We start from the raw sequence: 143,260 nt of genomic DNA, 5'->3' as shown, positions 1-143,260 counted from the left end.
ACCCGAGCCGCCCACAAACTTCCTCTCCTGCACCACGCCGACGTAGAGAGAGAGAGAGAGAGAGGTTACATCGTGGCATTCATCCACTGGGAGTCTTCTCCGAATAACAATAATAGTCACACAAAACGATATAATAGAGTGTAGAACAGTTGTAATATTCCCGAAATAAAGTCACACTGGAATGGGGATGTAGTCGTCACGTTATATTTGCAACTAATCGTACCTTTTTAGTGTTTTATTGCCGTCAGGCAAGCCGCAATCACGATTGGTACTTTCTGATATGCGGCAGCACTTTATTTTATTTTATCGGCACTCGCCCTTTCCAAGGGCGTTGTGCAACGTTGACCTTTTTGTTGTCATGTAAAAATCTACACAGTAAGATAAGAACCTTTATGAGCACCGCAATGTGGAAACTTCCATTTTGTTCCCAGCAGCAATCGTGAATACGTAAAATCAAAAATAATCGCAAAAGGACACAGAAAATGTTGCGACTGTATGTGCTCAAGCACGTTAACATTACACACGTTCGCCTGTACGCAGTGCGCAGGGAGGACGGTGTCTTTGCGCCGCTGTCTTCTTTGTCGAAAGAAAATCAAAGACAACCCTTCCGCTCGCATCAACTAGCCAATATTCCGATCTTGTGGCAGGAAGGAACGGCGGAATCTTTCCTTCACACAGCGCGGTTATGACCGACTATATTGCGAATGAATAGCCTAGAATTGTATAATATGATATGGTTAGAGAAAAGAGACGAGAGACGGTAAGATTTTACCTTCTGTTCCGCATTTTGAACAGTTTCAATTATAATGACAATTAAGTCCGGAGACAGAGGACATTACAGCAAAAACATAATACAAGATAAACAAACGGCCGTGTCTATTGTGGTGTGGGAATTTTGAAATTCATGAAAAATGACTTTTTTCATTCTTGAAACATGACAGAAAGCAACACAAATTGATTCTGAAAACGGTTTTTGCAAGCCGAACGACTGAGAACAGAAGCAGCGCTCGGATTGGCCGCTTGTCGCCAGGCAGAGTCAAAACGACGTAACGGAGCCGAACGGCTGGGACTGTCCGCTTGTCGCTAGGCAGAATTGAGCGTGAGCGTGCGCAGCGGCCCGGTCGGCGTCATACCTGTCCTCCGTTGGTGGTGGAGAAGATCCTCATGGTTCCTCCCGACTGCTTGACGTACCACAAGAACCAGAGGGCCGACACCTCGTGGGGTTCGGAGGTCACGTTCACGTTGACGAACAACGTGGCGAAGCGGCGGGCGGCGCTTCAAACGCGCGGCGGCGCCATTTCATGTGAAAACAGGAAACTCGTTTGGCTTTTTCTTGAGCTTTCGGCGTTTTTTTTTGCGACACACACTCATTCCGAAAGAAAACGGCGGCGTGAAGCGAGCGCACCCGCGTTCCACTTTTTTACGTTGAAGATGTTGAAGTCAGACGTGGGATTGTTTTTGTCTCCATATTTACTGGTTTGGTGTTTAAGACGTGCGGGTCCATTTTCTCCACCTCAAGACAGTTAAGAACGTTACCGGGCGATCGTTTGTCGATCTTAATATTTGCAGCGATTCGTTTCTCGATCCATTTGGAAGACACGTTCAAGTCAGCGAAATGACTTGTATTCCACTTTGATACGAACACTTCTCGTATGGCACATTAGAAGCTTAAAGTCATTCGCGTGATTCCGGCTGTTCCAATGTTACTTTTAGCATTGGCCGTGCGGTTAACGCAGCGTAAACGAAGCGCGTCTGCTGTGTTGCGAGACGGCCGCGTTACCTGGTCCAGCAAACGTTCTCGATGAGCTGCCGCATGCTCATCTTGTCCCACTCCTCGGCCCGGGGCGCTCTCCAGGGGGCGTCTCTGGGGATCTGGAGGCAAAAAGCAGAACGCCGCGCGTCCGACCAGAGCGCCGCACGACGCGGGACGAGCGAGGACGAGCGAGGACGAGCCGTTCACCTCCGAGCCCATCTGGTCCAAGGTCCTGAAGAGATTGGTGAAGTCCAACTTGACCACGGGGTTCCACATGGGCGGGAACGACGCTTTGAAGGAGGAAGACTTGCCCTAATGGACGCAGTGCGTACCTGAGTTTGGGATTTCTTCTCATATCGTTTCATGTTACTCGTCGGTCACATTTACTATTATTATTATGACGGTGATTATTATTTGTACTTTCTTCCGGACAACGAGCAAAGTGTCCTTCGGCATGCCAGAAACATTTCACGAGCTGCCGCGCGATTTGGAACGCCTTCGCAATCTCATCTGCTCAAGTCTTCACAGACATTCGGCAACTCGGGGCGCTCCTGCCATCTAGTGGCTGGAGGCCTTCGATTCTAGTTGGAAAATAATAGTATCGATGCACAATTGTTATTGGGATTGCTTGTATTTCATATCATTGACAAATCATTCATATACATGTATTATAATATTAAATGATGATAAGCTTCGTACCTTGGTAAGGTGGATGATGCATGACGATCTATGTATTTTAGATATATTTTAATCAATAAAAAGCTTATTGCTTATAAAATAAACACGACAGTATTTACGACGTTTAAAACCAAATCTAAAGTTATATATATATATTTATTTATAAAACACCTATAGGCTAAATGCAGACAGCATCGTTGTTGACAAATAATGCCACTTCAAAATAATATCCTGTAACATGTTATATATAGTATATGTGATATCAAATCACAGGATATCTTTTACAATATATTTTTAAACAAACAATATGTATCAACAGTATTATCATAAATATGTAGTAATATACTATGTATGTATTTGTAATGCCAGAAACCTCATAGTACGGTACAGGTTTTTCGTCTTTGTTTTCCTCAATGAATAATAATGCTTGATTAAAATAATAAAAGCATAAAAGCTTAAACAAAATAAGAGGACTGCCACACAGAAAATGCAGAGAAATGACCGCAACAAAAACATGGACGGACACACAATGCGCTGTTGTCGTCGTTTTTTTTTTAAAAATATGATAACGTTGTTTTTAAAAAAATGTTTTTAAATGTGTTTTGTGTTCTGTCAAAGCACTTTAGCAAACATGTTTTTAAAGGTGCTACATAAAGAAAATAGTGATTGCTGTATTACAACGCTGCGGAGCAACCACGTCAGATTCAATGCAACGCTCGTCTTCAATATTCGCACCGGGTTTTGAACTCAACTGAGAGACTGTTAATGGGGCTCGCTAGGTGCTGCTTTTTTGGTTCGCAACAGAGCAAGCGCGTGGGCTCAGCGGGTCACTCTTTCATGTGCGTGCGTCAACCGAGGCGATGACGCGTCGGCTTACGTGCCCGAGGTTAACCCGAGCAGCTTCGACGTCAACCGACGTCGCAAATTGGACGTCGTGACTGAACTTTTGTCTGCTCTTGAACCCGACACGCCGGTTTGCTCATTGATTGTCTGGATGGCACGCACGCACGCACGCACGCAAAGGCGCTGCTAGCTTGAATGGCAGCCTGCGTGATGGCGCCCCCCCCGCGGGTCGACGGTGGACGGGAGGTCAGCGGGGGTCCCAATAGTACGTCAACGAGGGGGCGAACTTGGCACGTGCCAATTGGCGCCGCCGCATGCGGTACATTGTGCGAGCAATGACGTTGGCAGCTTTCAACTCATGACCGTCATCGACATTGGACTTGATCTTTTACGGCAGGGGCGGGGAATCTTTTTCTTACCGAGGGCTCAAATAATGCGAGGACGCGTCGCGGAAGGAAAAGGTAATACTAAAATTCAATAAATTAGTATTTGAATTGAAAAGAAAAAGGATCTGTTCAACAATATTTTTGAAAGACGTTTTTCAGGAGCCCGAGTATCTGTAACAAAGTTGTGCCAAACAGCAAAATATATGATATGGCAAATACGGTATCTCATACCATCAATGTACCATTGATGGTTCGCCGGGACAAATCAAGTGACAGTATTCGATGGTTTATGCATGACCTGTTTTTCCTACAAACATATAATAATTGCTTCATTTTTCAGGAATAGCTGGCTTCTCAATTGTCCTACAATTCTGTGATGTATAATATAAAACAAATGATGACAAAATACAAATTGAGATGAGCTCCAAAACATCTTCAACTTGACTTTCTTACTACTTTTATGACAATTGTGCAATTGTCGACCTTGGACCTCTTTCTCATCACGCACGCCTTTTGATTCAAAGTTTACACAGGGACAAAGTTTATCACAACCGCACTCGTTCGTGCTTATCTTTTTATCGGCTCTTTTTTCCTCCATGAAGATGAAAGTCCTGCATTTCCAAATGTTTTCCCGTGGAAAGCGTTCCTCCAATTCATTTGCTTTCTCTGAAACGCAGCATTTCCCCCCCGAATGGGACTTTTTTCTTTTGATGGAAAAAAAATGTGAAAGTTTTACGCTTTTTCTTCTGATAAGAAAGAAGTAGAAAAACAGGTACAGTCGCCTATCTCACGACGAACTCCAGTGGAATTTGCAGGCTTGACGGTAGAACGAAATGCACGGGAGTCCACCCTCTTCCCAAATTCAGCGATTTGCGTTTTGGGGGGAATTTATCTTCCGTTATTTGCTGACAAACTCACCTATTTGCCATTTTTGTGCTGAGGCCAAAGCAAATCCTTTTTTACTTTGGTGCCTATTTGTGGCATCATAAGAAAGCATGTGGAAGTGAATTGAGGAGCTTCGTGTCGACAAAAGTAGATGCCATTTTGTGGCGTCTATAGGCAAGTCTAAACCTTCCGGGGGCGCCGTGAATTACGTTGCCACACGGCGCGGCGCCCATCCTCCGCTACGGTCGACGTTTCAATTTCGGGTCGCGTTTCAAGTGCCGCCGTGGCGGCGCGTGTCGCGAGCGAGACGTCGAGCGTGACGCATGCTGTTATGAAGAACAGCAAAGGTAAAGTAGAGGTGCGGGGTGCGGTGTTTATGGTGGCAAGGAGGCGCCACGCCCTGGGATGAAGCGCTCCCTCCCGCTCAGCACAATGCTCGCTTGTTGGGAGCTTTTCATCCATCTTCAAATATGTCAAGAGCGTTTTTGTTTTTTGACGTCACCGCTCCCCCGTTGGCCTGCCACCGCTCCTGACGGCTCGCTTTCGGGTGCGAGGGAGCCGAAAACGCTGACTTAGGGCCGGCGTGTCGCCAGCCAATCACAGCGCAAGGATTCATTTTTTGCATGAATTCAGTTTTAAAAACAATTTTTGAGATTTGTGCATGCTGTTCTTTGAAAGAGTTGGACATCCTTTTTTTTTTTTTTTTTTTTAACGGCGGCACGTTGGGCGACCGGTTAGAGCGTCTGCCTCACAGTTCTGAGGACCGGGGTTCAATCCCCGGCCCCGCCTGTGTGGAGTTTGCTTGTTCTCCCCGTGCCTGTCCGCTTTCCTCCCACATCCCCAAAACATGCGTGCTAGGTTCATTGACAACTCTAAATTGCCCGTAGGTGGGAATGTGAGTGCGAATGGTTGTTTGTTTGTCTGTGCCCTGCGATTGGCCGGCAACCGGTTCAGGTTGTACCCCGCCTCCTGCCCGATGACAGCCGGGATAGGCTCCGGCACGCCCGCGACCCGAGTGAGGAGAAACGGCTCAGAAAATGGATGGATGGATTTTTTTTTTATGGTCTTGGTCTCGACTCCCAAAAGGGGAGTTGTGGTCCGAGATTGCGCAATCTTGACTCGCAGTATTCGAGAGGTTCTTACGTGACGCGGGAATGTCCGGCGTTGCGCTCGACTCCGACGCGCGACGGCTCCACAATGTGGCGTGCGTCTGCGTGAGTTTTATTGGGTGTTGTTAACGATTTCCCTGGGCAGTATTAAAGACGATCTTACGTTTTGTCTTTAACGACGATCCGCGTTCCAGCGCAGTCAGACATACGATCGCGACACAGAGTCGACTCGAGTGATTCCATCTTTAAGTTGTTGGGAGTCAAGTAAGTCGATAGTCCTTTTTTATGTCGTTTTAAATGACAGTAATATTACCAAAATGCTTTTAAATAAAGGACATCCGAGTTGTCCACTCTTTGCGGGACTACTATATAAAGAAGAAACGAACGATTAAAAAAAAAAAGAGCAGATTACAGTGGGTACGGAAATTATTCAGACCCCCTTAAATTTTTCACTCTGTTATATTGCAGCCATTTGCTAAAATCATTGAAGTATTTTTTTCCCCACATGTACACACAGTACCCCATATTGACAGAAAAAAAAGAAATTGACATTTTTGCATATTTATTAAAAAATGAAAAAATTAAATATCACACAGCCATTGCTGTGACATTCCTATTTAACTCGGGTGCTGTCCATCTCTTCTGATCATCCTCGAGATGGTTCCACACCTTCATTGACGTCCAGCTGTGTTTGATTGTACTGATTGAACTTGATTAGGAAAGCCACACCCCTGTCTATATAAGACCTTACAGCTCACAGTCCGTGTCAGAGCAAATGAGAATCGGGAGGTCAAAGGGACGGCCTGACGAGCTCAGAGACAGAACTGTGGCGAGGCGCAGATCTGGCCAAGGTTACAAAAAAAAAAAAATTCTGCTGCACTTGAGGTTCCTAAGAGCACAGTGGCCTCCTTTATTGCTCAGTGACTTTAAAATAAATAAATAAAAAATGTCTTTATGTCTCAAAAGTGGTCTCTGTCAATTGACCGACTGTTGTCGTACTAGAGCGGCTCCAACTGCCGGAGACAAATTCCTTGTGTGGTTTTTTTGGATATACTTGGCAAATAAAGATGATTCTGATAATCCTTAAATGGAAGACGTTCGGGACGACCAGAACCCTTCCTAGAGCTGGCCGTCCGGTCGAACTGAGCAATTGGGGGAGAAGACCATTGGTGAGAGAGGTGAAGAAGAACCCAAAGATCACTGTGGCTGAGCTCCAGAGATGCAGTCGGGAGAACGTTCTAGAAAGTCAACCATCACTCCACCAGTCGGGGCTTTACGGCAGAGCGGCCCGAAGGAAGCCTCTCCTCGGTGCGAGACACAAAGCCCGTATGGAGTTTGCTAAAAAACACCTGAAGAACTCCGAGACGGTGAGAAATAAGATTCTTTGGTCTGATGAGACCAAGATGGAACTTGTTGGCCTTAATTCTAAGCGGTATGTGTGGAGAAAACCAGGCATGCTCATCACCTGTCCAATACAGTCCCAACAATGAAGCACGGCGGTGGCAGCATCCTGCTGTGGGTGTGTTCTTCAGCTGCGGGGACAGGACGACCGGTTGCAGTCGAAGGAAAGATGAATGCGGCCCAATACGGGGATATCCTGGACGACGAAAACCTTCTCCGGAGGGCTCAGGACCCGAGACTGGGCCGAAAGTTCACCTTCCAAAAAGACAATGACCCTCATCGCACAGCTAAAATAATGGAGTGGCTTCAGAACAACTCCGTGACTGTTCTTGAACGGCCCGGCCAGAGCCCTGACTCAAACCCAATTGAGCATCTCCGGAGAGACCCGAAAATGGCTGTCCACCGACGTTCGCCGTCCAACCTGACAGAACTGGAGAGGATCTGCAAGGAGGAATGGCAAAGGATCCCCAAAACCAGGTGTCAAAAACTTGTTGCATCATTCTCAAGAGAGTGCTTCTACTAAATACTGAGCAAAGGGTCTGAATACCTATGGCTGTGTGATATTTCAGTTTTTCTTTTTTAATAAATCTGCAAAAATTTCAAGAATTCATTTTTTTTTCTGTCAATATGGGGTGCTGTGTGTACACTAATGAAGAAAAAATGAATTTCAACGATTTTAGAAAATGGCTGCAAGATTAAAAAAAGTGACAAATTTAAGGGGTTCCGAATACTTTCCGTACCCACTGTAGCACGCGGCGATCTGATGTTTGTGACGATGGCGCAACGGAGCGCTCCGACGCCGTTGGAGCGACCGACTGTAAAACTATAATGAGGTGATACAGTGTCGAATAAAAAGTCTCGTGGCCAACGAGTGGCGTGAACGAGCGCGGCGCTGACGGCCGCAGGCCACAGAAGCTCGCTGATAAGAAACGCCAGCGCCGCCCTCTCGGACTGCAGTCTGCCGAGGAAAAGCCGATTAGCGGCGCGGCCGCAATGACGACGCGAGGCCCGTGCGCGTGTGCCGAGTCGCTACTAGTCCGCCGAGTTTCCGCGGCAGCGATTGCCTTCCGGGTCGCTGGCAGTCCCGCAAGCCTTAAAGAGACAGGCGCGCGGCTTTCTCAGTGGAGGCGCAGCGAGCTAAAGTTGAACTGTAAAAACAACAAGATAGGACAAATAATATGAGCAAATGAGTGGAGTGGTGATTGGGACTCTCGCGCGAGTCCGCTTGAAAAATGAATACCGAATCATAATTTTGGCGTTCGAATCAAAACGAACCAAAAGTACACATTTTATTCCAATGCTACAAAGCCGCATAACTTACGTTCTTTACCTGCGCCGCCATTTCGACTGACGGCGTGTTTTAGCCGATCGCGTGGATGACGGAGGCGAGACGGGATCTCCGCGGAACGAGGCGCTCGATTTCCGCGACCGCGGTTCAACACATGGTGGTGAATGATTGACGAGAGCTAGCCGGCTACCGCGAACTAGCGGCAAAGCTAACGAGCCGGCTCAGTTGCAGAAGCAGCTGTCGCCGGCCGGCGCGGATTTTCGTGTTTTACGGGACCGAGACGGCGCCTAACAGACCACGGCCACGATGCGGCCGGGAATCCATTTGAAAATAACAACGCGACAGATGCATAATGCATAATGTGTCTTTTCTGGTATTGTGACCAAATCTGCCAACCAGGATTTAACCCGGGGGCAAAGATTGGTTTTAAATAATCCGATTAGATTTTCATTTGCCGGACGATGACGTGTTATTATTTCAGAAGAAATAGCACAAGGAGTAAGCATCGGATTGTGACTCGCTAGTCTTTCGTCGTGTAATATTGCCGTTGTCGGGCAGAATCCTCGCATCTCCGAAACCTTTGCTGCATCATTAACATCGTATCATCAAAGAGACCAAAGTCATTTTCAACACTTTTCATTGACCCGATAATTTGTCAAATTATCAGACCCACATGGAGACTGACCCGTAAAAAAATACGAAATTGACCAAATTTGGACTTAGATGTTTGCCGCTCGACAGTGACGATATTCGGTATTTAGCTTATTTGACTTTATTGAAAGATAGAGCAGAACTCATTTGGCGTTTGTGGACATTTAAATGAGTAAAAAACATTCACGTACCGACGTGCAAAGCCTTTCCTGTCGCTGCGGTTATGCAACCAAATTCACCAAACACGAGCAATCGTTACATGCAAAACGAGCAAAAATGGTGAATCGCGAAATCAAAACCTGCATGAAGTTGTCACTACCGTGACTCTGTTACTACTTTGTACTTGCTACACGGCTCCGTCTCTGTGCTCGCACACATGCAACGCGACGGTGCGCTGAGCTTTCGACGGGGGCCGCTGCCATGGAAACCGGCCAGGAAGCGACGAGCGGATGCCGCTGCGATAGTCGTCAGGGGAGACGGCGCGTCGATGCAAAAGCAGCCGCGTTTAGTGCAGTTGGCCGCATCCTCAAAGTCTGAGGGTTCGGTGACCCGAACGACATCGCCGACATCCGGATACGACGCCCGCGCCGGAGTCGGTCGTGCGAGTCAAGGGCCGCAAAATCGAATCACGTGGAGGGAGAAAACGTCGGTGTGCCCAGTCCTAACGAGATATGGAAGACAAGCAAAAAAGATGGGATCTCTCTTCTTTGAGTGCTTTCAGAGCCAATCAAAGTAACTGCATCGTAGCCCCCAGGCAGAGATTGGCATCAGCACATACTGCAGGAGAGTACACATGGATGGACGGAGGCTTTGTTTGCCGCCTGCGCAAAATCCTTTCAAACGTCTTCTTAGAAGAGCGGAGGCTGTTACCGTTGCTTCCTGAAGGCGCCGTGCCCACATATCCCGAAAATGTTGTTCGTAGAGTTCAGATCGTGTGCAGAAGTTCGCAAAAGAGCGTTGCAGCATCAAGCACAAAATTACAATCAATTATATTTTGGAGTGGAGCGCCGCAGGGAAATGTTTTAGGTCCATCCGTTTTTTAAAAAGGTCTCGGAGAAAGGGCAGCGCTGACAGCGTCCAAACCACGGTGCACTGCGTATAAGCGCCTCTGCCTCAAAGTTCTGAGGTTCAGGTTTTTGCTTTTTTTTTAATGGGCTGGTTGTCCCGTGTACGTTTCCCACTTTGTGCCACTTTCACACGGCGAAGCGGCGCACGAGAGGCCCCGACGGCAGCCCCGACAACTTCTGCGCCTGTGCCTGCCGAACAGAACTTGCCAAAGCGGGACTTGTCTGAAGAGCACGGTCCAAGCGGGTTTCTCCGTTGCTCTATTTTGACGCGACGTCAACTAATGCAACACAAAGAGGCGTGCGCAGCGGGTCTCGGGCTCTTCATTTTTTCCCCACACGTGACTTGGCGAAGCGTCCGACGCCCTCGACGTTCCCGTTCATCGTGCGTCCTCTGATAGAAAAAAAATCTTCTATTCTGGAGTTTTGCCGCGCTCACGTCAAAAAGCTCCTCCAGTGGGAGCGGGGCCGGCGGAAGGGATTCGGAGTTCTACTTTGGCAAACGGCAAGGGGAACTGGAGGAAGGCACAAGAACAGCGGTGTCCCACGATCCTGAACTCCCCGCTCAGCCTGAAATACGCCCCGAAGCGAAGCGCTCTCCCTGGAACTACAAAGCTCCCAAACGCGTTTCAACTCCGAGTTGCTGCCGTGAAATTTTGTCGGGTGCTCCGTCACCTCCTCCTGCTCAAAATAAGCAAAGTCAGGGCTTTGTTTTCCTACAACGACAAACACGTGTCGCCGAGTTGCGGTCCGCTCGGCGGGGAAAGCCTCCCGACTTCCACATATGGGACGGGCCGCACCCCGTTCCGCCGTCGCGAGGGCCCTTCGCGCGGAGCAAGTTGCAGTGCGAAAGGGCCTTTCCGCCTGGGATACTTTGCGGGGCAAAAGGCGGGAAAATTGCCAGTCAAGGTTGCCAGCGCGAAGGAGGCCGTAGGCGAGAGTGCCAAATTTGACACCAGAGACTCACTTTTACGGCGAAAGCGGTTTTGGCCGTCTCGCCGACGCGGTCACGTGACGGGACGAGCCGCAGCGAGCGTGTGAACAGAATTCGACACAGCTGCGACGAATCCTGTTCGAGAGCGCCGGATGGAATCATCTCTACCGTTACGGCGAAGGAGCTTCCATTTTTGGAGGCATTTGCCCTCAGATTCTTGACAGTGCACAGCCGCTAACACCACACAGCAGAAGTACCGCTCCTGCCTACTCTGCGTGTCTCTTGCTGACGCTGACGGTGTCGCGCTGCCTTCGCGGTCCACTTACCGTATTGACATCATTTTGCTGTTGCGGACTAACAGCGCTCTGTCGTCTGTCTCCGTTCTAGGCCGGCGTACGTCAGGATGGAGAGGACCGAGTCTGTTTCTGATCAGTAACCGGTTCCAGTTCCTGGTACGCACGTGACCCTGATGTCTGCGAACGCTCGGCCCGCTCCGGAGGCCTTCAAATGTATTTCCTCTTTAAATTATTGCTACAATAATGCGCGTGCGGCGCTCACGCGAAGACGATTTGACGGCCGTCGGTCATGGGCCAGACTGGGAATTTGCCCGGAATGGTCCACAGTGAGCCAAGAATTAAGACTGGAGCAAACGCCGCGTGACATTTACGCATCCGTTCATCCATCAGCCCACGTGAGCCGCCACCGGTGGCGCCCGATGACAAAATAGCACCCGAGAAACACGTCGCAGACTCACGTCGACATAATGCACCAGCCGCTCCTCCTCGTTGACTTTGTACGTCTCGACGCCGTACTGCTTGGCCAATCGGAGGATGCGATTCTGTGTCGGCCCGACATAAGCCCCGCCCAGGTCCACCCATTTGGTCTCCTTATTCTAAAATAAAACATAACATACACACTTTTGAGACAGAGAATACATGAATGTCTTTAACATCAACTGGCCTATATGGAGGCCTCTTTTTCTGGTGCCTTGCCAGAATCGAAAAAGATTTGCATATCCTTGTTTGCGGCTTAATGCTGCTAAGCTAACCTTTTCACAGACAGTACAGTCGCTTATTCAGGAATTGTGGGAGTTCAAAGAAAGAACAAGTTTTTTGTTTTTTTTCCCCCCATGCAGTTATAATGAGCTCTCGGTTCTCCGCAGATTTTCACAATTTGCGGTCCGGCCCAGATAGCGGGGTCCGCCGTATCGCGAAAGGTGAGACAAATACAACACGGCTTCACGAAGTTGAACTGACAACTTTGTACTCCTCGATGGAAGGCGCTCATGTTCCACGTTAGCGACAAAGTCCTCAAGTTAATATCGTCGCAGGACTTCCAGTGGCGACACGGCGGACGACCGGTCAGAGCGTCCGCCTCACAGTTCCGAGGACCGGGGTTCGATCCCCCCCCCGTGTGGAGTTTGCATGTTCTCCGCGTGCCCGCGTGGCTTTTCTCCGGGCGCTCCGCTTTCCTCCCGCATCCCGAAAACATGCGTGCTAGCTGGATTGACGACTCTAAATTGCCCGTAGGCGTGAATGTGAGTGCGAATGCTTGTTTGTTTGTTTGAATGTGCCCTACGATTGGCTGGCGACCGGTTCAGGGTGTACCCCGCCTCTCGCCCGAAGACAGCCGGGATAGGCTCCGGCGCGCCCGCGACCCCAGTGAGGAGAAGCGGCTCAGAAAATGGATGGATGGATGAGGACTTCGCGTTCTTACCCGCGTGGTGAACGTTCGACCGCCAACTCTGTCGCGGGCCTCCAAGACAACGGGGCTCAGTCCGCTCTCGAGCAATAGCTTGGCTGCACTCAACCCTGAAAAAAAGTAAGAGATGACCTCATCGACCACGTCACAGTTCGCTTGTTGCTTGGTTTTCTGGTTCATCGTTAACCAGAAAACGTGCAAAGCGTGACAGAAGAGGTTATCTGGAGTTTCGCAAAGATCCGGACTGCGGAAAGTTTAGTCGTGCCGCCACATGTAAAAGGTTGATAATGTTTGTTCGTAATAAAGTAGAAAATCTTTAGCAAATTTTCTTGAAAAGCCTCTACTGGAAAATGGAATCATTGATTTTCTCCTTTTGCCATTGGCAGACGGTAGAGTCCGTCCGTCGATTCCCAATGTCAATTACGTCACTCTCTAGAAATAGCCCACGAGCTAGCGGACACGTCGTAGCGGACATTGTGGCTTTACATGCTGTATTTTCCGGGGGTTGTTCGGATCACGGTAGAACGGCACCCCGTCCCCAAATGTCTGACGTCGTCATGCGTGAAATAGGGAGTGGTCTGCTGACGAGCCAACAAACAGAAGGACGGCAAAAACAAATCGTGTGTTTTGTTCCACTTTCCTTGTCGTGAATGAATTTTCTGTTTTTGCCCATTTGCGTCACAAAGGGATTGATTGTCCCTCCTACCCGAGAATCAATAAAGGTCCCGATGTCGTACGTCATTCTTTGCAAACCGTGAAGCGGTCTGCTAGCACTATGCTGTTCTTCCCCGCCACTTTTGTTCGTTGTTTTTTTTCCGTGAACGAGGGCGTGGCCTGCCAGCACGTCGTACATTCCTATTGTCTAACGTCGCCCGCCCTTGCTAACCCAAATACGGCGCCCTCTGATTGTCTTCACTATTGCCAAGCGTTTCGCTGTTTGAGTGACAACCCGGAGCAGGATTTCAAAGGGTGCAGCCCAATTGTCTTGCTTCGCCCCCCCGTCAAGCAGGAAGTGACGTCACGATACGTGTGGATTTCATGTTTCGATGGATCGATTTCAACCTCGTCCTTTCCTTAGGCGTTTTCGTCACATAGGACGCTTCTCTCGTCTTGTTAGCGCCGCCCTCCTGCCCTCGCGTCCGACCAATCGGCTCCTTTGTCCTCTCGGCCCTTTCTCGTTTTGAACATTCGTCTCAATCTCTTGCGCTGCTCTCATAACAACGGGATTAAAAGGAGGAGGATTAGCAGCCTCGTATTCCCCCTGGAAATGCGTTGACCTGCGCTGAGCGCATGAGAAACGAGTCAGACGGCGGGTGATCACGTGATAGGAGAAAAGGGGGGCCGGGTTTCTCGCTCCGAGGCAGCCTTCCGCACTCTGACCTCAGTCACGAGGAACCCGGGGCGTGGGAAAACACACACAGGCGCACTCACGCACACACACGTCTGGTCAGTGTCAGACGAGGAGCTCGTTTGTTTCGATTTGTTGGTTACGGCGGTCGGTGTTGCTGCCGGTTCATGCGAAGAAGAAGTTGTGCTCCTGAAAACACAAAGCTCCCAAAGACAAATATACTCGAATGAGAAGTGGCACACGCGTTGGGTTGCAAAGTTCAAGTCCATCAAGTAGCAGGAATTTACAAAACTAAAGTTAGTTTCTAGAAAACTCAAATATAGTTGAGGAAAATGTATTTGACGGCACACAACCAGATTAGAGTTGAATCCTTTTCCATTCCACGTGGTGATTCCTCCCTCAGATTTCCGTCCGCCATCCACCTCGGCGTTCCTTCTGCCCGTCGGTCCAGAAGGAACCGACGGGCAGAAGGCCGCTCCGCCCCCGCGCCGCCCGTCTTTGGAACTCACGAGCGACTGACCTTCCCAACGCACACTCGTGAACCCGCTTCAAATCCAAACTGGAGACATCCTTCCCACGTTAACATTTGCCATCTGAATTGATGTTTTAGGTTCTGTTAATTTTATTGTATCGCTTGATGGCTTTTAACTAGCTTGGTACAATGACATCGAGTGCCCTGTAAATGAAATGAACAACCATTATTTATTACTGTGTACTATGAAGAGCCCGTTGCCCGAAAGGATGGAGAGAAAAATGCAGAGGCTCGAGAAGCTCGACGGAGGAAGTTGCTTCTTTATTTGCATGTTGAGGAGCCTCAACAAGAAAAAAGAAAACGGACAGAGCGGACGTGAGCACGGACTCGCATCCGAAATGGCGTGACGTCGGTGTCGCCGCACGGGTCTCATCCAATTGGAGGAATACGCTCTTCTTATGAGCTTCTGTTAATATGTTCGACGAGAGCAGAAGTTACGTGATGTCAGAGGACTAACGCGCCAGCGTCGCCGTATGTGCGTCATCGAGCGAAGGGTTAGGTCTTTCCCTAAAAACCGATATGGACCGCTTTCAACCGCTTTGGCGAAGCGCGGGAGAAGCCTTCCGTGTGAAAGTAGGAAATGGAGGAGGAGCTTTGAGTCGTGACTTATCCGGCGTCCGCCCGGAACGACGCGACCGCGCAGGGCGACGGCCACGGCGGAACTTCAAAACCGAAGAAGACGTTTGGATGAAGGGTCAAACGCCTCCATTCGACCTTTGCGGAGAACCGCTTCCATATTTCCACCAGGTCCTGGAGGAAAAGACTTTTTTTTTTTTTTTTTTTTACAGTTTGGTCCTGGAAAACATTAAAACATGAATAGTTACCTTGGAGAGCAAGAAGACAAAAAGTGAAGGCACACAAATGAATTGTTCCTCGACTGTATTCCAGTCACGCACTCACTCGCTCACAATTTCCAAAAAGGAAATCCTTGGTCTGGATTTCAACGCGTGTCCGAAAGAGTCGCAATCCGTCTGAAAGCGTCGGATGTTTTCCTCGCCTTGTGCCCGAATTCACCTTCAGCCTTCCCGCCGCTTCCAAATCCCGCAAAGCAAGCCCCGCAGAGCCGGGAAAGGTTTTCGCTCCTTCAAACGTAGTTCGGGCTGCGTGAAAGCAACTTTAGGCGCTCCGTCAAACACGCTCAGCCCGTCCAGGTTTTGTTGAGCGCATTAGCCGCGGACACGGCGGCCCCTCGCTATTCGATTGCTGCAATTACCTGCGCGAGCTGGAAAAGGTCACGGTCTGTCTTTGGAAACAAAGAGCATCTGTCTGCATCGCTTGTTTACGCCCGCAGCCGTCAGGCAGACAAAGAACGCGGAATTTGCTTCGATTACAAAGCTCCTATTCTTCCTCTTTATTCAGTTCTTACGTCGAAAAACACTTTGTGCAACGAGGACGCTGAGCTAGCTTTTCTTCAAAGGTTGCGGAATGAGCCAGCAAAGACCAAAAGTCGGAAATGGCAGAAAAGCTCTTGGGGATTCGCTGCGTAGTCGGGGCGAATCGACGCACGGGATCGCGAGCAAGCCGGCGACGTGCGCCGGTGAACGGCCGTGCCTCTTCGGTTTCTCCCGACGGCCGTTTTGCAAGTTTGCAGGCGCTTCGGCTCTGGCGCCCTTGACAGTTGTCGTCGGCTCGTCCCGGCAGGGCTCACGGACGAGATTTGTTTGCCACAGCTTTTCGCCGGATGCCCTCCCTGACACCGGCCACCGTGTTTTTGTGAGCGGCCGTGACTTGGTATCCGGGCACCGGCCGGGAACCGAATTCACGGCGTCTACGTCGCTCACGTGTAGCAAAGGAGAGCCACGGTCCGCGACACACTTCGAGCGCCGCGAGAACTGAAAAACACAACAACGCAACTGACGCCGGAGCTGCCGTTGGCCTCGGCTTACGTCCGGACTCTCGCACGCAGACACTTCGTCACACGCGGGCCCCGCCTCTTAAAGGCACGTGCAAGTGCTCGGACACTAGAATGGCTACATTCCATACGTGACACACCGTTTTAATCACGACGTGCTTAAAGTATCACGGAGGGGTGCAACTACTTCAATTTATTTGTATTTTGTTTATCTGATCTTCTGATATCGCACTTTTTGAGTTGTTGCGAGCGGGTCCGGAACGCACCTCCCGCGATAAACACGAGTTGACTTTAGTCGGAACTCGAAGTGCGTTTTCTGCTGTCGACGGTTGCGTCGGGTCGGAACGCAGCAAACAAAACAACACGACCGGTTCCGAAACCAACAAACCGGGGCCCGGTTGGATCGAGTGCAACTCCAACCGAACCGAGCCGAGCCGAGCCATCGGCTTTGACAGCAATTGAAAGAAAAGCGCGCGTAGGGCGTAAACGGGCGAGCGTGCTGGCTAGAAAATGTTTAGGATTTGTTGATGAATAATTCATTATGACGATGGCAGTTTATGGGTGTACTTTAGCCTGCTTGATTGTCCATCTAATTATCCTCCCAACAGAGCTCGAACCTATCCAAGTTGGTGTTTATCAATTTGAACAAACCTTCTTCCTGTTCACATTCTTCAGACTAATACAAGACAACAACAACAACAACGTGTTTGTTTGTTTTTTCGCCATCTCTGGTATGTTCTCATCTACGAGATCATTTGAGGTACGCTCCCGCTTTACATTTGCTCTCTGGTCGTAGAAAAGTCCGCGAGCAATTATAGTCTCCGATCTGTTCCGAGTTTCAGGTCGTCGTACAGAGTCGTGTTATTTTGTTTCCCTCGTTTGTAATGATTTTATGCTCCTTTAATGTTATCGCTTGACGTTTCATGCTGCTATCCTGACCAGGTCTCTCTTGCAAAAGAGACCCCCTGGTTAAATAAAGATCATTGAATAATATCATAAATAAGAAATAATTAAATACAGATCAAATGCGGTACATAAAGACGGCCTCTTTGTGGTCCATTAGCGGTGCACTGACCATTAAAATAGTGACTAAATGCCATCTATGATAGCTGCATGGATGTAATGTAATACGGGGAGGGTAAGTTCGAGGTGCGCTGCCCGTGACAAACGGATGACACGCGCTACGCTAGAAAAGCAGCACAATGGAGGCCCACGCTGGAAAGGCGGCACCTTCGAGGCACGCTGACCATTAAATCCGGACTAAATGGCTTATATTACAGGTGCGCACACCATGAAACATGACGTGAATAGGGCACATTAGAGAAGCGCGGACCGTTAAATATGGTGTAAAGACGCTACGTCGGCTGTGCAGTCCACGTTGTTCCTTACTTTGTGACACCACCGTGAGCTGCAACTTCACAATACAAACATTTTGCCTTCACAAGATCAAAACGCTCACTTTTGAGCTAATCACTCATGTCATTACGTGTCAAAATCGCTTCCAAATATTTTGCAAGGCAGACGTAGACGAATCGTGACGACACCGCTGCGAGCGTCAATCAAATAGTTCACGCTGTGCCTAATATCGCGACCTTCCTTTTTGCCATCTCCCCCACGACCGCCTGGGGCACCGCTTGACCTAATTTCCGTTCGTCCATCCATTTTCTGAGCCGCTTCTCCCCACGCGGGTCGCGGGCGTGCCGGAGCCGATCCCACCCGGCCGTCCTCGGGCAGGAGGCGGGGCACGCCCTCAACTGGTGGCCTGCAATTTCCTTTCATCGGAGCGGAAATATTCTTTGTTTATGTGTGTGTATGTAGATATATACGATATGAATATTTGTGCAATTCCAGACTGCTCAGTATTTAGCTAAGGTGCCGTATGTAAGGTGTGAAATACAAGTTCAAACTGAAGCTCACAACACACACACACCTTTTCATGCTCAGCTCGCGGGTAAAAAGAGCAACATGCGGTTGCCTCGGCAACAGCGGCAATCCTAACGGTTAAGATGGAGTCACTGGGCGGCATCCGACGCCTCTCGCTGTTTGTGCTCTCCGTTCCACGACATGACAACAACCGGCCTGCCCTTTTAAAGGGGCACGCACACGCGCACACATCAAGAGGAGGACGCTGCGACACAACGCACTTCCGGCTCTTGTGTATGTTTTACCGCTTATGTTCAATTCTGCTTGTATCAGCGCACAAAAGCGTTTCGCATTGAGCATTCCGAATCTCACGTGACCATCAGATGATTAACATGCCTGAAATCTATCTGCGCGGAGGCGGTTCAGACCCGCCGTCGGCCGTTTCTCGGACCACGGGGACGTCTGCTCTGCTGTGGGCGCGGTCACGATCCCGTCCAATCGCAGCGGCTCCTCCCGTTCCCTTTAAATGTGGCACACTGTCAGTCTTGTCACGGCGGGAGAAGAAACCCGTTTGCTGGAGGTCAAAGCACGCGAACTAAGTTTCAACAAAACGGCGAGCATCTCTGCAAGCGGATGATGGAAAGGAGAGAAAACATTTTTTAAAAATTAAATTCAATGAAAAAAAAACAAACAAATGAAAAAGAAAGGAGATGACAAATATTTGGGGCGTGAAGAGGACGCTCGGACACCGCGCCCGACAGCCGATCGTTCGTGCGCGCCCCCGTGCCAGCCAGCGGGATGATTTCAAAACTATCATAATGATGATAATCGTCATCATGCAGTCAATGAATTGATGGGGACAATGACTCAGTGGGTTTGATGCCTGCTGTTCACATATTTATGAAGGAATAATGTCTGCAGAGCTCAGAATCTGACAGGCAGACAGAATGTTCTTTATGCACAGGCATAATGTTCTTTTGCAAATAATATTCAAATTGATCGGAGCACAGGCAGATCAACAATAAGGAACATGAATTGTTCAAAAATAGCACTTGAAAACAGATGTAACGTGTTTTTAAACATAACAACACGCTGACACGGAGAACATTACAACTTCATGTAAAGTAAAACTAGCGAGACAAATTCCACAAAATACGGACACAGATTTCACTCATCTCGGCAATGATCTTTTCTGTTTCAGAAAGTCCAAAAAATGTTATTTTGCAAATAATATTCAAGTCTGCGATACACTTTCAATATGTCACTGGACAGGAAGTCCTCAGTTGTTGGGTCAGACGCGGAATTTGTACGCAAGTTGGGCGTGCGTTGTAGTCGATCGGTAATCACGAACACAGTAGTAAAGTCACAATAACGTTAGCCGTTTGTATGGAAAACGCTTGCCTAATAGAAAAGAATTCAAAGAAACATTCATTAGGGCGCCTTCCTGTGCCACGTGCGCACGTATTCTTACAGCACTTCGCAAACTTCTTGAAAGCCGTACGCCGTTCGTGATCCGGAAACGCTCGGTACCGTCGAGGACCGCGGAAAACGGTCGCCGCCTGTCCGCGACCCGCTTTTGGACCCCGAGCCACCGGTTGAGAAGCACTGTCCCAGCGCGCGTACGCTTGCGCCGAGCCCGGAGTGCCCGGAGGAAAGCCACGCGGGCACGGGGAAAACATGCAAACTCCACACAGGCGAGGCCGGATTTGAACCCGCGACCCCGGAACTGTGAGGCGCATGTGCTAACCGGCCGTCCGCTGAATCAACTCCAATCAACGAAATGGATGATTTTGCGAGTTTCCTTGAAATCAATGATGTTCGTCTTCCAGGAAAGCAAACAACCAATCCGCTAAGTGACGAGCGGGCCTCTTGGCTCACACGCCTCAAAGGCGCCGTATCGATCCACGCGGGCCAATTCCGATCGGCCGCAGGTCTCACGTTCGTCTGCTCGCGAAGCAATCTCGATCGTAGCGAATGTAACCTTGCGCCGGTTAATACAACGCAGCATATCGTAGCAATCCGCATAAAGCGCTCGTGCCAAAGTAGCATCCGCTCCATTTGCACACTGACTGAGGAGCATCTGCAACATTTGCACAATCGACGTCGTCCCGGATGATCGCACGACTCGCTCGAAGTCTCGGCGCCCTTTGCGCAACGGTCATTGCGACGGACTACTGCGAGATCAGTCATTGCATCTTTTGCACAATTGTCCAAAAAAATAATCATCAATGCACCGGCATTACCAGACAACTAGCAACCCTTTACTGCTCAGTGACTGTTTGTTTTTTTTTTTTTTGTCAATGTCTTTCTGTCTCCAAGGCGTTCTCTGTCCATCGACCGTCTGTCGTCGTCCTCGAGCGGCTCCGACGACCGGAGACAAATTCCTTGGGTGTTTTTTGGACATACTTGGCAAATGAAGATGATTCTGAAGTAATAACCTGCAGAAACACAACACCGAATTTGACGACAAGATCAATAAAACAACAACTGCAAGTTTTCCATCAACAACTTGAAGTCTCCCCGCCTGCGCCAAAATGAAGCGGTCAGTCCAAACTTCCAAACTACGTCGCTGACAGTTACTTGGCGATGCGAATTCTTCTGGGACGAGGGAGTGCCGTCATCCCACTGTGAATCAACCGCAACAAAAGCGTGTGAATGTTGCATGGACGCCGCGTCCAGCAGAGTGCAGCCAAAGTTCTCCAAAAGGAGGTCGCCCCCCCCCCCCCCCCCCCCCAAAAAAGTGTTGAATCCTTTCCACACGTGGACTCTCTACGGCGCTGCATGTTCGAATACCTCCGAGCGGACGCGCCGCAACAGGGCAGGCAATTGGCGAGAACGCCAAAATGGCGGGGGCCCCAGAGAGGGATGGCATTGGCCCGCATCTGTGCGGCCCACGTGTCGGGTACCCCCCCCCCCCCCCCCACATAGGGCCCCTTATTCGCTGTTGTTGCACGAAGGGGGGAGGGACCCCCAGACGCGGCTGATCTCGATCCGTATCGCAAACACAACCGGAGCCCCGTCCGCGCCGCAACGACTCGTCGGGAATTGGGAATCCCCCTCCCGGGGCCCCGACAAGCAAACAACAAAATCGAAAAAGGAGAAGAACAAGGAAAGGATGACAAGAAAAACATGCTGGCGGTAAGCACGAATGAGTAACAGAGTCTCTGCGAGCATCACAAAAATGTACCGCAAATTACGAGCTCCCATCGGTTAAACCGCAGAACAGGTCAGAATCTAGTCGCGGCATCACAAGATCTGCTTTACATTCTTTTCGTTCATTTCCCTGCCCGAGCGCATGTCGTCGTCGCGTCCCCGGGCAAGACACTCAATGTGGTTGGATGCCGTAGGCGCAGAATGGCAGCCACGCTTCGGTCAGACGGCGCCTTGCAGGGCAGCGGTGGCTACACAAGTAGCTTACCACCACCGGGGGGGTGACTGAGGAGTGAACGGATAACGTGGGAAATTGTAAACTGCCGAGAAAAGCGTGGCATAAGTGTCGTGCATTATTATTATTATTATTCGTTTTACAGTATATGTCAATGATTTAACTCATTCACCGGCAGCCCATCCCAGTTAACATGGACTTCTAAAGCCGTCAATGGCAGTGAATGTATTAATGAAACGTTTTTTGTTTTTTTTTGCTTATCGAGTGTCCTGGGGGCGGGGGCCTCCGTGAACCTTCTTGGCTGCGAGTCCCGAGGGGTTCCAGAGACCTCCGCCCTCTTGGCACTTCCACATCCCACCGACATTCCTTTTGCACTTCCTGCCAACATTCTCCGCTCACCTGATTTGATTTCCCTCTGCTGACACAAAGCAGGAAGCACAAGTTCCTCCTCCACCGCTTAAATTTCTTGATTTGCACAATTGTCCTTGTCTGAGCATGACCACCTTGTCCTTGCTCAGTGACTCTCTCGCAGTGTGTTTTAATGTCCGAAAAGTATATTTTGTCACAGTGGCCGTCTGTTGTCGTACTCGAGCGGCTCCATCTATCGGGGACAAATTCCTTGTGTGTTTTCGACATACTTGGCGAACGACGACGATTCTGATTGTGATTCTCCCCTCCCCCCTTTGTTGTGACAAGCGGCCGTCGCAAGGCTTGAACGTCGCTTGGTAAAAGTCAGCCGGTCCCCGAGGCCGCAAAAGGACAATTGCGTTTCAAGCGCGGCGGGAAAAGCTCATCAATTGGACCCTGATGCGTTTGTCGGTGTAAACGAACGCTGTCGTTACGAGGCCCGAACGTGACGCACGAGGGCCAAGCGGCCTCATCGAACGAGCTCGCGTCTCCCGCGCTCGACCGGAATCGGAATCGGAAGCGACGCCGGCTTAAATCTCAGACGAAACCAACGCTCGCTCATCGACGTGGTCGATGAATCGTCGCACGCCTCGAACTAAGGCATAATAATCCAAAGGAGCGGAGGGCCATCCGTCTATTTTCAACAGCGCTTCTCCCGTCCAGGGTCGCGGGGCGCGGCCGACTTCGGGCGAAAAGCGGATGACGCCCCGAACCGGTCGCGGGGCACATTTAGACGTTACGCCGATTTTATCGGCCAAAATGCTAATGTCATAATTCGCGGCTCCGATCAATGACGTCATTGAAAGGCATTTACTCCGCGTCGCCATCGTGCACAGTTTATTTGAATCCGAAAGCTAGTTTACGTTGAGCCTCGTCGCGCGTCTTTTGACGTAGCATCGGAAATATCTGACGGCCAATGAAGTTGTTATAAAAAAAATACTAATAATAAATAAATGTCGGCGGTGTGGAACAGACAAAACGTAATGCTGGGATCAGACGACAAGACAAATGTGCCCCATGTCAAACTACTGCAATCAAATCTTGCATTCCGAGACCACCGCATCCCGTTTTTTTACCATCATTGGGCTTTATCTTGTCCACTCAAATGCGACAGTATACACTCGTTACCGTGGCGACGACAACAAGAGCGGATCGCGCCCACTGTATTATGAGGACAAATGGGGGGGGGGGAAACGTGTGTCGGCGGCCACCGGTGCTCGGGAGAGGAGAGGACGTCGGTTTAAGGCTCGCTTGAGGTACGGTCCCGTACTTTGACTGCAACGAAAACGCTATGTAACCTCGCAAGCGAGCGGTAGCGCTAACGGTTGCACGTAAACATGCCGGCGTTCTGTCGAATCATGCTCTAACGTTTCGGTGTGGGTGAAGTCATTGAATTAAAAACAAAGTCATTTAATTACAGTAAGTGAGCAGCCGTTATTTGCGTCATGTTGTCGTGTTGCTTTGACCCGACCGATTCGAATACACGACGTGACGAGAGCGGTGATTTCCAACCGAACCTTAAAGATCACTGAAAAATAAATAGGTTCAAATATTTATTGAGGTCAATACCCGTGTGTACAATACATTGGAATTGAATCATAAGTACTTTTTTTTTTTTGTACCGCACAGGCTCCATCTCGCCTGTGACCCTCGTGAGCATAAGTGGGACCCCAAAAAAGTGGAGTGTTCATGTTCAAACTTCCAAATGTCACAGTGGCTTACAATAATATTCCATCCACTTCTTTTGGAGTAAAACATCGCTCTCGTGCTTGACGAACACGTCGGCCCACCGCGCCGCCGTATCGCTCCTTCCGGCGGCGCTCTCGGAGAGCGAAGTACTTTGGAAGTTCTACTTCCTGTCCAAAGTCTGAGCGGCGCCGATGCACGCGAGAACGCCGCGGAACGACTTTTGACAACGCGGCGCCGGGCCGGTTCTTCCGCGCGTTGCCGAAGCCCCGACGGTCCAATGAATCAAAACCTTCGATTGCCAACGACCGCATGTCTCGTTTCTACAAACTTCCATCCCCCGGGGAAGATTTTTCACGGCACAAACGTGGCACCGTTTAAGCGGGCTTTCAAACCAATCCAAAGGTCCTTACCTTTTGTGCTATAGTCATAGAAGGCAATATAGTCAACGTGAAATCAAGTCATGAAAGAATATCAAAGCAGAATATAATCATAAATAAAACAATATGATCGATTTCCCGCTCACCGGCTCTTCCGGCTCCTTCCCTCCGGGCGGCGCCAACGAGAACTAGCAGACGTTCCGACGGCTTCGTCCCTCTCGCCGTCGACTTCTTAAACCGCTAACCTACAATTCCGTCGCAACGTGCCGCCAATTGTTTGGTCTCGAGTTTGTTGTCGCATTTCCGTGGGGCCGATTAATTCTGCGCGACTCGTGCGCTCACGGCGGTAGACTATTTGCCGATCTGTTGTCGACCAATACTGGCCACTCACGCCAGAGTAGCATCTGCTGCTCCATTTGCACAATCGACGCGGTCCCAGATGATCGCACGACTCGCTCGAAGTCTGGGCGCCCTTTTGCGCAACGCTCATTGTAATAGCAGTCATTCGAAGTGCGAGAGGACAATTGTCACAAAAAAACAATACAAATTGTCCCGGCATTACCGGATAACCGTTAACCCTTTACTGCTCGGTGACTGTTTTTTGTCGATGTCTTTCTGTCTCCAAGCGTTCTCTGTCCATCGACCGTCTGTTGTCGTACGCGAGCGGCTCCAACTCGCGGAGACAAATTCCTGGTGTGTGTTTTTTTTGGACACACTTGGCAAATAAAGAGGATTCTGATTCGGAAATACAAATGTCAGCATATGTGGAAATGGAAATAACAGTGATGTCAAAGGATACAGTGAATCCAAATTGTTCTGAAGGGTTTCTTTCACAGCCACAAATGGCAGGATGCCCGCCGCCTGCTGCCCGGCGAGCACAAGTCGCTGGAATTAGCTAAAGGCGAGCTAAAGGAGAGCAGCGAGCCCGGCGCCATCCAGCCATCCAGCCCTTTGCCCCTTTGCCCCTTTGCCCCTCTGCCCCTCTTACGTAATGCTAAAGTATGCTGTGTGCTGTGTGAATGATTAGCTCCCACTCAACAGGCGGCTCCTGCTCTGCTGCTGCAAAGCAGAAGGAGAACAACAAGCCCATTCTGTCCCTTGGAACGTCATCGAGGTGTTTTTGGAGAACGCACGCGGTCGTGCAACAGTTGCGCGCGGAGCAACTCGATGACTTTGGCAAGCGCAAAAGTGTCAAAACGGCGCCTCGCTCACCCGATATCCCTCCGCCGACCACGATCACGTCGTAGGTGTCGCCGGGCGCCGACATTTCTGCTCGCTGCTTTTCGTCGTCTGCTTGCTCGCCGATGGCAGGCGGGCAGGGGCGCATCTGGATTATCAACGGACGGGGGGCGGGCCCCCGAGGACTCCGCCCCCAGCGTGGCTTGGCTGGAAACAACACGCGCTTTCCACCCCCGCTGCCAAAAAAGAACGAGATCAACGCAGTAAACATTTAGCATCCTGTGCAGCTTTCTGCTTTTGGCATTTTAAAGATCAAATCGTGAAATCAACTCCACGGTGACTCCATTCTTTGTTGGGGGGGGGGGGGGGGCAAAACAACCACACGCACGACAATCAACGTTGGATCGACTTAATAACGACCGTTTGGATCACATGATCGATTCAGTTACCTTGTAGGAAATATGCGACAGAAATACGTTTGCCTTAAATAGCGATATTACGCATTTGAAGGAAAATTCAATGGAAAATCGAATATTTCCTATTTGTCAGCGAGTTCTGTTGAGGTCGGCTCTCCGCGGCGAACGTTTGAAGGCGTTTCTAGCGCCCTCTTGTGGTGAATTGCCTCAAACGGGAGCCCTTCTCGCAATGCTTTTCAACTAAGAGGTCAAAAGCAGCAAACTCCTTATTATAATACGCGGTCATGCGAGAACGAGCTCGGGATGCGTTCGTGCACACATTGAAGTGACGAAACCCCGACCTTCACTGCACTTTAAAGATGATTCGAATCTATTATTGATGTCAGCGTTTCAAGGCGAAAAGGATCGAGTCGCATGTTAGTAGTAGTTTACGGATGAATCGTGCTGCCGTCACGTGCTTTCGTGCGTTAGCGTGCCGCACAAAGAGCCAAAACCGCTTGGCGGCGTGCGCGTTTCGGCGACCGGAAACGGTTTTGCCGCGATTCCAAATTCGCTTCGCCGGCGAACGCCGTCGCGACGATACGGAACGGCCGATCCAAATGCGCCCGAGCTCTCTCGAACGAAAACGCAAGGCCGAGCTGCACCGATACGATATACGGTACGTTGTGTTACGATCGCACTGACTCGACTGCACGTAATCACGTGACGTATTTGTGACGAGCAAGCAAAGCGCGGAGAGTCCCCTTGGCTCAATGACTACGGGGATGGATTGGTCTCTTCATATATTATATATATATAAAATATATCTTTTGCGATGCCCCGTTTCCTCCCTTTGCGGTCAGCCGCTCCACTTCACCTCGACAATCTCGCCGTGTTTTTGCGGTTCAGTAAAGAATTCTACAACGCCCGATCGAGGTTTTCCGGTGGCCGCGGACCGGGCGTCGACGTGCCGACACCGAGCGGCGTCGAACCGGCGGCCGGCCTGAATTCCACCTCGGGCCAGGCTCCGAACGGTCGACGCACAATTCCACGGCGACGCGTAAACTCCGAACGTCGCAGCTCCTCTCTGCCCATCTGAAATGGCTTCGGGTTGACTGAAGCGGTGTCCTCATGAAAATCTTCTCCGCTCGCAGCGGGCGCACATTGATGAGGCTCTGAAAATGTTCTTCCTTCGTTGGGCGCTTTTTTTTCTTCGCCGGGATGCGTCACGCGCTGGCCGTCATTTTTGCCACGTGCCCCCTCTGTTAACTTGTTTTATTGTTATCCGATAAAACGAAGTTTTTCTTTTTGAAGAAACCCTCGGAGGTTTTCCGCGACCTTGCGGCCGGCATTTCGTCGTTCTTCAGCGGAGGCTGAAACAGGCGACGGTCGCGGAAGAAATATTCACGTTTATAGTTCGGCGTGTTCATCGTGTCCACTCCGTCGTAGTGAAATGCCACGTGAAATAAAACTTCTCAGAAAGTCAATATGTGTTTGTCAAAAAGTCAGCTTGCTAAGAGACGTTAGCATCTCGTTGTGCTCATGAGACGCAGAAATGTCCGCCCTGTCAGCAAGCGCACATTTATATACACGACATTGACTGCTTGCGCTTTGTGTGAGCATGTTTTCAGAAAATACCGCATTCAAATACGGTACTGCGGAAAGGCGGTTGGCATACGCTAACAAAAAAAAACAAAACAAATATTTGTCTCATACAAAGGCGGGATGCTTTTGTGATCCTTTGAGAGAAATTTGTGACACAGTTTGGCAGCTCAGACTGAAGCTTCTTTTTTGAGTCGAAAAAAAGCCGACAATACTTTTTACCCAATTTATTTGGATTTCTCTTCCAGTATGCAAGCCAAGGCCAAGAAAGGAATGCTTCTGTGACCGTTTTGCATTTGGGCCTTTATATTTATTGCCTCAAAGTGTTTTTCATACAAAAATTAGGATTTTTCTGTGCTAGCGATAGAGGCTGCGCATGCGACGGCCATAAATATCGCCACACGGACTCGCTCTTCATCTCGGAAACGCCGCCGCAATGGGTTTGAATTGAAGAAAACACGATGTACTCGAACTGCAGAATTTGCTCTTTCGTCGGAGCCTCTGGACATCCGAATCGGGTAGGAAAGGCCTCGTCGCGAGTCGATCCGGACGGGACCCGAGAGGTTGCGATGAAAAGTTTGATCGGACCGAGGGGAACGGAGACGGTCCTTGGCCTTCGCTGGCGCGGAACACGGAGGGAACGCCGAGGGCGAGGAGAGACACGGAGGTCGCCGAGGTCAGAGAGGACACGAGGAATCGAGCCGGCTTTCGTGGAGACCGCGGAGCCGCGGTGGCGCAGGAGAGCGTTCGTACTCCGGCATCCGGCGGGCTTCGACGCGGGTGACGACGGGGGCCGACGGAGGACGGGAGCGCGACCGAGACGGGGCTGATGACGAGAGAGCGAGAGAGAGCGCCGCCGGGCTCCAACAAAAAGGACCGCAGGGCACCGCTCATGCCAAGGTCACGGGCGCACTTCACAGCTCACGCGAAGACTCGCTAGCTTTGCTGAAGCGTCACCGACGACACGTGCGGACGCCGGATTTCCTCAAGCCTCTGCCAGGCCTCGACCGCAGCCCTCTTCGCTCCTCTTCACTTGATGTTTTGGGGGCATTCGGGTCGGTCTGCGCTCCGAATCCGAAGCGGCGTGAAGCGTCTGGCCGAATAGGAGCTCGTGATATTGCTCGGAAGTTCATCGTGCCGCTTTTGTCAGCGGTCACGTCGTCGATCGACAGGAGGCGGCCCCGTACGATTCGGTCCTCGTCCGATCCAGACTCGGCGGAACCGGGGGGGGGAGGCCCCGCGGGGCACGCGCCCCCACTTGTTACCCGATTTTCTGTCAGCCTCAAATGAAAGCTGAGAGTCTGCAGTTCAAGCCCTTTTTGTGGCTTCATTTCAAATGCATCGCGGTGCCGTTTGGAGACAAAAAGATGTCAGAAAGGTCCCGACATTTACACATCGTGGCCAGCAGAGGGCAGCAACAGCCCTGAAACGACTTCACTGAAACAAACGACTCCGTTTGTCCAACGGAGCTCGTTTGTGACACAAAGGAAATCCTCCTATAGGCCATGAAACAGCTAATTACTATTTAAAGTAAGCAATTGGGTGACGTGTGAAACAATGAACTTGTCTATTGATTTCATCATTAAATTGAACCTATTTGATCATCATTTATTTCAGGACCATTTGTTTGCAGTTACACCGAACAAAAATACTTAATACTTTTTGCTCCCGCTTTCCGTGAGCCGGACTCCAAGATGGAAAACTTTTTCTCCGTACGCAAAAGGTCATTTCCCTCAAATATTGTTCCCAAATCTGTCTAAATCTGTGCGCATTTCTCCTTTGTCGAGATGTCGATTAGACGCCACCGTGCAGTGAAATGTGCAGTTTCGCTTTATTGTGGGGGTCAGAAGAGCAGGCCGTATCTGGTGTGCCCGCCGTTTGCCTCACGCAGCGCGACACGATTGTTGGTCGCGGCCTGCGGGACGTCGCCGCGCTCCTCTTCAAGGGCCGTGCGGAGTTGCCGGACGTCGGCAGGAACCGGAAGACGCCGTCGTATCCGCCGATCCGGAGCGTCCCGGACACGGCCGACGATGTTTTCAGCTTCCGGGAATGGCGTACAGATCCTGGCGACACGGGGCCGCGCGTTATCACGCCGCAACGCGAGGCGACGGTCGCGGACGAACGGCACGACGACGGGCCTCGGGATCTCGTCACGTTAATCGACGAAACGCACCCGTGTTCGCCCGCCCGGACCGCAACCCCGCCGCCGCCGCGGGCCACTCCATCCGCGACGTTGACATCGGCAAACCGCTCGTCGTAATGTCGGTTTGACCTGACTGACCGGAATACATGACCCGAATAGAGAATACTTTAAGATAGTCCGTACGCAGTACACAAGTATATTCAGTCAATGAACAAGTCCTTCAAATAGACACGTTGCTCCATCTTGCGATCGGCTCGGTGATCGGTGATGGCTTTTTTAAACTTGGGGATCGGCGGCAAAAATCCATATCGTGTAAAGCCTATTGAAAGCCCACGAAGAAAAAACAATGAAGTGAAAAACAGTCAATCACATATCTGTAGCGTCATCAGGTTCATTTTCTGTGACTCGTCCGCGATCCAAGCTCGATGAATCCGCGGCCCGCCGGTTGAGAATCGCCGTCCTCGGTCGTCAACCTCGACCTCTTCAACTCAGCCGATATCGTCGTGCCATTCGGTTTCCGTATCCAGTACGTTGCGTGCCTCGTGAGACCAACAAAAGTGGGAAAGTCGGACCGAATGCGAGCGAGTGAATGAGCCTCGCCTCGCCTCGCCTCGCCTCGCCTCGCCTCGCCTCGTCTCGTCTCGCCTCGCCTCGCCTGTCAGTCGGTGCAAGAAGACCAGCGAACACAGAGAAAGAAAAGAAGCCAACTGAGCGTGCAGGCAGCTGTTTGCCGCGGCTTTTCAGAACCGTTTTGCTGTTGTTTTGCGTGTGTCTGAACACTAATTGCATGACAGAGTTGTTCGGGGAGTTCAGATCATCACTCGAGCTTCCATTCGGTGCGTACTCAGGCGTTGTGACGTGTTACTGCTGGATGTGTAGATGCTAGTAGCTACTCTGCTCCTTTTGTCCTCGTTTATATTTTCAGGTTATCGCCGACTCCGTGATTTAGGGTCCAAAACAACATCACATGCAGTTTGTTTTCAGTAAGTTACACGAAAGCCGCGTCGGCGGCCGGCGACGGCTCCCGGGCCACGTTTCCCTCCCGGTCCGCCCCCGGAACGGATGGATGGAATTGAAACATTTCTTGTCTGTTCTAGAAAGACAAGTGACTGATCAAATTGAATCCAGCGTGCACATAATTATGGAGACAATTTTGCGGTTTGACAAAATGTTATTTTAATATTTGTTGTGGGGAGAAAACAACAAATGGGACAAGAGGGACACATTCTATATTCTTCGAAACGGATTAGCAGGAACTCTTCCGAGCGACAGAACACGAGACGCTCGTATAAATCCGGCGTGATATTACGGGAACGTCAGATTCAAATGGACGACATTTAACAAGAGTCCGAACGCGCCGCCCTCACCTTCCGTCTTTCATCCGTCTTCTTCTTTTTATAGTTCACCTGACGTCTTGGCCTCTCTCGGTTTACGGTAGCAGACGAAAGGCCGCCGGCCGTTTGGGTTCGCGCCGCGAAAGCTTGAGCTAGTTTTTTTTTTTTATTATTTTTTTTTTTTTTCATAACGAGGAAACTTGTCTTGTTGTCATGGGGACTAATGGAGAACTTTGGATTCAGTTCAAGTTCCGGTCGGCCCAAAGACAAAGCCGGCCGTCGTGTGAGAGACTTTTCGGGGTCCGGGCGGGAGAGCGAGAAAGCGAGAAAGCGAAGGAACCCCCCCGACGTGCGCCGCCGAGCTTAGCTGCACTCCTGGCAGTTGCAGGCCAGGATGTAGCGGTACGTGGCGGTGACGCGGGCGCCGCCGGCGCAGCGCAGGCGCACGGCCTTGAGTTTGGACGCGTGCGGGCGGCAGCAGGCGCAAGTGCTCTTGAAGGGCCGCTTGAGCACCGAGCTGAAGGAGACGAGCGGGTCGGAGCGGGTCGTCGAGCCGCAGCGGCCCTCGCAGCGCGCCAGCAGCGCCATCTGGGGGCACACAAAAGCAGTTCAGTCGGACGACATTTTCTTCAATGGGAAAATCAACGCCGGTGTCGGATAGCGCCGATACGGTGTGATGGCATTTCACATGCTTCGTATTACTTGGACTGTAAAAGTACGCGCGCTTTCATTTTTCAGGGTCAGGGTGATGGAACTGACTGCCCGGTCCGTTCTCTCAACACGCTGGAGCATTGCGACACAAGTGTGAGGCCGGGAATGCGGATGAGCGCATGCTGGCGTCGCTAAGCGCTCGCAAACGCGGCGACGCCGTCGAGCCTTTGCGGACTCTCGTTTCCCAAACGTTTGTGCGGGCCGCCGCTCGTTGCCGAAGCAGAGAGAGCGGATTTCAGCCGGTGGCAGCTTACGGTCTTTTTCTGGGCGGAGGAACCAGAAATTCCAGGCAATGAGAACGGACGGCGATTCGCCGCGGATTTTCACGGCCCGGTCCTTATTGGCGGGGCGCCACTGCAGTCGAGCGCGTGGGATCAATTTCCACCCGTAGCATCGGCGGCGGGAACGTCTGGCACAGTGTGTGCGGGTTAGTCATCTGGACTGCTGAAAGTCCAAACTAATTCTAGCTTGTCATCCTTGTCAGCCACGTTTTTCGATTGCGTTCAAGCGGATTTCAACATTTCCGAGCCGACTTGAACGCAGCCCGAGAGCCTGAGAAAAAGAAGCGGCTTCTCGGAACAACAAACGGCGATCTCCCAGCTGCGGCCTCGCACCGGATAGCGGCGATTTGTCGCGGGAGATCGGGGTCGTGACACCCGGACGCGCTCATTTACAGTCGCGGCGTCTTCCCGTCACGGTCGAGTGCGCCTGATTACCGCCGTGTCCGTCAGAGACGCATTTCGCTTTGTGGCTCTCGGCATTCCTGTCGCCTCCCTAAACAGACTCCTGTGTCATGTTCGTCTGTCAGCTGCTGGGTGTCGCCACCCGTGTACCCACTTTGACACAGCCCCGTCTGGGACCCACACACACACACGCGCGCGCGCGCACACACACACGCAGACACCGGGCAGGCCTGTTGTCGCCACTTTAAGACCGTTTGTCTTTGGCGGCGGCTGACGCCAGGCCGTCAAACGGCGCCAATTCTTTTCTGGTGCGACACTGCCGCGTGCGCCGCACGCACTGCTCACGCTGGCGTTCCCCGGCCACGTGGAATTGCCGCTACAACAGCGCAAATCCAAAAGTCTATTCAGTCAAATGTCATCAACAGTCTTTGTGTGTCGTACTTATTACAAATGAATTCAAACTTCAGTTGGCTAACTTGCAGACAGTAGGAATGAACAGAAATGCTCATATTCGTTTTTGGGGGTCACATCACATCATTTGTGCAGATCAATGTTGCTAGGCACAATTCATGGGGCACGGTCATTTGTGCCCCAAATCCCCATCAAACTGCCAACGCCGGGCCACGGCACTTTTGCGCTTGCGCTTGCGCTTGCGCTTGCGCTTGCGGTGCGGTGCGCTCCCGCATATTCCAGGCCGAAGCGCGAAGCTCTGCTTTAAGTACGACGGCCTTCTCCAACGGCGTGTGCAATCCGTTAGAGCGAGTGAACACGCAAGTCGGCTCCTGCCATTAGAAATCTTAGTCAAAATCGCTATGTTAGAAAATCACGCGCAACGTGCTCATCCTCAATTTAGCACCCGCTAAAATAAATCAGGGCCTGCCTTCCTATTTCAAATGCTCCACCCTCGCTATCCCGTCTGCCCGTAGCCTCACTCTTCCCCCTCCGCCCCTCTCATTCGTGCACAAATATCACAATACCATCATTCGGCGAATCTTCATTCCTCTGCTTTCCGGCGCATGCCTCCGCCTTTCTTAATCTTCCTCCGCCCGCTCCCTGCTCTCACCGCAGATGTCAGTATCGTCTGCGAGCATCACGGTCCATGGGGATTCCGACACCAATGCGAATAGGAAGGGGCCCGGAGCCGATCCCTGATGCGTCTGCGCTGCTCTTTCGAGGCATGAAACCGTACCGTTGCTCGCAAATACTCCCTTCTGTCCCGAGTCTAGCCTCCACCACTCTTCCCCGTAACTTCGTCGTGCGGCTCGTCCACTTTATTTCTCGATACTCCCCACAGCTCCGCACATCCCCCTTGTTGTTAGGAACGGGCGCCAGCGCACTTTTCCTCCATTCCTCAGGCATCTTCTCACCCGGGGGAATTCTGTTGCACGAGCTCGCCGAACACTCCACGGCCATGCCGCCGCAGGAATGTCGTCAGGACCGACTGCCTTTGACACATGTGCGTAGCCAAATATACACGTGTACAACGGAAGAAAAAGAGCAGCGAGTGTGGCGTTTTTATCGTGTAAAAGTCTCCTCTGAGCCAATTCCCGCCATAGCATTATAGAAAACGGGCGACCCCCGCTTCGGGCCACCTGCTCGACACGCTCACAGACAACAACGTTAAACAAAGACAAAAGACCCGACGCCTGATGGCTCACGCGCGACCGGCACCTGCGCCGGCGTTTCAACAGAAGAGCGGAAAATTGCCACTGACTTTTGCACCACAATTTTCTTACCGGGCCGCCGGTCGGTCGTTCAACCGCTAAACTGCGGGAGACGCCGGCCAAAACCAGGAGACAAAAGACAAGCGTCCACAACGGTCAAAGTCCAGCGACATGGAAACACAAACTCGACCTGAACATCTCAGGCGCCCAATGTGGATTTCACGCCTGCATCCGCGTCTTTTCCGTTTGTCTAGTTCCAAGTATACGTCAAGTGACACGTCGCCGATATGGCTGTGTGTACATTTCTTGAACACGTGAAACTGAACATGAACGAACGACAATGCCAATGCCCGGTGACGGCGAAGCAAACAATCCTACACAGTTATTGCAAACTTGAAATGGTGTTTTTTTTGGTTTTTTTGGTTTTCCTTTTAGCCAGGCCTCGCTCTTCCCTCGCACGTTCAAAGGAGGGTGAGCTCCAGAGCTCCACCTTACTGCACTGGCCACCGTCGGCAGTTATTTCGCTTCATTACGGATCGCTGCGCCGCTAACGTACTGTATCGAAATGGCGTTGCTTACATTTACAGCAAGCGTCATTGACGTTTATTTGTGCATATGGCACCGATTGCGCATTTCGACGGGGCATATCCGATTTGTGCGTTGACGCTGCAGCCGCATTGGGACGGAGAAAAAAAAAGGTGGAGGCGAGGGAGTGCAGGATGTAAAAGATTCCTTTTCAAAAAACAAGACAGGAAGACGCAAACATGTCACGGATAAAGTCCCAAAGACAAGGTTCAGAGTTCCACACGGGGAAACAAAACCCTCACCGCGACTAAACTACCGATAAGGAAGCACTCAGGAAACGTGACAGGTGACGCCCGGGAACGAGACAACAAGGCACACCTGAACAAGACACGCGTGGCTGGAGGGAGCTGATCGGCGGACGCGGCCGACGAGAACAGGCGGAAGCCGAAACCTCATGAGCAGCACGAGACGTGAACATCGACGAGGGGAAAACGTGACACGACGTGAAAAACGCAAAAGCCAATCAAAACGCTCAACGAAAAGACGGATCGCGACGCAGTCCCCGTTTGAAAGAGGCCTGATTCCGATCGCAAGAAATAAGGTTATGTGCGTGTTTTCCCCGTTCACGCGAGCTACCGTGACTCATTGTACCGATTGGAAGCCACAAGAAAAAAAGAATAGGAATTGCATGCGTCACTTGAATCACGTCGCGTCAATCCAGCCAACCGGTCCCATCGAGTCAACGTTACTCGTCTTTTCGATCGGGGAGGAAGATGTCGGTGAACATTTTCAATGAATGGGAACGGATGGAACCAAACAGCGCCGGCTAAGCCTCCACCGACTTGCAGCCTCTCGAGCGTTCCGAGCGTTTGCGCGAATGTCTCCGACTGAAAGACATCCAGGAAAGACAATCGGGCCCCTTTTGCCGCAATTTTGCCCCTCCCTGACCAAGGACGCCAAACGAATCTTACGTCTTCTCAGATTCTCCTTAGCGCCGAGGTGTGTTAAGTAAGAGCGGCAATAGGGTCAGAAATGGCCGACGATCTTCAATGTGGAATGTTCATGTGTGCGGGGGAAGCCGACGGCGTGAAGCGTAAGGTAGCCAATCGGAAGCGACCTTACTGACAAACAGGAAAGTGGCCGTAAATAAAAAGAGACGTCATTTCTTTGACAAATTAGATCACATTGGGTTCTCCAGACAGCAAGACGTACTTTCCGAAGCAAGTTTCTTTTTGATAACGTCGCCGTTCTGCAAGCCTTCCCGAAAGCGTCTGCTCATCTTCGTCTTTCTGAGGGAGGCGGCAGATCGTTGCCGAAATCGGCAGTGGGGCAGAATCTTTGCGCGCGTGTCTTCAGATGATCGGAGTGTACCACACCCAATGCCGCCGAGACTGTTAAATGCCTGGCTTGTTGTTTTGTTTAACTTCATGTATAGGGTAAGTCACAGATTACAAAAAAATAATCATCCTAATAATGATTCAAAAAATCGAAAATTTGAAAACTCCCGTCCCGCTTACAAAGGGCGAGAATTGAGCTGATCCCGTGTCGGTCCCGAGGCAGACCGCGATTCACACTCTCATTCGCGATTTGTGCCATGTTTAAAGCCGGCGATTTCGTTTAGTTGGCTTTTACAAAGTTAAATGCGGAAGTTTTAAAGTTACGCATCCAAAGTTAGCGAACGCAATCCCCTCTGAAAACCCCTGAAGAAACGAGACCACGGGCAATAATGTGTGGCTTATTCCCCCGGTCTCATCCAAATGTTCAATCCTCTATTGTGTGTATTTCGTCGGGAACTTAGTCACGAGAGTAATGTGCGTCTCCCGTTCACGGTCGACGTACACTTCGTTATCGGGCTTATTCAGCCGTGTTTTGCGACTCACGAATGAACGTGACGAGCTCGCGCACGTCCCCCGCTTTCGAAAAGACGGAACGTTCGGCGAGATTTCAAGGGGTTTTTGGACAGGTAACGTGACACAATGTTTGTCTGTTTGTAATTCAATAGCGGTGAACGGGAATGAATGCTGGACTTTGGGAAGAAGGCAGAGCACCCCAGAAAAGAACAGACGCAAGGACGGAATCCAATTTGAGACTTTTGTGCCGGGAGTCGAGCAAGCGACCGCTCCATTTACCGTTGGTCGCGAGCTACAAACGACTTTCCAGACTGTCCGGAAGATTTTGCCGTGACTGACGAAAGGTTCTGTTTCAGCTTAGGGAGGTGCATTTGGGAAGGCCAAAGACAAAATCTCAGCCAACAAAAGTTTTGATCAGATCTGCCCTCTGTTCGACCCCTTTCGCTCTTGAACGCCTCGGAAAAATGCGCCTTCGCACGTTTGCTGTCTGCGAACAGACAAATGGAGTAACAAACCAAAACCGTACAAAACACAACCCCCGTATGTTTGATAAAAATGTGGGAGAAATTCAGTGACCCTCGGTTGGGTTGGCGGGAGCTGCCGTCGGCTCTTTGTGCCTACGAAACGCTCGGAACAAAATGTTTTCCAAAGTGGACTGATTCTGTTGTCGGAAGCAACTTTCGCCCCAAAAAAGGAGCAGGTGAGCGCAACGCAGAGTCTCAACTTACAAGGGTGGAGTTTTGACTCATTTTCCTCAGTCTTACCTTGGCGTTGCACTTATAAATGGGGTGGCCGATTGTCTCGACAAAGTGATGCCTCGTGCAGCGCCGAGGGTCCGAGTCGCTCACGCGCGAGGGGTGTCCGTCGTCGCCGGCGGACTGCGCCGGGCCCAGCGGGGGGCAGCACATCAGGACCAGCAGGAGGCCGAAGGGCGGGACCGCAGCGATTGAAGGTTTCATGGTCGGACCGCCCTCGGGCCCGCCCGGGACGCTTACGGAGAGTTTTCTGCACGGCGACTTCAGGGCGTCATCAATGACTGATCTCACTCGTTGCTCACTTCTTGTACGGCGGAGCTTCAAATCCAGTGCGCTGTCGAGCCAAACTGGGAACGAGGTTGGATTCGTAGGGCCTCTCCATCTCCTGGCATCCTTATTCACAACAGTCTGGTTGGAGGCAAAGACATCAAATCATTCAAATACAATCAACCGTCAGAAGCTGAATTTGACCTGGAAATTCTAGAAAAGTCCAACAAAACTCTACAGCCGGAACGAAAAGAGCAGATAGGACAAGACGACTGACACCGAGGTGTTCGTTGCCCCTTCTGCCCGCTCCACGAAGTCGGGATCTGTCCGTTTGTTTTCTTTTTCCGGATCGCTCGTCTGTAGAAACGGCACAGATGCGAACCGAGTCGGGCGAACCGAGTCGAGGTGGAAAAGCTGACGCGCGCTTCGACCGCCCTCTCGATTTCTTAGACGTCACAGCGGACGCCGCCGGTGTCGTCCTTGAATGATCTGATCGGGGGAAGCCGCGCCGCTGCGCGAAAACACACGCAGTTGTCGCCGGGTAAATGTCGATTCCGCGGGATCTGTGCACGAAAGCGGCTACTAAGTGCTCGTTAAATGACGGTCGATCGCGAATGTATTCGCCGGACACTTTTGCACAGGACCCGGTGCGGCGGGACACAGCGGCCCACTCTCACGTCATCAGATGTCAAACTGTCAGACAGCGACACTCTGGCGCCACCTCCCCGGCATTCCCTTTCTCACGACCGCTTCGGCACCTCCGGCGCTTGTCGACGTGACGGACGGCACTTTGTCTTGGGCCCGACTGCCAGCAACATTAACATTCACTTTGTACACGACGACCCTCACTACCGAGCAGCACAGTTTGTTCGGTGCGCGACTACTGGACTACGCGTGAACTCGGCGACGCACGGCGAAACGGTGCTTATTTATTATGGCGGAGAAACTTTAGCCATGCGCAAACAGCCCGCGGCCGGGCCCTTTCCTCTCTGCAGGAAGGACTTTTTCGTTAAAACACCAACACCTCCCTCTCACGACTGCAATAAACCTCCACCGGGTCCGGCAGCATGTTTCCACACGTATTTATGGAGGGTCTTTTTTCCAAGCTCACAGTTTTACTGTCCTCCAGACAATAGCGTTCAGAGCTGCAGTTAGTTCAGCTGAGGCCTCTGCGCTAATAGGAAATGTGTTGCGAATTAGGGAGTGGGCTGCATCTACGCTATGTCTTTGCATCAAGGGGGCTAAAAGGAGGCCACTTCAAACTCTCGAGGCTTTATGTTGATGCTTCCGATTCATCTGAATTTATAATCTACTCTCATTTATAATCGACTGGTTAACACATCTGCCTCGCAGTTCTGGGGACCGGGGTTCGAATCCCGGCCCCGCCTGTGTGGAGTTTGCGTCTTCTCCCCGTGCCCGCGTGGGTTTTGTCCGGGCTTTCCGGTTTCCTCCCGCATCCCAAAAACACGCGTGCTAGGTTGATTGAAGACTCTAAATTGTCCGTAGGCGTGAACCCGAGTGTGAATAGTTGTTTGTTTCTATGTGCCCTGCGATTGGCTGGCGACCTGGATGGATGGATGGATGGATGGATGGATGGATGTTTCCCATAGGAAATGATGGACATTGAATCTGTTTGTTCCGAGGTAAAACTGTGCCCCCACCCCCACTTCCGACAAGATAATGACCCTAAGCACACAGCTAAAATAACGAAGGAGTGGCTTCAGAACAACTCCGTGACTGTTGTTGAACGGCCCGGCCAGAGCCCTGACTCAAACCCAATTGAGCATCTCCGGAGAGACCCGGAAATGGCTGTCCACCGACGTTCGCCGTCCAACTTGACAGAACTGGAGAGGATCTGCGAGGAGGAATGGAAGAGGACCTCCAAATCCAGGTGGGAAAAACGTGTTCCATCGTTCCCAAAAAGACTCGTGGCTGTTCGAGCTCAAAAGGTGCTTCCACCAAATACTCAGCAAAGGGTCGGTATTTCAGTTTCTTTTTTAATAAATCTGAAAAAATGTCAACAATTCAGTTTTTGTCTGTCAGTACGGGGTGCTGTGTGTACATTCACGAGAAAGAAAATGAACTGACATGATTTTAGCAAAGGGCTGCAATATAAAAAAGAGCGAACATTTTAAGGGGGTCTGAATACTTACCATAGCCACTGTACATGCCAACTCCGGTTAATAGCGAAGCAGAAAAACAATGAATTACCGACAGTGCTTTGGAGAAGTGTCCCTTTCCAAAAACGTCTCCAGTGTCCATTTTGTTATTCAGTTGGACTCAGACTCGCCCTCGAATTGCCCATTGGCTATTCGTATTGACAGTAACGAATGACCTCTGAATCAGTATCGAATTGTTACTTCTTGTACCATTCCGAAACAACAGCCCAACAAAAGAAAACTCCAATTTGACGCAAAAACGTTGTTCTTTTGAGTTTCAAACGGCTTACTTTAAGGGTTGACCAGGATCCCTTGCCGGGTTTCGCACCCGTCGGAGCGGCCGCTTGGCTACCGAGCCCACCTTGGCGATGGCTACTTGTCACCTCGGGTCGGTCGGCCGCCCCTCCTTTCATGGAGATCTCTCCGGCGGCGCTTTAACGCGTACAGCCGCAGAAACTAAGCGCAGGAAGTCCCAATGGCGTCGGCCAGACGCAAAGGCTCGACCTTGTGAAATATTTTCTATTTTCAAATGCAGCTCTTGTCGCAATGAAGTAGTTTGTTGTGATTCGAATGCGAAAAGTCAGATTTTGCATTTGTTTTTTTCCGGCGGACTCAAGTGCCAATTCAGGTCACCGCCTACTCGTGCATCGGCCGACTTATTACGTTTGAATTATTGTCAGCACAAAGGCGTATCACAGCGACAACGAAGGGCGGGGGAAAACACTATGAGATAAAAGTCACAATTTTATCCTCATCAAATTCTTTTTCCAGAGAAAAAAATCCCAATCACATGAGAAGAATGATTTCAATAAATGATCTTGCCCGATGATGGCACAGAAAGGAGCCTTTTCCCCCATTAATGATGCAACCTTTCCCCAAATATAAGAGCAAAAATTCTCCGAGTAGAATGATTTCCCCCCTTTTTCAGCGTGGTCCGAACACACCCTTCACACGGGTGTGTGTAATAATGCGCTTCCCTCGTGGCAATCATTTCCATTTCAGGGTCTGCCGTTGGCAATCGTTCTCCGCCGCCCGACCCACCGAGGTTGTTGCTCTTAAGGGACCTTAAAAATACCATCGCGCCGCATAATCAAGTTTATGCGTCCTTTGTTTGGCTGTGCGAATGTACTCCTACTCAACGTATCGTGTTCTACGGACTTGGACAATTTGAGAGTTCGGCACCTGAATGGCGAAGCATATCGCTCCACTTTTTGATGTACGCTCCCCGCGGTGAAGTCATTGATTCCAGCGAGTTCACATGAAACCGTAATAACGCCTCGTTGCCCAAATCTTCCAAGCCGAACTCTGTTTTCAACTTGAGCCATCCGCTCGAGGGAGAACGGAATCGTCGTGCGGTCTGTTCAACGGAACGCTTTGAGGGATGTTTGAACCCGAGCCGCAAGGTAGATTACGGCCGACGCCGACCGGCGCTAACCCTCTACGCGAAACCCGAAACCAAAACTCTGCTCTCCCTGATAGCCTCGCGAGCGTTTTTAGGGCATCGAACTCAAGGGTCATTCAGGTAGCTACTGTGTCTGTGATGATCTTTGTACTTGTCAAGTTTTCAATGTAATTACAGCCAGGTCGAAACGAGCAAAATAACAATGACGCGTGGCGCGTTAAGATAGCCGTTCGCCACTTCTGTGGTTCAGATGGACTCAAACGCACGACACCAGTCACGGAAGATCCGAATCGTAGTCACGTGTTCGTGGAAAAACCAAAATACAGTATCTGGCTGAGAGTCGACAGGAATCGGGAAAAAAAACAGGACGTAGAAATCGACCAAAACGAAAGCGACGACGGAAGCGTCACTTCTGCTCCGTCATCCGCGATGCTGCCGATGATCTCCAATTATCAGCAATCCCGAAACACCGGCTAACGTTAAGCAGACGTATGCGCGGCTGTCAAGTGTCCCGTTTCGGCCGGGACGGTACCGTATTTTACCCGGCTGTCCCGGATTAGCATCGTCCCGGAAATCTCCCGTATTATAATTCGAGCAAAAAAAGTTCCTCTGCCGCTCCAAACTGGAGGAGCCCGGTGGCAGTTCTCGCGAGGTTAGTGCCGACAGCGGGGACAAACTCGGAAAACAAACGGGAGATGGATGGACGCGATGAAGAAAGCCTTCCTGCCCCAAAAAACGAAGAGGCCCTGGAAATATTTAGAAAACAATAAGAATGATTTGAAGATGGGGCACAGTCCCGCATTTTGTACCATTTGTAAGCAGGATTTCAGTGTCTCGCACGGGGGGGGGCGGAACGACGTCAGCCGGCGCGAAAAAGGCACCGAGCACCGAGAACCGAGCACCTGCGCTGGCCGGCGGCGCAGGAACATTCCCGGGCGATGTCAGCGTTTGTGCAAACCGGCTCAGAAAGGCGCAGGTTACAATGGCAAAAACAACATTTGTGTGACGTTCACATTGTTCTTTTTGCAGCGTAGATGAGCCTTCAGCCTCGGGAGGGAATGCGTGGAAATGTCCTGCTGCGCTTCAATTGACCCCCCGCCCGCCGTGCGCGCCCTACGACCTTTCGGTTCTCATTAAGACGACAGACGACAGCTTCATTACGAGCGGACACAAGTGGCAACCGAGCGCCCCTCGACACCCGCTGACCTCGGCTTGTCTGTTGACCGCCGGGTGGGACTGAGCTCAGCTTGATGGAGCAGATTTTGAAATGCGCAGTTTGCATGCCAATCGAAAGTGAATCAAAAGTGGTAAACTGCTCAAATTCTTCACGTTCAAACTGCCTCAATAATTTATACTCATACATCGACGACATTAATGACTCGATTTTCGTCTGTAAAGTTTTCCGGTTAATTCCTACGACAACGACATATGCCGCCGTAGTCCCGCTCGCTCACCTACGCGAAAGCGGTAGTAAAGTCGTAATTACCGTAAATATTGGCATGAAAAACACTCGGAGGCCATCAATCTAAAACAGTCAAATAAAATACAAAGTGGTAAAACAGGACAACACGATAATAGAGACAATACAACACGGTGGGAACTGCGGGAACGACGCGTGGCGCCTCGGCCGGCTTCCGACCCGGTACGGTACGTAGTTAGCGTGACGTTCAATTCTGGACATGCGCCCCTCGCGCCCGTTTGCGTGGAAAGCACGCGTCGCCGTCCTCCTCCGCGCGGACATCGCCGCGCACCTAATGCGCAAATTCACAACCGTCACATTTCGGCGAGAGTTCCGGCTGACGGGCAGTTTGTCAGATCGCCGCGTGAAAGGGTTACGAGTCCGAGCTACGGGAATCAATCGACACTTTTATCAAATTCTTCTGACGTTCTGACTTCTTATTTCCTCAAATATGACGCAAAGTTGTCACTGTTTATGCTAACGATATGTTCCAATTGTCTTGATGACAATGGCTCACAGTTTCTGGCTCGCGCCAATGTGTTCTTATTTTGAAAGCGTGAAACATCCCTCAGTACATATGCTCCAGAAAGTACAGTAGCTCGAAATCCCTCTCGACCGGTTTATACGATGAGCGTAGATCGGCGGTTTCCGGTTTTTCGTTTCTATCTTTGAGGGCCGAAGCTGAGGAGCAGCTTTCCCCTCGCCGTCTTTTCGCACTCCCGCCCCGGACTCGGATTTACGGGGGCCGGCTGTTCCCGAACGGCGGCCGGACCCTCCCCGTACTCGGTACTTGCTTTTGTGGGAACACGGTCACCTTTGCTTCTTTCTGTCGTCGTTCATTCAAAAAAGTGCCAGGTTGGCAGCAGAACAATAAGTCTTTGTTTGTGTGAAATTCTCAGCTCCATTCAGGTAAACAAATGTACTCGAGGCGACGCAGTAACATTCAAGGTAAAAGAAAACTAGCAGAGGAAGGAAAACGCTCACAACACCGCCAAGTGCAAAGAGCGTCGGGAGACAAAGGAGCTTTGGGTTGTGCGGCGCCACGTTTGTCGCGTGTCCCGCAGCGCTCTGCTGTTCGAGCCTCGTTGTCAAAAGGATTTTGTTCCAGAATCCCGTTGGAGAACGGACGGGGGAAACATCTCAATTACCGAATCAATCGCGTCGCGTCGCTTCGGCTGATCTGGATGGAATGTTGCCGCCTAATTCAGATGGCCTCGACTTTGCATCCTGTGACTAAAACACAAAGAACGACACGGAGAAGTCTGCTGCCTTTCTCAGCGATCTGAACGAACAAAACTCCGCATGCAAATTGGTGTGTTGAAACGTCGCTATGTCATCCATGTCATTCGCCTGGTATCCGATTTGCCATTTTGCCCCAGGTGAAAAAAAAGCTGTACTTGTCTTTTCGGAATGTCGAGATTGGCAGCAAGGCCCCCGAAAGCCCTTTGTGGAAATCACACCGCAAACAATCGGTCGTCCCAAATGCATCGCATCCTCAGAGAAATGATTGCGCTTCTTCCTTTCTGCCAATTCACTCTAACGTAGCCAAGACGCAATAGACTTCCATATTTATAGTTCACATTTATTGTTTATATCATTTCACGCAAACTGTTCTCTGTGGAGATCGGCATGCAGAACTAGCGCGACATTGTCCGTCTGTCATAAAAATACCAAAAGCGAGGCTCGAGACTAGCAGATTAGGGGATTCGCAGTCTCTCGTGGACAAATCCAAAACTTGTCAGCCATCTTGTTTGTTTACATTCAAATGAAACATTTTGAGGTTGGACCCTCAAATTCCCAAGCGGGCTGTCAGGAAATCACTTATCCATCCATTTTCCGTCGCGCTTCTCCTCACGCGGGTCGCGGGCGCGCCGACTCTGGTCGCCAGCCGATCGCAGGGCACACGTAAACAAACAACCATTCGCTCTCACGTTTACGCCTACGCTCTTCTTCTCCAATCGACCTGGCACGCATGTTTTTGGGATGCAGGAGGAAACCGGAGTTTCTCCATTCGCTCTTTAACGGACTCCTCTGGTACCGCCGAACTAATTTGGAACCGAAGGCCGGAGGGCCGCAGGTTAAACGACACGAAACGTAAGTCAAACCGAAAATGAGCATTTGCCAATTCCGCTCGATTTCCTTTCGAGAACAACTTGGCCAAACGGCGGCCTCTATTATTAAGACGCCGCGGGAGAGCTAAACCGCAAAGCCGCGAGACGATCCGTCCCAAGTTCTGAGAAGTCGTTTCAAACCAAGGCGAGCAGATACGATGACGTCTCCGCGGGGAGGCCGCGGCGGGAAAGACGCCACGCAGCCGGCCGCTAATCGCCGCTACTGGAATGCAGCGCGCTGCATTTGCTTGTTTGGATTTCTCTTTTTGCCAGCCTTACATCAACCTATTTTCAACGGAACTTTGAATCCTAACCTTACCGTCAGCGAGTTTCGCGAACACGATCATGCTACAAACACAAAAATCCACGAACAGTCGAAGGAGCAACCTGGTCGTGTATATACAGTGGCGAACAAATTGATTTGAGCACGGAGACGAAGATTTCTCAGAGAGCGTCCGGTATCATGACGTGCTTTCGTCGACCGTCTTCGACCTGTCGGAAATCGATCGAGCGTTTGTTGTTCAGGGAGGCTAATTTCAGCGGCGGGTGTTGGCTGGGGTAGTAGAAGTCGCCTTTTTATTTCTTTTTAATACATCACAATTACACGTTTAAGCATCAACACTGCTTGCTTGCTTTCTGTCTAATAACGTCACACAACCTTTTCGCAAATAAAAATAGGAGTAGCCGTCATGATCATTAGCATTCCAAAATATCTTTGAAAACAGTTCGTCGGTTTGCTAGCGCGACATCTTCTGCGGTAGTTTTTATTCTTTCGTTCGCATTATGTCAAGAAGGTTACGACAGACCCATGTGCCGAATGACAACATTTCCGTATTGACTCGCTACAAATACGGTGGCCCTTAAGGGTAACGCTACACGTGCACGGATAAGGAAAGCGTCGATGTCACCGCCACTGTGCTCGTTTCCAAAGGCGTAACATCCGCCATTTTGCCGTCTGTGTAGTTCGAGGGCCGGAGCAGCAGGCGGCGCCACCGGACAAGCCCCGCACGCAAGTTGCGGCGATCGACGCAAAAGCGGGTGGGCGTGTCCATCATAACAGGACCGAAATTGAGCAGATTCCAGGGCTCGCGCTGTTAACAACTCCAACCGGGGAATTTGCCTGATCGAGCCCCGATCGGAACCCGACAGGTGGAGGATTTGAACCGACGTCGCGGTGGTCATGCGATGCGGTAGAGTCCTTGATGCCCGCCCGTCTCGGTTCCGGAAAGTCAGAGCCTCAACGGAAAGGCCGGGCGCATCCTTGTACTCGGCTGCCGGCCCGCCGGTCCCCGTGACGGTCCGAGCGCCCGCGCCATCCCGTCGGCATCCCGGCAATGCGGAGGCCCGCGCGGCAAACACAACTTACTTTTGGACGTGCAGCTTTGCCAATGTGACAACATAAAAGCCGTACGTTAAGTGGGCCGCCGATATTTATACGCGCGTCCCGCTGTGTGGAACCGATCCACGCGCTCGCCGCCAACTTCTCTTGTACACGACACGCGGCTGCAACAGCGTGCGTGTACGGAGGGGGACGTCACGGTGACACATTTAGACGCATAATGTCAGTGTTTCACTCGCGTCTCTTTATGAAGCCTTTTTTTTAGCCTTTGGACAGAGCGCAGACGCCTAATTCCTCTTGTGTTCTATCAATCATCTGCGCTATTAATAGCCTCGTCTGTGGCGACGTCGCACAGTCCAAATACACGAGCGCACATCCGGCGCTTTGAGGCCGATTCCTCCGATTTCATTTGAATCTCTTGAGGCGGCTTACTGGGCTGCTCGCCGTCAAGCGCACTAAAACCAATTTTGGTCGTGGTTTGTGTTTTTGTTTGACTCGGCTTTGGATTCCACTTGGTTTTCGTTGTTGTTGTTTTTGCCGCGTCCCGTGTTCGTGTCTCGTCTGCTCATTTGGTTTTCGTCTCCACGTGTCCTCGTCAGCCCTCGACCTCGCGTCAACCAACGGGCTAACTCCAGCCGCTCGCGTCTTGTCCGGGTGTGCCTCGTTGTCTTGTCTTGGTTTGTGCAGACTGTTGGATCTTTGTTGCTGTCGTAGTTATCTTGTTGTGTTGTTTTTTTGTTCCTTTGACCCTTGCTTTTTGGACTTTGTTCATATCGAATTTGTGATAACTCCATGTGCCCTTTTTGCCTTCTTGTTTTTGAAAATAAATATTTGATTTTGATATTCGTGCACTCCCCCCATTTGGGTCCGCCCTTCGCCGCCACGATGACATCAACGTTGCCAATTTTCAGTAAATACCGTAACACCGCTTATCAGCAAAAGAAGAACGGGGTCCCCTTGTGGGCCTCGAGACGAGAAAGCGGCGGAAACGACGAACCCTTTCCGACTGCGCTCGGTCGCTGTTGGCGGCGAACTTGCAGGCTGCCGCTACCGAGCCTAACCCGGACGGCCGAAACGTACTCGGGGATAATCGAAGGCACTTTCGATGTTGCCAGGTGCGCGCTGACGGCCATTTGTGATTGGCTAATCCTTAACGAGTTGCAGGAGGGTGTGCACACTTGCGCAGCCACACTTTCTCACTTGTTTCAATTGACTTGTACACAGGAAAGGAAAGGAAAGGAAAACGTATTTCCTTTCTTTACGCGAGTCGACGTTTCATATCGACACAAATAATGAAATTATAATCGAGATTGAGACATCAAACGCATTTTGGCAATTACCAATGCCATTTCACAAACGGTTCGAGTTCTCCTCCTCGAGGATGAATTTTCCCAGGAGATTTGGAAGTTCAAAATATCATCTCAGAATAGTCAACCGTAAAACCATAACAGATTGCGCTAAACATTTGGAGATGGGAAGCGACGTTTCACAGGGATGTTTTGTCGACGCCACGAGGGACCGTACTCCGGCCTGTCGTCGGTTCCTACGTGCGATGACGACGGAGATCTGCGGAGAACCCCGAGCTTTCTGTTGCTAGCAGACATGATGCCAGCGCGCAGTCTCCTTGTTTCGTGTTGTCCATTTCCGCCGTTTTTGGACTTAAACTGTCCAACCTCTCAATAAAAGCGGGGGGGGGGGGGGGTCATGAAGGTAAGACATTCACATCAATGTCCAAGCGGGAAGCGCTCTTGACTTATTGATTGTATTTGCTGTTTTTCCCGTCGTCGGTGTTTTACGGGCTGAGGCTCAGACGACTCGCCATTTGTCGGACAGCAGCTATTGCTGACGGGCGAAGCGGGCGTTACTTCACACCCCGACACGTCCGCGACGGCTCCGACGCTGCCTTTAAAGGCGGGAAATCGACGGCTCGACATTCCCACGTCTGCCTTCTTTCCCAAGGACGCGGTCGCCGCGCCGCACGATTTGTTCCCTCCGCTGACGTCATGATGTTCATTTGGCTCCCCTCCTCCTCCCTCCATTGTTTGACCAGCTTTTAATAAACTAAAGGGCAGATTCCGGACTGGAATGAGGCAGAGGGGGGGGATGGGGATAGACCTGTCCTACACGCGCACGGTTTGGCATGTGGAGTGCCAAGCTCTTCGACTGTCCACTGACGCCAGAACACGCACACACACACAAATGTAGCGGCCCTCCCCGCACGCTAGCCTCCTAAAAGCTAAGCTCCTCACTAAATATAACGTCCGCCGAAGACAAACAACAGGCATCCCTGCGAGCGAAGCAAGCGTCTGTTAGCTTTGCACTTTTCTCCCAACCGCTGCCGAGTCCAAACATGACGCAGATGCTGTTTTTTGGACGGCGCCCTTAACCTGTACAGTGTCTTCGACGACCTTTTAAAAGTGCTCGCCAAATAACGTAGCGTTATTCCAATGTATCGTCCGTCCTCGTGCCGATGAAGTGTTTTTGTCGTCGGTGTTCGCGGGCCAAGTAAGTCGCCATTTTGAGCGCCGCGCGTCATTTCGGGAAAATGAAGCCGCCAAAGCCAAATTCACGCAAGACGATGACATTTGGTGAGCAGGTCTACAAACGACGAAAGAAAGGATTCTAGCACGCCGCTTTCTTCAGTTTCTTGTTCATTTTTAATGGCCGGTACAAATTTTAAAAATCAAGTTTCATGAAAGATGTTCTCTGAATCTCGGCTTGTAACGGTACCTCCTCGCTTTTTCTCTCCCACGTGACGCAGTAGCATTTACAACGACGAGCTTCAGCCGGAGCCCGAAGCCGGACGGAGGCTCCCTTCGGCCCGCGGCCAGCAAAAAGGCTTCGCGCGCCGCGCATCGGTGCTCTGTAAAGCTTGTTTTTGTGTCGTCGTCGTTGTTTTTTTCAAGATTGCAGTTCTTGCGGGGCATCGCTTAGTGAGACCTTGTGAACAATGCCGTGGAATACAAAATATTCATTTTCGGCCCCACAAACATGAGCGTATATAGGAACAGATTTTGTTTCTATGCGTGTTGGCATTCCTGCCACATGCAAACGGAGTTTTGCATTTTGCTTTTTTCTCATTTGTATGTATTTCTTCATGAGAATTTTGAGTATCCATCCATCCATCCATTTTCTGAGCCGCTTCTCCTCACGGGGGTCGCGGGCGTGCCGGAGCCTATCCCGGCTGTCGTCGGGCAGGAGGCGGGGCACGCCCCGAACCGGTTGCCGGCCAATCGCAGGGCACATACGAACAAACAACCGTTCGCACTCACAGTCACGCCTACGGCCAATTTAGAGTCTCCAATTCATGCGTGTTTTTGGGATGCGGGAGGAAACCGGAGTGCCCGGAGAAAAGCCACGCGGGCACGGGGAGAACACGCAAACTCCACACGGGCGGGGCCGGGGATCGAACCCGGGTCCTCACGACTGTGAGGCTGACGCTCTAACCGGTCGGCCACCGACCGTGCCGCAATTTTGAGTATTTGATGTGCTATTGTCGTTGTTGTTGTTTCTTTCCCAGCAATTCCTTATTTCTTGATTGCAATGAGCTCGGAAAACCCTTTTGGGCGCGCCCCATTGGTCATTTTGGGACATCGATTGATGTCGTTTACCCGTCCCTATCCGAGAGCATTTCGGTCTCTCGATTTCATCGAGATTGCTTTGTTTCCCCCCCTCATCTCCTCGGTGGTCCCCGGCACAAGTCGATCCTTAACGGGACGTTCCCCGCGAGCTACGCCCCCGGCGCTTACGCTCGCCGCCGGGCCCGATTCGAGGGTCCGACGCGCCCCCCGGGTCCCGGCGAACGCCTTCGTGAGCACCGCGCGTCACGTCCACATAATCGCAACCTCTCGCGCCGCACGCGGGTCCGGAGCTGACCGACGGAAGCCGTGCGTCTCCCCCATAAATTCAGAGGTGGAACGGCGAACCTGTGCGACGCCGCTCGATGGCGCCCCCCCCCCCGGTATAATGTGAAGGAGAATGCCGCCCCTGACCGTAACGCCCTCGCGTGTGGGAAAGGAGAACGTTCCAGCCGTGCGGGACGTTCCGCTCTCCACCGCCTCAATGAAAGGACTTCATTGTGACGCATTTTTGGCCTAACATTTGCGATAAGATGAAAAATGTGGAGATGCGTGCCGATGAAACGCATTTTTCATCTTCTCGCAAATGTGAAAGAAACTTCTTGGGCAACAAAAACAACTTCCGTCCCTTCTCAGTCGCGCGTCTCCCGTTTGGGGTCGCGGGGTCGCGGGGCGCCGGAGCCTAACCCGGCCGACTTCGGGCGCGAGGCGGACTGCGTCCTGAACAGAAGTGATTGTCTTCTTGTTCTGAACATGAAGAAAAACTCGCATGCTCACCGACGACGCATACGCTCGTATGTCGTACGTGCGATGACACGTACGTCCGTTCGGATTTTGTTCAAGAACAAGTCTTCATATCAGAGGCGGCAAAAGTACTCACGCTCGCTACGTCAGTACACCTACAAACATACGGAGGTCAAAAGCACTCTGGGGAAAGCAGAAGTACCGAGTCAACTCCTTAACTAAAAAAAAAGGACATAGTTGGAGTCGTGCCTGAGTGCAAAAGTCAAAATGTTTTTCGTACCCCGAATTATATACGATAACTGTTTGGATAACTTCTCAGCCCACAAAATAGTTTCTCTGCTTTGTTAACTTGCTGCGTGGTGCTCGCACAAATAAAGTGTTTTTTCAAACGAGACGGACAATTTTGGAAATGCAGAATCTGCTTTTAAGGCCGACACGTTCGCCACCTACACTGTCACTCGCGTCACCCGTCACGTCAGACTATCGTCTTAAGTACGGCCGCGGAGGGGGAATATCTTTCTTCTCCCGATGCCGTTGCCTCATTTCTCCTCGCCGCTGCTCTTCCTGTTTTGTTTTTGAACCTTCAAAGTGGTCCAGATCTCAAGCAAGCCCGGCTGATTTCCCTCGTCTACCTCTTTGGCGTTGCGGCGGTGCAAAGAAAATCCTTTTTAACAAAGGAAGGACACGTATCTCTTTTCAAATGTAGGCAGTCATCCCCAAATACTCCCCGAGAGTCCCCAAACATTTGGACTGCGTTAGCTCCCGCCGCTGGCGCGAAATGCGGACCCGCACACACGGCCGCTCTTACCTTCACATGAGGCCCGCTGGCCGCGCCGGCGGTCCGAGTCTTCTCGTTGCCGCTCGCGGCTCCTCTCGACGTGTGCGCCTCCCCGCTCGGCTCTCTCACCTCCTCGCTCTGTCCGCCGCCCACGGGTCATTCCCAAAAGAAGGCAAAGCGTCAGTGGAGGAGGATGCTGCTCCTGCCTGCCACATGTGGACGTGACATGGCAAATCACACGCCTCCCTCCCTCTCTCTCTCTCTTTGACACAGCAGCTGATGCTCTCTCGGTCACAAGCTTCCCGCGGTGGCAAATGGTGATTCCAAGCCATCAGGAGCGAGAGAGAGAGAGAGAGAGAGAGAGAGAGCACCAAAAGCCAAGCGTTTTGTTTTTTTTTTAAACGAGGTCAGGGTTCTAAAAGTGTTTGGTTGGTTTCGAAACAACTGCTCCTCGGTGGTCTTACTGCAGCAGCCGGCCGGGAGCGGGTGAAGGGCGGCGTGAGGAGCGGGAATTTCAAGACCTCACGGATGAGAATCTCCAGGCTCGGAACCCTCCACCCGGAAACTACAGCCCGAGGGGTCAACTTTGTGGAGATTTCATTTTAGGAGCACGTGTAAACGATCATGCTCGGCGGACACGACATCAGGTACGCCTGCAAAGTCTAAATGAGAACCAAAACAAGATCTGGATCCAAAAGTTTTCGGTCGAAGCGGCTCCTCTCCTTCCCTTTAAATGCGGCGCGACGACCTTCTCCGCGGGGACGTCTCCGTGCGCAACGGGACGACGCGGAATGGCGGCGAGCCGTGTGTGAGCGGACCTCTGTCGCCGTGGCAACAGACAACGTGACACGGTCCCCTTGTTAAATGCAGAACGAGCCGCTGATAAGCAACGAGGTTTGTCAGCAAACCTCGTGCATCGGTCTGCTTGTACTCCGATCCAATTCACCAAAAATGAGTGAGCCCGGCGGTCTACCTCGCGGCGGAATTTCGACGTGGTCTGAGGCCGACTTTCTGACGCCAAATTGTCACTCTGTTGGGCGCATGTCCGCGAAAAACCAAAACTGATTTGCTTTCTTCTAAATCATTTACAAACAGTCTCTTGATTGAAAATGAAACTATCAATTTCCAAAGAATTCCTGAAATTCCCGTTTCCAACTCTTCAGAACACATTTCAATCCTAACGATACACGATAGGCTTCGGAGTCCACGATGTTGTGGCGGGGATTCCCGAATTTTAGAAATACGCTCGAGCGGCCACGGTCGCAAAGTCGGCGGAGATGACCGCGTACCTAACGAAGCCTACGCGGAGCGCATACGACGACGTGCGAATGCGATGACCTCATCTGTGATCCTCACGTGGCGTCCGTGTGACGCGAGACGCCCTGAAATAAAAATGAGACAAAAGGTGAGAAATGCTCATCACGAAGGACGCTCGACTGCAGGGGAGTCAATCATCACCAATCGTCGCCTCGCATCTTCCGTGGGCATTTCTTTTGCGTCGACAAGGTTGGGCACCCGGAGGTGCGTCGGAGGGAATCCAGAAGATGAGAAGAGGAGGAAGGAGCGCAGCCGGACTCATGAGTCACGTCAATGAGTCATCGCCGGCGTCAACTGAACCTTCGTTTGCTGATACAGTAAATGAAATAAGAAATGGTGAAGTCACTCGTGCGATGAGAACATGCAGCCCTGGCTGCTTTGCGTACACGGCCCCAATGCGAGTGGACGGTAACGGCAGAATTGGAAAACTTCTTTCTGGACGCAAAACCGCGTTCGGCGGCGGTCGTTCAACCAGTCGGCAGAATTGTTTGTCGAGAAGGAAGCGCGCGAGCGTCGTCCTGGTGTGCGAGCTCCAAATTCTCGGGGGAAATAAAAGCGGTCGAAAGTTTAAGACGCGCAATTACCTGAATGACCTCCGCTGACCCTCAAATTTCTCCCCTTCGGGGTTGGGGGGGTTTACGGCCCACGCCGCCTCCTGTAGAGTTGTACAAAAGCACGCTTTGCTTTCTAATGACACTCGCAGGCGTCATCGCAGACATTATCGCATCGTAACTCACACCTCGATGCGTGCTAATGTCCCCTTAATGGGAGGCCAAATGCGAATCCCGCACGCGACGGCGGGCTCGCGGGAACAAATCCTCATCCGGCACACACGAGCGCCTTCAAGGCGCCATTTTCACTTCGTCAACTTCCTAAACGGAGATTAAAAGGAGCATGCCGATACGGTGGAATCGGTAGAAGAGCTCAAGTTCGCGCTATGAGTTTCAAGTCTCCTTGATTCAAAATCATGCCGTATTGAACGAGGCGAGGTTGGACGTAGGGTTTTATGTGCGCGCGTTGAGCCGGCGAGGAGGGTGCCAGCTCCGTCGGGGTCTCAAAGAGAAAGGGCCGCTCTCCATCAGGGATTCCCAAACGGCGCGGGGTTCAGCGTACTGCGGAATGTCGCTCCGGTGTAATAATCACACGTTTACCTTGTTATTTTCTCCCCGAAAGGAAATCATTATTAGAATCGAATAAAACGCTTTCGGGATACCGAAGACGAAAATGTTTGGGAAGGCGCTCCTAAAACGGATTCCCCGACTGCAGGGCTGCGGGAATGCCCGCCGGCACAGTCTGTTATTTTTAAATCGAATTGAAACGCTACAATTACGTGACGAAACGGTTCATAGAATAGAATAGACTTGGAAGGGGCTGCCAAAAGGATTGGGATTTGGAGGCGGACCTGCGCAATCTGATGACATCCGATACAAAAGCTGGATCGAAAATAACACGGACTTTTGATCGATACTGTCAGGAAGGTGTCCGGCATAATATCCATCCGTTTTCCGTAGCGCTTCTCCTCACGCGGGTCGCGGGCGTGCCGGCGACTATCTTGGGGCGGGAGGCGGACTACGCCCTGAACCGGTCGCCAGCCAATCGCAGGGCACATCGAAACAAACAACCGTTCGTGCTCACATTCGAACCGACGGGCAATTTAGAGTCCTCAAACGACCTACCGCGCATCTTTTTGGGATGTGGGAGGAAAGCGGAGCGCCCGGAGAAAAGCCACGCAGGCGCGGGGGGAACGTGCAAACTCCACACAGGCGGCGCCGAATTTGAACCCGCCCGATGACGCTCTTCGGGCCCGCGGACGCGGCAGGCCGCATCGGGAAGGGGCGGGACCAGTAACGTCCGAGCAAACTCACTTCTCCCGCCTCGCTGTGTTCAAAGCGACGACGGACGAAATGCTGACGTCATCCCGCGTTCTGATCGCAAGATGTCGTGTCGCTGTGCGAAGCCACGCCTACTCGCGAGTCACCATTCGCAAACTCGCTGGGATAGGCTGCATTTCCACACCACATAACACATCATCATTATTATTATTATATATTACACACTACATGGCGAGCAGTATAGGGAAGGAAAATATATATATATATATATACACTGTATACATACATACATACATATATATATATATATTCAGATAGATTCAGATTCAGGGTCCATCATTTCAAGTATTGATTTGTTTATTTTTACATCATTTGGGCTTCCGGCTCGTAAAAGCCACAAAATCAGGAACGGCGGAAGCTCCGTTCCAATTCCGAGCTCGTGGTCATCGCGCGAGCCACCTTGACCTGGAATGCGGTTCGGTTTGAAAGTCGACCCGCTTTTTGGGATGTTCATCCTCACGCGCGCTCGTTCGTCTTCTCGTGTTAACTGATCTACGTCGACGGGTCGGCCGCGCCGGAGACGGCGGGGAACGCTTCCCGCAGCAGGGAGGAGTAATTGATCTTTTTCCCGCCGCTGGCATCGCGTCGGAGCTTCACATCAAACTGGAGAGCAGAAGGAAAAAACACGAGACGTAAGAAAGAAGTCCGGAAAAATATCCTTGTGTGTATTTCGGGCATTGGCGGCAGGTTTGCATTTTATGCGCGAGGCTAAAATAAAAGCAGCGCAGGTCGCTTCTGATTTGAAATGAGCATTTTAGGGCGACTCATCCAATTTTGATGCCGTGCTCTGCGATGCAACGACCGTTGTTTTTAGCGCCACCTCTTGGTCAGCTAGACAGTAATCCGCTGCACATGCGGTTCGCTGTTTTTGGGAACCTATCCTCTGTTATTTGGAATGTCGTACGGCAAAATTGAACGAGCGTTTTTTATTGGCCGGCGACTCCCCGAAAGTCACCTGAGATGATTGTGTCATGCGTTTTACTTCCTTACACGAGCGAACTTCTTTTGTGTGACGAACTTGTATGACAGTGACGATGATTAACTGCATGTTTTTCCTCGTCCTTGAACGCAACACACCCACCAGGTGTCACTGAAGGGAGTGTAGTTTCATTTCATTCGTCAGTAGTTTGATATTATTTCATTTGACAGCCACTTAAAAACAAATGAATTGAGTCAAATGACGGTGAGTTTGACCCCGGAAGTGACGATGGATCATTTTCATGATTTCCTGCTTGCGGAATCGATTGTGTCGGGCCTTGAAGATGACCCCGAACGTCTCGTCAATCGCATCCGACGGGATTCCGGTAATGGGCCGCTGCGGCGTATCGTTCCAGTTGTTACTCCGTTTTTCCAAGCCGATATTTGTTGTTCTCCATTGCTCTTGCTCTCTCTCAATATATGAATATACAGTATAGATACATTTAAATGCGTTCGTTGTTTTTCAAGACCTTAAAAGAAGTGACGTAAATGCTACGGAAACATATCGCGGATTCCACCTGTTGTGACTGCGCATACGTAAACTCCTCGCGACTCTCGTTCGTTGGGGAGCGAAAATGCGGTTCACCCTCGTGTTAAGGTTGGAATTCGACCTTCTCTAAACCTCCGACGGCACGTGTCCGGCCGCTTCAGCGGCTTTTCTACGAGAACTTCACAACAGGTGATCGAGCCATGAAACGACCAATACAGTTCCAGGCCTTTCTGTGACTCTTCCGGTCTTGCCGCAACCTGCTGATGACAGGCCGTAAAACGGCTGAGCTCAGTGAGCATTTCCCCCTGAGAAGTTCCCGTCGGAAGGCTGAGCGGCAGCTTATAACCGGGACTGTTTGAAATAGCAATTCTAACTGTGCCAGGAAATTTCACACTGTAACCTCGAGCGACGAACGCATCCGATAGCAAAGGGCGGCGTCTCACCTTCGCGATGTCGTCGGGCATCGCCGGGGGAGCGGGACGCTCCAGCCGGTCCGCGCCGGCCACGTCGGGCGGCCGCTCGAAGTTTTTCCTCTCGAGGACGCGCCGGGCCTCGGCCGGCGTCGGGCCGACGTCCGCTCCGGGCCGCCGGCGCTCGGCGAAAGAGCGGCCCAGGACCAAAAGCTCGTGCTCGCTCAGCCCGCACTCCGTCGCCGTCTGCAGGCCCCTGTCGTATCGTCACGCACAGAAAAAGAGCTTTACCCTTCGTCAGTGTCCGCGACGCTATTCCGGGATTCACCGTGTGGCAGAAAAGTCATTTAGCGAGGAGTTGAGGGAGCGCTCTTCTGGTCGAAACCGCGAGAACGCGCTGCTAGCAAAGAGCGGCCCGCCTGCAGCGCTGCCCAAAAGTTCCAATGAGACAGACGAGTGTCACAAAAGATAGCATTCGAATCAAACTCGAATGCAACATTATTCTCATCAATCACTACCATTTTTACTTCTAAATCAACAACTTGATTCTATTATTGTTATAAAAAGTCATTTGATCGCTTTTGTATTTTATCTACATATATTTAAAGTCTACTTAAATGCCTTCTGCTCATTAAAAGGCCATTCAACGTTCTCTGGAGTGACCCGGCACAGGGCGGCACGGCGGACGACTGGTTAGCACCTCTGCCTCACAGTTCTGCGGTTGCGGGTTCAAATCCCGGCCCCGCCCGTGCGGAGTTTGCGTGTTCTCCCCTGTCGCTCCGTGGCTTTTCCCCGCTTGTTTTTGGGGATGCGGAAGCAGCTCTATTGGCATCAAGTGGTACTCCCCGCTTCCATCGCAAAACCATGCGTGCTAGGTTGAGTGAAGACTCTAAATTGCCCGTAGGTGTGAACGCGAGCGCCGATAGTTGTTTGTCTCTACGTGCCCTGCGATTGGCTGGTGACCGGTTGAGGGCGTACCCCGCCTCTCGCCCGAAGTCCGCCAGTCAGTCAGGCACGCCCGCGACCCGCGTGAGGAGAAGCGGTACAGAAAATGGATGGATGGATGACCCGGAACAGATTTGGTGCCAGGCCCAACGTGAGTGAGCCCGGTCCCGGCATTGCGTAATTCCATTCCGCAGAGGCGCTTTGGAAAGTTGTCGAGTCGTCCTCAGCCCCCCGAAGCCCCGATGCGTGTCAGCGACGTTTGCGCGGATCGGGCAGATAGAAAAAAAAGCATCACAATTTGTGAGTCGTACCTGAAGGAGTCAAAGGTGACGAATCCGGTGTCGGTAGGATCGCTAAGGGTCAGGAAGTTCCTGATCTCTCGCTGCTTTTCCTCCGGAATGGAGCGAAGTTTCGCCAGGATGGCGCCTATATTGGCTTTGGGGAACTTCAGACAATTTGGCACAGTTTGGCATTAACTAGACTAAATCTGAACTTAACTAAATCTTCCTCCCAAACCTGCTCAGCGTGTCGCTCCATGTAGTCGAGGGTGTACTCGTCAGCATCCAGCAGCCGGAATCGCCGCTCGTTCAGGCCGAGGGTGGCCCCGACGTGCAGATCTGGGGCGCCGAAGTAGCGGCAGGGCTCCTTCTTAAACCACTCCCGGCCCGGCTTCTTGACGCGACGGCGCGACAGAAACACGCCTGACGGTCCGGAAAGGAGAGAAAAGTCTCAAGCCGCGGCTTCCCGAAAGCTCAAGCTGACTCTAGTTCAGGTTCACGGTCCCAACCCGAGTTCTTCTGGGAGCGCTCAAACACGCCGATGGTGTCGTCGCTCAGGTAGAAGGAGACGATGAACTCCCTGTCGCTGTCCGCTTGACTGCTGCTCACCATCTTGGCGTAGAACTTGAGCACATGACTCTCGAGGCCGCATCTGGGAGCAAAACAAAAACACTTTTCGCGTAATACGGGCGCCGAAGCAAAGGCGAGACACAACCCGAGCGGTCCAGGCTGGGCCATCGACATTGCAAATATTTCCAGCGGCAGATGCGAGGCCGCCATATCGGCGACGCTATCAGCTCACGAGCTTACGAGCTGCCGCGTTTTCCTTGAGCTCAAGTTGGTACTTTACCACCGCGACGGCGCCGAGGACGACGACCGCTTCGCACGTCCGCTGTGAGGTTCGGGGTTTGATTCTGCAGTCGAGCGCGAGGCACAGCAAAATAGAAACCTTGACGCGAACATTGATACTGGCACTGCACACAATAGACAAACGTTTTCAATTTGGGGACCCGGACGGGCCAAACTCCTCACAAGTGAATATCTCAAAAACAATAATCAACAATAACAATTCCAATCCCGCCCGTCGTGTTCAGGCATCTTTGGGCAAAAGTTCCGCGCCGTCTGCAGACATTACTCGCTATCAATAGTCAAATGATCATATGAACCATATGAACTATTCTGCGAAGGGTCGTCGTCACACTCGGTAATAGTTACACGTCCAAAGCGTGTTTTGTGTGCCGCGGCGCCGGCACACGATGTGTCCAGGCCGGTCCGCAATTTCCCACGCGGCCCGAGCGGGCGAAACCGCAAATCGTGCGCTCCGACCTGTCGTATTGCAGGAATTTGAGGAGATCCTTCTGCGGGGGTTTGGGCGAGTCCTCCTCGGAGCCGAAGCCGTTATAAGGAGGGACCGGTCCGGGAGGCTCGGGGGCCGCCGGACTTTTGTACCGCACCGGCTCGAAGTGCTCTGAGGGGGAAGAAGGACAAAACAGTTCAGAGAAGACCGAGCCCGGGAGCGGCGGCTCGTCCGCGTCCCGGGCGGACGACCTTTGACCGCCGGGAGTCGGTCGCTCCGCCCGCTTTCCCCGCCCGGGGCGGCGCGCCTGTCGCGTCTCGTTATCGGAACGCGGGACGCCGTGTCGCCGCGAGCGAGCGCGCACGGCTGCTACAATTTCCCGCCTCTCCTGCTGGATCTTCTGTGCGGCTCAACGTGACGAATTGGAGGCAGTGAGAGATGGTGGAGCGTGAAGGGTTTTCTCCGGTTCTCATGTGATCTGCAGCCCGTCCGAGCTTTGGTCCACGACACTCAAGAAAAGACAGGCTACTCGTTGAAATAGTTCGTGGGAAAATGATAAGACTCGTTATAATAGTAGCATTCTACGATCCAATTTTGAAAAACGCGCACTTAAGAGCGACGCCACGGCGCAAAAAAGGTCCGAATTGTCTCCGGTTCCTCTCAGGTTTCCAAAGTTGAATAATAAAGGCCTCCTCTCAGCTCTCAGGCGCTGCGGGCGTGTCGGACGGCTGCGCCAAAAGGATTCAAATAGACTGAGGGGGTGGTCGCTGAGACCAGGTCAAAACAACTCGCTTATTTTGGACTACGATCATGAAAAGAAGCACACAAGTCCACTTACCCTCGTTGTCGGCAGCGCAATGTCACAGACGAACGCGGCACGGTAGGAGGAAGCCCGGGCAGTTAGACGATCGGCGCTGCCCCGTTCGCTCGTATCGAGTTACCCGCCGAGCCAGGTTGTCTCCGGTGAAGGTTTCAAAAACTATCCGACGTATCGTGTTCAGCTCGCCGTCTGCGTGTCTTTAAAAAGTCAATCCATCGCTTCCTCATTTTTTGGGGGGAGCTTCAAAAACGTATTTTCGGGGTGGAGCCATCGTTAGCTCGCTAGCCGCACGACGCGGTGATAAACGGGCCTTGTTATGGAGGCTAAGCGCAGCTAAAACACAACTGAGCAGCCAAACGAAATGACGTCACTTTGTCCTTGTGCAGTGGGGGAGGGAACTCGCGCCAGAAAGTCTACACCCCAGCCCCCGTGACGTCACAGGGCTGGGTTTTAGCCCCGCCCCCAAAATCGGGAAACTTCAAATGGGGAAAGAGACGCTTAAGCTATGTTTTCGTTATCCAGCACTATATTGTTCTAAGTCTTTGTACTGTATATGTATATATATTTCATGTATTTCGAAAAACAAAACGCGGATATCTGCTTAGGGCCTCTCGAAGGTGGTTTAGGATGGGTTAAGTTTAGGATTGGGGTGGGTGAGGGTTAGCGGGATTCATATTAACGACGCCACACTGAGGTCACATCCTTCTTTTCCCACCCGAAAGCAGTAGGGCGTGTTCTACCGGGATATAACAGCCAATCAGAGTGCGGCGGGGGGTGTCCCGCCTACAAACTATGCGGGAATCCTCAAATCGAGCGCCGGTTCCGATTACCGACCTATGCCGTACTTGGAGCGGTAGAAGTCTTTCGTGAAGTCATCGCAGTCGGCGATGACGACTTTCCTGCCCCACACGTTCAGCTCGCCGCCCAGCGTCAAATCGCAGTCCTTGTAGAACTCCTCGCGGATGGCGCCCGTCTGCGGGGGAAGGTCGACGCGCACATGTCGTGAGCGCACATGACACCGCACCACGTGACCTTTGCCGTGTCGACGTACTTTGCGGCCATCCGGTACGAAGCGGTCTCCTCGCGTGCCGGACGCCAGCGCGTTGAGCACGGCGCGGTCGCTCAGCTGCCCGGGGAGATTGGAGTGCTTCCGAGGTCGCTGCGGAGACAGCGAACCCGTCAAACCTCCGCGTCACGCTCCGCCCACATTAGCTGCACTTGACACCCAAAAATACAAACCACATTTCGGGGGGAATTTAGCCTTGCTCGTCTGTCTACTAAGCGCTGACTCTCAAAGTGTGATACGAATACCACGGGTGCCCCCTCGAGTGCTATGCGACAGAATCACTGAAAATGTGAAAACATGAAATACAAACAAACATGAAGCGCGTAGCTACGCACCGGCTTATTTAAACTTTCTTTTTTCTTTTTTTCCTGAGAGGGAAAACCTCGGCCTCTCTATTGATTTGATTGTATTTTAATGTTGGCCATTATGAGCGCAATATTTTGGGGCGGTGGAACTTTAAGAACCACTGTAGGCTACTGCAGTGATGATCCCAAAGCAGCGTGACTGCGGAGGCATGCCATATCATCACCGTCGTTTTGGGGGGCAATTTCCAACTCATGGTCCAAAATCGATTTATTTACGACACATAACTAAACGTTACATATATCGAGCTATGCCAGCGACATATGCTGACAGGCAGAACAACTCAATTCTTTTTCTGTTCCGGAGATTTTTTTCTCACGTCAAATATGTGCGTTGGCTCGATAAAGGTTGGGAAAAGACGGCCTCCGTCTCTGCTTCGGCGTAGGGCGAAGAAAGCGCGAACCCCGTTATTCGCCCCGAAACGGCCGCTTCAAAGCAAAATGTCCGACACCCTGTCGCGTATCGGCACGGCCGCCTGGTTTCGTGTCACCTGCCGCCACAGGTAAGCGCGTGGTCTAGTTTGACGAACTTTCTTGGGGCGCTGCGAGGGCCGTCGGGGGCGTCACGTTCGGCTCGTGGGCCCTAAACCGCCAAGTCTTTCGGCGCCGTAATCAGTGAGTGTTTCGGGCATGTCCGGGCTGCCAAAAAAGGGGATTCATTCGTCAGAAGAATAACAAACGCTCGCTCCACATTTGTTCGAAATTTGATCGAATGTGGAGGACACGTTGAATTTTTGAAGGACGCCTGCGGGAAATGACCTCATAATGGCCGCTGCCAACCGGGAGGCAAACGCGCCGATCGCCGCGCTCAGGCTGAAAATGTCCGTGCGGCACGACATCCCGGCGCCTGTGTGGCGTTCGCGTGTTCTGCCCACGCTTGTGTGGGTTCCCTCCGGGTAATCCGGCATCATCCCACGGTTGAAAAACAACGGCTTTATCGAAGACCCCAAAAGGTCGTTCGGTGTGCACGTGAAGGTGAAAGGTTGCTTGTTCGGTGTGCTCTGCCGTTGGCCGGCCACCGGTCCGGGGCGTCCCCCGAATTCCGACGTGCCCGATGAGGACGAGCGCTGCAGAAAAATGCTTCTGCCTTCTTGTATGGAGAAGCATTCAAAAGGGAAATCACAATAATCATAATAATAATACTAATGCATGACACTTTTTTAGCGCTTTTCAGGGCACTCGAAGCCACGTTACAATTTCACACATTATTCATTCACTCCTCCGTTACCTATTACCTATTGGTGCTGAGCTACTTGTAGAGCCGCAGCTGCCCTGCGGGGGGCAGTCCGGCCGAAGCGCGGCTGCCGTTCTGCGCCCGCGGCCCCTCCGACCGCACTCATCTGTAGGCGAAGCGGGTTCGGCGTCTCGCCCGGGGGCACGACGACGACACGGCGTCCGAACCGGCGAGCCTCCGGTCGCAGGACGTACGCTTACGCTCTGCGCTACCGAATGAAATCAAAGGGAAATGTGGAATGATATGAAACGACAGACTGGGCTGAACTTTCATCGCACGACGGTTCCGAAGCCCCGATAAAATCGGCAAAACTTCGAAGTGACGGAGCGCGGCGGCAATGAAGCTGGACGGCGGCCGCCTCGCTGCCTTTTCATTGGCTGGCGGATCGCGGCCAACCTCCGGAGGGCTGCTGACATTTCATGAAGCGAGTTAGTGGAGCGAAAGCGAAAGCGAGCGCGCCCGGCGGAGGCCCGGCGGGGTTTCCGGTCGGAGGGAATGAGGTCCAGGCCGACGGGAAGAAGTCAGCCGAGAACATTGGGAACGTTTGGCTTTGCTCTCACCGCGCACACGCTAGAAACGCACACTTGGAGCAGGCCCGTAGTCCACTCACAATCTGATTTGCTGAAGGAAGTCAAACTGGCAGCCATTTCCCACAATAGCAATCCATTTTGGAGCAATTGCTCAATAACGACTTGCACTTGGAACGCCCCCCTTCCTTTTCTTTGCCAAAACGGACACGCCCCCATGTGTTGGTGTGACGTCAGCGGCGGAAGCGGAGACCAAATAAATGCAGCGCATGGCTGCTGTGGACCAAGGAATGTACGATATTTCGATATATTGTGGCTGTCGGGTGGGATCCCCCGGGTCTCCTCTAAAGTGGCAACTTTCCAGGACATACAACAACAACAAAACCAGCACTTTGTTGCAGTTGCTGTTTCTGATATGTTTTGTTGCTGCCATGTAGCGTCGCCAACACAAATGACACTTTTGGAAAAATGCTCATGAAAGCGGTGAGAATTGGTGCTGTGAAAGTAAGTCTCTGATTCTCGATGCGAGACGTATTTCGAAGCCGATCTTATTGAGAAACCTGAAGAAGAACTGTTCGCAGTGCTGTTCGCACATTATGCATATTTGTCTTTGTAAGTTCGTTGTTTGTTTGTGTTTCCGCTTGCTTGTTCGACCCCGGAACGAACTGCAATATTTGGGTTGTGGGATTTTTGCGTTTGAAACGGCGACTTGGCTCCTCCCTTTTTGCCAAGCGACTCACCTTGGGCAGTTTGCCGCGCCGGAGGAACGGGGCGGCGGCGGCGGCGCCTCTGCCGCCTTCGCGGATCTCCACGCTGTCGTCGGCCACGAAGTAGCGCAGCAGCAGCTCGCGCGGGTCGCCGCCCGCCGCCCGCTCGTCGTCCCACAAGCACAAGAAGCGCAGCACTTTGCCGTCGTGCTCCAAGAACTGCTTGAGGGTGTCTCGCCTCTCGTACGGCCGCAATGGACTCACGCTCTTCTCCATCTGGACAAACGGTGCGCGAGGTACTCAGTCGGAGCAATAGAACAATGAGGAGGATGAGGAGGAGGTCACCTTCTCCCGGAGGCGACGGTAGGGGTCTTGGGGCACAGCGACCGGTTCGTTGAGGAGGACGCCGCATTTGGTGAGAAAGTTCCTGGTGAACCGGTCGCAGTCGGTCACCGTGAAGGTGCGCGAGAACAGCGCCATCTGGCGGTTGAGGTTAAAGTGGAAGACGTCGTAGAAGCGCTCGTGTTTGGGGGGCGGCAGTGGGATGCGCTGGCGACGAATCAGAGTCCCTGCCGACACATCATGACGTACGTGCCCGAAAACAAAATCTAAAAATCATCCATCCATAAATCTGCTGCACACGAGCATTTGAGTGAAGTGACACGTCAGCATGAACTTAACAAATGTTCTATGGTCATTTTTGATTTTCAAAATAGTTATTGAAATACTTTGGATTTCAGTCTACAGTTTTGAGAAGATGTTAGCTACTTTATGTAGTTTAACGAGTGGGGGGAAACGTTATCTTTACGATTACTTGTTATTGTCTTACAATTGTTAAATATATTTTCAGTCTTACAATCTTTAAAATAAATAAAAGTGTTCAAATATATATATTTAGATATCTACACATACACACATGCACAGAGTGGAAAGTGTACACATAATAAAACACACGATCTAAAGAAATCCTTCCAAAACGTTCTACCATTAATGTGACTTTACCATATTTTTCCAATCTTTTCAAGAGAGGAAGTAAAAATAAACAACTGAAACAATGTGGTTACAAAAGTGTGCACACCCTCCGGGGATGTCGTTGTGTTCAGATTTATTCATTCCCATTTCAACTCAGTTGAATGAAAGTCAGCACACAACTGCACAAATTTGAAGTGCCTCGGATTAACCCCAAATGAAGTTGAGCTGTTCTCGTAGGCTTTTCCTGACTTGTTTATTTCTAGTCGAAGTTTTGTGCTATTTTTGAACTGATCCTAATTCCATCCACCTTGTCTGGGGCCGCGGTTGCAGCTGAAGAAACGCGGCCGCCGACCGACGCGCTCGCTGGAGGTAAGCGCTTCCTATACGCCGATCGGCATGTTTTTGTCCTTCGAAATGAGGACCAAAACGTTCAACCTTGGTTTTCAAATTTTGGAAACCCACCTGGAATCTCCCAGCCGCATGCGGGGAACTAGTTTGCGTGCGAGAGCCTTTTCGGTGGCGCTTGACTGACTATCAAGTGAGAGCGTTCACACGATTTTCTCCCCGATGTTAATGGCAAGCAAAACCCGCTGACCTTGACGAAGTCCACTGTTTTTGTACTCGGGCTCGACCACTCGTATGGTATCATCTTCCGGGTAAAAGTAGATTTGACACGTCCGGATTCTGTCGGTCTCGTCGGGAGCCTCCGGCACCGCTTCCTGGAAGTACGCCTCAAAGCGCAGCGCCTGCACAGGCCCAACAGTTGGACATTTTGCCAAGCGGAATTTGGGATGTAAAATCAGGTGCCAAACCTGTTTGTCAAAGGCGAGCCACGGCGGCAAACCGCCCGTCGCTACTTTGGGATAGACGGAAGATTTGCCTTTGAGCCGCCGTCCCGGCAACAGCTCGCCTCCGATGCCCGGCTTCTCCGAAGGAACGCCGCTCGAGTAGTCGAAATGTTGGGATTTGTGGAATTTCTCCTTCAGCAGCTGGAACACAAAGGGCAAAAAGTGGGTGAGTTCCACCATTCGGATAAAGCGCCACGCAACAATGTACGTGGACACTCTGGCATCATTGGACTGATGAATACATTTCCAAGGCCATCCGCCACTTCAGTGCCTTTCTGTGACTCTTCACCTGCTGAAGACCTTGAGGGGCGCTCCAAGGCCGGGGGTCTCAAACTTAAGCGCATCAAGTATTCCACCAAAAAGGCTTTCACGTATTCATAAAAGGTACACCTAGCTGTCATCCGCTCTTCTCAAGCTTCATTACGGGCAGTTCACAAGAAGATTGGTGACCCGGCCGTCTCTCAGATATCTGCCTGCTATTTCGCATACTCGTCAGCGTGTCTCGTTGAGTCGTGACGTCTGTTGTTGTATTTCTCGTGCACCTCCACTTTCTCTGTGCATATAAAAAAAAAAAACACGTCGGGGTGCTCCTGTGCTCAACACAAAACATTCCGTATTCCGCTTACCCTGAAATTGGCCGCGATCGTCGCCAAACTTGGTCGTCACCACAGGTTTTGAGACTGGCTGACACGATATATTTTCCTTCCACTTGATGTCACTTCAGAATTACGTATCAATCGCGTGACTCACGTTACTAATTCGCTTTGGCTAACTCGTCCGCCGAAAGCTGTTGCGAGCCTGACCTACGGTAGCTTATAAGTGACAAAAAAATGTTCCTTTTTTGTGGAATTCCTTCCCCGGCAGGGAAGGAGCCCGAGCTGGTGTGCGAGGTCCAGAAGTTCCGACTAGATACAGTCGGGCCCGTCTCCACACACGGCTTGGGCTCTGGTACCAGTCCTCTCCAGACGGGTTGGACTCTCTTCCACTCTTGAGTATGCGTACAGCATGTGGAAAACAATACCTTTTTGACCTAATGACATAAGTGTTCGTTTTTGTCACGATCAGTCTGATCTTTTCAAAATCTCAGACAAACTCATAGATTGCACCACGAGGTCGCACTTTTCTTTTCAAACTATATCGTGATTGAGACGACAGCAGAATGGCACATGACCACAGTGAGCCAATCACGAGCGTCGGCTTTAGAATGAGGAATTGTTTCCAAGAAAGAAATCGGAGCTTTTGAGGCAACTTTTCAAATGTAACTCAAGTTGTGATCCTAGATAGTTCCAAAAGAAACTAATTCCACGTTTTCCCCTCGTAATGGACTGAAATTAGGCCTACGTCAATGTTCGATTTATATTATGTAATCTAAGGCGGCCCAGTCGGCGACTGGTTCGCACATCTGCCTCACGGTTCTGAGGACTGGGGTTCAAATCCCAGCCCCGCCTGTGTGGAGTTTGCATGTTCTCCCCGTGCCTGTGTGGCTTTTCTCTGGGTACTCCCGCATCCCAAAAACATGCACGCTAGGTTGCTTGAAGACTCTAAATTGCCCGTAAGTGTGAATGTGTGCGGGAATGGTTGTTTGTTTCGGCGTGCCCCGCGATTGGCTGGCGACCGGTTCGGCCTGAAGATAGCTGGGATAGGCTCCAGCACCCCAGCGACCCACGTGAAGAGAAGCGGAACGGAAGATGAATGATGTCATCTAGTTCCATGTAATTAGTTATTCCCAACACTGCTTACAATAATGCTGTATTACACCATTTGTAGCAATCAAGCCTTGGGTCTCATTTTTGATTATCACTTAAGTCCACTACGCTACTGTATTTCAATGTCGGTCATGGTGGTTTTTGGGAAGATTTGAGTTGCGACTGTACTCGCCCCAAAAACGTTTACGAACCAAGCAAGCCAAAAGCATCATTTTACATTCAAAGTCTCGTTTTTGTTTTGCCATTGAGAATGGATCGAAGTTCTCGACGCTTAGAAATTACGGAATGACTTATCAGCGGCTGAAAACGTTTTAAACAACTCATGTACAGAGGGTATCTACCCAAATGCAACGTTTAAAAAGGGAGCCAACATTAACCTGAAACAAAAGCGGTTACCTAAAGACGCGTATGTTTTATGTAAAACAACCTCTACAGTACTTACGTGTGTATTTGGAGAATTTCCGGGTAGAAAAGGTAAGGCCATGGCGGAAAAATGGGTTATATTAGCGCCTCACAAAACGTGTTTCTAGCTGTCCCCCCTGGATGAATCTATTGTTGACGGTAACCATGGTTACATTGCAAGGTTTCAAATAGCAGGAACCTACAAGCAGGAATTGTTTGTTTCAACGGTTTTCTCAAAACGCAAACAAGCCACACAACATAAACAGAACCAAAACATTCATTCAAGTTCAAATGTATTTTTATTTGTTCTTCAAACATACATTAGAACGAGCGACGTGTGTTATATATTAAGCATGAACTTATTGCTCATTTACAAAGCATAAAAATGGAAATGGCTGGCAAAATAATTCCAAACCAATCGGGATGAAAATTCACTTCAAGTATGATCCATTGACTTTTGATTGATGCAGCACAAGACCACAATGTGGAACTTTGACTCGTGGCAAAAATAAAAACCAATGTTGCAACCTTTTTAATGTGTGGATTTATTACAGGGTGTCCAAAGTCCAGCTAAAGGGTCATTTGGGGCTACATGTTTTTTTTTTTTTTTTTTTTTTTTTTTTAAATATTGGCTCATTGATGAAGTTTGAACACCCCTACTGTAACGCAAAGGCAATTATTTGGCCCGGTACAAGAAGTCAGCGTAGTAGCCCGTAATGATAGTGCTTCTTAAAAATGGAAGTACAGCCTCTTTACATGGAGATGAAAAGGGGTGGAGCCTATGCCGACAAGGCAGCTACAGGATTACTGGACACGTGCCGTCAGCCCGTCCATCGCCGGCGAGCAACATCGTATCCGTGGGTCGCGGATGCGGGCCTACGACGCCAGGCCGAGTAGAAAGCCTCCGACGAAGCCGCTCGTGACCACGATGTTTTTCTTCACAAACTCTGTGGACTGACAGTGACCGACATCACATTTTCAAACACATTGAGCACCTAACTAAGGAATCGTCATCAATTACAGATGCTCAATCTTATTTCTTGCGCTTAAACAACATCTACGGTAACCAAATAACTCCATCGGCTGTCTTGTGTACTGCAGCGAGTACCGGGGATAGGACGACGCATTTTACATGGTTCAAAAGGTCCCGTATTTTACCAAACCAACTTTTTTTAGTATTTGGGATGTAATATTGTCTGTACGGTGTCTGAGTAAACGTGAAATAGGAAGTGAACTGGTCCACGCATTCCTGAGTTGCAGACGTTTTTCTGCCGAGAGGCCCGAAGAGGCCAGCTCGTCGGAATTTCTCCAGCTTATCGCCGTCGCTAGTGAAGATCTCCGCCTACCTCTCCGCTCACGAGCCAGGCAACCAATCAGAGGAAAGGGGGCGGTCTTAACCAAATACGGACAAAGCGGATACAAGACTGGGTCAAACAGAAGTAGCTGTTCGACGGGCCTTTTCTGGACAGATGACAAAACCAAGAAATGTTTTTACAAATGAAATTTGTGAAGAGATGATATGTGGCACCGCGCCGGGAGGGACGGACGGACGGACATCATTTGGAGAAGTCGTCCTGTTGTAACGCGTCTACGTAATCCAAAGATCGAGCTGAGTGTCAAGTGTGGTTTAAGATTGCTCCATCAATTGAGCAACATTAACCAGGAAGACGCATCACGTTTTTCCGTGTCGCAAACTCACCCTCTCAACTAACGTGTTCAGCTCCGGACCTGCTTTATCCGTGTTCTTCTTGATCTGCTTCTTGGCTTTGTTCACGTCCTTTTCTACTCGCTTCCAGTCCACTTGGATGTAGCCGCTATTGTTTGCTATCTAGAGGGCACACAAGTCCAAAAAGAAGCATTTCATACTATTCTCAGGAAACGTTCAGTATTGCAGAGCGGATGAACGAATACCTGCAACAATAGAAGTCCTCCGCCCACAGAGGTGGCAGCAACTTTCCCAACCTTCTGGAAGAGATAGCCTGCACACCTGACATCAATCACAAGTTCTATTAGTCAGGCCGGGTACACCCATACCCGTAATCGGGGCTAATTTGAGCTCGATTACGAATGTGTGGCATTTTTGTTTTTTTCCTCACCAATCTGCTCGGACAGTGGACAGAATGACAATCATAAATGTTAAACTTAGGGATGTCCCGATCCGATCACGTGATTTTTAGCTGCTCGAGATCGCGCGTAAAAGATCGGTTTTATTCATTTGCTGACACTTGAAAGGCCACAAAGTGACAAAATATCCAAAGGTACAAAGATCTTGCTCAATAGAACAGTAACAGCTTCATCGTATATGACACCATGTTTGGTTTTTTTTAATACGTGTATAAGCGCCTGTCAAAGAGACGCGCGCGACACACACACACACACACACACACACAGTGCGCCTAGATTCTATTGGTCGACCGCCACCTTCAGCGCAAGATGAAAGACACCATTTCCCGAAATAAGTCTGGAAAGCCACGTCACTGAAGAAAGTCCGGCAGGTTAGCAATTGTGACACATTCAAACGACTTCACTTCAAATACGAGTTTCAAACAAGTGGGAATTATTTCGTGAGACGCAAGCTGGTGGTCAGAAACCAATCGTGTCGTTTGTAGATGTCCCACCAACTCTGCAGTTGCAGATACGGTCATTAAAGCCTTAGGACGCACGGCAAACTAATAAATAACGCTGTCAATGTATTGTTGAGCATGCACTCAGAGCAATCCCCGATAATAGGTTAAAGTATGCAATTACACCGACATGGTTCCATTTGCATCTCAGTAAATGCACCATGAAAATATTATTAAGCATCCTGCACACTGATCTGTAATTAGCTTAGTGTTAACATTCTATTAGCATAAATGTCATGTGGCTACACTTCATGTATTTGCTAATATTATGTTATAAACCGCAGCACTCCTGTGTGGAGTTTGCATGTTCTCCCCGTGCCTGAGTGGGTTTTCTCCGGGCACTCCGGTTTCCTCCCACATCCCAAAAACATGCGTGGTAGGTTGAAATTGCCCGTAGGTGTGAATGTGAGTGCGAATGGTTGTTTTTCTTTTTCTTTTTTACATGTGCCTTGCGATTGGCTGGCGACCAGTTCAGGGTGTACCCCGCCTCTCGCCCGAAGATAGCTGCGATAGGCTCCGGCACGCCCGCGACCCGCGTTAGGAGAATCTTTTTTATTATAATGAAGTTGTCTGAGTTGTGCCAATACACGTTTTGAGCAGTGCAATAAGTGTACTGTGTCATCCACCCTGAAGTTGTACGCGTTTGCAAATGGCCGATATAATACATATGTTCTCGGGATATACACATCAACGTATGACTATATACATACTCATGTACGTACATTAACTTGAGAAAATGTGTACGCACGCTCTCTTTTTAATGCATTGTGGAGGTAGAGGATCAGGACTCTATCGGCAGATCTTTCAAATCAAAGACTCGGTGCAAAAAAATGTGATTCGGATATTCCTGATTAAACCTATTCAAAATTCTTGATCACATACACTTGATTGTGTTTGTTTGCCGTGAAATTGAGCAATAACCAATTAGGAAAGCCCAACTAAGGCTCACTTTTCAATTTGGAAAATTCCTGGTTTGCTCCCATTTCTTTTCAATTTTGAAAATTCCTGGAATTTTGCAACCCTTTGTACTACCATTCAAATTGGACTTGGGGAATAATTCATCTATTGGAATGACAAAATTCAAACATATGCAGAATGTGAAAGTGCGTCATCCATGTACCTCCAGTCAATTTCACAAAGCAAATCCAAATTAAAGAATCATTTGCCATGAAAATAATCCTAACCATCCGCTGAATCCGCCTATGGCGATCTGTGTGGCCACCGAGTACTTCTCCGCTACCGGGCCGGACGTCTTGCCGAACAGGCGGCTCCACCATCGCTGACGTTTGGCGTACTCGGTCAGATCGACGACCTTGTCGTAGAGCTCCTCTTCCAAATCTACAAAGAGGAAAAAAAGCGCCGCGATCGATTAAAATGAATGCATAAATGGCTTTGGTGGTTCAAACGCTCTGTGAAAAGAAGAAAGCTCGCACGACCCGATATTTGGAGCGTTGGGCTTTGAGGCGTGCCCCGACAACAAACGGTGACGTTACCGCCGTTCAAAAGAGTCTCAAGTCGTAGCGTGTACTTCGCGACATTCTCGATATCCTTGCTTTGCATCCCCTCGAGACGCACGGCACCAAAGTTAGCCAACACTGGGTGAGCTGTACTCCAAGGACTGTGGGTTTTAATTTTTCTCAGATGATACGGACAACCAAATAATTATAAAAGGTTCACCCAAAAGTGGTTCAGGTTCATGTTTATGTGCTGAAAGACGAGAAATTAGCTTGACTTCTTGCTTACCCTTGTTGTGGTTCGCCATTTTGGATCGTCAGTTGCCTTCACGTCTGTCGTCACTCGGACAACTTTTGACTTTCAAAGAAAGAAGGGCTGCTTATTTCCAAAATATATGATCTGGGAACACTATCGTTAAGCCTTTAAGAATAACAATATAAACTGACACCCAAGCGGACTTTTGTTACTACGTCATAGCTATAAGAGAGTACTTACTAATATCATCTCATAGAAGAAAAGAGATGAGGTACCCAAAACCAACAAGTCCCAATTTGAAGGAAACGGTCCCATGTGACGTCACAGCACGCCTAGGTGAATTGTGGTTAATGGAGTCCTTTGGCTTATTTTGTGACCCGTTTGTTTGATTTACTCCACGCAACCACTACTGTAATTGAAATGCAGCATTTGGGTACGTCATATTTGTAGTATCAAGACAAGTAAAACATACCACTGCATTTTCACATAAAATGCAGATTGGCGTTTCGGATCATAGTCTTATTAATGACGTCATCGTCTATCGTCCACCAATCGCAAAAACTACAAAATGGTACACTAGCACACCATCTAGATTCTTCCATACAAACATCTTCTTACGAATAGAGCAAGGGACATTTCTTTAAAAATTATACATGGGTACTATCCTGTCAAACATTATCTTCTTAAATTCAAGAAAGACATTTGTGTTGATTGTTCATTTTGTGAAATGCCCCCTGAAACACTGGCACACCTATTTCAGAAAAGTCCTTAAACTAACAGATTCTGGAAAAATGTATCCCCGTTTGTTATTGATAATAGTGACTCTGACTTCACTCTTCATTGGAAAAATTTATTGTTTGGTTTGTACGATAATGCTAGCAACAAAACAATATTATTATAAATTTATGGATTATTCTTGCGAAATTCCATAGCCACAAATCCAAATTTAGTCTTTCAAAACCTTTTTTTTTTAAAGATGGAAACCAGACAGTACATGAGTATTTTATTTAACTACAAAAAAAAGTTACAACTGTTAATTTATGTTCTTCATTTAAATATTTTATTTAAAACCCGCCTGGCTCCTATTTTGTACTATTTTATGTACTAATGATGTTGTCTGTATTTGTTTGTTCGTAATTTGAATATGATCGATAAAGAAAAAAGGAAAAACAAAACAAAATGGTCGCTACCACAGATATGAATAGGTATTTACGACAAGCCCCTTTTGAGCTGCGTGCTTTCGCCCGAGCGAAGCTAGGAGGATAAAAGTCGTCAGCGCATTGCATGTGTGTGAACGGCAAGAAAACCAAAAGACCAAAATGATTCCGGTACATTGTGCTGCATACGGTTACGTACAATGGCCTACAATTACGATAAGGGAACTGGGTGTAACCTTTCACATGTAAAAATATATATTTTTCAAATGTTATGTATTGATAGGACACGTTTTTGCGTTTACAGAAAAATAAACCTAATTAAAATCGGTTGAGAAATAAGCAAGTTACGACTTAATTCCAATATCCATGCATTGCCTTTGATGGGAACGTCGACCTCTCCAACACAGCCGCCACGTACGCACGTCGGTTAGCCAGGCGACGACAGTGCACTGGAGTATCTAGTGTTCATATATATGGTTGCTACGTCGGAACCCGACTTCCCCTTTCTCGCCCCCTTTTGAAGGACAGCTATTCTGACCAATTAGAGGTCTGAATAGAGGATTACGTAATCACAATGCAGAGGGCGGAACCAATCACGAGAGTTTGGGAGCGGGACTTTTTTTTCTTACCAACAGTCGCGTACTCATCCGCGTGCTCGTCAAACGTCAAGCGGGGACAGTCACGTGACGGCGCACGCCCGCAGCTGATTGGGCGAGGTGCGCGGAGGGCGTGCCGACAGCGGCGGCGTGCGTGCGTGCGTTTGCCACTGTGACACAATTACAACTTTGAGCCGATGCTTGGGGAACTTTGCGATATTATCAAATTACAGTCAGTCGTGTAAAAAAAAAAAAAAAAAAAAAAAAAAAAAAAAAAAAAAAAAAAAAAGTCAACGTTGCATCCACTCCATGCACACACCAGTGCCGGGAATCACGCTGTTAATATGAGGCGGCTGGAAGCTAACTGGAAGGGCTCGTTTCCTTGAGGATTTGGAAAGAAAAATACGCTACGCCCCGCGCGACTTGCTGCGAACAAGGTGTGCAGCTCTTCCGTTGCTCGTCTGCTCTCGCCTCCCGTTGCTGTTTCAACTTGTCCACCATGAAATCGTGCGGAGTGTCGCTCGTCACCACCGCCGCCGCCGCCGCCTCCTCCTCTTCGGCTGCTGCGCGGAGTCTGAGCGCCGCCGCTAATGACGAGGAGAAAATGGCGTCGGCAAAAGCGAGTGAAACCGAAGAGGACTTTCCGACGCTTACGACGCAAGAGAGAGCGAGTCTGCTCGGAATTGACAGGTTAGAACAACTGTGGTGTTAACAGGTTTTCTTTTTTTTTTTTTGAGTGGAAAAAAAAAAAATCCGCTTCGTTCCTCTGCGTGTGCTTCACAACACAAGACGAATGCTGCCCTCAAGTCATACGGAACCGCCTGTGTTGTGTGTCCTCTACTTGCAGCTCACTGTTTGGATTTCATAGGCTTCAAGAAGATGGCGCCAGAACGAAGGCCTTACTGTTCAAGGTATGCCACCACAGTGTAACATCACAGTCGCCTCTTTCCATTATTTCCTCTCGTTAGTAGCGCACGTCCCCTCCCGAGATAAAGTGGCAGCGACCTCTCAACGCCGCTCGTTGCTAATGCGGCTAATGTTGTTAGCAGCGACGAGCACATCCGTGAATTTGTCCAACTTGGACTCTTAAAGCGACAATTTAGATCACATTACGCACCTTCTCTTGATCGTGTACAGTCCCGCACAACACTAACACACCGCAATTACCATAAAAGGTCGCATACATTGATTGAGGCCACGTTTAATACTGTCAAACACATCCCAAGCTAGCAAACGATCTACAGTAGGAGTCTCCACATTTGACGTTGTAACATGGCATCCAATGCGATATCAGTTGTTTATTTTCACAAAATATACACGAATCAAGACCAACGTAAAATCCACAGCGAACATATCGCTTGTTGTTACGTTAAAAGTCAACTCGGCTGCAAAGTACCGAAAGATTGAGGAAAAGCATTGGCACGTTAATGCGCGTAGAATTTATAAAATACAATAATAATAAATGCTGCGCGGCATGTTGACAGTTGTCAGCGTATACAAAAACGTTCGTTTGTTTAGTTTTGTGCGCCAGCTCACTTATGCCAGCCTTGCCGGTGCGGAGCACTTTTCTGCCTGCTTAACTCAAACGTTATGAGCCTAAACATACGAACAACGCAATTTTGAACCTATTAGCAAAAATATTGTCGTATGGTTACAACCAAGATGGCGGAGACGGGAAGAAAATACTTGGAAGGGGGAAACGTTTGTGCAACTATCTAGCTGCGCTAGCTTGGCTAATCACGTTAGCCCCCAAAATGAGATCGTTCTAAAAGTCACTGTTATGTTTGAAAAACAATCATTGTGGATGGACGCAAGAGTCAGCGGCGGACAGTTTGAACGGCCTCAATGGCCTCAATGGCCTCAATGGCCTCAATGGCCATGCAGGCTGGGCTGCCTTGGCTTGATGTTTCCCGTCAACATGTGGTTTGGGGGCTTCTCGCAGGAGGGTGAGCGTGTGATAGTGTGTGTGTGTGTGTGTGTTGGTACCCTACTGCAGTGATTCTCAACCTTTATTGAGCCCAGGCACATATTTTACATTTGAAAAATCTCCCAGCACATCAACGAACAAAAATGTCAATTGTACATCTAATAGAAGAACATTCATTTGTTCTGTCTGCCTTGATATGCTGGTGGCATAGATGGATGAACAAAGACACAGTATTTGTTGTAAATGAATAACATTTTGACCAATTAAGTGAAATTTGATCATTTCCCGCGGCACATCTGGTTGGGAATCACTGCCCTACTGTATGCAGTATCGTCACGTCTGTGCTTGAATCATATATACAATCGCATACATATGTAACCATATGTACAAATACAGTCCCCTCCAGAAGTATTGGAACGGCAAGGTCTATTCCCTTGTTGTATACTGAAGACATTAGGGTTTCCGATTAAAAGATGAATATGAGACAAAAGTTCAGAATTGCAGCTTTTATTTCATGGTATTTACACCTAGATGTGTTAAACAACCCTGGACAGAGCACCTTTTGTTTGAAGCCACCCACTTTTCAAGTGAGCAAAAGCATTGGAACAGACATGATTCAATTCATTTAAAGTGAATAACATTTAATATTTGGTGGCGTAACCCTTATTTTCAATAACTGCATCAAGCCTGCGACCCACTGACTTCGCCGTACTGTTGCATTCTTCGTTTGAAATGCTTTTCCAGGCCTTTACTGCAGCCTCTTTCATTTCTTGTTTGTTTCTGGGGGTTTCTCCCTTCAGTCTCCTCTTCAGGAGGTAAAATGCATGCTCTATTGGGTTAAGGTCCGGTGATTGACTTGGGCAGTCTAAGACCTTCCACCTTTACCCCCCGATGAAGTCCTTTGTTGTGTTGGCAGTGTGTTTTTAGGTCATCGTCTTGTTGCGTGATGAAGCTTCTCCCTATTAGTTTGGATTAATTTTTCTGTGAATTGCCAGATAAAATGGTTTTGTAGACTTCAGAATTCATTCTGCGGCTACCATCATGACTTACATCATCAATAAAGACTAGTGAGCCCGTTCCAGAAGGAGCCATGCAAGCCCAAGCCATGACATGACCTCTGCACCATGCTTCACAGATGAGCTTGTGTGTTTTGGATCATAAGCAGATCCTTCCTTTCGCCGTACTTTGGCCTTTCCATTACTTTGCTAGAGGTTAATCTTGGTCTCATCACTCCAGAAGACTTTGTTCCAGAACGTTTGTGGCTCATCTCTGTACTGCGTTGCAAAATCCAATCAAATCCAATCTGGCCTTCCGATTCTGTTTGCTGAAGAGTGGTTTGCCTCTTGTGGTATGGCCTGTATATTTCTTAGTCTTCTTCGAACAGTGGATTGTAGATTCACCCTACCCTGTGTTGGTTGGCAGTCATGTCACTGGCTGTTGTCTTTAGGGGTTTAGGGGCAATTTGTCATCAATTGCTGTTGATACCCTTGGCCGACCTGTTCGATGTCCGTTGCTCAGTACGCAAGTAGTTTTTTTTTTTTTTTTTCTTCTTAATTGTTGTATTGGCTATGCCCAATGTTTGTGCTCTGAGCTTCAAAATGGTTTGCTTTTCTACCATAGACGCCTCTCTGGTCTTCATGTTTGCTTAACAGCAAATGCAGTTTTCACAGTTGAAAGACAAAGCCAATACAAAGCACTATCTGTTTATGCAATCAATCTCAAAGGCAACACCTGAGCAACTAGAAACTCATCAGTCACACGTTCCAATACTTTTGCTCACTTGAAAAGTGGTTGGGTTCAAACAAAAGGTGCTTTGTCCTGCGTTGTTTAACACATCTAGGTGTACCATGAAATAAAAGCTGGAATTCCCAGAAGAATTCCCATTCCAATACTTTTGGAGGGGACTGTATACAGTTGAAATCATATATTTACATGCACCATATCAAAAGACATGTTCCCCCCCCACTTATCTGACATGAAATCAGAATAAACTTCCTGCTTTAGGTCAGTTAGATTACACCTTATTTGTATTTGCTAAATGCCAGAATAATGAGAGGATTTTTTTTCATTGCTGGGAATGATTGCAAGATGAAGAAAAAAAAAAAAGGACAGTCTGTGAACTCACCACACTGCTGTCATTGGTTAAGTCGGCGTCACATGTTTTATGAGCACCATGTTGTTACCCAGCGTCTCCATTTCCCCCACAGACTGGCGATTAACTGCAGTGGCTTTGCTCAGTTATTGCCATTTTGGAAGTGAATTTTTGTCCAAATGCTTTGTTTTGTGGCTGGAGGCTGCTCCACATGTCCTGGATGAAGCGTAGGGGTGCATCATTTCCAGAGAAACCCAGAAAGAAAGACTACATATTCTTTTTACAAAAATAAAGTGACTATTTCTTTTCTAAACGTGAAGCAAATCATTTATTTATGGTAAGTAGTAGGTAGTTGCTGTCAAATATGGCTCACAATCTAAAGGGTTGACTTCCAGTATATAAATTAGACTTTAAACCGATTTTATCGGGCTGATCCGTATGGGCCGTTATTTAGCATTTTATGCTGATCGCCTTTAATGCCGGTACATTTTTTTTTTTTTTTTTTTGACAATTGTGCAAAAGATGCAGAGTCCTCTAGCACTTAGAGCAGTTTGAATGACTAATATAGCAATAGTCCGGTGCAATGACCATTTTGCAAAGGGCGCCGAGACTTCAAGGAGTGTATGCGGTTTAAAGTGACGAGTAGCGCGATCATCTGAGACAATGTCGATTGTGCAAATGTTGCAGATACTCCTCAATCATTGTGCAAATGGAGCAGATACTACTCTGGCATGAGTGGCCAGTATTGGTCAACAACAGATATGCAAATAGTGCAGCGTGCCGTGGTAATTTAATTACAGGAAGTTAGTACCCATTATTTCTGTCATGTAATGTTGGTTTGACCTGACTGATTAGAATACACGATGTGACTAGAGCAGTGATTTCTAACCTTTATGAAGCCAAGGAACATATTTTACAATTGAAAAATCTCACGGCACACCAACAAACAAAAATGTCATAAAAAGTGGATACATTAATTACTGTATGTACTTCCTGCCATCTACTAGAAGACCATTCATTTGTTCTGTCTGTCACTATGCCTCAATGACATAAATAGAGGAACAAAGATACATTATTTATTGTAAATATAATTTTTAGAGCAATTAAGTACACAAGTATATACAGTAAATGACCAGGTCATTTAAATAGACATATTCCTCCATCTTGTGATCGGTTATCAGTTTTTTCAACTCGCTGATCGGTGATCGGCCCCAAAAATCCTGATTGTGTAAAGCCTAATTTAAATACTGTAATTGAATTCAGCTTGGTCATAGAAGGGTGGTTTTAAATTTTGCTTCAAAAATAGTTTGTAGTTTTATTTGGCAATATATCAGACCTAGCAGACTGGTGGGAAACTAGCAGCGTGTTGTCGTCCTGCGCCCGGTCTTGTAAGTGTTCCTCAAAAGATCAGTTCTGCTCCTGGTTGGTAGTGACAGGTTTATTGTTCAGAAACTGGATTTATTTAAATTCAAAAAATGTAAAAATCTCAGGAGACATCATGGTGTTGTGATAGTGTAACACGATCGGACTCTGGACAAAGTTATTAAAAGTAATCTTGGCTTAACTTTATCTTCATCCTGTGATGTTGCTGTGAAGGAATTGAAAGAAGCCTATATAGTCAAGACAGTGCATGATATGTTGCTTGCTGCTTTGCATCGCGGAACTCATTGAACCTAAAATGTGTACAAATATGTGGAAAAATAGTTGTGATATTCTGGCATCTCATGAAAAGAAGAATAAGCCATTTAAAGGTCAGATGACAAAGATGGTAAAACATTTCTTGGTAACTCGAGAACCCCTTTACAAACCACATCTGCCACTTCGAAGTGATTATATAGCAGCTATACAGCAGTTAAATTGCTAAATATGATTCAGAATGTGCCTTCTGCTTTTTGCATCCAGCACCTTCCAGTCTTCGTCTCTTTCCGGCGCTGGTGAGCATTTCCTTGTATATACCTACGACTCTATTATGGTTACTATGCACTAGGCAGACCCACGCAGTACTTTTCACTATTGTCGTCTGTACTTTTGCCCATATGACAAGTCAACAGACACGGCAAAGACTTTGTGTGCTGCGTGTTAGAACGCTAGTCGAGTGAGGGGCACACAATATATAGGAATACTGCATACTTTGTAAAAGCTTGTGCTGTGTCACTGAAACATATATGAATATATAATGCGTATAGTCATTCTAAAAGTATTGGCGCCCCATTATTTCAAGCCATGACTGTACAACAAGACAGTGGCCAGTCTCTTTTTTCTGTTGTACAGCTGCTACTTGGCTGCTCGTCGCCGTCGTCACTGTCGGGTTCCGTCCTCCTGATCAGTTTAAACGTACGGTTTGGCGATGCCAAGTTCAGTCGGGTGCTCCTGTATGTCAAAATCCTCCTCATATTCCAACACTTTGCGTATAGTGTGTTACCGCGCTGTCTTTGGCAATTGCAACGTCACTTCCGGTATCCCTTGCGGTGGATAGCGTAACCACACACTGGCATCTTGAGCTTCGGGTATGTTCGGGCAGGGCTCAAATATGAATTTGAATTGACCACGTAACATCTTTGTCATCTGACCTTTAAATGTCGGGCAAGAGAGTGGTGCTGTGTTTAGCGTGCATGTAGTCCCCGTGCTTGCATGCGTGCTCTGGGTACTGCGGCTTCCTCTCAAATTGCAAAAACATGTATTTTAGGTCAAATAAAGTTGCTGTGAATGTATGAATTTGTGTACGTGTCCTGTGACGATGGAGGCAGCCGCCCCGCGAGTTGTTTCCAAGTTGTAGCGGCAGGCCGTCCGTCCGGCAAGCACCGAGCTTTGCTCAGTGCCGCTCGACTGTCATGAAGCCGCTGCCGTGGTGGAGGAGGCAGGGCCAGGCGGGCGACTGGAGAATTTAAGAAGTAGTTAGTGCCGCTAAAGGCCTCTTTATTCTCCTGCGCGCGCGTGGCCGACAATGCCCGAATTGCATCACGTGATCGACGCAATGGCCCGCACGTCCCCTCTGCGTCACTTGACGCGCGCACGGAAAAAATTGTTGCTGCGCGTAGAATGCCGCGGAGATCATCTCTCGTGATTGGTCTGTTTTAGTCACATGCTGTGATGACACACTCAACCTTCCCCTTGATTCCACATACCACCGCCACCTAGATCGATTTTGTAGCAAAATTAAACATTTGTTTTGCATTTTGCATTTGTTCTAGCAGACACTGTTCCACGGTCACCATTGTCGTTGCTTTGTTCCTTGTTACGGAAAGGAAAGGAAAAACGGCTACCGGAAATGGCCAAAAAATGCACAGGAAACGCCACCCTGTGGCGTCCGAGCCAATACCAGCTGTAGCGACACCCCTGACTCAGAGGAGAACTGCAGCACATTTTCAAAACTGCGTGCGTGGGTTGTGCTCGAGTATAAAGGCAAACTGCGCGCGGGATAGCCACAGTGACGTCAGCGCGGTCACCACCTGCGCGAGTATAAAGAAGCCTTAACACTACTATTGTTTTTTTTCCCTCCTATCCAGGCTGTGAGCTGCTATAACGCCCTCGTCCTGAAAGCAGAAGGGAAAGTAGATCCTGATATTTTCTGTCAGCTCGGCCATTTCCACCTCCTGTTGGAGGATTATCCAAAAGGTTTTTGTTTTTTGTGTACAATTTTCCAAGGTTCATTGTTTTTTTGTCAACCTGCTTTTATTTCCATTTACCATTCTGAATTTGCCTCTGTCTCCCTGTTCTCAGCATTATCTGCGTACCAGAGGTACTTCAGTTTACAGCCGGACTACTGGAAGGTGAGTTTACAAAACGACTTAATAGTTTTGCATAGACTTTACACCGATCTAATCGGCTTGATTGGCGTCGGCCGATACTTAGCATTTTATGCTGATTGACTGATAGGTTTTCATATCATAATTCGGCGATCCGATCCATGACGTCATCGATCGGCTCCACACAAGACATTTTGCTCCGCGTCGCCGTCGCGTATGAATCCAAAAGCTAGATTATTTTTAGCCTTTTTCCGCGTCTTTTGGCAGAGTACTGTAACTATCTGACGGCCAATAAACATTTTTTCAATCTTGTCGGTGAAAAAATCACTTCGTCGGTGTGGGACTATTTTGCGGTGTCTCAGACAAACAACACGTTAGTTATTTGCAGTCTCTGCACAACTGAAGTATGTCATGGGGATCGTCATCTAAATGCTTCAACACAAATTGTTTTTATTGAGCACCTGAAGAATGTACACGAGGAGGAGCATGCCGCATTCAAGCAACGCAGGGTGAAAAAAGAAAAAAAAGCCAAATGGACGCAAATTCTGAACACCACCTGTCCCATATAGCTGAGAAAGTATAGTGAGAAAGATTGATCAGTATTTGTTAGTCATTTAATTGCTATAAAGTAATTTAATTACAGTAAGTTGGCACCCACTGTTTCTGTTATGTTGTTGTAATGTTGATTTGACCTAAACATATGGCCAGTGGCCAATCCTTGAATGCACCGTAGAGGTGATTGATGTTTTAACTAAAATTCAAAATGTCTAAAATGCTAAGAGAATACGTTTGAAGATACTAAGTATACAGTACACAAGCATATACAATAAATGAACAAGTCATGTAAATAGACACATTGCTTCAGCTTGTGATCGGATCGGTGATCAGTTATTGTTTTTTTTAAAACTTGCTGATTGGCCCCAAATATCCTCATCTGTAAAGCCTAGTTTTGCAGAGCAATTAAAAGGCAGTGAGATTTTTGAAGGCATTCCATACACTTATCCTGAACGCCATTGTAGTTCAACGACAGAGCTGCGTCTAAATACTGTAAAGTTTCTACCAAGACGAGTGAAGGTTACCTACAACAATTTCAAACTATATTTATAAATTAGATTGCAACTGTAAACGAAATGGCGAAGCTTGCAGTCATTGTCAGCAAAATGTGCGCGAGCAATGAAATCGATGCGGATGGTACTTAAATGAATGGGAGCGCAGGACCAGCCTCTCAAAGTATCCTCCTCTTAATTTTCACCCACGTCCCCTTTCAGCTTACATTTCTTATTAATGCGCCAACAATCCAACGCTTGGTGAATTCTGCTTCACAATGACAGTAAGAGACCCCACATCGAAGGATCCAAACGCGACGTCGCGATGAATGCTACCACAAGAAGCGGCGATAATGCCAAGGACCAGTCAGAGCAAAGTTGTTTTTCCATATTTAAATGAATAGTAACCGGGATCCAATCAAAACAAAGCTTATTTACATAGCAAATCTTAAAATCTAATTTGGGCTTCTCAAGTACCAGATTTAGAAGACCAACAAGAATAGCTTGAAAAAGTGCATCCTGGGCATTTAACCCAAATTATCTTGCAAACCATCCATCCGTTCTCAACACCGCTTATCCTGTTCAGGGTCACAGGGCGCTGGAGCCTATCCTAGCTGACTTCGGACGAAAGGCGGGCTACACCCTGAACTGGTCGCCAGTCAGTCGCAGGGCACATATAGACACGGACAACAAGTCTCACTCACATTCCCACCGTCACTGAGTGGGAACTGAACCAACGCTAAACAGACATCAAAGATTATGAAAAAGAAAAATGATGGCATAGGACTTTTAATCAATATTGAAAGGCATGAAGCGATGCTTGCATCAGATTTAGCAGAAATATAATTTCTATCTGGGTTCCAGCTATTGTTAAATTTCCTTCGTCGCTCCTCAGGGAATCCTGTAGTGTTTTTTTTTATATAAAATTACCTTTATCGGGATATACATTTTTGTCCATATCGACGCGCTCTACCTGAGGGGTTTAAAAATAATCTGTGTTGCCGATGTCAAATTACATTTTTTTTTGCATTTCCCTCAGAATGCTGCCTTTTTATATGGGCTCGGCTTGGTCTACTTCCACTACAATACCTTTCAGTGGTGAGTACTAACTGCTTTTTCTTGTCGTCTACGAACCTGTGAACTAACCTTGGGAGCAATGGAATTTTTGTCAGCACGGGAGTGTAATCCGACAAATCATTCTTGCTATATTGTCTGATTGGGCCAATCAGCGTCTTTTGAATCAGAATTGAATCAGAATTCTCTTTATTTGCCATGTCAAAAAAACACAAGGAATTTGTCTCCGGTAGTTGGAGCCGCTATAGTACAACCATTTTGACAAAAAATACTTTTGAGAGATAGAAACACACTACTTAATAAGAGTCACTGATCCTCTAGCAATTTAATGGCAAGAGGGAAGAAGTTGTTGGAATGTCTGCTAGTTTTAGTTTGCATTGATCTATAGTGCCTACCTGAGGTAAGGAGCTTGAAGAGGTGGTGACCAGGATGTGGAGGGTCCAAAAGGATTTTGCATGCTCTTGTCTTAGTTCTGGCAGCCTACAAGACCTCAAGGTTGGGTAGTCGGGTACTGAGATTTTCAGGACAGGCCGGATTGTCCGTTGCAGTCGGAGTTTGTCCTTTTTTATGGCAGCAACAAACCAGACTGTGATGGAAGAACAGGATCGATTCGCTGACCGCTGTGTAGAACGTCCTCATCAGCTCCTGTGGCAGGCCGTGCTTCCTCAGAAGCCGCAGGAAGTACATCCTCTGGTGGGCCTTTTTGAGGATGGAGTTGATGATGTTGGTGAGGCCATGGAGAATGATTTCCGAATGGCTTTGAAGAAATTCAGCTCCATCATCCGGCATCTTAGGAGAAGGTAGCAGTGTATTGCCAACACTGTGTATAGTGGGGACGCTGTGAGTCGGTGGGCCGAATACTTCGAAGACCTTTAATCCCACCGACACACCTTCCTGTGAGGAAACAGAGTCTCGGGACTCTGAGGTGGGCTCTCCTATCTCTGGGGTTGAAATCCCTGAGGCCCCAGGCTTGGATGAGATCCGCTTGGGGTTCCTAAAGGATTTGGATGTTGTGGGGCTGTCCTGGTTGACACGCCTGTGCAGCATCGCGTGGACCTCGGAGACAATACCTCTGGATTGGCAGAACGGGGTGGTGGTACCCCTTTTTAAGGAGGAGGACTGGAGGATCTGTTCCAACTATAGGGGGATCACACTCCTCAGCCTCCCTGGTAAGGTCTATTCAAGGGTTCTGGAGAGGACGGTCTGTCGGGAAGTCGAATCTCAGATTCAGGAGGAGCAGTGTGGTTTTCGTCCTGACCAATACTCTCAGCAGGGTCCTCAAGGATTCATGGGAGTTCAACCAACCAGTCTACATGTGCTTTGTGGACTTGAAAAAGGCGGGTTGCTCCGGGAGTATGGGGTACCGCACCCCCTGATACAGGCTGTTCGGTCTCTATACAACCAGTGTTAAGAGTTCGGTCCACATTGCCGGTAGTAAGCCAAATAACATTTCCAGTGATGGACTCTGCCCATTGTCACCGATTTTGTTTATAACCTTTATGGACAGAATTTCTAGGCACAGCCGAGGTGTTGAGGAGGTCCAGTTTTGTGACCACAGCATTGCATCGCTGCTTTTTGCAGATGATGTGGTTCTCTAGGCTTCACCAAGCCGTGAGCTTAAAACTCTTGTTGGAGCGGCTCTCAGCATAGTGTGAAGCGGCTGGGATGAAAATCCGAGGTCATGGTCAGTGAATAGCTCCTGCCCCGAGTGGAGGATTTCAACGATCCCGGGGTCTTGTTCACAAAGTCAGAATCAGAATTAGCTTGGCCAAGTATGCTACAAGAAACACAAGGAATTTGTCTCAAGTAGTTGGAGCCACTCTAGTTATCACTATGGCGAAATATACATTTAGGATATACAACCCCAATTCCAATGAAGTTGGGACGTTGTGTTAAACCTAAATAAAAAAAGAATGCAATGATTTGCAAATCATGTTCAACCTATATTTAATGGAATACACTACAAAGACAAGATATTTCATGTTCAAACTGATAAACCTTATTGTTCTTCGCAAATAATCATAAACCTGGAATTTTATGGCTGCAACACGTTCCAAAAAAGTTGGGACAGGGTCATGTTTACCACTTTGTTACATCACCTTTTCTTTTAACAACATACAATAAACTTTTGGGAACTGAGGAATCTAATTGTTAAGCTTTGTAGGTCGAATTCTTTCCCATTCTTGTTCGATGTACAGCTTCAGTTGTTCAACAGTCCGGGGTCTCCGTTGTCGTATTTTACGCTTCATAATGTGCCACACATTTTCAATGGGAGACAGGTCTGGACTGCAGGCAGGCCAGTCTAGTACCCGCACTCTTTTACTACGAAGCCACGCTGTTGTAACGTGCAGAATGTGGTTTGGTATTGTCTTGCTGAAATAAGCAGGGGTGTCCGTGAAAAAGATGTCGCTTGGATGGCAGCATATGTTTCTCCAAAACCTGTATATACCTTTCAGCATTAATGGTGCCTTCACGTGTATGTTACCCATGCCATTGGCACGAACACAGCCCTATACCATCACAGATGCTGGCTTTTGAACTTTACGTCCATAACAGTCCGGGTGGTTCTTTTCCTCTTTGGCCCGGAGGACACGACGTCCACAATTTCCAAAAACAATTTGAAATGTGGACTCGTCAGACCACAGAACACTTTTCCACTTTGCATTGGTCCATCTTAGATGAGCTCGGGCCCAGAGAAGCCGGCGGCATTTCTGGGTGTTGTTGATAAATGGCTTTTGCTTTGCATAGTAGAGTTTCGAGTATTTACAGACATTGTTTTTCTGACGTGTTCCTGAGCCCTCACGGTGATATCCTTTACACATCGATGTCTGTTTTTGATGGCGTGCCGCCTGAGGGATCGAAAGTCACGGCCATTCAGTGTTGGTTTTTGGCCTTGCCGCTGACGTGCAGTGATTTTCTGAACCTTTTGATGATATTATGGACCGTAGATAATGAAATCCCTAAATTCCTTGCAATTGTACGTTGAGGAACATTGTCCTTAAACTGTTGGACTATTTTCTCCCGCACTTGTTCACAAAGCGGTGAACCTCGCCCCCTCTTCTTTGCTTGTGAATGAGCTTTTTTGGAACGTGTTGCAGCCATAAAATTCCAAGTTAATGATTATTTGCTAAAACCAAAGTTTATAAATTTTTTTTTATCATTAAATATCTTGTCTTTGTAGTCTATTCAATTAAATATAGGTTGAACATGATTTGCAAATCATTGTATTCTGTTTCTGTTTAACACATCGTCCCATCCTCATTGGAATTGGGGTTGTAAAAACAAAACGTGGGGAAAGTCATTGAGCAATGAAAGTGTACCACTAGTGTGGTGATAATTATATAATGGCAATTGAGAGTCTACAAGCAATTTTTAGCAGCCTAAAGTGATTAATCTCATACAGCGATAATTGTGCAAATGGTGCAGAGGGTGAGGGAAGAATGGATGTGCAAATGGTGCAGAGGGTGAGGGAAGAATGGAGCAGGAGATTAACAGGTGGATTGGCTGTTGTTGTCGTCGCCATGGTAACGAGTGGATCCGGTCGTGTTGACCAGTGATGTTTTCTGGTTCCGCCTCATTTGACAAGATAAAGCCCATTGATCGTAAAAAGACGGGATGCGGTGGTGTAGTCATGTCCTGTAGTGTCCTGTAGTGTTGCCACTGTCTGACCGAGATACGGCAAGATTTGATGGCAGTAGTCTGACATAGTTCAATCGGGAAAGACCAAATTTGTCTTGTAGTCTGATCCAGGCATTGGAGATAAGTTGAGAAGCTCGGTCATCCAGGAGGGGCTCAGCGGCGAGAGGACCCAGAAGAGGTGCTTCAAGAGTCCCAACAATAAGCCACCTTTTCTTTTTGCACCGAACCCAGCAACATGGCATCTCGCACCGTAGTGCATCCTTGAACAGGCTGTGTAAAAGGGGCGATAGTTGCATCCCACTGTTGTGTATAGACAGAGTTGAGGCAACAGTATGTTAACGCAATAATTGCTAGGATGGTAACGGTAGCAATGGCGACAGGGTTGCTATTTGTTTGTTGGGTTTGTGTGACTGTAAGTTGGGAATATCACAGTTGAAGAGATACAAAGCGGTCTCATTTTGTAAGTTGTAAATTGTGAAAGTCAGGCCATGCAATGACTGCGCAATTTGAAAAAGCTGTAACGGAATGATACAGCTTGCAATGTGACCATAACCCTCGTTCCTCTTTTAGCTGTTCTTGTCTCACACTTGGCGACACCATCGAGCTTTCTCTTTGGCCTCAGCCAGCGTGGGAGGAGAGGTTGATAGCAGAGCGTAGCGATGGAGGAGTGGGGGTGGTCAGTGAAAAGGAAGGTGGAGGGAATGGGAGCAACGGGTTCAGTGTGTGCGTGCGTGCGTGTGTGCACACGTAAATGTGAGAGAGTGGCAGTTCGATGTTGGGCTCTTGGGAAAAGTACTGCATTTGATGTTGTTTTAAAAACGTGATGGCGGCCAACGATACTAATTTTGTTTGGTAGCTTTTCCTGATTCTGTCCCCCACCAACACACGTGAGCACGCTTGCACACACGCTTACACTCCTTCCATTGTAATTTTAATGCGAAGAGCGAGAACACTTTTTTTTGTTCCCGGTGACAAGTTTACAGAGCTCTTTAACTAGCAAAGTTGTGGGTGATTGACGGGGGGAGAAGCACTTACTTCCATGAACATTAGCAGTGCAGCGTGTTAAACTAGCTCACGAGCAGTCCGGACTCCAGTTGACGTTGAAAGCTCTCACTTTTTGTTGGAAATATTCTTTAAGCTAAGTAAAGTGAGTGACCGTGAGTCAGCCCTTACCTCCATGACGATTTTTGACCCCGCACTTTGATATGAATAATTAACCCACAATTGCGCGCTTAACATGCCAGTAAAACTCTATTCTTAATGTGTAAATACACTTTGAGTTCGGTGTAAATAGTACAGGAAGTTAAATGCCGGATCTCAGTGTGCAAGAGTCTTCAGTTTTTAAAAGGCTGACAGTTTGTTGCTGAATCTCCCGCTCTTCATATACATCAGCACATCATAGCATTGTTATAAGCCTCTCTCTCTTTTCAATCCTTAAATCCAACTGCTCATTCAGACAGACAATGCTGACTGACATCATGACGTCTTAATACCTACACTGTGTTCAAAATGCATATGTCGTATTTGTTCATTTTCCTATAAGGACACTTGTGTGGTGTTAGCATTTTGGCTGCATATCTCTAAAGACCAAGGTTATGTGAGAATGCGATCACACAACGTTTGCCATTTCATGATCAATCAACACACATCTTCTTTTGCAGGGCAACCAAGGCATTTCAGGAGGTGCTCTACATTGACCCCAGTTTCTCCCGAGCTAAGGAGATTCACCTGCGACTGGGACTCATGTTTAAAGTCAACACAGACCACGAGTCCAGCTTAAAGGTACAGCTTTTCTCTTAAATTTATAGATGTTTTTTTTCTGTCCTTGCTTCAACCAAATCACTTGCAACAATTGAAAATTGATGCACAAAAAAGAGAGTCTTTGTTTATACAATCTACATGACTGCTCTTGATAAAATTATGGAGGCCTGGTGTGCGGTCCCAGAGGCCTTATCCAGCTGTGTCACACCTCCCAGATGAACAAAGACTATTTGTTCACCTGTCTGGTCTATCTGCGGGAAGCCCCCTCTGTGACCTTCGTCTGCCACCTGAGTAGCGAGGTGTCCAGACAATCACAGAGTGCTGTTTAGATGGATCCTGTAGGGAACGACCCGCTATCTGATCTCAGGCCTCATATTCTCCTGCAGACTTCGCACAAAGCCAGTCAAAGTCCCAGTCATCCAAGACCATGGACAGCCGCAGTATGTGCAAAGGACTTGAAAGTCACAAGTTGGACCACCTTTTGCATTCGCCTTGGGATTGAGTTTGGGTGAATTATTTCACAATTTCAGCGCGACGAATCCTTTCGTTGTCATCTTGGATTTAGATTTAAAGGTCAGAGGACAACGATTTTAAAATGTTTCTTCGTAACTCTAGAACCCCCTTACAAACCACCACTGCCATTTTGAAGTGATTATATAGCAAATATACAGCAGTTAAATCGATAAATATGATGCAGAATGCGCCTTCTGCTTTTTGCATCATTTGCATCAATTTTATTTAATTTATTTGCATCAATTTTATTTAATTTATTCTTTAAAGATTAGTAATTTATCATTTTTAACAGAATGGTTGTCTACTTGTGTGTATAAGTTAATAGTCTTAAAATGTTACCTAATGATCCTGTGCCATAAAATTTTCTTTATGAATTTTATAGGGTTTGCAATATATTTTGGTTTGGAAATGCCCAAAATGTCCTTTTTCAAACTATTGTAGTTGGTCTTCTATGCTTGGCAGTTGAAACAGTCGGATTTCACATGAGTATGCGACATGTAAATAAGTTTTGCTCTGATTGTATTGCTCATCTTCCCCAATTTAAATATAGAAAACAGCTCTGCTTGGTGCATATCACAGCTTTTACTAGCGTGTAGAAGCTTGGGGCGGTCAAGCATTCATAGGGAGGTTGCGTCTTTTGAAGTTTTACTGTCATTGTGAAGCACAATTCACCAAGCTTTGGATTGTTAGCCCACTAATCGGATATTTTGAGGTTATGCTAGTGAGACACTCCCATTAATATGAATTGAACCTGCCGCGATGATCTTCGCTGGCGACCATGAACGCATGGTATTGCATTTTGCGTTCAATCAACAAACAGCATAGATGTCATACTTAAACCAGGTCATTTTGACCTATCTTGGTATGCATAAAACAGTATAAGAAATTGACTTTGATGGCATGGGACCTTTATTGCCTGTACAGTTACTAAAGGTCTTATGATGGTAACAGTTTGAACTGTTACAAGTTATTCAAATTATAATTGATTTCAGTGTAAAACCAAGGTACCGCTGGAACTGGTGTAGCTCCTTTTGAGGTATTTGTGTGTGTCATCTCTGTCTCTCTCTGCACCCACCACTGCAGCCCTCTGCTGAATAGTAATCACTGACACCAGAGTAGATGAGAGGAGGAGGGGGCACTGGGAAGTAAGACTGCAGTGAGAGAAAGACAGACAGAGAGAGAGAGAGAGAGAGAGAGGGAAAGATATGAGGAGAGAGGTGGAATGTCAAGCTAACAGTCAGTGCTGCATTATCAGCCAAAGTGTGAAGGAGGAGGAAGGTGGGGACGGGAGAGAGCCGCAGCAGGATGCACAAGGGCTTCCAAGATGAGGCTGACGAGCCGCCCGTAACGTAGGTAACGCTTTTGTGCACCACTGATCGTGACAAATGATATTCCACGTCTCTCTTGAGGCCGTTTATTTTAAGCCGATGTTTGCGCACGTGCCGGGCGCCGCCGAGACTCTCATGCGTTCCGGCTGACATTGATTGTCTGTGGTCGTCAGTACCTCCTGAAGCAATGTCGGGCCTTATTGGAGACACGACGCTTAATATTTCAATATCTGCAGTTCAGATCGTAAACGTGAATCTTAAATGTATGCATCAAGCCGGTACATTCTATTCTGATGTTTCCAATTGACCCAGATACAGCACCACAGTTGCATTGTCTCTAATGCAGGGGTGGGCGATGGCGTGTGGGCCATATATGCTCCCTCGAGAATTTGATGCGGGCCTCCATGTAATTCTAAGCCCCAACTGTAAATGTTTTTAAGTCAAAGTTAAAAACTGTTCTTTTTTTTGGCATGCTTATTATTGAGCATTTTAGAGCAGTTTCATTTATTTTTTTCATTGAACTGTGTTATTTTAGTAATTTTAGCATGCTTTTATTTTTCTGTACAGTACTTTGTTTTTAAATGCTTTTAATCATGTAAAGCACATTGCGTTACATTGTGTATGAAATGTGCTATATAAGTAAATTTGCCTTACCTAAAAACGATTAAAGTTGTGAACAACAATGAATGGGCCCACGCCCATGTTGGGCAGGTGAATTTTTCATGGCGAATCATCAAACTTCGGCACCGTTCTCAGCCCACGCACCATGGGCAAAACTCTTAGATTTCTCTAGGATACTTGGTTCAAAATTGGTTATGGCGGTGAACACTCAAGTCGATGTTTAAATACAACCACTTGAGCCAAAATGGCTGACTTTCTGTTAGTTTCATGCACAGGTTTCCAGGTGCCTCACAAATCTGGTCAGCGACGGAAGCCATTTTGCTTCAACTCTCTGGGGGCACTACGAAGAATGGGCATTGTTAGAATTGGAATGATTCAGGTTCCGGTTCTAGTTCCTCGTTTTGATTCTATTTCCTAACAATTCTCAATTCTGACTTTTTTATGGGGCAGGTTCAAAAAGTTTGCATAGTTTACATCAGGGGTGGCCAAACTACAGCCGCCCACATCTTTTGCGGCCTGCGGCATAGACTGAAATGAACATTTGCCATGGCCCGTGTTGTTAGCCTTTGTTGTACCACAGTACTTACTTTCTACACTGGGTGGCAAGTGAGGCTCAGAGAAGTTTGTTCTCATCTCTCGCGTTCTTGTTTTCAACCAATCACACATCATTCGGTAAGATGTGATGACAAGGTCCGCTTGTTCCAGAATGCTTCTGTTTTGGTTCTCAATGTGGAGATGTGATTCTGCTGCTGCTCAGTGCAGGTTGGATCTAGTCTAGTGGGATACAGTGCTTCTGGCCACCTCAAATATCTCAAAAAGCAGTCTTTTTGCTTTATTACCAAGCTGTTGTTTAAATACACAGAATATATAAAAACTATATTATAGCTTCACATAGTTTTACCTACACTGATGGATTGGTTTAGTGTGTTAAATTAAAGATATCAAGGTGGCTCTTGATTCATTTGATTTTTCTGCATGTGGCTCTTGGGAGAAAAACTTTATAGACACCCTTGTTTAATTATTAATTATTGTTGAAAACCTCATGAAAATACATTTCCACATGAGTGTCTAATGCTGCAGGTACTTTCTCACAACAGCTCTCACTGATAGGCTAACCCCCCCCCAAAAAAAAACGTTATTAAGGATCCTGATCAGAATCATCTTTATTTACCAAGTATGTAAAAAATACACAAGGCATTTGTCTCCAGTAGTTGGAGCCACTCTAGTACGACAACAGACAGCCATTTGACAGAAAATATAGTTACTGAGCAATAAAAGGTTACCGGTAATGTGGTAATGCCGATACATTTCTTTTTTTTGACAATTGTACTAATGATGCAGAGTCCTCTAGCAATTTAGAGCAGTTTGAAATGACTAATAGAGCAATAGTCTGGTAAAGTGACCACTGTGCAAATGGTGCAGAGACTTCAAGAAATTAATTGACTAGTAATGCAATTAACTGGAACAGTGTCAATTGTGAACTGGAGAGGATCTGCAAGGATTAATGGCAGAGGATCCCCAAATCCAGGTGTGGAAAAACTCATTCCCAAAAAGAGCTCAAAAGGGTGCTTCTACTAAATACTGAGCTAAGGGTCGGAATACTTGGCTGTGTGATATTTCAGTTTTTCTTTTTTAAGAAATGTGCAAAAATGTCAACAATTCAGCTTTTTTCTTTCACTATGGGGTGCTGTGTGTACATTAATGGAAAGAAAATTACTTAAATGATTTTAGCAAATTGCTGCAATATAAGAAAGTGTGAAAAATTTAAGGGGGTTTAAATATTTTGCGTATCCACTGTACGTAAAGTTCCACCAGGATGCATGCATGCACCATAATTTGAGTAGTTTTTGAGTATGTAAAAGATACAAAATGTAGACAGTAATATTAAAAAAAAAAAAAACAGAGCTGGTACTGGGGACCTATATATATAAAGCCTCAGAGGAATTGTGACCCAAAATTTTTTTTATCCATAATTTGTTCGATTTGTTGCATTCTGTTTGTCATAAATTGTGCATGAGTCTTTCCAGGCTCCCCAGCTCTACTTTAATTGCATGCATGCGTGTATGTGAGATGAAATTACAAGCTGTCAGACACCCAGCGAGAAGTTAATCGGACTGTTGGTGCTCAGCCAGACACGTGATCTCTTGTCTCCATTGCAACTCAGTGACATTATAATAGTATTGGAACACCTGGTAATTCTCCAAGAAGCCAAAGTGGAAGTAGTAGTAAAGTCAATACGTAGCTCTTGGGAAGACTTTCTACAACCCAGCAGTCAGGGATATTAGATTAATAAAATGCAAAACTGTGACAATCCATCGATTGCTGTATCTAGCACCATTTCAGTACCACACCACTTGGGTTGGTTCCCAAACCGAAGGGTGGCAAAAATGAATAGCGGTGACTGCTTTTTGGTACAACAACACTGTTGTTGGTACTAACAACAGGATGCCAAAAACTGGTGTGGTTTGGATTGGTTCTCTCTTTACCACACAATATGATATAGTTGGTACTCTAAAAGGACTGTGCCAAAAGTTGGGATGATTTGTACACTTTGTGGAGATGACGTTTTCTCTCAACCAATCAACAAACTTCTGTTTCTAGTTCTACCCATGGGTACTGGGGCAAAGCAGTTGTACTTTGTACCCTAACAAAGTGGTACCATTCAAAGCTTTTAACGAGGAAATTAAAATAGGGTGTTGGTCTAATTTGTGTCTTGCTCCACCCTTTATGTACCAGTGTGCTTGGTAACCCAACAGTAGTTTGCCGAAAACTTGATTTGAGTTCAAATCGGTTATTTTGGAGCAAGCAAGGAGGCAATCAATTCCAGTGCTTTTAACCCCACCCTTAAGGTACCATGCCACTGCAGCTGGTACCCCAATGAAAGGCAACCAAATCTGGGTAAGGTTCAGTTCTGGTAATCTTCAAAATATGGAAATGGTAAAGGTGAAGGTTGTCTATTGACCAATCAGTGTATTGCAATGTTTGTAGCGCCACCCTTTTATGTACCGTTCCACCATGGCTGGTACCCTAGCTTCATGGTGCCAAAAAGTGGTACGGTTTGAATTCATTATTTTCATATTCTTCAAATGTTTGAACATAGAAATGCAAAAGTACTCAACCCTTTTAGGTACTCTACCACTGCATTTGGTACACTAACCCCGAACAAAAGGTTTCCCGAAATTGAAACGTTCTCTCCTCTTTCTGCAGCATTTTCAGCTGGCTTTGATCGACTCAAACCTCTGCACTTTGTCCAAAACTGAAAGTAAGCCGCTGACCACTCACCACTATTTATTGCTAATGTGCTCTGAAAAATCAGTGCAGCTTCTCCTATCTACCTGACATGTTGAAAACATGAGGAAGTAGGGAAATAATTCTGTTTTCTGCTGCCGTCTCCCTCCCAAAAAACGGGGTTGCCTAGGAGACGAGCAGCAGGAGGAGGAGAGCTGCGAGATCTCAAATGCACACCGCACATGCTCACTGCCTTTTCACATTACAAAAGCACACACAGTCACCCTACTGTCCCACTCCTCTCCTTCCATCTGTCCTCTATGCTGGATGCAGTCTGTACCCACTGACAGGTCTATGGGGTGAACATGTAATATTGATTTTGAACAAATGATATTTGCAAATATGGATTCATTTGTTCTGCTTCTGTTTTTCCCCCACAGTTCAGTTCCATATTGCTCATTTGTATGAGATCCAGGTAAGCTGTACATCCTCTCACTCTCTCTCTCTCTGAATGTTATACCCTAGTGAGGTCATTATATTAAAATATGGTGTTGTAATTGAATATATTTCTTGTCTTGAATGTTTTAAATAGGCCTACATTTAACCTCTCTAATTAGGGCTCTCCTGTGTCAGCAATGCGGGAAAAAGTGTAATCACGTTAAATGGAAGGAAAGTGTAATAAAACGACTAAGACTATCATATACAATGTGAATAAATAACGATTTATCTACTACTATGAATATGATCACTGACTACTAGAGCATTTACTAGCCTGCGAATGCTATCTAGCGAGGCCGATGAAGCCGCAGAGTCGCTTGGCAGCACAAGCCAAAAAAAGGAGCAAGCGCAGGCAGCAGTGCGGCCGCCTAAAATTTTAAATCATCAATAACCTTTTGAAAATAGTCATTTAAGTGTTGCCGTTGCAGCATGGGAAACATTTACCCTTCAAGGCAGCATAAAACAATTGCTCAATCTGGTATTGATCAAATTATGTGAAAATGACGCAAGGGCAAAGATGCAGGCATTCCGCTAATGAAGTATTGTAGGTTGCAGAGGTATTGCACAGTGTAAACTTTCAAGAGACAAAAGATAAATATTTCAGTGTGGTTCACAGATTGTGATGTCATTTGGGTGTACGAGACTAGTGTGTGTGCGGGTCATTATACAGTATGTGTATGGTTGCTTTTAAAATACTTTACGTCCAAGTTAGTTTGTATAAAAAGGAAAGGACAAAAAGACCACTTTCACAACCTCCGCCAATACTCTTATTTAGACAAGAGCGAAAGTGACAATGTGGCCTGGATGTGGCCTGTCTGCCTTGAATTTGACACCTGTGCTTTCAGACCGTCAGACCTTTGCTAACTTCAGAAGTGGTAGAATTGGGCTCAATATCAGACAGCTCATCTTTGTGTTTACGCCACTTTAGTCAATAAGCAGATGCTCCGTCTGTGCGCGATATCTTCAGTTAACTTTGTTACGTCAGGTTATCGAGGTCCCAGAGTCAAAACAAATAGCAGCTCACGTTTCAACCACACACAACTGCAGTGGTGCTTTAGGGCCACCCGAAACGTACAATCACACACTTTAAAGGTCCAGACGTCCTTGAGTCTGGCCTGTCCTCACAATCCATGACCATCCCCCTCCCAAGTTTGTTTGTCCAGACAGTCATTCCAAGTGTGGGGAGATCTTTTGTCTGTGTGCCTCGTGTCATAAAACACACAGCCCTGTCTTGACTGGATCGACTTATCTGTCCGTTCTCCTGCAGAAGAAGTACCGAGCAGCGAAAGAAGCTTATGAGAGTCTGTTGCAGACAGAGAGTCTTCCTGCTCAGTTGAAGGCGACCACACTGCAACAGCTTGGTGAGTGTCACTGGATCCTCGTGACTACTTCATTCATGTAAACGGCACTCAGAAGCAACACTTTGCTAGTTTCTTTCCAGCTGAGAATGCTCCAATGCCCTTTTTTTTTTTTTTTTTTCAGACTAAGTGCAAGTACTTACACCTGAGAACCTATCGATACAATGTACTGATACTTGATAATGCCATTACGTGTTGCGATTGTAATGAAAGTTTGTTTTATTGTAATGAATATTGTTTCAAAACACAAACCTTTTTGAACATGTCATAAGTTTCATGCAAACAATTTTAATGAACAGTAACAACTTGTCATTACTGATATTTTAATATCCAACTGCATGTTTTGCTTGGCGCACATTTCACTTAAATGTAGCAATTTTCCAGAGGCAGTTTAAATTCATATAAAATGGGTTGGGGAAAGCAGAAACCTTCTTTACTCTTTCTGTAAAAGCTGACATTTTTCCACCTTTTTTCGACATGGACTTTGGGGGCAGTGGCGAATTATCACACAGGCAGGACAATACTTATGTCAGGGAATGTTGCGGTGCCGGAACAAGGGTGTCCCTCACACCTCCCGCCCTGTTGTGTTGCAAGCAATTAAGGATTTTTATTGGCCATATTAGAGCAGACGCTGGCGCTCACATCATCTAATTATGTGATGCCGTGTTGTCATTAAAAAGAACTCACGATTGTGGCAATGCCCTCTTGCTGGGTTCTGTACAAAAGGCACATAAATAAATTGTGTCTGATGTGACTAGTTTACAAAATCTGTGTAAAATGTAATAACTTCATGCATTTTACACAACCCATTTTAAAAGGCTGCTTAGAGATGTTCCTTTATTTTAATGTTCCTCCATGGCAGAAGAACAATAATTTAGCAGCGTTAAAGCTGAGTACACACACAGGAAGTGATGAGGAGCGTAATGGCAACTGAATTAGCTTTGATTGCATGTGTAGCCATTAAAGCCTGGATCTTGTCTTTTAATGTCCACATTTAGGATTCAAAGTTCTTCTCCCAGTCTCGCTGTAGACAGACAAAATGTCACCCCACACCAGTAGTAAAACACATTACAAGTCTAGCCTTTTTGGGTTGTCATGATAAACCTGTGGAGCTCGCCACAGGTGTGTACAGTAGTAATCATGAGGGGGCAGTGCACAGAGCACTTTGTTACCTGTGGTGTAGTTCAATTTGAAAAGAGGGCTTTTTTGTTCATGCTATTTTGTTTTATTGCACCGTGGGGAATACGCAGTCTGTTTTGATAGGACTCAGATCCACCCTGCTCAGGATCTGCTGGCACTCAACCTAGACACTGTTCTTAAAAAGGCTTTAAGGTGTTTTGTTTGGTCTCTTTTAGGCTGGATGCATCATACTGTGGAGCACTTAGGGGATAAAGGCACCAAGGATAGCTATGCCATCCAATGTCTGCAGAAGTCACTAGAAGCAGACCCAAACTCTGGCCAGTCCTGGTACTTTCTTGGCAGGTAAGACCAAAAAAAGCCTAAAATCACTGCAGTCAAATCTTATCTTGGCTGAGTACGAGTTTGGAACATTCCACAGGTAAACAGGTTAATTGGAAGCAGGTGAGTGTCATGATTGCCACTCGTGATTGAATATCTCTGAAAAGCTCAGTTATTGGACTGACGCAAAATGGAAAAGTGCTGTGGCCTGAAGAGTCCACATTTCCAATTGTTTTTGAAAATCATGGACGTGGTGTCGTCCGGGCCAAAGAGCAAAAGGACCATCTGGATTGTTACCAGCCAAGTTACCAAGTTCAAAAGCCATCATCTGTGATGAGTGTCTATGGGGGTGTGTGCAAGTTACCCATGCCTGGGTAACCTGCGCATCTGTGAAGGCACTATTCATACTGAAAGGTACATACACGTTTTGGAGCAACATGCAGCCCCCTCCAAAAGTATTGGAACGGCAAGGTCAATTCCTTTGTTTTTGTTGTATACTGAAGACATTTGGGTTTCAGACGAAAAGATGAATGAAAAAAGATGAAAGAGAATTTTCCCTCTTCTCTCAGCTTCAAAATGGTTTGCTTTTCTCCCATAGACAGCTCTCTGGTCTTCATCTTTACTTAACTGCAAATGCAGTTTTCACAGGTAAAACCTAAAGCCTGAGCAACTAGAAACACCCATTAGTCACATGTTACAATACTTTTGCTCACTTGAAAAGTGGGTGGGTTCAAACAAAATGTGCTCTGTCATGAGTAGTTTAACATATCTACATGTGTGTTAGATATTCATCTTTTGATCTGAAACCCAAATGTCTTCAGTATACAACAAAAACAAAGGAATTGACCTTGCCGTTCCATTACTTTTGGAAGGGACTGTATGCTGCCATCCAAGCAACGTCTTTTTCAGGGACATCCGTGCTTGCTACAGCAAGACAATGCCAAGCCACATTCTGACTGGTTACAACAGCGTGACTTGCTAGTAAAAGAGTGCGAGTACTAGACTGGCCTTCCAGCAGTCAAGACCTGTCTCCCGTTGATAATTGTGCTGGTGCATTAAGAAGCGTGAAATATCACACCGGAGAAAAACATGGACTGTTGAGCAACTCAAGCAATAATGGGGAAGATTTCCGCTGACAAAGCTTGGACAGTCCGTGTTCTCACTTCCCAAACGCTTGTTGAGTGTTGTTCAAAGGAAAGGTGATGTAACACAGTGGTAAAGATCCCCCTGGCCCAGCTTTAACATGTTGCAGGCATCACATTTGAAATGAGAGAATATTTTTACAAAATTAAATAAATTAATAAATGTTCATCAATTTGAATATTAAAAATATTGTCTTTGTGGTGTATTTAATTGAATATAAGTTGAAAATGTTTGCATGCGCATGTGTATGCTGTGAGCCATTTATTTGCAGTACCACTCTAATCTATTGGGACTGAATCAGTCAGATCCAGTGGTGAAAATACAGCTGTGGAAAATGTAGTTTCTGTCTAGAGAAAAGACTGAAAATACATGTACATGATGATGAAACATGATGATGAATTTACCTGAAAGCACAATCTGGTCCAAATGGTAAAGCTCAATGTTTGCATTTTATTTTTAATAAATATGTAAGTGATAATTGTTAAGGTATTAGTATTTGTCTTGGTTATCATCACTCATCATTGTTCTTCCTCCATTTCCTCTTTTAGGTGCTACTCCAGTATCGGCAAGGTGCAGGATGCGTTCATCTCCTATCGTCAATCCATCGATAAGTCTGAGGCCAGCGCTGACACCTGGTGCTCCATAGGGTGAGGAAGAACAATCAAGTTATAGCAGGGGTGTCAAACTCATTGTAGTTCAGGGGCCACAACGAATGGCCTAATTTGATGTTAAAGAGGCCGGCCGGACCAGTAAAATCATACCATACTCAACATAAGAGAGAAATTTTTTTTTGGGTGTATTTATAAAATAAATACAATATAGAAGACTATCAGACTTTTTTATTTCTTTATTTTTTTGTAGCATTTTACAAAACCTAATTTCTTAAAATGTTCTCATAAAACTTCAAGTCACAGGTATTTGGAACTGAAAAATATAGTATTGCGCTTGAAAATGAAATCAGATAATGAAGGCCTAGGAAATATTACCACTCCATTTTCTTGAAATAATAATTCTCAAAATTATCCTTAATCCCCACCACCACATTTCATGTAGTTTATTACTTCCAAATTCATCCCTTTTAGCCAAATTGTACATCCGAGCAGGTGGGTTTCGGCCTGCGGGCCATATGTTTGTCACCCCGATCTACAGACTCTTTCCAAAAAAATTGAATATGATGGAAAAGTTTATTTATTTCCATAATTCCATTCAAAAAATTAAAACTTTCATAGATTATATATTCAGGGCCCACAATTTCAACAATTTCAAGTATGTATTTGCTTATTTTTACATAATTTGGGCTGTATAGTGTCCTTGACACAGATTTTTATCACATAGGAGCCATACCAGAAAATCAGGAATTTTTCCACCTTTACCTTTTATCTCGAAGACGGCCAAGTAAATTATTGTCCCAACTAAGTGTGCTTTCACACAGCAACAAGGCATCCCGCATTCAGATAATTAGATTACATCGTAATACCCCTATGCACAGATGTCTGAAGGCAAACAAATGCCAGGTTGGCCACCCTTCCATTTTCATGTTGGTGACGTTCATATAGAGAAAGACATGGAAAAATGCTGTTTATAAGGGACTTAAACTTTACCCAATACATTATTCTGGGAATCGGCTGGTTCAAAAACATTTGGCAAATGGGGGGCCATTTCATGTCTGCCTTCAGCGTGCTTTACCAGCAGCAGAACCAGCCTATGGACGCGCTGCAGGCCTACATCTGCGCTGTACAGCTGGACCACAACCACGCCGCCGCCTGGATGGACCTGGGCACGCTGTACGAGAGCTGCGGGCAGCCGCACGACGCCATCAAGTGCTACGTCAACGCCACACGCAGCAAAGCCTGCGTCAACACTGCCGTGCTGGGTCAACGCATCAAGCTGCTGCAGGTAGTCTCTTTTCCGTTGGTAAAAGCTGGCTGCAACCCTGGTAGATGTTGTCGAGTTATTTGGTGAATGCGTGTCAAAATAATTTTCATATCCGATCCCTGAGATATGAATTATTTTGTGCTTTTGTAATGATCAAACACCTTCATTACATAAAACATTTGTGATATATTCTCCTCTATTTGTGTCTTGTTGGTTCTGCACTAAAACGTGTCTTGACACAATTTCTCCTAGGCTCAGTTGTGTAACCTACAGCCAAGTAGTCTGCAAAATAAGAGTAAAATGCTCCCTAGTATTGAGGAGGCGTGGAGCCTGCCCATCCCCGCCGAGCTCACGTCCAGGCAGGGGGCCTTGAACGCTGCACAGGCACAGCAGGTGAGAGATCCAGCTCCTTCTCGAGACCTCAGCGACTCACAGAAGCGCAGTCAGTAGTCTGCTTTGCATCTTGGCATGGACGTGAGAAGCTAAAGATGGAATAAGGTGCAGAATCAAGGGGACAGTGAGGTGTTGAGCTTGAACGGCTCTGTCAATGATGACGGAGCACGACAAGCATCATCATATGGCACGCTGTACTTCATGTAAAGATGTACCAATCTTGCATCGAAATTACTATTAAGACAACAATATTTCCAGTCATCATACAATTCGGAAATAAAAGTAATAATGAAAATAATTTGACTTGTTAACCCAGCCAAGACCCGACTGCATGTTTGCACACTAATGCAATATTATTGTTGCATTATTCGACAAGCACACCATGAAGACTGATTAAGACCTTAATCAATAGTTCTGGTTAAGATAGAAGGCGTGAAACCAACCTGTATTTTAATCAGTGTTGTCATGCATTCTTTATTTGGAAGCATGCAAATGTAGTGGGTGTATGCAGAAGATTCATGTCCACCCCCCTGCCCCCTCCCTTCTGAAAAAGTCTTCAGGGGTCTTTTTGCGTTTTAGGTTTTTTTTAAATTTTATTTTTATTTTCTTTGCCAAAGTACAGATGGCTGTCATCACAAGCTGTTTCTCTGCTGGATTTGTAGGCTTGTAAGGAGGAGGGAGTCCAAAGCACCAGCAATCACAGCGACCTTCAGGCCAGTCCTGCCAAAAAGAAACGCACTGCCAGCCCAGCCAAAGTAATGCCAAGAGCAGAACATGACCGCACACGTTGCAATTTAAGTGGAGAACACTGGGTTCACGTATTTATTTTTTTCCTTCCTTTGGTTGTGTGCAGAGTGTTGCGGACTCGTGTGCAGACAGCGCCAATCAACAGCCGCTTCCCAGCTGGTACCTTACACCACAGAAGCTCCAGGTAGGAACAATCACTATTCAATTATTATAAGATTTGGCATTTAAAAAGCAAACTTTCTTTAATAACATGGACACGAACATGCCGGTACAGATACATTGGATTGTAGAGGTCCTCAGTTGCTTTTCTATTTTGATGATTGCTCCTAATTTACAACCTCAATTCCAATGAAGTTGGGACGTTGTTAAACATAAATAAAAACAAAATACAATGATTTGCAAACATGTTCAACCTATATTTAATTGAATACACTACAAAGAGAAGATATTTAATGTTCAAACTGATAAACTTTATTGTTTTTAGCAAATAATCATGAACTTAGAATTTTATGGCTGCAACACGTTCCAAAAAAGGTGGCACAGGTGGCAAAAAAGACGGAGAAAGTTGAGGAATGCTCATCAAACACCTGTTTGGAACATCCCACAGGTGAACAGGCTCATTGGGAACAGGTGGGTGCCATGATTGGGTAGAAAAGGAGCTTCCCCGAATTGCTCAGTCATTCACAAGCAAAGATGGGGGGGCGAGGTTCACCTCTTTGTGAACAAGTGCGTGGGAAAATAGTGCAACAGTTTAAGGACAACGTTCCTCAACGTACAATTGCAAGGAATTTAGGGATTTCATTATCTACGGTCCATAATATCATCAATAGGTTCAGAGAATCTGGAGAAATCACTGCATGGAAGCGGCAAGGCCGAAAACCAACATTGAATGCCCGTGACCTTCGATCCCTCAGGCGGCACTCCATCAAAAACCGACACCGATGTGTAAAGGATATCACCACGTGGGCTCAGGAACACTTCAGAAAACCAATGTCAGTAAATACAGTTCGGCGCTACATCCGTAAGTGCAACTTGAAACTCTACTATGCAAAGCGAAAGCCATTTATCAACAACACCCAGAAACGCCGCCGGCTTCTCTGGGCCCGAGCTCATCTAAGATGGACTGACGCAAAGTGGAAAAGTGTTCTGTGGTCCGACAAGTCCACATTTCAAATTGTTTTTGGACATTGTGGACGGCGTGTCCTCCGGGCCAAAGAGAAAAAGAACCATCCGAACTGTTATGGACGGAAAGTTCAAAAGCCAACATCTGTGATGGTCTGGGGCTTTGTTAGTGCCAATGGCATGGGTAACTTGCACATCTGTGAAGTAACCATTAATGCTCAAAGGTACATACAGATTTTGGAGAAACATATGCTGCCATCCAAGCAACGTCTTTTTCATGGACGCCCCTGCTTATTTCAGCAAGACTATGCCAAACCACATTTTGCACGTGTTACAACAGCTTCGTAGTAAAAAAAGTGCGGGTACTAGACTGGCCTGCCTGCAGTCCAGATCTGTCTCCCATTTGAAAATTATTGGCGCATTATGAAGCGTAAAATACGACAACAGAGACCCCGGTCGTGCCTCCTCCCATGGGGCGACTAAACCAATCGAATATTTTGTCCAGGGCATCTTTTTGTGGGTGGTGCAAGCGTGAGGCAGGCAAGCAGTGACGAGATGCTGACCAATTCTGTGCGTTGTGACTCCTCCTTACGTGACAGGACTCGAACCAATCAAATTCAGAGAAGCTTCACAAGCAGGTTTCTGTGTGAGGCATTCAAGTGGTGAAGAAGATTTGCCCTCCCCGTGCTTGTGTGGGTTTTGTCTGGGTTCTCTGCTTTCCTCCCACATTGAAAAACATGCAAATTTTTTGCACAAATTTGTCTATGAATTGTCCGTAGGTTTAAATGTGAGCAAGAATGTCTTTTGTGCCTGTGATTGCCTGGACTTTCGCCCAAATTCAGCTGGGATAGGCTCCGTCTCACCCTGACACTGAGGTTTCGCGCTGTAGAAAATTATTGAATGGATGTAATCCTATAGAACTTACTTTGTTTTCAATTGTATTTTATTTAAAGGTCCCATTGCATACATTTAAAATTTTATTGTTATCCTTTTTATTGGGTTTGCAAGATCATTTTGGTTGGAAATGCCCAGAGTGTCCTTTTTCAAGCCATTTTAGTTTGTCTTTTACGCCTGGCAGTGGAAATGGATGGATTTCTATTTATATGTGACATAATGTACATACGCTTTGCTCTGATTGGATGGCTCATCTTTCCAATTTAAATATGGAAAACCGCTTGTCTGTGATGGGTTAATTTCACAGCATCTACTAACGTCTAGAAGCTTCGGGCGGCTAAGCATTCATAGCAATGTCGTGTCCTTTGTTGTCTTACTGTCATTGTGAAGCGCAATTCACCAAGCGTTGGATTGTTGGCCGACTAATCGGGAACGTGAACTGCAAGGCGACGTGGGTGAAAATGAAAAGAGAAAGAGGGAGGTCATGCTCGTTATCTGCTCCCCTTCATTTGAATTGAACCTGCCGCGATGATCTTTGCCGGTGACAATGAATGCAATCTTTGCTATTTCATACACTGCTAAATCATAAATTATAAATATAGTTGGGTTATGTTGTAAAACAACAATAAATGTATACCTGTATTTGTATGGCTGAGACTGGCCGGCTTAAAACCCGTAAATGACGCGTTGCCGTTCGGCTGAGTGCAGTGGGCAGGTACTTGAATATTAATTGGTGAAAGTACTTCACACCGTCAGTGATTTCAAGTCCACCCGTTTTTACAAGTCTTATGCTGTTTATTGCCGTTTGCAGTTGACAAACCGCATAGATGTCAAACTTGAACCAGACACATTTTGATCTATGTTATGCATAAAGCAATAGAAGAAAATGTATTTTGATGGACAAAATACTTTGTAGTGAATTATAAAGCATCCTATACATTGTTGTTTGGCTTGAAGACATTTTCCTAACCCGCACCTCCATTCTCTATCTAAGGAACCCTGATCTGTTGGCCATTTTGATACAGGGACCCCTAGTGGTAGATAAAGAATATTTTACGTTTACAACCAGTGATACAGTATCTCAGTTTATTTCATCTTTCAGCATGATGTTTGTGTAGATTTTGAAGTAAAAAAGTATAAAAATGTGTTCTATGCAGCTTCTGGAACACTTGCGAACCAATAGAGCCATCCTCAAGCCCCTCCAGGTGCAGATGCTGGATCAGCTGGAGAGCCAGTTCTCACTCATGCAGCAGCATCAGCAGCAGGTACACATTTTGACTTATGCAATATTCTAAAGCAAGTACACGCAATTCCTCAGTTTTTCCATTTGGTCTCATCAGGTGAGGCATCAGGCGATGTCGGGTGTCCAACCGCGGGCCAGCCTTGCCAATGGTCCTCAGGCAGAGTCCCCCACCTGCCGCGAAGGCCCCCCTCGCTATTCCCCCCTCAATCACGGAACCATCAGACCGCCATCAGTCACCCGACCCACGGCCAACGGATCATGCTCGAGTCCGTCGTTGGGGCCGCTCGACGGCGGGTCCCCCGGTGGGGACCGCCTGGCATTGCCAGAAGGTGGCGGCACGAGCGACGGAAACGTGCCTTACGCGCAGCAGAACTGTCTACCTCACAACTGCACAGCCATCGGTCACCCCGGCAGCGCCAGTCCCGCTCATGCAGACGAGACGCGGAGGAGTCCACATAGCGACGCCAACACTCAGGTGAACATTTTGGGCCACAGGTTACCTTATGTTTTTGGCCCATTTGGGCAAACATTTAATGCCAGACAATCATAGCTGTTGTGGCACAGCTGTCCCACGGTATGGTCTGCACCTCAGTTTTTGGGCCAAGATTAGTACGGTTTTGGTATGCGTTTTGTGCATGATGAGAATAACTTTTTTTCCCCCCAAATTATCTTTTTATTCTGCTTGTCAGCAAAAACTGCATTTGGTAGTCAACAGATTCTAGTATCACTGGTATAATGAAAGCTTATTTCCATTTAACAGTTATCAAACACAACACTTTCAGATGTTAAATTGCCTCTTAGTCCTTGACTTGTTGTATATGTGACCATAAAGTAGTATGAAATTTGTATTCCAAATTAAACCGTCTACATATGTAAACAAAAAAAACGCTGCAGTGTGTGTATAGTCATAGATGTGACATGGATCAGATTTTATTTATTTATTTTTTTTAAATGTCAATGTGTGAACAGTTAAGGCCTCTTTATACTCTCGCGCTCGCACGGCCAACAACGCCCGCATTGCATCACGTCATGGCAAACGTTGCTGCGCGTAGAACGCCACGGAGATCGTCTCTCGTGATTGGTTTGTTTTAGTCACATGCTGTGAGGTCGTACGCAGCCTTCCACTTGGTTCCACACACCGCCGCCGCCTTGATCGATTTTGCAGCGTAATTAAACTTATCATCTGGTCATCCGGGTCCATTTGTTCTAGCAGGCACTGTTCCACGGTCACCATTGTTGTTGCTTTGTTCCTTGCTGCTGAAAGGAACATAGAAATGGCCAAAAAATGCAGAGGAAACACCACCCTGTGGCGTCCTAGCCAATACCAGCCGCAGCGACACCCCTGACTCGGAGGAGAACTGCAGCACATTTTCAAAACTGCATGCCTTGGTTGCGCTCGAGTATAAAGGCAAACTGCGCGCGGGACAGCCGCATTGACGTCAGCGCGGTCGTGCGAGGATAAAGAAGCCTTTAGCTCGCATCGTTTAAGATTTGTTCAATCTTGCTGTTGAATCTTATTCAGTGCGTTTCCTCTCGTCTTTGTCTAGGGACTTCACAAAGGTCCAGGTTCACATTCGGCAGGTCCCAATGGAGAACCCCCTTTCTCGTCCTGCTCCCCCTCCCCTCAGACCTTATTCTCTTCCTCAGCTATTCTCAATCAGGTGGGACATTCTTCTGGGCCCTGCACCGTCTCGTCCTCGGCTTCCTCCTTATCCCCCGCCTCCCCCAGGTCCACGCCCAACCACTTGTCCTCGCCTACCCACTGCGCCACTACCTCAGGGCTCCACACCAAAGACAATGCGCCTTCCGGGGGTTGCGCGGGAGCAGCTGCCATTCTGCCGTCAGGTCCCGACGCCACCACCGCTGCAGGGATTACCCCAAATCTCTGCATCACACCCACGCAGGGATCGACTAATCACATCCGGCTGCGGGCGAAGGACGGACCTGGCTCTCCGGTCGCCGGTGCGCCCACTTTAGACAATCCTCCACTCTCAGCCTTGCTAAAGGGAAAAGCCAACACCACCACGAATGATGATAATAATAACTGTAGTAACCACGGAGGGCCTTTCTCAGAGAAAATCAACAATGTCCACGCCGGTGTCGCCAAAGCTGCGTCGGAGCACTCCTCGGCATCCTCGCCACTGTCCGCCGCTGCCGCGCACGCTCCCAGCAGCCTCTCCTGCCTTAACAGCCAGACCGACAGTCAGGGGCCCGCAGTGAATGGGAAGGAAGACTCTCTGAGCCCGCAAAAGGTGGCGACTCGGGAAGGGGCCCTGCACAAACACTCAGCCCCCGCCACCCTGGCTCCCTGGTCTTCGGTTTCCATCTACCCCAGCTCCAGCGAGGTGCTCAAAGCGTGCAGGTACGATGTTTCCTATTTTACAAACTCCATCTGTGGCTGTTTGGACCTGAGCTGATGCAAATTCAGCATGTATTCTGCCACGTACCATCAAATTGATAATAGCCCGCGCACAAACAAAATAAAATAAAGCACATTCTCTTATTAAAATGGGAAACAAAATAAAATTCTGGTTCTTCTGAATACTCTGCAACGGTAACAAATTACACAGTATGTTAATAAATGGTTAGTGAATTAAACACATTTCTGCTGGTCTTTTCTGCATGTCAGACACTTTACAAGCCAAATTACAGAATTTACAATGTTAAATGAAGACACATTGAAACGACAATAACACTCGCGCAGACCTCTGTCTAGACCAAACAGGAAAATCTGCCTAATTGTCAAAACAATCATGACATGTAAAGCCCTTCTACGACTTGTGCTCTATTTGAATGGCTGCTTCCCAGCCGTAGCCCTGATGCAAGTTGATGGTAATGGCGAAAATGCATTTTTCATCTTGCGTGTTTTATTAGGATCTGTGCCAACGTTTTATGTATTGTTTGACAGAAAGTAAGTCACTGCTAACAATCCAACAAACGATCAAAACAAATCCGCCAAGTGCAAAGCCAAATAAAGAGGAACCAAATAGAATTCTTCTGTTCCAGCCCAAGAACCAAGTTGCATTCGAACACGGCCAGCGCCAGGCGCCTGGCATGGAGCGGACGGCGGGTCCCCCGGGTGCAGATGAGCACGCCCAGCTGCTGGTTTACCTGCCTGCACCACAGCTCTAGCAGTATGGCGGGCTGTCTTTTTGCGGGGATTACGCCTCCAAAAACTTTACCACTTTACCCCATGACACACTGTTTCGTGCACCAGAAGGGACTGTTTGGCGTGCTGCATTTCCACGCTTCTAGGAACAAAACTGCAAATCAGAACATTTACACCTCTCAGAAGAAACAATTAAAAAATAATTTTGGGGGAGAAAGTTTATCTTCAGCATTATTCACAAAGTACAAAAAATACATTATTCTATAGTCTGACATTTCCTGTAGGCAAGGCCTAAATGTTATGATGAATTAATATGAAGAACAAATCTTTATTTTACTATTGAATTGTAAAAAGAAAAGCCTTCCATCACAGCAAAATATTGACTTATTGAGTTTACATCATGCCTTGTAAAAATGTAATGCTGTATAATGATGCTCTTGTCAGTGTCAGCCGAGTACGGAGAAAAAGTTGAGGGTGACACGAGTGACGCTTTTCATCACCAAGATGTGCGTATAAAGGCGGTTCAAATAGTAAACTACATTAAATGGTAATTATTGTTCCTGTAAAAGTGTTGAGATGATTCACTTATTTGCTAAGGATCTTAAGGACTTCATATCGAATTTTCTCAAATGTAAACTTTTTAATTGAACATAATGCAATTTATCGAAAGGTGAAGGGTTTAAATGATAAAAATGGTCAGCTTACCCTGACCACAGTCCTGTCATGTACTTGGCTAAATGTAAATGCGCCACAAATAAGGTACAATCCTACAGTAGTTTAATTCAGCATACGCCTCCATTACGTGTGACGTGATTCCTTTGTCATACCTTTACTGTATTTTTTGGGCCGGCCATAAAACCTTTTTTATTATTATTTATTTATATATTTTTATTTTATTTTATTTTTTTACTGGCCACATTTTTACTAGCATTTATTGTCTAGTTAATACATCTGGAATTAGAAATGTTGACATATTCACTCTTATTATTTTTTTTAAGTGTCATTGATGCTTTTCAAATCAAATAGCATCTCCTCCAATTGGGCTGTTTTTGGTTGCTCACTCACTCCTACCAACTTTTCACTTGAGCTAATCACATGACTCACCATGCCTTTAGAAACTTGGGCAAGAACGGTCTGTCGGCAAGCAGCATCTTTCTGGACAAGTGCCCGCCGCCACGACCCCCGAGCACACCCTCCCCTCCCCTGCCAAAGGACAAGCTCAACCCGCCGACGCCAAGCATTTATGTGAGTTCCATAGACAGGCCCAATATGATGTTGTAATGTTGGCGAAACAGTCTCTCATTAGCCTCCCTGGAGGGGGTCCAAACTTATGCGCTTCCTCTCTCACACGCAGTTGGAAAACAAGAGGGACGCCTTCTACCCTCCCCTACATCAGTTCTGCACCAACCCTGCCAACCCTGTCACCGTCATCAGGGGCCTGGCAGGAGCCCTCAAACTAGGTAAGAAACTGCACCTAAAAAAAAAAAAAAAAAAAAAAAAAACCTAAATAAAATCCTCTAAATTGTTTATTTTTGCTGCCATTTACTATCATTTTGGACACTGCAGCATGATACTGTGGATGTGTCGCAAATTGCGTCTTGTGGCTCTATTTGACACGTGTGGCAACAGCACCATCTGCAAACACAAAACGGTACTGCACATAAGAACTTGATGCCCTTGATGTACAGGTGCATCTCTCTAAATTAGGATATGCTAGAAAAGTCTATATATTTCTATAAGCATGAAAATTATACATATTTTAAAAAAATCATGAAATAGTTCACTCTGAGAGTTCACGGCGCACCGATCCGCCTGTCGATCTCCCGTTCCATTCTTCCCTCACTCTTGAACAAGACCCCAAGATACTTGAACGCCTCCATTTGGGGCAGGATCTCATCCCCGACCTGGAAAGGGCACGCCACCCTTTTCTGACTGATAACCACGGTCTCAGATTTGCTGATTCTCATCCCAGCTGCTTCACACTCAGCTGCGAACTGCTCCAGTGAGAGTTGGAGGTCACGGCTTGATGAAGCCAACAGAACCACATCATCTGCAAAAAGCAGAGATGCAATACTGAGGCCACCAAACCGGACGCCCTCTACGCCTCGGCTGCGCCTAGAAAATTCTGTCCATAAAAGTTATGAACAGAATCGATGACAAAGGGCAGCCTTGGCGGAGTCCAACCCTCACCGGAAATGAGTCCGACTTACTGCCGGATATGCGGACCGAACTCTGACTCCGGTCGTACAGGGACCGAACTGCCCGTATCGGGGTTCGGTACCCCATACTCCCGAAGCACCCCCCACAGGACTCCCCGAGGGACACGGTCGAGCGCCATCTCCAAGTCTACAAAACAGGTAGACTAGTTGGGCGAACTCCCATGCACCCTCGAGGACCCTGCCGAGCGTGTAGAGCTGGTCCACTGTTCCACGGCCAGGACGAAAACCACACTGCTCCTCCTGAATCTGAGATTCAACTTCCCGACGGACCCTCTTCTCCAGCACCCCTGAATAGACCTTACCAGAGTGTGATCCTCCTGTAGTTGGAACACACCCTCTGGTCCCCCTTTTTAAAAAGGGGGACCACCAACCCCAGTCTGCCAATCCAGAGGCACTGTCCCCGATGTCCACGCGATGTTGCAGAGGCGTGTTAACCAGAACAGCCCTACAACATCCAGAGCCTTGAGGAACTCCGGGCGAATCTCATCCACCCCAGGGGCCTTGCCACCGAGGAGCTTTTTAACCACCTCGGTGACCCGCTGATAGGAGAGCCCGCCTTGGCGAACCCAGACTCTGCTCCCTCATGGGAAGGCACATCGGTGGAATTGAGGAGGTCTTCAGAGTATTCTCCCCACCGGCTCACAACGTCCCGAGTCGAGGTCAGCAGCGCCCCATCCCCACTATACACAGTGTTGATGGTGCACTGCTTCCCCCTCCTGAGACGCCGGATGGTGGACCAGAATTTCCTCGAAGCCGTCCGGAAGTCTTTCTCCATGGCCTCACCGAACTCCTCCCATGCCTGAGTTTTTGCTTCAGCGACCACCAAAGCTGCATTCCGCTTGGCCAGCCGGTACCCATCAGCTGCCTCAGGAGTCCCACAGGCCAAAAAGGCCCGATAGGACTCCTTCAGCTTGACGGCATCTGGACACCAACGGGTTCGGGGATTGCCGCCACGACAGGCACCAACCACCTTACGGCCACAGCTCCGGTCGGCCGCCTCAGCAATGGAGGCGCGGAACATGGTCCACTCGGACTCGATGTCCCCCGCCTCCCCCAGAACATGAGCAAAGTTCTGTCGGAGGTGGGAGTTGAAACTCCTTCTGACAGGGGATTCCGCCAGACGTTCCCAGCAGACCCTCACAATACATTTGGGCCTGCCTCGTTGGACCGGCATCTTCCCCCACAATGGGAGCCAGCTCACCACCAGGTGGTGATCAGTTGACAGCGCCGCCCCTCTCTTCACCCGAGTGTCCAAGACATGCGGCCGCAAGTCCGATGAAACGACCACAAACCTAGGGTTTTCGATGACGCGACCTAGGGTGTCCTGGTGCCAAGTATACGTGTGACACCCTTATGCTTGAATATGGTGTTCGTTATGGACAATCCGTGATGAGCACAGAAGTCCAATAACAGAACACCGCTCGGGTTATGATCGGGGGGGGCGTTCCTCCCAATCACGCCCTTCCAGGTCTCACTGTCATTGCCCACGTGAGCATTGAAATCCCCCAGCAGAACGATGGAGTCCCCAGCGGGAGCGGTCTCCAGCACCCCCTCCAAGGACTCCAAAAAAGGTGGGTACTCTGAACTGCCGTTTGGTGCATAGGCACAAACAACAGTCAGGACCCCTCCCCCATCCCGAATGGCGGAGGGAGGCTACCCTCTCGTCCACCGGGGTGAACGCCAACATACAGGCGCCGAGCTGGGGAGCAATAAGTATACCCACACCTGCTCGGCGCCTCTCACCGTGGGCAACTCCAGAGTGGAAGAGAGGTGACATTGCATGTGCCTAGAGCCAGCTTCTGTAGCCGGGGATCGGATCGCCAAGGTCCCCGCCTTCGACCACCGCCCAGCTCGCACTGCACCAGACTCCTATGGCCCCTCCCACAGGTGGTGAGCCCATGGGAAGCGGGACACACGTTACCCTTTCGGGCTGTGCCCGGCCGGGCCTTATGGGTGCAGGCTCAGCCACCAGGCGCTCGCCTTCGAGCCCCACCTCCAGGCCTGGCTCCAGAGGGGGGCCCCGTTGACTCGCGTCCGGGCAAGGGAAACCTGTGTCCATTTTTTGTCGTCATCATAAGGGGTCTTTGAGCCATGCTTTGTCTGGTCCCTCACCTAGGACCTGTTTGCCATGGGTGAACCTGCCAGGGGCATAAAGCCCCAGACAACTTAGCTCCTAGGATTTTTGGGACACACAAACCCCCCCACCACAATAAGGTGACAGCTCAAGGAGGGGTTTTAATCTATCAGATTGTCAGTTAAAGTGACACTTCCCGCCACTTAACGTAATTTCTCGTGTATAATGCGCATTGCCCCCCCCCCCCATAATTCATCATAAGTCAATAGTGCGCATTATACATGGGTATAGGGGAAAATAGAAAAAACCTTGCGCATTTTATAAATGTATGTCGCCATCTAGTGGTTGTGGAAAAGCTGTACATTTTCATTCCTAAATGCCACTGCTACCTAGTGGTTAGAAAAAAGGTGTAGCCTACACTTTCATTCCAATATGACGTACGTATGAATGACTACATATATGTACAGTTGTGCTCATAAGTTTACATACCTTTTTTTTTTTTTTTTTTTTTAAATAAATATGACTAATGACTGAACAATAACCATCATTTTCGTTTTGGTTATGTTTTGTTTAATGATAATGCTTTTCTGAAATGCTTGACCGTTTTAATTTGAAACCCATTAAAATTAAATTAAATGTGTTTCGCCTGGTCCTTCATGTTTTCTTGAAAGAATTGTACCCATCTTACAAATTCTGCCTGGTTAATCAAACATATGAGCACAACTGTGTGTTTTCTCATTTACTAAATAAAAGTAGGGCTGTGAATTAAAAGAAGGATTAAGTGTTCAAAAAAGTGCTTAACTTCAGAATAATTATTTTTAAAAAAACTAACAAAATACAGATAATACTTCATGTTTTGATCATATGGGTAGAAGCAAAATCATGCATTGTAAAAATGCATTATACATAGGTAGAAGGATTTTCCAGAATTTTGAGGTCAAATTTGGGGGTGCGTATTATACATGGCTGCGCATTATACACACGAAATTACGGTAATTCATGTGCTCAAATTGTTGTAGGACACAAATAAAAAAAACATTGACAAGACATTGTAGAACAGCAATCAGTCTCGCATTTAGAAACTTAAAGATGCAGATTTCAAGGCTTGAGGGAGCCTCCATGTTCATCCCTTTGTGCGCAGACCTGGGCCTCTTCTCCACCAAGACGCTGGTGGAGGCCAATCCCGACCATCTGGTGGAAGTGCGCACCCAGTTGGCCCAGCCCACTGACGAGAACTGGGACCCCAGCGGCAGCCACAAGATGTGGCGCTGTGAGAGCAGCCGCTCGCACACTACCATCGTCAAGTTCGCCCAGTATCAGGCCTCGTCCTTCCAGGAGTCGCTTCGGGTTAGTAGTAACCGCGACGTCCGCGTTAGCTTCCAATTTAACTTATCGGTGGTGGAATGGCCATGTTCCCAATGCTTTGGTCCACACGCTGTACGTTCAAGTGGATGTTGATTTGTGAAATAGGAGGAGAACGAGAAGAAGAAGGAGATGGAAGCAGAGGTAGCTTCATCTGATAGGTGACGTTTCTTTTCTGCTGTCACACAATCAAAAATGTTCTTGTTCCTGTTGCTCACACTGATGCGCTTGTGTCGGTAGGCGGAGGAAATGTCCTTTCAAGCACATCAAGTTTGGCACCAACATAGACCTCTCTGATGAAAAGAAGTATGTGGACCTTTGCATATATGACCACAAGGAAAATGAAGATGTCGAATATTGTTTCTTGTATCCCTCTGGCATACAGAGAATCGTTATATTGTAGAACAGGTAACAATTTCAATTGGATCACATTTAAATTGTAGGCGTCTGTAATTATACTATGTAATACTATACTGTAACTATACTATTGAAGACTCATAGGTGTGAATGGTTTGTTTGACTAAATGTGCCCTGCGATTGGCCGACGAGCAGCGCGGGGTGTGCCCAAAGTCATCTGGGATCGGCTCGATGTGGACGAAGCGCTTTAGAAAATGGATGCATGTAACACTTGTTGAGATCTGGGCTGAAATCGATTGAATGCCATTTGAAGAGGTTAAATAAACTAAAATCAGCGTTAATATCTAGCCTTTAGGATAAAAGATAAAATATCAGCAACAGTGAAAACGCTGACAATGAAGAATTTCAGATTTCAGTTGACTTGTATTCAACCTTTGATGCTTGATCTTTTTGAGATTTCACAGATATGTTGACGTGCCTTTTTTAAATTTTTGTTTGTAAGTTGAGTTCCATATAGAGATGCAACTATTAGGACACTGGACTAGGACACTCTTGTATAGGAGATTTTTAGTCTAAATGAGGCTTTTCTGGTTAAACAAATTCAAATACCAAAAAAAATTAAACAGATTATAGAGTACACCTCAATTGTGCTTTTGTTCTTTCTCTACTGTTAGAGTATACATATGCGAAGATGTCCAGTGGTTGCACTTGTAGTTGTCTCATGCTCTCGGGAATGTTCCCCCCGCCTCTAGGTGGAAGCAGCAGCTCCAGGAGCTGACCAAGCTGCCGGCTTTCGCCCGGGTCGTCTCGGCCGGCAACCTGCTCAGCCACGTGGGGCACACCATCCTGGGCATGAACACGGTGCAGCTCTACATGAAGGTTCCCGGGAGCAGGACACCAGGTAAACATGCAAAAAGGATAGGAAATCATCACCTGCGATTTGTGGGTCACTTTGGCTAATAATAAGCGCTTGTGGGGTTATTTAGGTCACCAGGAGAACAATAACTTTTGTTCGGTGAACATCAACATTGGCCCTGGCGACTGCGAATGGTTTGCTGTGCCTGAACCATATTGGGGTGTCATCAACAGCTTCTGCGAAAAGTGCGTCAGAAGCTCATTTACTGCATGCTAGGTGTTGGTTCTCCAGTCTTGACGCTGACTTTTGGGGGCTCCATGACAGGAACAACATCAACTTCCTGATGGGCTCCTGGTGGCCGAACCTGGAAGACCTGTACGAGACCAACGTGCCTGTTTACCGCTTCATCCAGCGCCCCGGGGACCTGGTGTGGCTCAACACTGGTGCCATCCACTGGGTGCAGGCCATTGGCTGGTGTAACAACATCGCGTGGAATGTCGGACCCCTCACAGGTGAGGGCAACACTCTGGAAAGGACTGATCGGTTCCGGTGATGACGTTGTTTTTAGGCAGTAACTGAGGGCTTTTATCTGCTGATGTCCTCGCCAGCCCATCAGTACAAGCTGGCAGTAGAGCGCTACGAGTGGAACAAACTGCAGAGCGTCAAGTCCATTGTTCCCATGATCCACCTCTCCTGGAACCTGGCCAGGAACATCAAAGTGTCTGACCAAAAGCTCTTTGAGATGATCAAGTGAGAACTTGCTTCTCCTTTCAAAAACCTAACCTTCCTTTACCTTTGAGCTCATGGCTATTTTCACATGACTGTGATGCGTCCAGTGCGCTGCCTGCATCGTATGGTGCTTGGAATTAATTTAGTTGGTTTAAAAAGTGCTTGTATTATTTTAAAAAATATATAAAATTAAGCTCATAATAGAAACCAAATCGATTAAAGAATCATGTTTGGAAATATGTTAAATTTAATAAAGTTTTGATCATACATAAAAAAAGATGAAGCTCCTTTTGCTTTTGCCGTGCTCCAAGTCCTATCCATGTTAATTTTGCCATTCTCGAGTGGTTATTTTGTGCTTTAGGTAAACAGTCGAAGAACAGCCAGAAATGAAGGACACGTATATCATTGCGACTGCATTTTTAATAATGATTGATGATATTTGTAACTCCAGCCAATGTGTCCATGTTAGGTATTGCTTGCTGCGGACTCTGAAGCAGTGTCAGATGCAGCGGGAGCTTCTGTTGGCTGCCGGGAAGGAGTTAGTGTGGCACGGACGCACCCACAACGAGCCTGCGCACTACTGCAGCATTTGTGAGGTAAACCACATAGACCAGAGGTAGCTAACTGCAGGACCGCGGTCCGGGTCCGAACCCACAAGCAGTCCCATACGGACCCACACCTCCAGCCAAAAAAGAGAGGCTACGGAGTGCTTCTATTTTAAGCGGCGCAGCATTAGAGGCTTTACGGGAGTGACGAAACGTACGAACCGATCACATTCGACTTGAGCCGTCCCATGTGACTTTACGCAGCCAATCAAGTCTGCATCTCAAGCAGTCATTGCTGACTGCGCGCAGACCAGACAGAAAGAAGAGGGGAGAAAGAAAAAGGCGGAGAAAGTTCTGAAAATGACCAGTAAAGGAAGAGAACATTTGGAACAAATGGCACTCTGCAAAATAATCAAAATGGAACGGCCAAAGTCGTTTTTGCTTAGAGGATACTTGTCAGTGGAAAGTTCCCACTAGGAGCATATTTGATTTGATTCCATTATGAAACATACGTTTTGAACAAACATAACCTCTAAAACTGGGGAACATTCTTTGCTTCATTGTTCTGATGTTAAGCACTTTATTTGAACGTACAATGTTCCCTTTTCATTTGCTTATTTTGAAATGCTGCTTTTGAGTAAATGAGAGAACATTACACAAATGCGGTCATAAGTGAATTTGCAGAATTTGTAAGATGTGAACTGAAACACACTTAAAAAAACAACCATTTGCAGTCCCATTCACACCTACAGACAATTTACTTTTCAATTAACCTCTACCATGCATGTTCCGTAGTACCTGGAGAAAAGCCACGCAGGCATGGGGAGAACATACAAACTCCCCAGAGGCGAGGTCGGATCTCAACCCGCAACCTCAGAACTGTGAGGCAGACGTGCTAACCAGTTATCCACCAAGCCGCCCGCAACTTAAATATCACAATAGATCGGCACGAGAATCCTCTGGACCTTTGCTTCAAGAAATGTTGTGGGTCTGTGCCTCGCTGTATCTCATCCTCCACCTGTGTGTGTCCACTTGTCCACGCAGGTGGAGGTGTACGACCTGCTCTTCGTGACCACCGAGAGCAACAGCAGGAAGACCTACGTGGTGCACTGCCAGGACTGTGCCCGCAGGGGGAGCCCCAATCTGGACAACTTTGTGGTGCTGGAGCAGTACAAGGTTGAAGAGCTCATGCAGGTCTACGACCACTTCACTCTGGTAAGCGTCTCACACACAGCTGCCATGCTCATGGCTTTGCTTCTCTTCAACCTGTCTTTCACTAATTATACAAATCGTTTAAAGTACAGAGAAGAGTGTTCAACAACCTTGCCAAATTTGAATGATTGAAAAGAGAAATGGCCAAATATATAAAACCAGGCCTGAAACTCATGAAAAATCGAGCCTTTTTGCTTTTGGACGCTGTGGGCGTCTGTTGAATGTGCTGCAACCAGGCTCTCGCTGTCAATCCAATATCACGCGTCTTTATTTTGCCTACGCCACAGTGCTGCCAAGCCGCACCAATACAGTTTGTGTATATACATACACCGTACAGGGATCTCGTTTGATGTGGGTCCCGTGTCTGACGCTTAAAAAAACGAGCAGGTTCGCATAAAGGAAGATCAATCTGAATCTTAAGATGCAGAGCTATGGCTTAAAATACTCCGCATGGTGCTGGAAATCTGCGTATGATTTTTTATTTTTTTTTGCTGACGAGACGGGGTTCTAGAGTGTGACCGCTTTGGTCGCATATGCGCCCTAATTTCTGAATGGTATGGCAAAAATACAGAGGGTGCACCTGCGCGTCCAGTCATTTGAGGAAGAAAATAACATTTCCACAACTTGAAAGCAGACACGCGACGCCCATCTTGGGCTCTAAACCAATCAGAGATAGTGAAGGGAAGGCTCTAGGGTTTTCTGACGGCAAGCCGGTAGCTGCACTGTTATAGAAAGTTGAGTGGCATAAATGGAATGAATTCCAAAGCCTAACGCCATCGCGACGATGTGGGAACATTTTGGATTCAGGCCAGATAAACGCGGCCATCTGGCTTACAGCGATGAGCTGCTTTGTCGAATTTGTATGAAGTCGCAACAAAGACAACAGAATTTAAAACCTCAAAGTGACAAAATCCATTTGAGAAGCAACCATCCCAGGCAATTTCTTCAGCTGGGAACAACCATTTCCTGTCAGCTTGCACTTATGGAACTCTTTGCCCAACAGTGCAAATACAAACGTGACAACCAACGTATATGGCGCACGTATGCTCACATTATGTACAATACAGCGTACTCGTACTCACTATTTTAAGAGATGTAGCCGTTGAACATGTTGACTAAGCAGCGTTTAAAGAAAGGCGAGAAACTTTTAAATAGTAGTACAAATCTTGAATTAAAACGGGTTGCTTTGATCTACTTGTTGTGCTGTTAATTACGTTGCTATACTTTGTACTTTTTCTTAACCAACTGGAAACTTGATTGGCAGAATATTGCCTGTTAAAGTATTCATGACTGTTAATAACTGTGCTAAATGTTTAAATGCATTTTTTGTGAACAGAGCCTGTTTTTATCTCAGATATTGATTGTTCTACATTCCAATGCGAATGTTCAATATATTAATTGTTCTGAAAAAGGATGTACATGAACAGGGATCTCGTTTGATGTACGTCCCGCGTCTTGAGACGCGCAAAAATTAGCAGGGACGCATGAAGCATATTCATTTTGCGAATGTAGACTCATGGTTTAAGACCCGCCCTACGTGTGTGTGTGTGTGTGTGTGTGTGTGTTGGTGACGAGCTTCCACACACAACAAATCACAAGCCTGAGTCCTTGGTGCTATCCAATCAGAGGTGGAGTGGGACGGGTTATCATACCATACAATGGACACGGGGGTTTTCTGGACTCGATACATTTTCATTGTTGTGGTAACACCCGCCACGCCGCTCACAACACAGCAAGCCGCTGGCAGAACAGCATTTGCTCCGTAGATGCACACAACTTGAAACCTAGGAAAAGTTAAGTTTATTAGATTCGCTAGCCTGCGAGCTAAGGGCTGGAGCTAAAAAGCTCACTCCACTGCGGCGCCATCGTTAAAACGTCAGCGCTTGGAGTTGTGTGTGGGTGTTCCCCACATAACAAACACACACACACGGGAAAGTTAACTGTTTATAAACCATAAGCACAGCGGCACACGTGATCAATATTCAGGCATTAGTTCACTTCAGCGAACTCATTTTCAGCGTTATTTGATTGACAGGCGAAGGTCTCACATCACAGTCCAGCAGCTCGAGGGCGGGCCTTATTTTATATTTCATCCTTTATTTAACCAGGTAAAAGCTTCTTGAGAGAAAATGTATTTTTCAAAAGCCAAGAGGCAGCAGGAATTATACAATAGATAACACGACATTAAAAAAAAACATCGATACTATCGTTTATCGTGGTGGTTTTTGGGAAAATATATCGTCCTGAAAAATGTACGACCGTTGCAGGCTGAAACAATATAGAGAGAGTGCAAGCGCAATGGATAACACAAAAATAAATGCACAAATTCAAATCTGCAATATTGCGGGACCGCGAAGCAACAACCGTCATAAAGTGGAGGATTACTGTATCTGTACTCCATCATGATAAGTTGCAGGGACTCATTGTTCCAGGGCTGGGACTCATTGTTTCAAGACATATAGATCCTGGGACTCACACAGTCTCAAGTGTAAAATGAACTGTCAGAATCAGAATCAACTTTATTTGCAAAGTGTGCCAGAAACCCACAAGGAACTAAAGGATTTTGGGGCTCCGGTAGTTGGACCCGCTCTAGTACGACAACAGACAGCCATTGTGACAAAACATACTTTTAGGACATAAGAACACATTATGGAGAGTCGCTTAGCACTGAATTGTTGCCAGTAATGTGATAATGCTGATAGTGACAGTTGTATAAATGATGCAGAGTCCTCAAGCAATTCAGAGTAGTTTGAAACGACTAATACAGCAATAATGATTGAATTATTATGCTCCCAATATTATTAGATCAGTGGCATAAACATCAGAATCAGAATCATCTTTATTTGCCAAGTATGTCCAAAACACACAAGGAATTTGTCTCCGGTAGTTGGAGCCGCTCTAGTACGACAGACGGTCAATTTACAGAACACTTTGGGGACATAAAGACATTGACAAAAAACAATTGTGCAAAAAGATGCAGAGTCCTCTAGCACTTAGAGCAAGTTCGAATGACTCATATTGCAATAGTCCGGTGCAATGACCATTTTGCAAAGGGCGCCGAGACTTCAAGGAGTGTATGCGGTTTAAAGTGACGAGTCGTGCGATCATCTGGGACAATGTCGGTTGTGCAAATGTTACAGATACTCCTCAATCCGTGTGCAAATGGAGCAGATGGGATAGGTCCACGGTAATGGACAGAAACTGCCACCTACGGTGATTTATAAGAGGAAGACGCTGCCTAAAGAAAAGTTTCCTGCCGAAGTCATCGTTAAGGCCAATCAGAAGGGCTGGATGGATGAGGAGACAATGAGAGAGTGGCTGAGTGTGGTGCACGTAAAGAGACCGGATGGTTTTTCCCACGCGTCACCGTCCCTGTTGATCTGTGACTCCATGTGCGCCCCCATCTCACAGCCGCTGTGAAATAATGAACAGTGCAGCAAATGAACACAGAGCTTGCCATCATTTCGGGATCCTTGACGAAGGAACTCCAACCGCTGGACATTGGTGTAAACAGGGTGTTCAAAGCGAAGTTGCGAGCGGGGTGGGAGCGATGGATGACAGATGGCGAACACCGCTTTACTAAGACTAGGAGGCAGCGCCGGGCGAGTTAGGCCACCATATGTGAATGGATTGTGGATGCCTGGGCTAAGGTATCCGCTTTGACTTTCGCGAAAGCCGGCATCATTGCTGAACAGCCCCCCCGGCAACGAGACTGACTCCGACAATGACGAGAGGGAACCCGGCGTGTTTGATGGAGAACTTACCCAGCTGTTCATTTGGACCCCCAAATCCAAGTGTGAAAAACTTGTTGCATCATTCCCAAAAAGACTCATGGCTGTATTAGCTCAAAATGGGTGCTTCTACTAAATACTGAGCAGAGGGTTTAAATACGTAGCTGTGTAATTTTTCACTTTTTCTTGTTTAATAAATCTGCAAAAATTTCAACCCTTGTTTTTTTTTCTGTCAATATGAGGTGCTGTGAGTTCATTGGGGAAAAAATGAATTTAAAGGATTTTAGCAAATGGCTGCAATATAACAGGGGGTCTCATTACTTTCCATACCCACTGTATATGCAGAGGTGGGTAGTAACCTGCTCCATTTACTCTGTTACATAGACTCAAGTAACATTTTCGATAAACTGTACTTGTCAGAGTACTTTAAATGCACTCTACCTTTTACTTGAATATTTATGTGAAGAAGGATCAATACTTTTACTCCGTTACAATGATCGACATGCCGTTGGCTACTTTTATTTACCCTTTCTTGTGTATGCGCGTCTATTTTTAGACTCCATCTTCGCCTTCCGCATGGGGGCACGGGGCGCCCGTCGGGCCGATCAAACGGGATCACTGTCATTTGACTCTAATTCACCAATCGGACGACACAAGGCAGTGACATGACTGAGTGCGTCGCCTTCGCGAGCCAATCAAAATGACTAATTTTGGGGCGAAGGCGGGGACAGCTGTGTGACTGTTTACTTTCCGGACTCCCAAAAACAACAGCTTTGTCATGCAGCTCTTCAATTGTGACTGCCCAAACTTGGATATTTCAGCCCACTTCTAACTTGAGATAACACCTTACGCTAAGTTGCAGATGTTTTTGCTGTTGTTTTGGCAGTGGATATGGCAAAATTAGCTGTGGTGCACACATCAAACAGCCTCTTCATGAAGTCATATAAGTGAATAAAGCAAATAATGTTTCTGTAGGGCCCAATGCATGTGTTGTTGATTTTTGGGCAGTTAAACATTTAAATGGTGGCAGGTGTGTGTGTCGACTCCCATATATTTATTAATTGTTTTTATTTATTTAATTTGTTCATGCTCTGATTTAATAAAATAAAAAACTGAAGTTACTCACCAATTACTCAATTCTTTCTTACTCAAGTAAAAATTTGGATGACTACTTTTTGCTTTTACTAGTCATATTCTAAAGTAACAGTACTCTTATTTGAGTGCAATATTTGGCCACTGTACCCACCTCTGCATATGTGTTTTTATGTGTGTGTATATAATATATAATGTTCTTGACATCATTTCAAAAATATGCAAATTGAGATCAATTGTTGTGCAAGTTAATTTTAATTGGTTGGCAGCTCTAAAGTCCTAGCAGCCAAAAAATCAGCATCAGGAACGCAAGAGTGTTTGTTGATGCTTTTAAGAGGAGGTTCAAGACTCACCTGTCTGCTTTACATTCTGATTTGTTCTTATATATTTATTAATTAATTTATCTATTTTTTGATCCTATTGTATGGATGCCATGTAGCCGGTAGTTTGTTGTTGGCCGACACGAAAATGACACATGCCAGCGATGTACGTTTTTTTTTTTTTTTTGGTCAATGTCTTTCTGTTTTCTCTGTCAATTGTTGTCGTACTAGAGCGGCTCCAACTGCCGGAGACAAAGTCCTTGTGAGTTTTTTGGACATACTTGGCAAATAAAGATGATTCTGATTTTCATTTCATCTTCATTTTTGGACATTTGTTTACATTTTTGTTGAACAAAAGCTTAACTAAAATACTATTGCGCAAACCTGATTTGGCATACTGTCCTGTATATAGCCTGGAATTCATGGTTAAATATTGCCATACAATATTCTTGAGCAATGTTTTGTCGATGATGTATGTATGAAGCACTTTAAAAAATAAACGAGGGCTGCTGTTCTGAAACGCTGTGTCTATCAATAAATGTCCTGGGAAGCAAGTCGGGACTTAGGCCGGGTTTTTTTTTAATAGGATATTGTCAAAGTATCATAAAATAAAATAAAAATATTGATACTTAGTTGCCCATATCTCCAACCCCGTGTGTGTGTACGTCTTTGTATGTGTGTCTCTGCATTTATCTGTGGGATGGGAGGGGTATTTATTCATTTTTTTAAAAATATATTTCTGTGGAAAGCACTTTGTACTGTATAAATAAGATTAGATTTGACTAATAATTGGCATCATAATTCCTTTTGCTGCTTTGGTTTTCAACCTTGGTATGCGGCCAAGAATTTCCAGTTTTTGGAGCGAACAACGGTAAGGTCCCCCCAAAAATCTACGAACTTGCGAATGCCGAAAAGCAGACGATTTACCCTGTACACACAAGAGTTGTGTTAAGTCAAATTGCCGTTGGGCTTATGATACGGCCTTGAATTTATTTAAAGAAGAAAAAAAAAAAAAGTCTCCCCTGATCGCCATCATTAACCAATCCGCCATTTTGTTGTCCTCTCTGTGCATTTTGGACACTCGGCCGTTGAGTTTCCAAGTGACTCTTTGCTGTTTTCTCCTCACAGGCGAGTCCCTTGCCTTCCTCGTCTTGATGATGATGATGATGATGATGATCTCAAAGACTGACATTTTCCAACCACAACGGACTCTCCGCTTTTCATCTTGTCGTCATTTGGGAAGTAAGCCGTCAGTCCTCTTGAAGCGCGCTCGGTAGCGTTCCAGCAAGGCAGCTAGCCGTGCGTAAGCTGCGTGTCTATGCAACTGGCCTCCCCCTGGTGGACTGGAGGGGGAAGGCAGCTCCTCCGCCGGACTCCGACATGACGCCATGAAATCGAAGCGCTGTACATATGATACGAATCTTTCAAATCAGCTGACTACTGACGCTTCTTTTTTGGTTCCGTTTGCCATCACCTAACTGGTCTTTTCTACGTTCGCTAAAACAAAGGAGCCTGTTTTTAATGTGAACAGTTGAGTGATGCAGCCTTTACAACATTTCCCTTTTTTTCATATCTCATTTTGCTGGAACAATGTTGATCAATCGTTTGTAGACACGAGAAAACGAGTTGCACATAAGAGTTCAAGGTTTTTTAATTATTTTGATGTTAATGTACACTATTTATAAATGCATATTTATTGCTTGGAAATATTTGTTGATTGATTGCTGTCATTTTTCTGGTCCAGAATACTTGCTATTAAATTTAAAGGAGCCTTGTGATTTTTGAGCAGAGCTTCTATGTTTTGTATAGAAATAAAAGTGCTTAGTAAGCATTGTGCACAGACCGGGTTTGTTGTTTGAAAGGAGGGTTTATGCGTCAATAAATGCATTGTCTCTATTTATACTGGGAGATTTTGTTCAACCATGACTGTTTTAGACTTATTGTATTTGCAGATGCAGCATAGTGACCTAGTGCCTCAGAGTTTTAAGGTTTGAGGTTGAAATCTCAGCGCTGGCCTTTGCGTGTTTGTATTCATGCATGTTCTTCCCGTGTTTTCGGCGGGTTTCACAGTGTACTCGGGCTTCCTCCAACGTTCTCAAAACACGCCTCGTCGCTTGATTGAGAACTCGGTCGGGTTGTCGCTCATTTGGTTGTTCAGGTTTCTGACTGAAAAAGTGTCTGTCGTTACAGTGCCGCAATTACCCTTGCGTTCCGTTGGGAAAGGAAATGAGAGCCAAAAAAAAAAAACCTGCTGTAAATGGCAATATTTATATTTGGAATATGGGAGTTATGTACTCAATAAAGATGTTCATATCAATCCAAATGTACTGAAAAATATCCAAATCAAAGAAAGTGGTCATTTTGTAGAGCCCATTGTTAACAAATTGAAAATGAGCTAATGGTCACGGAAAATAGTGGCAACCAAATATTGAAGTACAGATGCAGCTGTTCAATCGTGTCAGAGGTGAAGACAAATTCCAATTTTGGTTCCAGTTTTCTGCCCTCATGAAAATGGCAAATCCATTGAGCAAGAAACGGGAAGTAGCGAGACCCGCTATTGGCCATTTGCTGCAGCGGACCACAGGAAATGAAGCGGCCAGTCTTGACTTTGACACCTGTGCTGCTCTTTTTTTCGGAAGTGCGGATGCCGTTGCGAATGGTTGCTCGTGTTTCTGTCGTGCGATGGACTGACTGACGGGTCCAGTGCGGAGTTTCCGCCCTCGCCCAAAGTCAGCTGGGATTCCCGCGCATCCACGACCCAACTGAGGACGAGAGCTACTGACCTTGATGGATGGATGGATGTCGGCTGATGTTACCGCGTCATCTGTGGGGTGTTCTCAAGCTTGCTGTACACGGGAAAAGCCCTCGAAACGGCGCCGTTTTAGAAGCGAGGTAGTTTTCAAATTATACTGGATTCCGAATTTCAGAGCATTCATCCGAGAAAAACAAGTATAATTACTCACCTTCACATAAAGAGAGAGTCCTCGAAATGTTTAGTACAATTTTGACATTTCAATTGAAAGGGAAATGACCTCACAACGTGATCGAAACATAATACGCTGTTAGTGTTTAAAAATGTGAGCAAATAAGCCGCATTTGGGACAAAAACATTTTGAGAGTCACTGACTTTTGAAATTGCCTTCATACGCCACCTCACTGAATTGGACGAAACAAACAATCAAGGTGTGATTAGAGTGCAGGTTGAACAAAAAATGGGTTTCGCGTTCAAGAATTGCTGCCGTTTGATGTCGTTTGACTCCCTCCATTTGCAGGGGCTCGGAAATATTCGGACAACTGAGATCAGTTGAAATGCAAAGACCGGCAGAATACTTTGGGACCAAACTCGACATGAGTTACAAAATAGGAGGAACCTAATGATGCGGAGCAGTTCGGTAGCACGCAAATGATCCCGTTTGACAGCTATTACGCGTGTCAAGGCAGACAGTTCGGGTCGCAATGAGCACGCGCACCTCAGGTTCTCACTCTGAAGGCCGACAACTTTTGCCGAAGATTTGTCACAGTCAGAACCAGAAAAAGAAAACGCAGTTGCCCTGCTTTCATCCCGACGGAGCCCACGAGCATGCTGGGAAAATAATGAAACGGGAGAAGAGAAAAGACATTTTCTCGTGTCTTCAAAGTTGGCACAGTTTGGTTTTGATCCGATTTAATCATCTTATTAATCTCGGTCCCGCAGCAGGCAGGTGACTGCCTGCCTGCCTGAGCTCCGTGTCTTATAGTTGTTCCAAAGCACGATCAAAATTTGATAACCTCCTAAAAATACGCACGCACATGCACAAAGGAGGAGATGAAAAGAGGAAGTTATACAAGTGACAGTTTGTGAAAGAGGAACCGAGAGAATTAATATCACCTTCCTCTAAATCATGCCATCGATGACATGAATAAACCACTCAGTTAATTCATAGACATTGAGTCGTATCATTTTATTTGTTTTGTGGTTTCATCCATAGAATGTGTGAAAGTGTTTACATCCTGTTGCCCAAATTCCATTGAATGTTACTTGAAACACACTTGTATGCCAAACAGCTTGTTTAGCGCTTGATAGGGACTCCTACTTGGTGTTCTTTGGTAGATTGGACGATTTCAATCAGAAAGAAGAAACGGTTTGAATTTTGATACTAGAATGAGTGGACCCCGCCCCTCGCCCAAAGTCAGCGAGGACAAGATCCAGCTGGCCAGCGAATGACCCCAAGCGATACAGAAAACGGATGGACTCTGTCAACAAATAGTCGTCACGCCGGAGAAGCATTTACAACAGCCCGCTTTTATGTAAAGCAATATTTCGACAGACGTGACATCCATCCATTTTCTGATCCGCTTCTCCTCACGCGGGTCGCGGGCGCGGCGGAGCCTATCCCGGCTATCTTCGGGCAGGAGGCGGGCGGGGGAACACCCTGAACCGGTTGCCAGCCAATCGCAGGGCACATAGGAACAAACAACCATTCGCACTCACAGTCACGCCTACGGGCAATTGAGAGACTTCAATGAACCTACCGTGCATGTTTTTGGGATGTGCGAGGAAACCGGAGTGCCCGGAGAAAAGCCACAAACTCCACACAGGCGGGGCCGGGGATTGAACCCCGCTCCTCAGAACTGTGAGGCAGACGCTCCAGCCAGTTGTCCACCACGCCGCCGCAGACTGACATTTAAAAAAAAAAGCGAAAATATAACTCACCATTATGCAGAATGCAGTTGTTGTCATGAGTGGGAGGTCTGCACTTGTGTTTCGTATGTCCATTCTACTCTGCAGCTCTTTTTTTCTACTCTGTTATGAAAAACATAAATCGTGCAATTCACATAATTTCCAATGCTGAATTAGTAACACTGCCAATGGAATGCCCGAATGAAGAAAAAAGACAGGTTCTAAGAACTAAGCCTTGAGGAACACCACAAAAATCAAATGTGCGTCTGTTGTGTTAAGCACGTTGTCTTCTACTTTTTATGAGTTAATATTTTGCTAAAAAAGGACCTGAAAAGAGAAGTTCCGACACTTTAGTCATCCGCCTAGTCTGCTTTTCGTATCATTTGACAGAGAATATGGTGTGCTTAAAGGGTCACTCCGCCAACATGATGCGGAAAATCGGGTTCACCAAAAAATAGAAATGATACGTGGTTGACAAAGTCGTCCACTAAAGTCATTGCCAAATAATTGACAGCAGTTTTAATGCAGTCCATTCTCAAACTGAAAATGTTTTCTCTCTTTTTCTAGCGCTGCCCCTCACACATCCTTCAAACACACAAGAAAGTCGTCGCCGCCGGGGTCAACCGACCGCAGCTAACCATAAACAAATGTTTAGAAAGTGGCCCGTAATACGCTCGTACCGAGCTGCGGGTCGTGACCCAAAGAACAGGGTGTTCGGGCTCTCCCTTCGAGAACATCCGGGAGGGGCTCGGAGTAGAGTCGCTGCTCCTCCGCATCGAGAGGAGCCAGATGAGGTGGCCGGGGCGTCTGATTCGGACGCCTCCCCGGTGAGGCGTTGCGGGAGGAGACCCCGGGGACTCCTCGGGATCCCCCCGGAAGAGCTGGATGAAGTGGCCGGGGAGAGGGAAGTCTGGGCGTCCCCGCTAAAGCCGCAGCCCCCGCGACCCGACTTCGGATAAGCCGGATGGATGGATGGGCGGCTGGCGTCGATCCCAGCTGACTCGGTCGGGTACACCCTGGATTGGTCGGGCTTTTTGGAGCCTCTCATATTTGCTGGAGGCTTGCGCTCAGACGAAAGCAATAACAGTCTTGCTCTGGGCGCCCTCATGGTACCAAGGAACTGTTGAAGTGTGTTGAAGAGCTTCATTTCGACAAAAATAGTCCTTTGCCACCATTTTGTGGCATCTCTGGGCAATTCACTTTCCGGGGCACGTCGAAGGGTTAGAAGAACGTCTGCCGTAAAGTTGTGCGAATCGCCGAGCTTCGCGTGCGGAGCTGGAGCTCGCGTGTTCTCCTTGTGCTCGGGTGGCTTTTCTGCGGGCGCGCCGGCTTCCTCCCGCATTCTGAAAACGAGCCGTTCGGTTCATTGAAGACTCTAAACTGCCCGTTGCTCTTTGTGCTCGTGCCCGCCTTCTCACCCAAAGTCAGCCGGGATGGGCACCAGGACGAACGCTGCAGAAAATGGGGGACACTGGGCCACGTTCTATTCGGGACAATAAACCAGCGACGCCTTCTTTTTATAACAATTAGGAGGAACCGTTTCAGTCTGCGATCGACCGGCAACCGGTTGGGGGTGGTTAGCACGCCTTCCACCCGCGTGAGGATAAGCGGTACGGAAAATGGATGGATGGGAAAAAATATATGTTTTTTAAGCCCCCCCGAAAAAGCGAATAATGCTAGGGATCAGGCAAAATATACCGCGAATAAGCGATGGTTTCCGCAAGGTCGCTCCAAAATTTGCAAACGGGTGAATCCGTGAATGCCGAACTGCGAATAGGCGTGTATTTAATCATACGCGCATTGCATTGCTCTCCGGTCATCGCGGCCCTCCGATGCAAAGCGGAACGACACAACAGGTCGGCCCCCGGCCTAGAACCGCCGCAGGAAGAAGGCGCAAAGTCCACACAGGAAGAGGAAGTTCAAAGTTCGGATTCCAACCCGAGTCCTGTCAACTTTTCTTCCTATGATACAAGTTGGCCATCCGCAAAGCTTTCAAAGCAAAAGCTTCAAAGCTCCATTCGCCAAGAATGACAATGGCAAAATGTGGACATAAAGTGGAAACACACGCACACAAATAAAGACATCGACAGCTAACGATGTAGATGAAATAAAGAGGATGACAAATAACAAACGAATGAAAGGCAGATGTGCTAAGCACTAATTCACCGTGCAGTAGTCCCAACAATCCACATTTTTCTCCTGAAAATGTTGCACTGTGAAGGCGCGAGGAGGGCGGACGCCATTGGTGCGCAAGAAACCCGCAGGAAGCAGCGAGCGAGGGAACAAACGGCCACCGGCGACAACACGGCGGACGGCTCGCGCCGCCGGCAGGCGGCGCTGTCGGTCTTCAGGAGATGGCACGCGCACGCGCACGCGCACTCGCTCCCGCCCGAAGGCGACTCGTGCCGGCCGCCTTCCTCTCCGATTTCTTTTCTGTTTGTGAGTCGGGCGGGATTTGAGACCAAAAGGGAGCAAAAAACCCAAAACACGGAGGGGAAATGCAAAGTTGTTGTCGTTCTTCAGTCGCACGCCGTCAAAGCGCCTTTTGCGTCCTTTCTTGCGCAAGTGATGAAACCGGCGCTCGATGGTCTCGAGGCAATTTCGTGGAATTGTCCATCATGTCAGCGGCGCCCGGTGCCGACGTCACGGACTCATCCCTCTTTCCGGTGCGGTTGCGCGCGATCCTATTCGCCGGCTTTACGTTTTGCTGCAAAACAAAGGAAGTCGGATCGAACGACGGCGGCCGATCGTGTGCCGTTCGAGGCCATTTTGGGCGCGTGTCGAAGCGACCCGAAAATAAAGAACAATGTCGGTTTTTTTGGTTGTTGTTTTTTTTCAAAACCGCAGCAGGACCGCGCACGTCAAACTAAACTACGGCCCGGGGGCCACTTGCGGCCTGAGACGACGGCGGGAGAGAGAGCCGATCGGCGCTTTCGCGGCTAGTTTTCAAGCGGAACTAAACTTCTCGTCGTGGAAATGTGCACGTTTCGTTCTCGGGCACTTTTCCTTCACAGTGGCGCGTGAGATTTCAATGACGTACATTTTGGAATGATGTCGTCCGCTTACAGGTTTTAATTTGGGGTTTAAATTGCGTCGGAGAGGTCAAACTACAAGAAAAGGTTTTCATACGGTGTCTCCAGATCCCAGATCGGACACGGCGCCGACAACGGGTCACTCTATCGCTCTATTGCCCGGCGGCGGCCCTCCCGTCCGCCCTCGTCCTCTGCGCGCGTGCAAAAGTCCCCCAAATTCCTTCCGCGTGAGTCCGAGAGCTGTCGGAGCCGAGTCACAGGAAGCGCGGACTTCGCCGGATCAACGGCTCGTCGGCTTTTACACGCGCACGTCACCAGGTTGCCCTTTTCAATCGCAAATTGTCCCGAATGTTCTCAAATTGTCAAGAAGACGATGACTGTGACTCAGCGCGCTTGCTGTGTGGCTTTCATTTCCATTTCCATTTCCATTCAAGCAACTTCACTTCGAAACAAATTATGTATCACAAGCCTTTCATTTACTGGTCAGCGGCAAACGTTTTGCGCTGCGGCGGCGGCACGGCGGGTGACCGCTCAGCACGTCTGCCTCGCAGTCGTGAGGTCGCGGGTTCCGATCCCGGCCTCGCCCGTGCGGAGTCTGCGTGTGGCCGCCGGCCGATCGCCGGGCGCACGCAGACAAACAATTATTGGCGCTCACATTCGCACCTACGGGCAATTTAGAGTCTGCAGTCATGTTTTGGGGATGGGAGAGGAAACCGGAGAAAAGCCACGCAGGCACGGGGGGAGGACATGCAAACTCCACACAGGCGAGGCCGGGATTTGAACCCCGGTCCCCAGAACGCTGAGGCAGACGTGCTAACCTCCCCGTGATCCCAGTATGTATTTTTTTGGGAAAAATGAAACAATTGCACTGTTCCGAATGATTCGGCCCGACAGAATTTCAAGACAAATTTGACAGGTTTGAAAGATTTGAAAATGATTGAATGAGCAACACGAGGACGACCTCCGGACTGAAATCCGAAACAATTTCAATGAAAAAGCTCAGAAGGACCTTTTTGCTCGCAGCTTGGCAGTTCTGACTTTGATTTGTTTCTCTTTGAATTTCTTGAATTTCTTGGAGATGTTGCGAATTGTCAGCTTGAAGATGATTTTGTGGATGAACGCGCTTCTTCTTCTTCTTCTTCTGTCGCTGCCAAGAAAGAAAGTGCGCAGTCGGGAAAACGATGGATGACTTGACAATTCGTTTCTATCAACCGTTTAGGAAAATCTGAGAAAAATATCATTTGCATAATCATTTGGAACGCAGCGTATTTTTGTCAAGTGTAAAACCATATTGGTGGAATTGACATCATTATTGGTGAAAAAAATGCTGGCATGAAATCTGTTTTCCATTTTTTTTAAAATTTGATTCCCTTTTGGATTTCTTTCCAACTACTACCGATAGTAATACGACGACATCACTTCCAAAAGGAATGGTGTCACTGCTCGCTCGTGTACGCTGCCATCACATTGGCTCTATAAATGCGTCTCGATTTCCGTTTGTTTCTGCTGTTGCTTGTGTCGGAATAAACGAGCGGCTCATTGACACGCGTGCTCTTAAAGCGTGTGAGCGAGCCCCACAAATTATTCACACCAATAGTAGCACTTTTATTTCTGCACAAGTTAGGGATTTGGGGATTTGTTTTTAATATACTGTCGTTCTACATTAACGTTTGGCATGATTGGCACAGTCACAAGTTTCTTCAGCATGAAAATAATTCCATCTGAAAGTTGAATTGATGCATTCTTCAGTTGAGGAAATGTGAGTCATGCGACCAAAATGTGCAGAAGGAAATGTTTTCATTCTTTGTGGGTTTTGCGGTCCTCTGCTTGCGATCTCGCTGCCGTTAGGTTTTATTTTGGAATTCCCTCGTGCTTTATTTATCGTCTTTCACCTGCGAGCGTCTCGGATGCCTTTGATTAAAAAGTCGCTTTGCCACTTGTCCCGCAGCCAATCAGCTGCCTGCTTGGGTTCCGCAGTTTGTCATTGATCTTTCTCCCCTCACGTTTGAGTTTCATTTGATATTTTGAGCGAATTTCCAGCTTCACCTCAACAGCATCTCCAAAAACACAACACTGCACATCAATGACATCGGCATTATTTGCATCGTAGCAACATGCTTTTATTTGGAAATTGAAATCGGTAACGCCCTGTCTTTTAGTTAAACCAAGCAAAAAAAAGATGAATATGAAAATAATGGAAATCAAATCAAGAAATAATAACAACAGTACAAATAAGTACATGAGTTATGAGGCATCTTTAATGAAATGAGATGAAAATATTTTTTTGCTAGCGCTATTTGAAGAAAAATATCAATGAATATATCACTTGATTTTGCGCCAATTTTTCATGCGCTAACCTCAAAGATTTATGAAGACTTTTTCTAGTCATGCCTATTTCTATTTCTCCCAAATATGATTCACGAATCTGTCGAAAGTATTTTTTTGGGGCTGGTCAAAACGTTGAGTGGCTCGTAAGTCCGGGAAGCCGGCAGCCGCAAAAATGTTCATGTCGGTTGCGCGCCAGAGAGAAGCTGCGATAAGTAGTCGAGTAACTCGTCTTACGTGACATGAATGTCGCGTACGTGCGTCACGCGGCCGAGCGCGGGCGGCGCCCCCCTGAGGCAGCGACTAACGAGCGCACGGACGCCTGCGAGCGGCCGAACGGCGGCCGTCCTCCGGTCCGCGTCCTTCTCAAAGTCTTCCCGACCCACTCTTTCATTCGTCGGCCTCGTGTTGCTCACTTGTAGCGGCGGTGTGCATTTTTGCCAACGTTGAGAACGGGGCACCGAAGTAGGGGAAAGGTCACCGCGAGGAGTCATGACGACGAGGACTAGGATGTGACTCCCGAGTTTGTTTCGGTTGATATAGGTGATCGTCCATTGCTTTGATTTTTGAGACCATATCCACCCATATTGCTGTACGGTACAAAATGATCATTTTCTAGGTTTTTTTTTTTGTGTGGCCTAAAACGCCCAGTTACAATACAGCCTGAAAACGTTTCAACGTTTCGCATTTGATCCAAACTTACTACGCCGGTGACATTGTTGACGTACAGAACTCATTGTAGGCGAGTCGCTTTCATGAGCCTCGAGGAATTAGTGTGCCTCCTCGTTCCAAATATAATGCCAAAGGCGAACGGCTTGACCAAGTAAACAGTCGCTGTACCAAAAAGAGCATGTTCCAGATTCCAGAGACTTGTATGTGTTACCGCTGGAGCTGGGACGCTCTCATTCTCTGCCGTACGTACAATAGACGATAGAAAAACGATCATCCCACGGCCGCCGCGTGAATGCGCAGCATTCGACATGGCCGCTATGTAGGCTCAGGAGGCACGTCTTTTGGAATTGGATCTAGTCATATTGTATATCTGTCACCCGGAAATACGTCAGTCCCATTCTCTGCCTGGGGAGAGTGTGGCGAGACAGCATGGGATGGTGGTGTGTAAGATGTCTCTGGTGGTGGGGAGGAAGATTAAGAAGACAAACGCAGAGCAGAGCAGAGCAGAGAACCACGTGGTGGAAGCTGAGACAGGACGAGTGTTGTGCAGCTTTTCGGGAAGAGGTGAGACGGGCTCTCGGTGGACGGGAGGAGCTTCCAGAAGACTGGGCCGCTGCGGCCGAGGTGATCGGAGAGGCATGCGGGAGAGTACTCGGTGTATCTTCTGGCAGGAAAGGAGAGAAGGAGACTTGGTGGTGGAACCTCACAGTACAGGAAATCATACAAGGAAAGAGGTTAGCTAAGAAGAAGCGGGACACCGAGAGGACCGAGGAGAGGCGAAAGGAATACATTGAGATGCGACACGGGGCAAAGGTAGAGGCCTTATGAGGCCAGGTCGGACGCTAAAGAAGGAGAAAAGGATCTATACGGGCTGGCCAGACAGAGGGATGGAGATGGGAAGGATGTGCAGCAGGGTTAGGGTGATTAAGGATAGAGATGGAAATGTGTTGACTGGTGCCAGCAGTGCGCTGGATGGATGGAAAGAATACTTTGAGGAGTTGATGAATGAGAAAAATGAGAGAGAAGGGATAGTAGAAGAGGCAAGCAGTGAAATCAGCAGATGGAGGAACAGTTCGAAAGATGGAGGCATGCACCGGAATGCAGAGGAATGAAGTAAGACAGAATATATGCGCATGAATGAGAGGGCTGGTGGGGGAAGAGTGAGGCTACAGGGAGAAGAGATAGCGAGGGTGGAGGACTTGAAATACTCGGGGTCAACCGTCCAGAGCAATGGGGAGTGCGGTCAGGAAGTGAAGAAACGGCTCCGAGCGGGTTGGAACGGGCGGAGGGAGGCGTCGGGTGTGTTATGTGACAGAAGAGTCTCTGCTCGGATGAAGGGCAAAGTTTAGAAGACAGTGGTGAGGCCGGCCACGATGGACGGATTAGAGACGGTGGCGCTGAAGAGAGAACAGGAAACAGAACCGCAGGTGGCGGAAATGAAGACGTTGAGGTTCGCTCTCGCAGTGACCGGGTTGGATCAAATTAGAAACGAGCTCATCAGAGGGACGGCCGAGGTCCGAGGTTTTGGAGACGATGTTAGAGAGAGCAGACTTGGATGGTTTGGACACGTTCAGAGGAGAGCGAGTGAGTATATTGGTGGAAGGATGACGAGGACGGAGCTGCCAGGCGAGAGAGCGAGAGGAAGAGCAAAGAGAAGGTCGATGGATGTCCTGAGGGAAGACCTGAAGGTAGTTGGTGTTGGAGAGGAGGATGCAGGAGACATGGAAAAGGATGACACGCTGTGGCGATCCCGACAGGGACAAGCCCAAAGCAAAAGAAGAAGCTATATATGTGGCATTGCTGGGAGCTGCGCTACTTCAACGCGTCACGGAGCGGCAAACCCTGGAGTGCGTCTCGTCTTCTGAGGACAGATGTCGTGCGGTCGACGCCACCGCTCAGCCTCTGTGACGCTCGTGTTGCGCAACATTTTCCTCGCTTATGCTGGCGTGACATCATCACGAGCTGCCCGTGATGCGCTCGCCGACAACCACACTGTTTGGTGTCAATAAACAACAAACGGGAACACACGCGCGCAGCACACGTGCGCATGCGTGTGTGCGCGCGCGCGCGCGTCGGCTCTGGGCAGTTTGCAGAATCAGCGCAGCAGCGGTGCACTTTTGTCGCAAAGTAAACTTTCCACTGCGCTCACACAAAAAAAGCTTGTCGGGAACATGCTCCACTTTTCTATTGAGACGGGGGAGAGCTTTTATTTTTATTCACGCACGCATTTCATAAACATGAAAACACATTCACTGCCATTGACGGCTTTAGAAGTCAAATATCCGCGTTAACTGGGAAGGCTGGCAGTGAAGGAGTGTTCAAGAAGATGTTCGAGTTATTCATGAGGGTGTGTTTCTGTAATTGTGGAAGAGTCTTGAGTGACCGAACAGTTTTTCAAAGGCCAATTCGAATATCAATTACCTAAATGCCCGATTTCGTTTTCTAGAAACCTAACGAGCATTTGTGTTTTTGGGAAAAAAAGAAAGAAAGCCCATTTCGAGTGTTCTAGGAAGTAAAGTGAATCTTTTCAGGAACATCATAGAAAATGTAACATTCTTCAGAGCCCTAATAGGCTTTTTTGTCAACATCAGAGACAATTTGGAGTCTTCAGTGAATCTACCATATGTGTTTTTGTCAGCATCGACACAAATTCAAGTCAGCGACAAACCTAGTGTTTGGATATTCATGAACATCAAAGACAACGAAGTCATATCTCTTAACCTATCCTGCATGTTTTTGTAATTTAGTACTTCATCAACATAAGTACATTTTGTGAAGATCAAAGACAATTTGCAGTGTCCAATGAACCGAACGTAAGTGGTTTCCTGAGCATCGCAATCTAGTGCATGTTACGTGTTTGCGATGATATCGGAGCGGATTCAGACCACGTCCGCGCCAAAATCGCTTCAAAGGTTTCGATATTCGGTCCGCGTGGGAGCGTCATTTTGGGACCCCGATTACAATCGTTTTTGACTCCATCTAAAAGCGTTTCCCAGTTTTCAACACATCGAGGCTTCAGCTGCCATCGTGAGGCGGACGTTTTCGGAAAAACAAAAAGATCATTCGCAGTTCAATGAACACAACACGTTTTTGGAAACGTCAAGGACAATGTCGAATACGTTTCCATGAATTGGAAGGAAACCGGAAGGCTTCACGGAACCTCCGAGGTGTTTTCTCCAACGTCGAAGACCGTCAATGAACTTAACTTTCGTGTTTCCTAAACACTGAAGGTAATTAAGACTTTAATGAATCAAACGTATATTTTTGTAAACATCAAGGACAATTCAGTCCTTAACGTGAATTTAACGGACATTTTGTTAAACATGGAAGACATTTCAGTCTTCAATAAAGCTGTTTTGGTAAACATCCAAAACTTTGAAGTGTTCAGTGAACCCAACGTGTGTTTTGTAAACATCACAGACAACTTTGGGCTCAGGGGAATGTACGTACTGCTCATGTTTGAGCATCAGTGTTTTCTTTAACACTCGCTTCTAATGAAAGTAATGCGCTCGTGTTGGTAAACATCCGAGATAGTTCCAAAATTTTCATTTTGAATTTTGAATTTAGAATGCAGCCCACATTTCCAGGTCAACGGACCTCACGGCATCACGACGGATGCAGCGACGCCCTCATGAACTATTTGAGGGTCGTGTTTGCGCGCTTTCCAATGAAGGCTGCACTGGAGTTTAGCCGCCGTACGTCAGCGTCGGTCGTTTGCCCGTGCCCCCCCGCGACAGAGAGCCATCTGTCGCCGGCCTATGAACGATCATCGGGTCAGATGTAAGCTAAATATAGAAATCCAAATGACTCAGACGCTCGATGACCGCGACGGGTGACTGATTCCCCCACCCCGCCGCACCCCCTCCCCTCCCTCAACCACGACGCTCCGCTCCGTCGGCCTTCGGTCCGTCCGTTAGCAAACGAGCGGGAGTCACTCGTTCCGCTCCAGGTTGCCTCGTCAACTGTTTGAGGAAGGAAGTCAGGCGGGGGAGTGAAAGAGAGAGAGCGAGCGAGAGAGTGACAAAGAGAGAGAGGCAAAACCCGTTGGCAGGCGAGAGGAAGCGCTGTCACGTCCAGGAGGAAGTGTGAGTCAGTGCTCGTACATTCTTGCTGCCTGATTCATCGCGGCGCAGGAAGTGGGAAACGCTTACTGCTGGGCTTTACCAGTGCACGCCAAAGTAGCTCGTCTGTGGCGGTGTAACCGTGAAAATCAGAAAAGAAAAAGCAGAAGCGGAGTCAGCTTCCGCGACGGTCTTAAAAGTTTACGACGCTCATTTGAACGCGCCCGTCGGCCGTTCCACTCAAACGCGGATTTGCGACCCTTCTCGTCGGGTTGCTTTGCACGCTGCAAAAACTCAAATCGAAGCGAGATCCAAAATAGCGAATCAAGGCAAAATGTGATTTCTTTCGTGGAATATCATTTCAATTGCTTTGTTGCTTAATTTCACACCCGATGGCTCGCTCGGCATTCCGGACACACGACTCTTCACCTAGAAGCAATAAAAAAAAAAAATCACATTTCCGTGATGTAGATGTCCTCAGTCGGAAAAGGCTGGCGTGCCCTCTCCGGGTGTGGCTGGCTATGTTAGCTGGATGCTAAACCACGCAATATTCGTCATGTTTCGAAAATACAAAAAAGCTCAATGTGTCGAGAGGAAGTTGTAAAAAAAAAAAAGTCGTCATCTTATGTGAATCAAGTCATTAGCATAATGACATTAGCTGAATACTATGAAAGCTTAGCGTGACGCTGAACAGAAAAAATAGGACCCACGAGACTGAAGAATCCTCCTCATAATACGCTGACTTTCTTTTTGGCAAATTACAATGAATTCCTATGAAGTGATTCTTTTTTTTCACAATCTGTTGTAATATTGACAGGATTTATTATTTCAGTTTTGTCCAATTGTTGTCCTTTTTCCTGTCCATTTGGACTCGATACGCTCGGAAAAGATATTGCGCTTTATCGCGCCGTGACGGCCGTTGTCGGAGACAAAGTTACACGCGTCAGCGCAGTCGTACGCACGCACGAATATACTTGGTGTCACGCGCTCCCCATTTCCATTTCGTCATTGTGCAGTCCGTGCAATGCGTCTCCGTGACGACCCGCTGGTGTCACGTGACGCGAGGTCGCGGCCCGCCCGTCCATCTGTCCGACACTGACAGCTGACGTGCCGCCTCTTCCTCTTCGTCTTCCGCTCTCCGTTCCGTTCCTGCGGCATCAGCGCTTTCCCGCAGCGCTTCGGCCTCGACGCGATCCGGGGAGCGCGTCGTCGACCTCGGCGGTCGGAGGGTCGCGCTCCCCGCCGGGAAGTTTTGGGGGGGCTGACATAAAGGGGCGACGTTGAAATATCGGGGGTCAGCCGGCACCGGCGCTCTCACAGTGACGAAGGTCACCGTCTTTAGTCAGAGGACGCAGGACGTCGTGACGTCACTTCTCGTTTTAGCGTCAGCGGAATCCGATATTGTTTTATCAAGATGCAAACATTTGATTGACACGGACAGATAGAAATGTTGCTTATTGCGCTTGTTGTTTGCAGTGATTTGTATCAAAAGACTTTGAGAAATGTGACTTTCATAGGTGTCAACAATCCTCCGTCCGTCCGCTTTCCACGGGTGGAAGGTCATATCGCGGGCTTGGATTCACTTACCGTAACTTCCCCGACGGCGGGCGACGGCCCTCGTGTTGGCGCCTGGCCCATATACGCTGAGCGACTACCCGACGGCCGTAAAGTGCCCCCGCCAACATCAAAATATCCTATTAGCTGGCGAAAAACTTTGTTTCACCTGCGAGGAGCATTTCGGCTTCAAACAAGCTGCCGGCGGCTTGCTTGCGGCGTGTCCGAAAGCGCCGCTCACAAAACTGCTGTCATCGTCATAGCGCGATGGTGACGGTGTTTTGATGTCGGTCGTGAAATCCGTTGACTTGCCTGTGGTTTGTCACAAACGGGCTGCGGGGCGTAGAACGTCTGAATAAATGACCCTTATTGGATTTGTTTCAGTAGTGGTCCACTCGCCTGACTTTGGTGCAGGCAGCGTGGGTTCAGTTCCCACTCAGTGACGGCGTGACTGCGAGTGCGAGTTGTTGTCCGTGTCTATAGGTGCCCCGCGACTGACTGGCGACCAGTTGAGGGTGTGGTCCGCCTTTCGCCCGAAGTCAGCCGGGATAGGCTCCGGCGCCCCGTGACCCGAACCGGGATAAGCGGTGTTGAAAACGGCAGTTGTGAGGTTGCGGGTTCAAATCCGGCCTCGCCTGCGTGGAGTTTGCGCGTTCTCCCCGTGCCTGCGTGGCTTTTCTCCGGGCACCAAAAACATGCACGGTAGGTCGATCGAAGACCGTAAATTGCCCGGAGGTGTGAATGGTTGTTGCGATTGGTTGGCGACCAGTCGAGTCAGCTGGGATAGGCGCCAGCACGCCGCGACCCGCGTGAGGAGAAGCGTTACTGAAAACCAATGGACGGACGAGCGTTCACACCGAGGGACGATTTAGTCGTCGATGAACCTCACGTGCGTGCGACATGCGGATCGAAATCTTCTGTCCTCCGATTACAGTGCGCATTTCACCGAGGAAATTCCTTCATCGACCCGTGGGGCATTCGGAGTGTTTCGATACCAAACGAAACCCGTTCGGGTGCCCGCTTTCGGGACACCTGAGGGCCGAGTCGGCGTGTCGGGCACGAGACGCGCTGCCGTCCGCCTTCCTCGCCGCGCGTTTGCCGTCGCTGGTGAGATTCGGTGAAAGTGGAACAGATACACGCCCACGCGCAGGGCACCATCTGATTATCTGGAAAATGTCAGCGCGACGTTTGATGAGTCATTGTGCGTCATCAACGTAAGCGCGCTCGCAATGTGAAAGATTGTTTTTATTAGGATGTGGTCAAGCGTGTTCATCATTTTGATCATGCGCACCTTTTCCCATTTTATTTGCCGAATCGTTTTAAGCACAGGAACAGGACCTGACCTGACTTTTTAAACCTGTGCCACCCAAGAAATGCTGGAACAATGAATTGTTTCAATTCATTTTTAAAAAATGTATCATCTACGAGGTGCAGTTAAAAACGTAATGAGCCCAATTGAATTTAGCCTACTAATAATGGATCTTTTTTCAGAAATGTTCAGTTTGAAGGTTTATTGAAAAAACCTCTGATTTAAACCTGCCCTCTTCCTGCCAGCCATCATTGTTGGATGCCTGAGGGAAGCCAAGAACTGCGATTGAATTTCTTGCTTCGGAAGGGGAAATGCCACACAAAACCCTCCAAAGTTCACAAAATGTACAGTATGAGGCGAGGAAGTGCAATAGGTTACAGCACAGTCAAAGAGTGTGTGTGTCATCAAGGTCGCAGGTCAGCTGGATCTCCGATAGCTCATGGCGATGGCGGACTGGTTGCTTGTCACCTGCAAAGAACATTTAGAGACAACCGTTCACACTCATATCACCTACGGACAACCTGCAACCTCTCGACTGTGAGGCAGGCATTCTAACCACTAGTTCACCGTGCTGCCCCCAAAAATGTCATGATATTCATAATAATGAGATACCAGCGCAAGAGACTTTGATTTCATCATCTTCACTGATTGGCTAAGAAGAATCACATGGGTCATTTTGGCTCAACGGTTAAGAAATACCAATAAAAAAAACAACAACCACTTGTTCACCAGCCGACATGAAACTGTGGCAGTGTGGAACTTTAATATATCCATCCATCCATTTTCTACCGCTTATCCGAGGTCGGGCAGCTTTAGCAGGGGCGCCCAGACTTCCCTCTCCCCAGCCACTTCATCCAGCTCACCGGGGGGGAGGCGTCCGGGAGGCATCCGAATCAGATGCCCCGGCCGCCTCATCTGGCTCCTCTCGATGCGGAGGAGCAGCGGTTCTTCTCCGAGATCCTCGCGGATGACCGAACTTCTCGCCCTACCTCTAAGGGAGAGCCCGGACACCCCGCGGAGGAAACCCATTCGGGCCGCTCGCATCCGGGATCTCGTTCTTCGGGTCACGACCCGCGGCTCGTGACCATCGGTGAGGGGAGGAACGGAGTTCGACCGGTAAATCGAGAGCTCGGCCTTTCGGCTCAGCTCCTTCTTCACCACGACGGACCGATACGAAGTCCGCATCGCTGCGGACGCCGCACCGCTCCGCCTGTCGATCTCCCGTTCCGGTCTTCCCTCGCTCGTGAACGAGACCCCGAGATACTTGAACTCCTCCACTCGGGGCAGGATCTCAACCCCGACCCGGAGAGGGCGCGCCGCCCTTTTCCGACTGAAAAGTCACCGTCCAACCTGACAGAACTGGAGAGGATCTGCGAGGAGGAATGGAAGAGGATCCCCAAATGCAGGTGTGAAAAAACTTGTTGCATCATTCCCAAAAAGACTCGTGGTTGTATTAGCTCAAAAAGGTGCTTCCACTAAATACTCAGCAAAGGGTCTGAATACTTACGGCTGTGTGATATTTCAGTTTTTCTTTTTTAATACATCTGCCAAAATGTCAACAATCCTGTTTTTTTCCTGTCGATATGGGATGCTGTGGGCGGCACGGTGGACGACCGGTTAGAGCGTCAGCCTCACAGTCGTGAGGACCCGGGTTCGATCCCCGGCCCCGCCCGCGTGGAGTTTGCATGTTCTCCCCGCGCCTGCGTGGCTTTTCTCCGGGCACTCCGGTTTCCTCCCGCATCCCAAAAACACGCATTCATCGGAGACTCTAAATTGCCCGTAGGCGCGACTGTGAGTGCGAACGGTCGTTTGTTTGTATGTGCCCTGCGATTGGCCGGCAACCGGTTCAGGGTGTGCCCCGCCTCCTGGCTTGGCTCCAGCACGCCCGCGACCCGCGTGAGGAGAAGCGGCTCAGAAAATGGATGGATGGGATGCTGTGTGTACATTCATGAGGGAAAGAAATGAACTGAAATGATTTTAGCAAATAGCTGCACGAAACAAAAGAGTGAAACATTTCAGGGGGTCTGAATACTTTCCGTACCCACTGTATTTCTTAATCGCTATATTGTGATAGTATTGTAATTCCCACCTGGGATATGAAAAATACCTTTCAATAAACTGGATATGTTTCAGAAACAGAATTTTCAGGTGGTTTACTGTGGGGAAATGAAGCTCTTATAACCTTTCTAGCCTCTTGTTTCCTCCAAACAATTTCAGTCTCCATTTCTTTTAAATAGAAGCCTTACAAGCTTCCAAAATGGTTTTCCTTATTTTGTTTTCTTGGTCGTGTCGCGATATTATTATTTCTTTTCTTACTGGCAGAGCGCTGACACGAGTCCCTGCCGAATCGACTCATTTTCATCCCGTTGTTGTCGTTTCACTCGCTTTTATTGCTCCGTGGCTCGTTGTCTCGTTTGGCTTTTTTTTTTTTTTTTTTTTTCTCGAAACTTCAACGAAGCAAACACCAGATTAGATTGGTTTGTAACTGCAATGAAAAGTTGCTATTTTTCAGAAGACAAGGCCAACTTCCATCACTTTTACGTCAGGAAGTGCGATTTGTAACGTGCGTGCGGTGCGCGTGTCCACGGAAGACAACGCGGCGGCGCTAACGAGGAGCCAACGTGACAGCGGCCGGCAGACAATCGCCCGCCTCTGTGCCGCTTGTCCTCGCCACGCTCGCTTCTTTGCCTTCCGCCGCCGTCGTCTTCTGGCACGGCATCCGTTTTAAGATCAGGGGTGGGCAAACTCCGGTGCGTGGGTCGTCTTTCGACAGCCCATTGCTTGGTTTCTAGGTAGCGTTTCTTCGTAACAAAATGAACTGAGTAAAAGTAACAAGTACGCTGCATTAAAACTACCAAATGTATCCGAAGTAAACGTACGGGCGAAAATGTCACGCGATATTACCCACCTGCGCCAGTAAGCGTCGTCACGGTTATGCTCGACGCCGCCGCCGCCGCCGCCGCGATTTGTCTCCGGGCCGCGCTCAACTCATCGACACCTTTCGCATCTTCTCCTCCCGGCGTTTTTGCGCAGTCGGGCACAAATGTGAAATTAACTGCAAAGCTGTTTTGCCCGTACGTCTGCTTGTGTGCGCAAAACATGATGATGATTATTATTATTACTACTTGAAACAATGAGAATAAAGCAGGCCCCGAGTGTTGAAGGACTACTC

At 47.9% G+C, this 143,260-nt stretch overlaps 5 protein-coding genes across 12 annotated transcripts in view; 1 reads left to right on the top strand and 4 right to left on the bottom strand.

The window, feature by feature from the left end:
• mao (monoamine oxidase) overlaps positions 1-25,449 on the bottom strand; it is a 30,809-nt gene extending 5,360 nt beyond the window's left edge. Inside the window, exons 1-7 of one of the 3 annotated variants that reach the window (XM_061692440.1) lie at positions 25,360-25,449; positions 12,709-12,803; positions 11,747-11,884; positions 1,961-2,065; positions 1,781-1,872; positions 1,134-1,275; positions 1-27 (exon numbers count right to left, since the gene is read on the bottom strand). The exon at positions 1-27 is cut by the window's left edge and continues 123 nt beyond it. In XM_061692440.1, the coding sequence (XP_061548424.1) occupies positions 1-27; positions 1,134-1,275; positions 1,781-1,872; positions 1,961-2,065; positions 11,747-11,884; positions 12,709-12,803; positions 25,360-25,414 (654 nt within the window). In that variant the 5' untranslated portion in view covers positions 25,415-25,449. Of the gene's footprint in view, positions 28-1,133; positions 1,276-1,780; positions 1,873-1,960; positions 2,066-9,185; positions 9,390-11,746; positions 11,885-12,708; positions 12,804-25,359 lie in introns of those variants that run through there. The other 2 variants (XM_061692441.1, XM_061692442.1) reach the window with 2 other exon arrangements.
• Positions 25,450-30,627: 5,178 nt separating this feature from the next.
• Positions 30,628-50,957, bottom strand: ndp (norrin cystine knot growth factor NDP). The gene is made up of 3 exons (XM_061692417.1): positions 50,856-50,957; positions 36,998-37,396; positions 30,628-31,388 (listed from the first exon to the last, which is right to left on the bottom strand). Exons 2-3 carry the CDS (start codon positions 37,190-37,192, stop codon positions 31,164-31,166), a joined length of 420 nt encoding a protein of 139 aa, XP_061548401.1. The 5' UTR covers positions 37,193-37,396; positions 50,856-50,957; the 3' UTR covers positions 30,628-31,163.
• A 3,324-nt stretch (positions 50,958-54,281) lies between these two features.
• On the bottom strand, positions 54,282-67,284 carry efhc2 (EF-hand domain (C-terminal) containing 2). Its single transcript, XM_061691909.1, is given in 14 exon segments — positions 54,282-54,637; positions 55,946-56,168; positions 57,169-57,302; positions 57,374-57,558; positions 57,645-57,933; positions 57,935-58,109; positions 58,462-58,603; positions 60,087-60,225; positions 60,304-60,411; positions 63,182-63,424; positions 63,494-63,717; positions 64,716-64,866; positions 64,933-65,100; positions 67,108-67,284. Coding segments are annotated over 14 exon segments (2,343 nt in total). The 5' UTR covers positions 67,159-67,284; the 3' UTR covers positions 54,282-54,526.
• Positions 67,285-67,356: 72 nt separating this feature from the next.
• On the bottom strand, positions 67,357-72,932 carry fundc1 (FUN14 domain containing 1). Of its 2 annotated transcripts, none has more exons than XM_061691908.1 (5): positions 71,444-72,932; positions 70,885-71,038; positions 68,988-69,063; positions 68,776-68,904; positions 67,357-68,023 (listed from the first exon to the last, which is right to left on the bottom strand). In XM_061691908.1, the coding sequence occupies exons 1-5, from the start codon at positions 71,460-71,462 to the stop codon at positions 68,015-68,017; spliced, it is 387 nt and encodes a 128-aa protein (XP_061547892.1). In that variant the 5' UTR covers positions 71,463-72,932; the 3' UTR covers positions 67,357-68,014. The 2 variants fall into 2 exon arrangements, with proteins under 2 accessions (XP_061547892.1, XP_061547891.1); XM_061691907.1 differs by having other exon boundaries at positions 67,357-68,030; positions 71,444-72,930.
• A 424-nt stretch (positions 72,933-73,356) lies between these two features.
• kdm6a (lysine (K)-specific demethylase 6A) lies at positions 73,357-124,371 on the top strand. 5 transcript variants are annotated; one of them, XM_061691117.1, is made up of 30 exons: positions 73,357-73,853; positions 74,011-74,074; positions 80,689-80,797; positions 80,903-80,952; positions 83,014-83,072; positions 88,349-88,469; positions 94,118-94,172; positions 94,579-94,613; positions 95,904-95,997; positions 97,350-97,476; positions 99,144-99,242; positions 100,272-100,491; positions 100,723-100,863; positions 101,526-101,618; positions 101,717-101,794; positions 104,784-104,891; positions 104,967-105,344; positions 106,417-107,231; positions 109,094-109,223; positions 109,333-109,438; positions 113,413-113,618; positions 113,742-113,794; positions 113,874-113,939; positions 114,743-114,891; positions 114,977-115,091; positions 115,171-115,358; positions 115,455-115,596; positions 116,045-116,171; positions 117,165-117,335; positions 123,604-124,371. In XM_061691117.1, the coding sequence occupies exons 1-30, from the start codon at positions 73,663-73,665 to the stop codon at positions 123,628-123,630; spliced, it is 4,317 nt and encodes a 1,438-aa protein (XP_061547101.1). In that variant the 5' UTR covers positions 73,357-73,662; the 3' UTR covers positions 123,631-124,371. The 5 variants fall into 5 exon arrangements, with proteins under 5 accessions (XP_061547101.1, XP_061547100.1, XP_061547102.1 ...); XM_061691116.1 differs by lacking the exon at positions 123,604-124,371 and adding an exon at positions 120,473-122,633; XM_061691118.1 differs by lacking the exons at positions 100,723-100,863; positions 123,604-124,371 and adding an exon at positions 120,473-122,633.
• The last annotated feature ends 18,889 nt before the right edge of the window (positions 124,372-143,260 follow it).

Source organism: Phycodurus eques, chromosome 12 (assembly GCF_024500275.1).
Source record: "Phycodurus eques isolate BA_2022a chromosome 12, UOR_Pequ_1.1, whole genome shotgun sequence".
Lineage (NCBI taxonomy): Eukaryota > Metazoa > Chordata > Actinopteri > Syngnathiformes > Syngnathidae > Phycodurus > Phycodurus eques.
Note: the sequence above shows the minus strand (reverse complement) of the source record. Positions and strands in the feature narration are given on the sequence as shown.

Bases quoted from the DNA above. Each gene is read 5' to 3' on its own strand.
- ndp (XM_061692417.1), bottom strand. From the start codon at position 37,192: ATGAAACCTTCAATCGCTGCGGTCCCGCCCTTCGGCCTCCTGCTGGTC. The intron at 31,389-36,997 runs GTAAGACTGAGG...GTGTGCCCCCAG, and splicing joins TTTATAAGTGCAACGCCAAG to ATGGCGCTGCTGGCGCGCTG.
- fundc1 (XM_061691907.1), bottom strand. The intron at 69,064-70,884 runs GTTAGGATTATT...GATTGATGTCAG, and splicing joins ATAGGCGGATTCAGCGGATG to GTGTGCAGGCTATCTCTTCC. The intron at 68,905-68,987 runs GTATTCGTTCAT...TGTGCCCTCTAG, and splicing joins GAGGACTTCTATTGTTGCAG to ATAGCAAACAATAGCGGCTA.
- kdm6a (XM_061691116.1), top strand. From the start codon at position 73,663: ATGAAATCGTGCGGAGTGTCGCTCGTCACCACCGCCGCCGCCGCCGCC. The intron at 107,232-109,093 runs GTACGATGTTTC...CCATGCCTTTAG, and splicing joins GAGGTGCTCAAAGCGTGCAG to AAACTTGGGCAAGAACGGTC. The intron at 117,336-120,472 runs GTAAGCGTCTCA...CAAATGTTACAG, and splicing joins TCTACGACCACTTCACTCTG to ATACTCCTCAATCCGTGTGC.